Consider the following 144,179-nt stretch of genomic DNA (forward strand, 5'->3'; position numbering starts at 1 on the left):
GTTAGTCATTACTGCATGGGTAGCTTTACTTCTGCAGCCCTAACAGCTAAGGGGAAAATGGAGAGGGGAGCACACAGCTGGGCAGTGGTCCAGGAACACATCAGATACATGGGCTTTCCAGAATTTGAGACTGGATGGTACTCCCAAGTTTCTTGATCATAATCTATCCCAGAAACACACTGGATGTAGACAAAACACCACTCTACAGTTACAGCTTAGTACTTAATGTACAATTTACTGCATCTAAGCTGAATGGTGGTAAGTGGAGAATTTTCTACTCATCCTCATTATATGGTCTGCTAGGAACCTGGATGATATTAGATAATCCTTTCTGTTTTGATTATCTTCTGAAGCAAAATCTACTTTCTTCAGGAAAAAAACCTTCCCTCCATCTGAACTGCAGTGACCCTAACTTGAGGTCTACCTGCAGCATCAAAGTTCTTTGTGTTGCATTAGGAGCTACGTTTAAGCATATCTTGAAATCTCAAAGACCTCAGTCTTCACTTGCAGTTTCTGAGGTGGTGGTGGTGAAAATACTACAAACTACCTACAGAGAACATCCAAACTTGAGACTGGACTGGAAGATTCACAGTGTCTTAAGGGGAAGAAAGTGTTATTCTTAAGTTTGATAGAAAGGACAGTAAACTGATTTTCATATTAAAATGTTCCTTATATTAATATATACTTTAAAATATGTTTCTATGAAAGAAGAAAAACTTACTGCCTGGTGTTTTAGGCAGTTTGTTTTGTGATTCTTTTGTACAAAGGTAAGCTAGGTAGCTTATATAGTAGCAAGTAATTCAGTCACAAATCAATTTATTGAGTTTCAGAAAAAATACTGAGTGGTAATAATAGTTCCCTACATGGTATCAGACCTTATTAACTCCAATCCTTTCCTAGCTAGAATGCTAGTTTACTTAAATAAAACAGAAAATAAAAAGCAAAGCAAAACTTCAGTGGAGTTTTGCAGTACTCACCAAAGTTTTTCAAATAGTCCTTGCTTCTTGATTTCAGTTTGTGCCTTTTCCTTGTCTGCTGGTAGACCCACAGAGGGACCATCTGCTTCTGCAGAAGCATTATTAATGCCAGTGCTAGAGGGGAAGTGTTGTGTAATAATAGATGCCTTTCTATCAGATATACCAGCAATTTGGATGGCAAAAAAGCTTGGGATACCTCCAGGAACTTGGGTACCTCTTTGATAGACAGCATTGATCAGCTGTAAGGATTGATCAATTATGAGTGTAAGGAAGCCTGGCCTTGCAGAAGGCATGGCACTGAGATCCACTTCTCAAACTCTTATTAAAACAATCATATTCCTCTTGCAGTGGAGCTCTACCACAGAGCTGTATGCTCCGGGTATACTACACAATAGGTAAGACATGGGCAAGCTGCCCATGTGCTCCAAAAAGCTGTTTTCAAAAAGCCTTAGGACTCATCCATACATATGAGGAGGAACAGCCCTCTGTCCAGGGGCTCTTGTAGTATCACCTTGTGCATTCTGCCTGTTTGCACAGAATCAGATTTTTTTTTGCTTTTTGTCATATATTCAATATTCTTGCTAGGGAAATGTAACATTTATGTGAAGTTCTCTTGAACCATTCTGTAAATATTTCAGTTTTTCCCATATGTCATTTAAAAGGAAGAAAATACCAGATTGATTCCATGTGTCCTCAGCCAACAAATGGTAAACAAAACAATATCCTGGTTATACAACTGGCTCTGTAACAGTTCCTATGAAGTGTCTGATGAAAGACGTAAGCACGTAAGCAAAATAACCTTTGCAAAGTGACAATTCATGTTGCTTAACTTTTAACCTATGCTGTTTTTACATACTTCATGTTGTCAGAGAAACTGGTTGCTTGAACTAAAAATATCTCTGTGGAATTCTGACCTGACAAAAACACTCTAGGAATTTGTTGCTGTGTCCACTGAAGCTAAAAGCAGAGGGCTCCAGGATACCAGCTCACCAGTCACCACAAGAAGCCTGATCTTGCAGATCTCATCACTGGGTCTGGGTTTACATGCTCATGTTAAGTATGCACAGAAAGCTTTCTTGGATACTAGCTGCCTTACAGCAGCAACCTGTAGTTACAGTTAGTCTTTTTTCCACTTTTAATGACTTCTGCCTTTTGATTAGAATTTCCTGAATATGTGAAGGCTTTAGGTTGGGATTTTTTTCACCGTTTTTCTTTTAAGGTGGAAAAAAAATCCATCAGAAATGAGAGTTGTATCCAAATGAGGAAAAAGGATCATAAATCTTCACTGACAAAAATGTTAAAATACTCTAGAAGCAGGGCAAAAAAATTAAACTATTTAAGAAGGCACTAGGTCTAATAAAAATAATTTTGAATGCTATTTTCTTAACAGTTTTGTTCCTTATGTTGCAGCCTGTCCCTACTCACTGCTACACAACAGAGGAGATAATAAAATTGCAAAAGGAAAAGGAGAACAAAGATGATAAAAGGTACAAAAATGCTCTTATGTGACGGACAAGTCATTGGAGCAGGAATCTTAATTTTAGAAAAGATTGTTTTCTCAGGTGACCAGAGCATTTTGGTAAAATGATAAGCAGCAATTGTGCTGAATAGGGAATGATTTTTCACCATCTCTAATAAACACATTAATCTTTGGAGAGCTGTATCTTCACTCACACAAGTGCAAGGGCTGGAACTCCTTGCATGATTTTTATGGATGTTAAAGTTTCTCATTCTTCAAAAGCAAGTTGAAACTTAGGAAATAAATTCTCTCTCAGGATATCCCCAAGACTATGAATCAGAGTTCCAGGAACTTATTATTATATTCTTGCCATGCTTTTATAGCTTTTTCCTAGGTATGTATCCCTAATAGCTGTCATCAACAGGATGTTCACCCAGTTGAACTTTTGCTGATCCAACAAAGTAGTTCCATGAGTCCAGTGTGTATCTATGACAAAAAACCTAACTAGCTTTAAATTCTTCAAGTCTCACCATAGTTCTGAGGTGTAGGTGCTGCAACAGTTTGTAATTATTTAACAGAAACACATCATCTAACAGGATTATCTTGATGCTTTTTAATTCAGCTGAAAACAAGGGACTCTGGCTCAAGTTCATCCTTGAACTCCCGTCTTGAAAATTTTCCCCACTGACCATGGCTGGTAAGCAGGAATTCCCTTCAGGACCTGACATAGTTATTTTCACAGTTTGTGTCCAGGGCAAGGTTTTCTTTATCCCCACAGTAAGTCAACAGATTAATTTCCATTTTGATTGAGCTCTTAGAAATGTGCTCAGGCATTGTTTTAATGGTTTGCATGAGTACAGCTCCTTAGTTCTTTCACAAGCATTTTCTTACAAAATCTTAACATCCATCTTGACATTCCCTCATTCCTCTCTGATCAGCTTACATTTTTCAAAGAATTTAGGTTTTCCAGATATTTCCTTTGCACATACAGCCAATTTACCAACTTCACTAAATACTTAAGGTGCATATTCAAAAACCTGGTTTTTTTCTCAGGTGAATGAAGATAAAATTTCTATGGAGTACAACTTTGCCAAATGTCACCATAAATCATAATTATAATTTATTTTAACAATTTCCAGTGTCACCTGTATACATTTAGTTCTCCTCTTTTTTGTACATATTCCTACAGGCCTCTATTTCTTACTGTGTTGTAGTCAATTTCTACACCTTGCAACTTACTGCTCTATTTTCTTTTTTTTAATGTCCCATAAATAGTAGTTTACCACCAAACAAATTATTTTCATCTCTAATATCTAAATTCTCTCCAGTATCTTGTCTGTGAAAGAATTTCTTCATAAAATTCCTTTCTATGTTAACAAGTTGAAGAAAACAACTCTATACACCAGTCTGTCTCTGAATCATTACTTTCTCCTTTAGAGTTAAAAGTTCTTCAAGGCAAAACTGACTCTAGTACATTACCTGTTTTTTTGTTTTGGCTTTCTTTTTCTTCCCAGTGGACCTTGTCCCAGTGAAATTCTAACACACTCAGTGCTCCTCAGCACCCCCCTGGTCTGCAGAGCATTGTTCCAGTCTCCTTGTCTTTCTTTTTTTTTCACTGCAAGTCTTTATTCTGCCTGGTATTTTTAGTCCTAAACACAGCTTAGTAAGTAATTTCAGGTTTTCTAACAGAACTGTATTTTACATTCTCTTTAAAAAAAAGATTAATTTTTAATGGTATGTTATAATTGAAACTTCTTAGCTTTTCCCCTTAATTTCATTTGCTTTCTAAATTTGCTTCTAGACAAACAACACAACTTGTCTCTGTCATTCCCTGCAAATATGGAGACCAGTGATCTTTTACAAAATGTTTCACACATCTTTTCTTAAACCATTTCTCCCTCCCACCTGCCATTTTGCTCCTTACTGCAGCAGGTGAATTCTCCCATTTGTCTAGAAGAAAACTTGTGAGGGATTTTATCCAGGAACCCAAAGTCCCTGTTGCTGTATTGAGCAGGTGCTTCTGGGCCCAGGTTATCACTTTCTCATCCAGTTTGCTTTAATCTGGTCATACTGAGGGTCAGCATGTGATCCAGGAAGCAAATACAAGACCCTACAACTACAGGCAGCACACATTTCCATGCAGCTGGCAAGCCTGGGTCGGTGTGGATATTGGATATGACTTCCAAATGCCATAAATCTAGACTATGAACAGTTTGTTAACTCGTTAACAGACAAATGAATATAACTGTATTTATAACAATAAAGCTAATTTTGCTTTTCAAAGTGCTGGTAATTATTCTACCAAAACCAGAAATGTGCAGCAAATGGTCAGCCGTCACTTCCCTGGAGTTTCAGTGTTCTTTTAAAGCCCAGAAAGTAGTGCTAAAGGGCAGTTTTCACCTTACATTTGTTGCATACTCCTGGATCATCTCAGGTGGAAACCAGTAACTGTTGGTGGATGTTCTTTAAGTTTTGAATCTGAGAAAGTCAAGTACGAAGAGCCTACTACTGCTTGCCTTTCTTGGAATCTGACAGGCCAACTTCAGTTTCACTTCTTTGCTTAAGCTTAGCTATTTGCTGAATATTAAAAATAAGTGTTCTCTAGAGTTTTCTGCTAAATGTTTGTAGTTAAAGGTTAATATGAAGCCTTCTTTTTAAGCTTCTTGGAAAGGGCCCACAAAATGAACAGGGATTTGTGAGGAATAATTATAACAATCATTACTTTTGAGTAAATATGAAGGATTAGATATTGTAAATTAGCCTTGACAACTGTATCCTTGAAAGAGAGAACTATGTAAGGCCTTGAAAAGAGCAAAAGCAGACTTGCAGAATAAATTAAATGCAATTAACTGGTGAGAATCTGTTTATTACAGTTCGCTGTCTGGCTTATTTTAAAAAAGCATTTTTAAGGTAAAAAAGAAGCACTTTGGTAAATACAATCTCAGCCTAATAACTGATGTTACTTAGCCAAGAATTGAAGTTTTATATTTCAGGTTGTTGAAAATCTGCTCTAATATACTTCTTAAATGCTAGAATAGGCAAGCTTCTCCTGCCATCAAAGAAAACACACCCTAAACCCCAAACCAGGGAGAACTGACTCCACAAGATGACTTGTAGGATCAGTGAAAAATCCTTTTACATTTTAAATACTAAAATAAAATCTATCCAGAATAACCCAATCCTGGCCACATTACTTCAGAGCCTTGATATTCAAATCTTTCTTTTTCCAGGGAATGGATGAAGTTCTTATTTCTCAAAGAATTTTGAAAACCTTGATGTTGTCAGCAGTTCCCTTTTGTTCTTCTATAGTTTTATTTTGTTGAAAAACAAACAAACATCTGCTTAGTCTTTCAGTGTACCAGAACAAGCTAGGGGTCTGTCTGTAGTGACAGAGGGTGATGGCATTGCCAACACTGCTGTCTCCAGCAGAGCAGGATGGGGTAAAGCAGTTTGTTGTGTCTGCCCAGCAGATGTAAAGTCTGTGAAGGAAATTGCACAGTTTCTAAGATAATGAAGTACAATTAGTGCCAGATGTGAATGTGGCAACTTTACAGTAAATAAACACAATTCTGAACAATGAAGCTATAAACTGAAGAAACTTTACCTGAAGGAGAGAATGCAAATGGAAGCAGAAGTTTGACTTAAGTTGGTTTGCTGTGCAAGTCACTTCCTGTGTCATAGATATGCTATGCTGTGGCATCCTCATGAAATATTGTAAGAATTAGATTTTTAGAAGTTACTCCTTATTAAAAGCATTTTAAGATAAGTGACTAAAAATCACCAGCAGTAAAGCTGAGGATAAAGTAAGCTGATAACAAAAAAATGCATCTTAGGAAAATTGATTTCCTCTGAATAGGCTGTACGGAGATTTGCTGTGTGAATGCACCTTGGTTTTTTCTTCTAGAAAATGTGGACTGACATGAAATAATACTGTGCAGAGACTCTTAAAGAAATTCAAGCTGACCCTGGGCTTTTGCCAAGCACTCTGAGAAAGGTCAACATACTGAAGTTGAGCTGCAGCATTTCACCTACTCGAGAGGTCAAGGGAAGTGTTGCATAAACTGACAAAGCATCCGAGCAAAGATTCTGAGAGCTGTTTTTGGATTTCGATTTCTAGATGCTGACTCACCCTCCAAATACCAGTATTTTCTTAACAGCGTAGTTGCAGGGGATCTCAGTGAAGATTTGTAAACATGGCTCATCTGAACAGATGTATTTCAGTATTTCATGTGCCCTCACTTTTTCAGTGTGCCCAATGTGCCTGCGCAGGGCTCATGCAAATGGACACACAAGGCAGCAGCAACTTCTCAAAACAACTAAAAGCGGGCATCTCTTTCTGAGCAGGCTTCTTTCATACTTGCACTTAGAATCCCCTCTATGGATACGAGCTTCCAGAAGTTGTTTCATTTTGCCCATTGAACTGATACACCCACAAGCAGCCGTGTCTTGTTAGCAGAGCCTTGAGTTTCGTAAGGCTGTGTAACTACAGAGCTGCTGAAAGCACTCCAGTGGTTTGAAAGCTTGCGGCTTACACTGTAACTGAAGGTGTTATTCGTGTGAAGTTGGCTTTAAATTCTTCTCGCTGTCAATAAACTACATTTTAGCATTCCTCTCTTTTCAATTTCTTACTCTTAAATACTTACTGATGTTAAGGTGGGATCTTATTACATTTCCTGCCCTGTTCCTTTTCTTTACAGCCAATATACGAAGCTTTGAGTGGTGTTTATAGGATTTTAGTGTTCCAGTCACTCAATGATTTAGTTCAGTCATCATCCAAATATAGAGCATTTAATCAGACGTAGCACTTTTTGGCCGCTTGGCGATGGGAACCCCTCGTTGTCCAGAACCCGAGTATTTATAACGAGGTAAGCTTGCTGTCATCAGAGCCCTTCTATTTGCAGTGCTTAGCACGCTACGTGACACGGCGCAGCTGCAAATGCCACGGCGGTGCTGCACGGACGCCGTTCCCGGCTCCGCGGGCACCGCTCCTCCCCCGCCGCCGTCCCCGCCCCGGCGGCCCCTGAGGCGGGCCCGTCGCGGCCTCGCCGCCATCAGCGGGCGCCGGCAGCGGAAGCGGCCCCGCCTCCGGCCCGGCCGGCGCGGCAGCGGCCGCCATGGGGGGGGTGCGGGCGGCCGGGCGGCGGCTGCTGCGGCGGCTGCGGGGCGCCGAGGGGCTGCGGGAGACCTGCCGGCAGTACCCGCTCTCCTGCTGCCTCCTCCTGGGGCTGGGCGCCGCCACCGTCCTCCTGAACCGGTAACCGGGCGGGTGGGGAGCCGGGCGCGGGCGGCGCTGCGCCTTCTCACCAGCGGCTTTTCCTTCCTGTGTGTCTGTAAGGTATCTTCATGTTCTGATGGTCTTCTGGTCCTTCGTGGCTGGGGTCGTCACCTTCTACTGTTCCTTGGGACCGGACTCCCTCCTGCCTAATTTTCTGTTCACAATAAAATATAAACCCAAGGTAAATATGCCTGTAAAGAGTCTTGTGCTTTTTAAAAATACGATGAGAATCTATATGGAGTAGCAATTATTGTCTAAGCCTAGCTGCTTTCAGAAATATTGTGCATCAGTACAGCTCACACAGTCCTGCTGACAGGTGTTTTGTGGCAAGCAGATGATGGTTAAGACTTTGAATTCTTTGCGTATTTCTGCGTAGTCCCGTCAAATCCATGTACGGCTGCAAGGCCGGTTGTTGGGCTGTCCAAGGATGTTATTTCCTCCTTCTCTCATTGCACATTTTGAGCATTTCAGTAGCAGGCAGTGGAGAAACTATGTTGTTGTTTGCTCCTTTAAGGGGGCTTTTTCTTTTCTAAAGATGCCCTCCTTTTCATAGGCCAGTGGTGAGTCTTTGCTCACTGTAATCAAAATTCTCTAAGCAGTACTGCACTGCAAAAAGAAAAATATTCCCAAAGCAAATTGCTCTTTTCTAACTTAATTCAATGTAGAATTTCATAGGACTAAAAGGGTATAGTTGCAATAGTTCAAGGCTATGAGTAAGGCAGAGAAACCATCTGGTCTGTTACTAGACTGAATAATGTACAGGGAGGTGAGTGGAGATGTGAAAGGATATCTGTGTTCCCACTTTGTTTCAGTGAAAGCCATTTTTCTTTTAAGATTCTGTTGTTTTTCATGCTATGCTTTGTTATCTTGTTTTCCTGCTGGAAGAATAAGTTTGTCTTTATTCAGTTCTCTGTAATAGTATGCTCTGAAAGGAAATTTACAAATGTTTGGCTATGTTACTAGAGTCATCATTTTGGAGAATGTAAGCTTGTCCAAATCTCTTAGCAGTTGGAATTGCCGGAGCTGTTTCCCCATGGTCACAGTTGTGCTGTGTGTGGCAAGGTCAAATGCAAGAGGCACAGGTAAATTACATGTGTGGCACTCCTAAGCTTGGCGCTGCTGCCCTTTGACACATCACAGTAGGAACCTGTCAGTTGCACATTGTTACATAAACTTCTCCATGCTCTCCTACAGACCTACTTTGCTTCTGGAAAACTATCAGCCATGGCTGGATCTGAAAGTGCCTTCCAAGGTTGATGCATCACTTTCAGAGGTAATTGGTGCATTGTTTCTTCAGTACATTAAAATTCTGTGGGTTTTTATTATGTGTCTTTGAAACCTTTTGCTTCTGGTTCACTAGATGGTTCAGATGTACCTTGCAGGTGTTTTAACTTGTTCAAATACAAGTCAAGTCAAAGGAGTGTTTGCTGGGAGCAGGGAGCCAAGATGGCCTGCTTTTAAACATGGACTGCTTGTGTAGCAGTGCACCTAAAACACAGAAAAAATGTCTGTAAATTGGGAAGAATAATGGAAAGATCAGTTAAAATTGAGCATGTCTGTGTTGTAGAAATGAAGGATTTCAGCCTGCTTAGTTTCTTGGAGTTGAGGGTAAAAGATGATTTGATCCAATTACAAAAGTTCTGTAATGAAGATGAGAATTTGATGGTAGGGACTCTACAAGAAAGATGGAAAAAATTACAAGAGCATAGGGGAATGGATTCAAACTGACAGAGTAGGTTTAGATTAGATATTAGATATTAGATATTAGATTAGATATTAAGAAGAAATTCTTTACTGTGAGCATGGTGAGGTGCTGGAACAGGTTTCCTAGAGAACTTTTGGTTGCCCTGTCCCTGGAAGTGTTTGAGGCCAGGTGGGATGGAGCAACCTGGCCAAGTGGAAGGTGTCCCTGCCCGTGGCAGGGTCTGGGAACTGGAGGATCTTTCAGGTCCCTTACAACCCAAACCATTCCATGAATCTATTTAAAGTCATAAGATAAAGCTGTAACAAAACCTTTCTTTAAAATAAAATTGCCGAATTTACTCAAAGAAGAACAGCATATGTATTTTTTGTAGCAAGACTGTAAATCAGAAATTTTATTTCGTTCTAATCTCTTTAAAAAGAGAGCTGTTTGAAGAACAGTTTTTTGTTGTGCTTGGTTTTTTATTTCCTTGATTAGTAATTGATGCAATGTATTGGGAGCTAAACAGATAAGCTTTGTGTTTTTTGAAGCTAGGAAGGTACACAAGCACATATGTAGATTAATATCCTTTTATTTAGAATTCCAACTTTGGAGTTCTGTGGGAGGAGGGTGAACAACTGGCATGGCAGAAGTGAGTCCGTTTTTGTGTGTCAGTTTTTGCAGTTAGCAGCATGGTGTGTGAAGTCAGAGCCATGTGTGTCTGTGGTATAAGCTGACCCTTCTGTTCAGCTCTGAGAGACATTGTCCCAAGCATGGCCCACTGAAGGAGTGGGAGGAGAATGAAAACCTTGAGGAAGGCATGGACAGTTGAAATATGTTTTTTTAAAAAGAACAGGTAACAACTTGTTGACTTCCACTAGTTGAATGAAGTGACTTCTTCTGTGATTTCAGAAATAAACATTTATTCTTTTACAGCTACTTAATTTATTTTTAAAATAAGTTTAACTGTATTAAGATGGCAATATCGCTGAATAGAATTTCAATAGACTCTTGCTTTAATAATAGAATGTAAAATAAATGCTTCCATGCATTTAATATTTTTAGGATTTGTGGTACCAAATGGCTGGGGCAGTCTAATGAAGGATGTTGTAGATGCTGAAGAACTGGAAATTTTCTTGTTTGGCTTAAATGGGAATTTGATGCTGAGAAGGTTCTTTGTAGTATCTCTTTGCAAGTGATATGAGTAGATACCATAGTTACCTTCTTGGCATTTTCCATGTGATTGCTGTAGTTCTGCTTTTACCAAAATAGTGACCTTTTCTTTGCGGTTACTTTTCACTTCAGTGGCATGTCCCAGGCCCTGCTTTATTTAGCACTGCAGGTGTGGGTCATGTGTATCCATGGCCATGCTTCTCATTCCTTTACCTCCTTTGTGTGCTTACCCGGAGGGAAGAGCCAGGCCTGGGTTCTGGACCATTCCAGGGCATTGAGCCATGGTCACCCTCCTCAGTTAGCCCAAACAAGTAGTGTGAGTCACCTTTTTCACCTGTGTTGGACAGATACTGTTTGGGGTGAGAAATCTCATTGCATGGTTCCTCACTGCCGCTCTTCTCTACTGGTTAAAAGGGTGGCAAGGGGCTCTGGCCACACCATATTCCTCTTCACCACCTGCTCTGAGGATGCAGCATGTAATGCTGGCCTGGAATTGGATAGCCTGCTTCAGGTTGGAAGGAGAGACTGCTCTTATTTTCTTTTATGGGTTAGTCATACATTAGAGAGAAGCCGATACAGTGTGAATTGAATTAAGGTTAATTAGATTCTAAAGGAGTGCAGAGTGCAGTCTGTTTCTAAAAAGCAGTTTCTTCAAATACTTGGAATAATTTAGGAATTTCTTTATTATGTTTTAATTTTTCTAGTTATTTTTTTGCAGCTTGAAGAATTTTGGCAATATCCTCATTTCCAAATGTTTCTAATTTGAGCCAGGTGCAGAGCCTTCAAGCTTGTGTTTTTCAAGTGCTTTCAGAATAATTTAATACACACTCAAATCAGAAGAAATCCAAGTTTTCCTCACAAGTATGGATTTTTCTGTGTTGGATTGTGATGATAGTTTGTCTCACTTTGCAAATTCTTAATCGTTTGCAGCCTTGTTTTAGTCTATTCAGCTGCTGTGCGTGGTTTACAAGAATAACAGAACCTGTGCCTGAACATTCCTCCCTCCACATTTATGTTTGTTTTTACAGTTGAATGCTAAACTGTCTCAACCATGCATCCATCAGTATTTTATAATTTGGGCTGTATCTTGCACAAAAATAATGCAGTCACCTAATTTTAATTTTCTTTCCAGTTTCTAATCCATTTTGCATTATGCTTGTTTCTTCAATGTTTTCTTTCTTTTTGAATTAGGACATGATATCAGTTGGTTAGTTTTACATTGTGTATAATCCAGGTGCTACAGATTGTAGAGAAAAAGATTAATTTATTACCAGAACAACAGGATTCAATTCTCTTTTATACAATCTCATTTTTGCTATGTGAGAGACGGTTGCAAGTCAAATCTGTGGAAAGCTGCTCAGCTACTCTTTATCAGCATGGTGAAAAAAAGTCTCACTGGATCAAGATGCTGCTGTCTTTTGATCTCATTTAATTCTTCTCAGGTTTTTGACTCCATTATGGGACTGAGTTTTTTTATTTTTTTTGTTTTTGTTTTCTAAAGGCAAGAAATAGACAAATGCCTGACAAGAAATCAGTTGTTGCTTGAATGTGCTCTTTGCAAGTCCTGAACTCTTGCACTAGCACAATGGACTGTATGCTTTCTTATTGGAGTGGCTTGTTCTACTCCCAGAAAGTGGCCTCAGCTGTCAGGTTGTGCTGTCTTTTAAGGCTTTAGAACTGTTATTGTGGTTTATGTATCAAATCCTTGCTCCTTTCTGGTGTGATCGGGCCTGGTAGTTCTGACCTGCCACTGATTCAGCATCATTCATCTGCACAGTTCCTCCTCCTGACAATTGGGGTCAGTTGTGTGGCAGTCCCCAAAAAGCTTGTCTCAGCAGCAAAGACTGACTAGCTTGCAATGTTGCAGTGCATGCTAGAAAATAATTTCTCTTTTTTTTTTTTTTTAATTCAGCTGCTCCTTATATTGCTACCTGCTGTATTTGGTTTTACACTTGTAATCTTTTTCCAATTCAAAGCTGCCCACACATAGTAGAACCAGTCATTTTGCAAAATGCTTGAAAAATAGGTAGGCTTTAAATGGAATGACTCATCATTTGTATTTAAAACTGGAGGATAATACTTTACAGACAAGGAAATGGCTTCTCATTAGCTGTCATTTTTTGAGGTGTCCCATCTACTTCATTGGTGTGTGTGCAATGTGAGCAATTGAGCCTGAATAATATTTTTGTTGTTGATAGAATGGAAGTGGGTGCACATGTCCTGCTTCCCCAGTGCTTCATGAAAGTGCAGTGGATGATGTGGCCAATTTTTCTGTCAAGCACAATTGCACTTATACAGTCTGGAATGCTGATAGGGTTGAAGGAAAACCGGTATGGACTACATGCCTTGAAAAAGTTAGTGGCAGTAATAATGGCTTATTACTTCTTCAGCACTTCCATTTTTGCTGTAGGGATGATTTCACACAGTAGCTCTGCTTTAACTTCTGTTCAACACCTTGGTGGAATGGAGCATCATACTTAACTGCCTCTGCCATGTGTTTAATTAATTTGCAAGTAGGGCCTGCTTTCTGTGCCCACACGTTTTATTAGGGCCATATAGGTAACCTGAGTCCTAGTAGAATGTGTCTTGCCTTCTGATACCATATCAGCAATAAGTGGACTCCAGTGAAAAGTGCATTTTGAGTTAGCTGTCTGTCTGTGTGCGTGCTGTCTCTGTGTCTTTGTCTGGTGGGATTGTCTGCAGTGTTCTGTGGAAGCAGTACCATAAAGCTTGCACTTACAGTGTGGCTGTGGAAGAGAAACACTGGTAAGTCTGTAAAATGGTTCAGCTGGGGCTCACTTACTACAACATGGGATGAATCTGAAGGAGACTTTGTCTTCCACTTTTGAGTGGGAAGGATCATCAGGTTTTGCACCTTTTTTTACTTTCCTTGCTTATTTAGTAACCATGGGAAGATGAATCTCAGAACTGTGTTTTTCTCAGACAGCAATAAGGATCAGATCTCTCTCTGTTGGAAACAATTCTTCAAGTGCCTTCAGAGGCCTCTATAGGACTATAGAGAAAGGGAGGGCCAATAAGTTATGTCAGCATCAAATGAACTCAATTTGTAGTGGCACATTCATGGAAAACTTGATAGGCTCTCAGTTCAAAAATAGTAGTCATAAATGAAGAAAGCTGTTTCAAGAGGAGTTCATTGTATACCTTTGAATGTACTGTTCTGTGCTTGAAGGCTCTGCAAGTGCACTTTCCACTCCAAACAGAAGTTGCTCTGCTGCTGTTGCTTCTGATGGGGAAGCACAGAGGAAAAGTGGAGGAAGAAGGAAAAGGGCTCCTTTAATAGACAGATTTTTTTCGCAAGCTTTCTGTAAGGCATTTCTTTTGAAGAGTGCACTTTGAGCCTTGAAAGAGGTTTATTTTGTTAGAAACTCCGCATGAGGAAAAATAGTGTCACCATACCTGTGAGACAGAGATTTCTGTGGAGCAAATTGTGGCTCATGTAGTGGCAGTGCTATGGAAGGCATCAGGGAAATTGGTTTAAGTAGTTTAATATACTGCTTTTATGGCTAATGGCCTGTGATTGCTGACTGGAGCTGTATGAGGTCTCCTTTCTATTGTCTGAAGATTGACTTCCATAGAAGGTTCCCTGGGATTTCTTAATTTCTTCTAGACTGGGAATTGAAGCATCTGTTGTCATTTCCCTTACCCTTCCACCTGCTTTTAAATGGAAATACAAGATGGGGGATGGGGATTCGCACGACAACATGATAAAACATTTAGTTTACCCATCCATCGTTAACACATGATGGTATTACAGTTTTGAGATCTGTTACTGCTGTAGCACATAAGGGTAGGAGAAAAGACACTGATGACTTTGTGTGGTCCATAACACAGACATCTAATGTTATCCCAAGCTGCAAGACGTCTCTTCAGAGAGAGGGGAAGAAAATCACTGAAATGGAACAGCTGGAAAAGAGAAAGTATCTTATCCAATCTGAGTAGGTGGTATTCTTACTAGTGAAGACAGAAAAAGAGTGTTCTTGAGCTGCTCAGGTCTGAAGAGTTGAGAAGAATTAAAAAGGCCATGTGTGTTTTTTATTGAGTATGCTTTTATAATCATGAGAGGAGCAGAGGTATGTAGTACCCTAAAGATAGTATAAATTTAGTAAGTCTTGAATTCTTGCAGTGTGAATGAGTGCAGCAGCACATCTTGTAAGAAGAGTAGCACTTATTCTCATGAATGACACTTGTATATCAGCTGGTACATTCAGCTTTCCTTTCAAACAGACTTCACATTTTTCTTTGTACACAGTGGCTTTGAAAAACCTTTCCTTCAGCAGAACATGGCTGAGGAGCCTCACATAGCAACATGTATTCTCTCTTACTCCCCTCATCAGCATTGGTGTTGTTGGGGATGAACTGATCTCTAAAACCCTGATTCAAATTGAGGGATAAGTTGCAGTGGGAGAAGGTAGTGTAGGTGATATCTTGGGGCTATACTGAAGGAAGAGGAATCTTAAGAATACTGCATCCTTCTGTCTCTTTCCTTGTTATAGATGGCTTTCATAGGAATTGCTATTTATGACTATTCTTTTGCTTTCTTTGAGAGTGGTGAGCATGCAGGAATGACCCGTCTTGAAGGTGGAGGTTGGGTGAGAAAGGATGGAGGTGTGTGTAAGGGTAGTATGTAAACTGTGCCTGTGGGACACTCCATGCTGTGCCAGAAAAGAACAGGGACTGATCTGAAAATTTAGGGATGGGCTGTTTAAGGTAAGATTACAGTTTTTGTAGCATTTGCCTGATAGTGGCCATGACACTGTGCTTCATGTTACTGATAGTACTTATGGCAGATGTTTCGTGTTGATAGCTGATGAAAGCATCACTTTGATGTTAGTTGCCCAAAGTACTGATCACAATGCTAAATGGTTGATCTAGCAACAGGATCACAACTTACACATTTTTATGTTTTACCATGTATAAATTATGTCCTATGAGTTTTGGAAGGTGTTTGTGATGTTAACTCTTCTAACAAAGATTTGTAGTAAACTGTTTATTTTGTAACATGGTTGTCTTTGTTCTGCACAGGTGCTTGAGTTGGTGCTGGAAAACTTTATTTATCCATGGTACAGGTATGAGCTTTACCTAAAAGTTACTATTTTTAATATCATAAATATTTATCAACCTGTTTGAGAAGTTGATACCTGAAAATATACATTTCTCTTTCCTTAGTGAAAGATAAAGGATCCTTTTGAGTGCTAGGAATCATTGTTTTATTGTCTCCTAGCTGAGTAGAATAGATCTTTTGATAGTTTAGTTATAATAGAGGTGGTTCTGAAATTCGGATTTCATCCTAAAACCACTTTTAGATTGTCTATTTTTTTATGTTCATTTTGAGATAACTCTTACTTGGAACTAAATACAGATTGATGGAAATCTGTGTGGAAATTCAACCTGTCACTACCTTTGAAGTTTACTTCCAGATTAGAAGCATACTGATCTATCACATTGCTAAAAAGGAAAAGCAACCAAAAAACAAACTTTGCAGGGTTTTAAAGAAAAGATATTTAAACTACCTATGCCAACTTCTTGGACATCATCTCATAAATTTCCAACTTTTAAGACTGTTGGTGACTATGTTGTGCTGAATACACTAGTTCTGTGTAAATAACTATAAAATAGTGAATAAAAAAAAGGACTGTGGCTGATTATTTTTTCTGTGTTGTTTTTTTTTCTTTCGGGTTTTCTTCCTTGTACTTTATATATATATTATAGTGCTTTGCAATGCTTTGTAAGAAGATATTAAAATATTATAACTGATAATGCTGACATTAATGTGTTAAAACAACATCTTGCCTTAATTCTGAATTTGACTTTTTCATTGAATGGAAAGTTCAATTTGTCCTAAAAAAAGTATGCTTCCTTTTATTTTTACTCTGTGTCGTTTGGATTTTTTTCTGTCTCTGGGACCCAAAATTTACTGTTCAGACTTCTTTGCCTCTTGGGTTTTGATTATGGCCAATACCTGCCCATGTCACCTCTGACTTGGTGTGTTGAATATGCTGAAGTGTAAAACTTCACTGCTGATGCAAACAGCAGAGGGAGCTTTAGCACCATGTCTTGTGAATGCAAATTGGAAACCTCGAGGTTTTAAATTTTCAAATACAGAAAACTAGAGCATGTTCTATTGGGTTGTTGTTAAAGTAACAAATGTAAAGCAACCATCTCCTGTATTTCATGACTGGAAAACAGTTTTTTCTTGGCTGGTGGAAAGTGTCTTTAATGTCTTTGTTATGGAGTGACAAGAAAACTTGGCTTCCACCAATTACTTACCTCTCTGACACCCAAGGCAGTGGAAGTCTGGAATACATCATCTGGTGGGGATAATAATTCACTATATCTGTAATGTACAGTTAGAAATGCAGTGTAAAGTACACCTTGTCTGAAGCCAACCAGCCTACATTGTGCTCCATCTTGCCCTCTGCTGAGCAGTGTAGGTGTTCCTGCCCTGTCTTAAATTCTGCATGGCTGTACCTCTGGATTTTGAGCTAGTTCCATAAATTCACACTGTGCTGATGAAATCTAACAGCCTGAAGGTTGTTAAATTTCAGGTTCACGTGAACCTGAAATACCAGGACTTAGTGATCTACAGTGAGTGCTGTGATGTCCAAGCAATTCTACAGGAAGCATCTTGGTCCTGCAAGGCTTACTGGTTTCAGTTTAACAGTAGTAATGTCAGATGTGACCCTGTTTAATCTGGACATTCAGGTGTTTCCAGCAGGGTTTGTGCAGGGAGACCTGAACTGTGTCTGTGTGCCATAGTTTGAGAGCTGGCTTGTAGAGCATGTCAGCTCTGATTTTTCCTACTCTAGTTGTGCCTGCACTGTTGGCAGAGCTCACATCACTTGAGAAATAGAATTCATGCATCCAGGGCATGTTTGTTTTCTGAGCAAATAAACCTAACTCAGGTTAATTCTTCCCAGAGCCTTTGCTCCACGCTCTCCTTATTTAGCAGCGTGGCTGGGTGAGCACTAGCAGGCAATTCATGCTTGACAGATAGGCTGCTAAAACACTTGGCTGTGTTCCTTTGCATAGAAAAGTTTGGGCATAATTCCTTGGGATAGCTGCTCTGCCTTTCATGTGAATGGATTTTGCATAGAAGCTACCTTTTTCTTTAATTTTTATTTATTTATTTTTTCAACGACCTTGGTTTTTGCTTTATGTGCTGTGCCAACTGATGCTGTCTTGGACATTAGTGTTACCAGGATGTATCTCAGTCAGAAGCCTGGGAAGTGTTATGTTTCCAGGGTGGGTTGCAAGATAAAATAATGGATTTTTTTGCTTAGGAATAAAAGTGCTGTAAGCGTATAAAAACTGGTTTATCTTTGTTTCATTAATAAATGGTGTAAGAATTTCTAATTTTTTATTAACAGGTTAAAATTTAAGCGGGTCCTAAATTTGGACCACTTTAGGGGAATGAGGGTTAGTGCTTAAAATCCATTGAATTCTACTGTAATAGGTCATTATACCTATGTGCATTTTTGTTTTTTATTTTTCAAAGTATTTATACTGGTTATATTAAGATTTTTTTTCAACTGTATGAGAAGAATCAAACATAGCTGTAAGTAATGCCAAGTTTGCAGAGCTACAAAACACGGGTCTAAGTCTATTGCTTATGCTGTACAGCAAGACTATATAATATCTTACTTATACTGACCTTATTTTAAATAGAGTTTAAAGTTTGAATGGGTCACTCTTGCTTACTAAATATTTTTGGTCATTGATGGTACTGCAACTCCAGTTCTCTCAGATTAGGACAGAATTCAGGAATTACCACATTTTTGTGATACATTACTATGAAAACATTTCTCTTTGATGGTGACTAAACACAGTGTTTTCACATGTGGAGCTGCTTCTATTTTAAATGAAAGTTCTTTTTAAATGCAAGTAATGCAAGAAAAATTTAGAATTTTTGTTGAGTTACAAACCATAGCTGTACATTTTTATTAGCTTGTGACTTATTTTCTACATCTTTTTGAAAGGAGTTAGCCAAGTTTTTTAAGAATAATTGACACACAGAGGAAAAATATCACTTTGTTATTTGTATATGATTTTCATTTATCAGTGGATCCCATAAGGCTTTGCATGCAATAGCAGTTGGGTGTATCTCTCTTGAGACATTAGACTCTGTAACTGTTTACAATTAATATTTCTAAAGTTCTGGGAAAACACAGCCAGCTTTTAAAATGTTTCCAAGAGGGTTATTTGGACTTTCCCCTGAGTCACTGGAGATTTGACATTTTACAGGTTCATGATGTTTTTTTTGCCAGTCTTCAGTCTGCTGGTGATTAAAACAATGTCTTTGCAAATCTGTTGTGAGAATATGTGGCATGAAGTTGTGTCCAAGCTGAGCTAGCCAAGATTCTGGTTATCTAACTGTCAATAAAATAACAACTTCTTGGTCCAAATTACTTCATGTATCTTCCTGTCTGTCAAATGCTAGTAATACCATAATACAGTCGGTTTGCCAACCCCTTGGCAATGCTAATCCCTTTGACAGTGTGGGTATTTTCTAACCATATTGCATATCAAATATCAGCTGCTGATCTTAAACCAAACTTTCTCCTACAGTGTTCTTATCTGCATGTGATTAGCAGTTGCAGGATAATTGGGTTTCTTGTGCCAGGCTGCTTTCTTTGAGGTGTTTTCTCATGCAATTAGTTACATACTTTGACTCTCAGGTCACTGGTATCTCTAGTATATTTACCTGGTTGCTCATCATCAACATGCCTTTGAATGTTCTGTAACCCAGGCTAAAAGTGCTTTAAAAGTTGGATACTGAATAATATAAAATGTTCTATGCATAATTTTAAAAGTTATTTTTAAATGTCCTGTTCTTGCTTGTAGTGTTCTTTTATAACACAAGTAATATTTCTACTTACTACACTAATTTATCACCAGAAGTGTGATGGTTCTTGCATATGATCATTAGTTAAAACTGGATGCAACTTCCTTTGTTTTGTCATTATTCAGCTGTTATAGTTCAGTTTTACCAATATATTAGTCATGCTCTGAAGTTCATATTAATAACAGATACGTTTTTGGTTTTCCCTTGCATTTTGTGGAATGCTGGCATCGTGATCTTTTTCCACTCAGTTTAGATGCAGTTTCTTCATCTAAGACTTAGCGTATTTCCTGTTTTCATTCAATTTTCAAAAAAAGTCATGGATTTAGGTATTTTTCTTCCTGAATCACATTTGATTATTTTTACCGTGAGTTTTGACTGAACATATTTTATTGCAGTGGATGGAAACTGGCAAGCCAGATTAAAAGTTTGGATGATATTTTGACAGCGATTTGGAAATCTATTTAAATTCTTCTTTGCTTCCAAGCAGAAGCCACTTTAAATAATTTCAATTTCCTTTATACCATTGAGTTTGGATATGTTTCTCTGTGTAGAAACTAGGTTAGATTTTACTCAGTCAAAATTGTGCAGATACTATATGGTAGCAGGAATTGGTATATCATTGCAATTTCCTGATGTTTTTCTTAAGCTGTTGTGTGCACAGACATTGTGGGAATGCTGTGTATTTTCCTCAGACAGAAGACTGCTGACTCTCTGGTAGCTTTCATTTCAGTTCATTCCAGCTGAAGTATCACTGTTGAATGTTCTTGTTATTATGCTTTTAATAGTGCCAAAGGTATTGTGGTTGGATTAATAGAAATTTATTTTATTCTGTTTTCTCATATGCCATGCTTTGAAACACTGCAGAAACATTACTGATGATGAGTCCTCAGTGGATGAACTGAGAGGGACACTGAGGTTTTTTGCATCTGTCTTAGTTCGAAGAATTCACAAGGTAAGGTGACTTAAATGTATTAGTCTTGGTTTTCCATCAGAATTAATTGATATCCCTCTCTTGTGAGTTCTTTATTTTTTTTAATTGTGATTCCAATGTCAGCCCTATGTTGTAGGTTGTTTCTAACCATCCAGGTTACTTCTTTGTGGTCTCTGCCTCATCTTTCTGGAACTTATCCCCTTCCTAGTTGTAAACCATCTCTGAAGATTCATCATTTGAAGTGTTCAGCATTGTGTTGAATGTGAGCAACCTGTTCCAGTGAAAGATGTCCCTGCCATGGCAGGGGATTGGAATAAGTGATCTGTGAAGGTCCCTTGTGACTCAAACCTTTCCCCAGTTTTTGCAAATGGATATATTTATTACACCAGTGCAAGGCATTATTAAAAGCTTGTGATCTTTTAGCTGTCTTTTGGTGACTTAATCCAAGTGGAAACCATTTTGAGAATTACTGAAAAAAACCTACTGGGAAATGGTGAGCTGTGTTATAGCTTCTGCTTGCTTGTCTTCTTAAAATGCAAACAAGGCCCTTACATTGTCTATAAAGAAGACTGTCATTAGGTGACCAGGTTACTGTAAGAATTAAAACAGATGTGGTTCTTACATTAATGCAGTTCTTCAGGAGCATTTTGAGTGCTAAAGATTACAAGTTTTTATTTGATGTGTTTTATCTATTAGCATATACTTTTTTTTCTGTGTGCTCTCTTTTTAACAGCACAGCTATTTCCTGGTAAAGTGCTCCAAGCCTGTTTCACAGGAATTGCTTCTAACTATTTGGCTGTTCTAAGCAGAAAGGGTTGCTAACTCAATTTCCTAAGAATTTCCTAACTAAGAATTAGTCAGTGCTGGCCTCTCTGTTGGAGCCACGACCATAAATATGTGTCTTTTTCCCCCTCCTTACTAACAGCATTTTTTTCTGAGCTACAAGTTGTGCATGTACCCTGTCATGACTTATTAACAGTGTGATTCTCCCCTTCTTACATATCAAATCCAGAGAGTTTCTTGTTTACTCTAAGTCAGGCATGTTACTTTTTAAAATGGACATGGGAGAAGATTAGGAAATGTCTGTGTAGCACAGATATTGTATGGAGGTGTGAAAGTGGAGTAAAGCTTCGAAGTGAAAATCTAGACCAAGGTCTTAAAATTTAATTTGGAGTTGTAATACTTGCTGGTGTTAGTTGCATTGTGCATGGATCCATTGTTGACTCAGAAAGTGACCATGTCTCCTGTATTGATCATGCAATGAGCCATTGATTGGGATATCTCAAGTGAGTTACAGCACCTTGAAGCAGAGTGCTAATTTACCATCTCTGCCTTTGACAGTGAGCATTTAAATGTGGTGTCTTCAGTTCTCTGGGTAGGCAGTGTGTGCAACAAACAATCAAGCCAGTATTAAGCACTGTCAGGGGACCTACAAAATAGAGTTAATCACAGAAATGCATATGTTGAGGAGAAATTAGTCATCATCAGTTGAAAAATAAAATAGTTGTATATCTTGCCAAACAGCTGTACTCTGTTTTGGATTTATTATTAAATGCTTGAAAGCAGTAGTTCTAACTAATAGAGATAAAATGTTTAAATTAAGGAAGAATTGTGTGAGAAAACACAGGCTTTTTTTCAGTTTTTACATTATATCTTTATATTTTTTTTGCCAAAGAATATTCTACTTTTGAATTGAGACTTAAAATTACAAATTGCTTTGATGGAAGGAATGCTTTTATTTTCTCTTTAAAGCTGCCTAGGTCAAAGCATGGTTGTTGAATTAAATTAGAAGCACTTCAGGCCAGTCAACTCTAATATGCTGAAATACTTCAAATCTGGATTTTCTTGCTGTGGCCATTGCTGGATTGGTTATGGATTTTGAAGGGAAAAGGAAGTGTTATACCACACCTTTGTATGGTATAGTATAGATAACCCTGCATCTGATGGAAGTTTTTGACAGAAGTTCTCAGTGTCTGCTGCAGAGTTGATAACAATTTCCTTGACTGTGCTCTTTGAGTTACCTCTGCAGGAAGAAACACTGCCCTATCCTTATATACCATAGGAAACTCTTAATTTCTAGAAATTACTGTTGGAATGTGAGGCACAAAAGACAGGATTTTCCATTGATAAGCAGAAGCTTGTCCTTTTGTGCTTGTAAACAGGAGCTGACCTTACTTTTAGGCAGCTCCAGTCAATTGTACTGGCTTGTCGGGGCTGGCCAGGTCAGGGCATAGCTGTGCACCTCAAATATTATAGGAGAGTGTGCAGGAATATGCAATATTCTCCTTGTACAATTGAATAAAAAACACCAGTTTTTCTCTTGGCTCTGGTGGCCTTTGCAATTGCATTGTCTCTTGTCTGGCAAGATGCTGTATCAAGGAGGGATTCCTCCATTAGGAAAGAAACTTGGTTAGAATTGTTATATTTTGAGCACTTAGAGGTGCATGTTTTTGCATCTCTAAGGTGTCTCTTGTTTAAAATAAAGAATCTGTGAAGTGTAAATCACCTTCTAGATGAGTTTCTGTGAAAACTTGCAGGTGATAAAGAGTTCCTTGAAACTGTACAGGCTGGAGACTGACTGGGTTCAGGGAGAAGCTGTGCTTGCTGCAAAGGACCTGGGCCCATAGTAGGCTGTGAGCTGAATATGAGCCATCAGTGGCAGCTTAAAACGCCAACAGCATCTTGGCCTGTAGTGACAGGAGCAGATAAAATCAAGGAAGTGATTATCTGCCTTCACTGGATGCTCTTTGGATGGCGTGTAGGATACTAATCCAGTTTTGGACACTTTACAAGAAAGTGGAGCAGGTTCAACGAGAGGGCCACCCAGATGACTGGGGCTGGAGGAGGTGACTGTGTTCAACTCAGGAGGTTTTCAGCACCAGCTTGGATACAGCCATGAGCACCATGATCAGAGCCTGTTTGGAGCAGGGCTAAGGCAGCCCAAAGTCATTTGTGCCTGGATTGTTCTCCTTCCATTTTTGTAGCCACCAAAGAAAATAGAAATACAGGACCCTAATACAATCCTTTATTAAATCATACATGTTTGTTGTTTGGCTTATGATCACATGGTTTTGGTTTTGGCACTAATGGTCTTTTGACTGTGTAACTCAAATTCTCTTTTGGTTCTGCCATCACATGAGGGGTGACATTTTTTCCACCTGTACGTAGGAAGGTTTCTCTTTGGTTTTAGTCCTTGTGGACACAACTGTAGAGTGTTAAGGCATGCAAGTGTTAGAAGCAGAGCATAGTTAACTTGATTCCTGTTGTTGGTGGTCAAATTGTCCCATGGAGTTGGGTTTCATCTACTGTGACTCAAAAGTCACACTGCCTTGTTTTATTTATTGCAATGAAAAATTCATAATGGGAATGAGTTGGCAATAAATGTGTTAACTGTGTTGTTTATGGCATTTAGTTCTGCGTGTTTTTATATACCTTGGACACTGTCAGCTCACCTAGAGAATTTTTTATTATTTCTTAATGGTTTATTTTATGGTTCAAACCACAGCATATAAGCAAATTACTGTTTGATGGTTGTCTGTAATACATTTTTGGGGGGGGGGAGGGGATAGAACAGTTTTGGTTTGATTTTGAAATTATTCTTTAGGTGGACATTCCAACGGTTGTAACGAAGAAGATGCTCAAGGCAGCAATGAAACACATTGAAGTAATAGCCAAGGCCAGGCAAAAAGGTAATGTCAAGACTTAATATGTTGCCAGTTTCAAAGGCCAGGTATGAATATTCTTTTATGCATGTTTGAGATTATATTACTTTGTCTGTTTATCCTTATGGCCTCTTTTTTTAAAAATGAGGTCCTTTTGCATTTTTCTTCTGGTGGGTGCGAAGGCAAATAGGGAAAAAATACATAATTGTATTCTCTGTTTTGATTTTTATTGCCTCTATAAAAGTACAAAATTTCTCTCTCTGTACAGGGGTGAACAGGAATATGGGTTTTGTCTATTTAGAGCAATCAAGATCATTTAGGAATGCTTCTTGAAGTTTTTCCTTTATGTTCCAGATGAGCAGTTGTAGATGAAGGGATTTGTACATCTGTGCACTGTACCTCATAGCTCTTATAGATAGAATGATTTGAAATCTGCATTAGTGAAGTTGTAATATGTTGAAAAGCCATGGAGAGACTTTGAGCAAAAAGTCTCATAAAAGCATATTTGTTATCCAAGATAAGAGTATCTTCACAAGCCTAATGTAAAAATTGTATTTAAACTGCACATAGAAGAAATAGTTGGAAGCACTTGCTGTTGCTATTATTTTTCCACTGGCTTTGTTCCACAGTGCTGTATCTACTAAATGTGGTTTCATTCAGTTTTTAAGTGTTGATGTTTACTTTAACTGGAGTCATGAACTTTTCTTCTTTCCCTCCAAATGTCTGCTTGATATCCATAAATACATGTCATTGGTCCTGTGAGTAGTGTTAATGATTAAGATGAGTAATGAGACATAGTTTAATCATGTTGGATGTCTTTCATGGCACAACAGCAATTTCAAGATAGATAATCTTGAAGTGCTGTTTATGCCAAATTTCATGTTTCCTTTGATTTCTACCAAGGAGTTGGAAACACTTTCTTTAGCAGTAAAGAACTGTATTTTATATGTACAACATTGTAAATATAGCCATTTTTTCTCAGTATTTAAAAAAAAAAAAAAAAGACTTGTTTCCTAAGGGTAGATATGTGAAGCAGCAACTGAAAATTACTTTTAGTAGCACTTTCTAGTAAACATTGCTAAAGCAGCCATCACAGTACGTGGTTCAGAGGCAGCTTTCAGACCCTGCTTTGCTAGTTGAGCCTAGCCTTTTCTCCTTATTTTCTAAATCCTTTTCAAGTGGATTGCTTTTAGGAGGTATTTCCTTTTCTCCTGCTCTTGCTACCCTTACCTCTCTTAATAATTCCTATTTTCACAGACACCTCCACAATTCATTGCCTGCCCTCGCTAGAGGCTGCATTCCTTCTCTCTGCTTTTAGTGACACCAGCTAGGCAGATTTACCAGGTCATGTATATTCCTGCATCCCCTCTGTCAGCTGATATCACTCTTGGGTTTTGGCTGTGAAAGCCAAGCCAGCAGGCTTCTCTCATATGCTGGGAATAAGCTTTAACTTTTAGCTGAGGAATATATTACATACCTCACTATGTCTGGTGGTGGTGTTGGCATGAGGCTGTGCCACATTGCTAGTTCAGCTAGGTGTGATTTATAGCAGCTCAGTTCTTGCCTTTGAAGTGATCTGAAGAAATGTAACATTGTTGCTTCTAATTAATATCTATAGTTTTTAATCTGATAAAGATGTATTCTTTCAATTCCACCATAATTTAGGAGGCAGTACTCTAGCATATCCTCCTGAAGGTTTTGGCTTGTTTCACCCTGTGTTTAAAATGTATGCTCCTTCACATTTGTTTTTAAATGTTCTAAGGAGGAAACAGATACTACAGGATTGAGTAAAAGTTTACGTTGATTTCAAATTGTCTTAGGCCAAAAAAATGGAGATCATGAAGAAGGTCAGGAAAAAGGCAATTAGAGGCAGACTTTGCACAATGCCTTTTTTTTGAGAATCCAGATGCTGAGTTTTTATATTTAGTTTATATGTGTATATAAACTGAATGTATAAATAAAAGTTTATATTATTTTATATATATTTATATATAATGATAAATGAGAAAGCATTCTGGATACTATGGAAATTGCAATTGTTTGGTGAAGGAATTCTTATTTCAGTGTGAGGTTTTATTTTTACATAGCATGGCTTCAAAGTCTAAGCCAAGGTTCTTTCATAAAATTTCAACATTTTATCCATTTGGCAGTTGTGTGTGTACTACAAATACTAACTTTTTAGCTCAAACAACCAATTATCTTTTGTTTACCAGTAAGAAAAAGCTGAAGCAACTCTGTGATGCTGTTTTTTCTTTCAGTAAAAAGTGCGGAATTTTTGCAGCAAGCTGCTTTAGAAGAATATGGACCAGAACTGCATGTTGCTTTGAGAAGCCGAAGAGATGAACTTCACTACTTGAGAAAACTTACTGAACTTCTTTTTCCTTATATTTTGCCCCCAAAGTCAACAGAGTGCAGGTATATAAATGACTTAGAATTGTGTTTAAAGTGTTTCCATATTATGTAGTACAATCATTTTGGAAAATGAAAGAATGAACTTCACAGTCATCTTCCTTCTTACCCCTTTTTTATGATTTTTTTTTGGATTTGTCTTAAAATAGCTTGCTTATGGTATTATGAAATCCTAAAATATTTCCCAGTAGTTTTTGACAGAATTGGAAACTTCACTTAGAAATTTAGGTAATCTAATATTGCTTTGGATTTTTATTTTCTTTCTTCTATTTTCTTTTCAGATCCCTGGCCCTTCTGATTAGAGAGATTCTCCCTGGTTCAGTTTTCCTTCCCTCACTGGATTTCTTAGCTGACCCTGTAAGACTTTGGAGCACAAGAATAATCTTAATTTATTCAAAATTACTGTTTATCTGCTAAGTATGTTGTGGTAAAGCAAATTATGTGCAATGACTTACTTGCTGTGCATTTTGACTAGATAAAAGAAAAAGAAATATTGTGGCCAATTTTTTTGTTTGTTCATATGAATTAACTCACTGAACTGACTGAAATAACAGTATTGGTGTGGTCTCTTAAGAATGCATTTTTCAGTAAAGGATTACAGCTGCTGTCAAATGGGAGGATGCTGTGCTAAATGTAAACATCTACAAGTTGCTATTGCTACATTTAAAAAGGGCTTGATTACTTGGACTTTAGCTCTGTGGATCTTTATAGCAGTCTTAGTAACCAGCATTTTTTGCAACTGTATTGAAATCAATTTTTTTCCCTCAATTCTGCAAATCAGAGGGCATTTATTTATGAAGCTGCAACACTGCCATCCTTGTATTGATATATACATGTATTTTAATAGGCAGAATGACAGTGCTTATGCAGGCATCACCTGGCTGCAAACAGAAAGTACTGTAGGGTGGAAGTATTTCTAGTTTGTTAGATCTGCACTTTGAGTAAAAACACTTTGGAGGCCTTTCTTCCACTGGGTAAAGAATATTTCTGTGCAGGTCTTTTCAGAAATTCTCTGACTTGTAAAAACTTGAGACCATTGAAGGTCAGTTCTCAAACGTGTATTGCCAGGCTTTGCTTTTTTAAAAGTATTAATATACTCACATTTAAACTTGGGTAAAACATAGCATTGAAATTATTTTAATCTATTTTGTTGAGTTTCTTTAACCATATTCTTATTTATTGTGCTGTGTTTCTTGCAGGATACTGTCAACCATTTACTGCTGATCTTCATTGATGATAGTCCAGTGAGTACTGACAAAGTTAAAACAGTGGCATTTTGATCACCCATGAAAGAAGCTTTCTTACCCAGTTGTCATTTTTTTCTGCAGCCTGAGATAGCAACTGAGCCTACTTCCTCATTGGTTCCATTCCTTCAGAAATTTGCCGAGCCAAGAAATAAAAAACCATCTGTAAGCAAAGGCAGCATTTATTTCCTTTCCTGTTTTGAACAAGTGTTTTACTTTACCTGCTGATTTTGTTCTACAGCTCTTTGTGTTATTTATGTGCTGACTGCAAGTTTGAAAGTTGGCTGACTGCATTTTTAACCTACTCAGGTACTGAAACTGGAGCTAAAGGAGATCAGAGATCAGCAGGACCTTTTATTTCGGTTTATGAACTTCCTGAAACAGGAAGGGGCTGTCCATGTGCTGCAGTTCTGCCTGGCTGTGGGTAAGATTACAGTGTGCTGATGTTACTTGATGATATGGAAATCATTCAATCATTCTAATGGAACACTGCAATTTGAATCTGGGTAATTTAGGGAGAAAAAATCATTCATATGCCAGGAACAACCTCATGAATTTATCCTTTCTGTGATAAGGAATAATTTCTTCTAATTGCAATATATTTTAATAATAACTTTATGAACAGATCTGAATTATAGTTAATAAGAAGGCAACTGCCTTATTACCTCAGATTTTGAGATGTCTTATGTTTCTTTTAATTTTGAAGTTTTGCAAATTACTTACCTACTGGAAAATTAGTTGATGTTATAGGGTGCTTCAGGATGTTATTTGTTTGCCAAGTTGATCAAGAAATGGTTTTTCTTTCCTTTATTCCTCAGAGGAATTCAATGACCGAATTTTGAGACCAGAACTATCAGATACTGAAAAGATGTCTCTTCATGACGAAGTACAGAAAATTTATAAAACCTACTGTTTGGATGAAAGCATCGACAAGATCAGATTTGACCCTTTCATTGTGGAAGAGATTCAAAGAAGTAAGTTGGAATTCGAAAGGAATAATGTACATTGAAATTTAAACAACATGCTGTAATAAAGTGAAAAGAAATTTTGCTGAATATCATCAAACTTTTTTTGCCAGTTTTAAAAATTATTGCTATGCTATATTGTGCTTAATCCTTGTTTTGTCAATTTATTTATATTTTTATTTATAAAACTTGGAGTAGCTTGCAAAATAACCACAAACTCTGACCAGGAGAAAACATAAACTTTATATGCCTTATGTATATCTCTCTCTATTCATACTTATATTTTTTTTTGATAGTTGCTGAAGGTCCATATAAGGATGTTGTGAAACTTCAGACTATGCGGTGTCTGTTTGAAGCTTATGAGCATGTCCTGTCTCTGCTCGAGAATGTTTTTACTCCCATGTTCTGTCACAGTGATGAGGTAAACATGAGAGATTGGAAGAGTAATCTTAAAAGTGAAGATTGTAGTTTTTTAGGATACGCTATTTACAGCAGTCACGTGTATATGGAACTGAAAAATATGGCTTCATTTTCCCCTTCAGTTTACATTCTAGAGCTGGACCATTCTCAGTAGGAAAATAAAATTCATTCTAGTCCAACCCATAATCACAGAATAAAAGGAAATCTTCATGTTTTTGATGTAACATTTTGTGTCTATCACAGCTATTCCAAAATCCTCTCCACCCTGTCTTTATGATTGCAAATTTGGTGCAAAAATAATCTGCCTGACACATGTAGAACACAATCTCTTTATTTACTTTTAAGAATATAGCGAGATTTAAAGATACAAAAGGTGTATTTAGGTTTTTTCAGCATTATGCATTCCTGCAGCTAAAAGTCTGGTGTTTGTTTTCAAGAAGATCACTCAATGCTATTTACAAGGTATTTAAGATTGTTGTCAGATTGGGTTCTAAATGCCACCTTAAGAATTCCCTGCACTGTGTTGACTTTATCTGCCTAAGGCCTTCCAGTAGGACACACTTCAATCATAGGGGTGAGTCTGAATTCATGTTCCTTTCAGAAGTTTGTGTGTAAGTCAGGTGGTGTGTTAAGCTTCTTGCATTTATTTGAGGCAGAATATATTCATTTGTCCAGGGTACTTGCCTTACTTGGCATTAATAAAAAGAACATTTCTCAAAAATGGTTTTGATGGTCATCTCTCACATCATAGATGTAATGCTTCAAAGACTTGATTTTTTAACAAGGAGGAGACATGGATTTTGGTGCTTAATTTAATTTTTATTTCTGCTTTGTGGTTTTAATCTCATGATTATGTTAGGTTAAGTAAGTAGTCGTAGTCTCATGTATTGATTATTGTATGGTCTGTCCTTTTCCAGATTAAAATTCTAATTGCTAGATTATGGTCAGTTTGGATTTTCCTTCAGTTCTCATTTCCTGAATTTTGCAATATTGTTGCACAGTAGCCTTTACCTCAATTAATCCAGTGTTTCCTTTGGTACCTTATCTGTCTGCTACAGTACTTCAGACACCTTTTGAGAGGAGCAGAGTCCCCAACCCGCAATTCAAAGTTTAACAGGTAGGTATGGTAGAAATTTTAAGCGGTTTTCTTTGATTTTTAGTTTAAAACATCGAAATATTAAACTGTAAGAATTTTGTTATTGCCTGATATTAATTTGACTAAATTTTTAGCTCTACTTTTTTGTTTTTAAATGTACAAATTACGTACTAAAGATGCAAGCATATTATACAAGACATCTCTTCTCTTGAAGTATTTTACATTCAGGAATTTAGAATGTGATTTAGACCTCAACATTTGAGAAGAGGGAAGGGGAAAAAAAAAAGCAGCGAGAATGAGATTATGTGAAAATCAAGTGGTAATTTAATTGGCTGTGTGTATATAGTAGCATTTTAGTGGTGCCAAGATGTATCTTCTTCACATGTTATAGAGATAGGTACAGTGTACCCATGCCAAACCAGCCTGGTTATTTGATGGGAATCTCCTCTTACTGTGACAAGGAGGGTTTGCCACTTCTAGATTGAATGTGTTTTCTGTTCCCCCACTCCATGACAGAAATGCAACATCAGAAGCCTTGTTTCTGGGCTTGGGCCTCCTTACTTAAGGTCCAGACCCCCTTCAGGCTCCTTACAGCCTGTGGAGGAGAAGAGCCTCTCCTGTGGTGGGGATGGGTGATCTTCCACTGTACCTTGGGCTAGGTTGATAAACCTTGAGGTCTCAGAATTTCTTGTGTTTCACTTTACCTTGGATGGCTCTGGCAGTCGTGGACTAGCCTGACTGAATTTCTCTTACAGCCTGGCCAAAGGAAGGGAAAACATCAGTGAGACAATCTTTAATTTGGATAGGCTTTCTTTCTTGATATGAAGTAAGATCCATGGTACTCTGGAAAATGCCAATTCTTGTCCTCTTCTAGGGGAGTAACACTCATTCACTTAACATTTTCTGCTTTCATTAGAGTTACACCTGACAGTAAACTCCTGTTTCACAGCCCACTGTGAGATTTGTATTATTGGCACATACCTTTCTTCCTTGCTTCTGTTCTTCAAAAATGGGATGATTGTTGTCTTTATTATGTCTCCATGGGTGACATCTTTTATGTAGTCTTTATAGTTTTTGTAGGTCCAGGACTGGAGCTTGGTGTAGTGCTGTCTCATAGTGGTGCTGGCAAACTTCTGTGTCTTAACAAAGAGGCATGGGATGAAGGCAGCTCGCCCAAACTGCATCCTTCCCTGCACAGTACTCCTTGTAGGGTGACCTTAAAGACACTTCGGCTTCCGTTGAGGATGGCTCTGGCGTTTCACCTAGACCTTTAAATCTGCCTTCTGCTTTCTTCCCCCAAATTATTCATGTCAGAGATTAGAACTATTCTGTCATACTTTTCTTAAATCTAGTTAAAATATGAAAACATGTAGGTAACCTCTGGTGCTTGGCTTTTAAAAACAGAAAGGGGGAAGTTACAGGCCATTGCTGCCTGGAGTTTTTGAAATGCATCTCTGGCTACAAAATAAACAAGTTTTGGCAGCTGTTGCAGCATATTCTCAAACAGCATCCATAGCTTTACTGAAAATGTATCTGGTTTACATTTTAGAACCATTTGAATGCTCTCAGTTTATATGCTGATTTACAGTACAAGATACTGTGTGTTCCAGAAGTGGTGCCTCGGTGATTATTTCCATGAAACTATCTTGCAAGTGGTTTGCCTTTGGACTTTCCCTCTGCAGAATTGTGTACAGTCACTTCCCAGAGGGTGGGGAAAAATCAAGGTTTCTCACAGAATTTTTCCAGATGTTATTCCATTTATTTTGTCCTGCCTTATCTTTCTTATTCTATCATTAGTTCCACTTGAAAGTAATTACATGCAAAGAGATGTGTTTTGTTTCCCATATTTTTGATGTGCTTTGCTATGGGTACTGTGTGTGTATTGCTTAGATACTGCTGGTTAAAAAACCAGATCAAGTAAGTATGAAACCCCAGTGGAATGTGCATGAGGGTAGTGTGTTGAAACATTTCCCTTATTGCAAGACAAGAAAATTAGAGTTTCTAGAAAATATAGGTGGAAAAGTAGGAAGAAGTGACATCTGTGTAATTTTTGGTTTGAATCACTTCTTTGAACTGTACAGAACAATCATAGCTTTTTGCAGACAGGACAAATAATGTGCTATGAAAACTGCCAAGGCAATAGGTGGGCAGTGCCAAGGGTTTCTGGAGTGTAAAGAAGTCACATTGAGGTTGTTCTGACAACTTGATAACTAACTGTGGTTGTCATGAGTTTTAACTATGTAACTGATGTTTTTTACCTAATATTTTATATGTGTGGCCTGTGATAACTGATGTTTCAAGTTCTAGTTCTGCCAACTTAATTTGGGTAGCATGGAAGAGACAAGAAGAATTCCCTCTCCTTCTCTCACATTTATGTATTTATAACACGTTACTACATTACTTAAATGTAGTCTGCGTTGAAAGGCTTACAAAGAAAGAGGAGCTGTTATGTAGTGTGAATTCACAGATTTCTGGATTTGTGCATATCTGTCTTGATTTTCTACATACAAAAACCACTAATAGAAATAGACACACCCTGGTCTCTCATATTAAATAGCAGTGAAATTAAATAATTTTTTAAAGGACCATGCATAAAAGATACTAACAATTTCAGGGAGTGGTTAGGAGAAAAACCCATGGAATTAAGTCTGTGAAAAGTTCTATGCAATGTAATAGTCGTCATCATTTCTAATCTGCTAGGTTATATTTCCAGTTTCACAGTTTACACAGCCAAAGGTAGTATGTCTTCCAGTCAGATCCTTCTGTAAAACAAAATCTAAAATTTTAATGTTTTTATCTCATGCTAGTTTGTCCACAATTCACTAGCTCCAATAAATTAAAATCCTGTGTGTGATGACAGTGTTTATAGTTAATTCATTTAAACATCTTGATTGGTTTGATGTCTGAGGCATTGATTCTATGTACCAGGTTATGCAGAATGTCAAAAATGCCTGACAGCTCTTAAAACCTGTGAACTACAAATATTAAAAATTTTAACTTTTAATAGTGGCTCTTACTATACCTAATACATATATTATACTGTATTATGTATTTATATACTGTACTAATACAGAGAGGAAGAGAGCATATGTTATTACACAAGGTGTACACAGCCTTTTCATTGTATTGGCCAAATTACTTGATTCCTACATGACTTCTGAATATAGGTAGGAGGAAAAGTTAGCTGGCTATTTGGCACTACAGCTAACTCTAAGAATGAAAGTTGTTCTCCATTAATTTGTGGTTGCTTGTGCTGAATCTCCTGAAAGTTTCAATATCTGATGGTTCAAATCCAAAGGCCAGGCTTGTGATGATGAGATGAGATGACACTGTTCACATTTCACTTCCTTGGGATTCTAGGTCAGGAACTCCTAATTGTACTACCTCTTTTCTTAACCTGTGGTGATGGTCAAAGCCTTTTCAATTTTATTGGGATAGGTCAGTCAGATTTGGTTTGGTTTGGGTTCTTTTGTTGTTTTGGTTTTGTTTTATTTTGATTTCCTGCTGGGCTCTGAGGTAATTTATTTGCCTGTTGTTGCAGAAGTAGCCTGAGTTTGGATGACTTACGGTAAGTCTATCTAACACTCAATAAATGTTTTGTGTTAGCTATGCTGCATCTCTCATGACTTCATCATACAACCTTTGTAACAGTAATTAACTGTTCATTTTATTTGTAAAAGACGTGAATGTCTTCTCTGGTCTGAGGTGCAGTGCTCCTCACAAAAAGCTTTACTCCCCATGTCCTTTTCACAAGTGTTTAGAAATTGCTTAATCGCTAATTTCACATGTTTGCATTACATTAATATTGTTTGTTGTACATTAACACTTCGCTTTTAACAGTCTGTTGCCATTTGTTTTGAAATATATTTCCAGAGCTTGAAACATTTTTTTTTGGTGACTGGTAGCTGCTCCAAAATTTCCTTTACTCCATGTCATATTGTTATCCACTTAGGTGCTTGTTTTATCTTGCAAGCTGTGTGATCTGGAGTGATCATTGTCTAATATCACTTGCAAATACAACCAGTTTATTATTTTTAAGCACTCAAACCCAACAGTGGTGACTGTTACAGGTTTGATGACAGCATATGCTAGTTTTTATAATTTGCCATAGGTAGTATATGACCACTCATTAATGCCTTAGTAGCTGTCCAGTGGTTTGTTTTCTCATTATTCATGCCTCTTTAAATACATGGTATCCAAACTCAGAAAACAATCTTTTCCTTAGAATTTAACAGAGGGATAAGTATGACATAGTTTGCTCATGTTAGTCTTGAGGAGAAATTTTTCAATTTTTCAAGCTGAGAATCAAGGTAATTAGATGGTTTTATGTTTTATGTGCCAGTTCAGCATGTTGAGCTATAACTTGCTTGATTGTTGAGCAATAAGGATTTATTGAGTTATAAATGCAGCTCATTGATTTTCAAATGCAGCATTTCTCCTGACTCTGTGTAGGGAGTTTAGTCAGCCAAAGGAAATTGTAATATGACTTCACATGCATGTTGATATCTGCCTGGTCTGATATATACAACTGGTCTGGTCCTTCTTGACCCAGAGAGGCTCACAGCGTCATTCTTCAGCTGCACAGCCCTGGCTCATCACCTGCCAGGGTCTCTTCAGTGCACTGAATGAGGCAGGCATCCTGTGGGAAAATGATTTTGCAGCCATCCAGGATTGAAGAATGTCACAGTGCACAGTGGACTTCTTCAGTCTGCAATTCCCTGTTACAGAGTAAATGATAATTGTCATTTTTTAAATGTTAGGTATGTGTTACTTTTGGAATGTCTGAAAAAAATGAGTGTTCCAAGCTCTTGCTGTCACATCATTCTTCAGGAATGTTGGAGCCTGTAGACTCTGCACAGAGGGCCCTCCTGAGAAATCAACTATAGAGTGATGGTCTAATAATGCTATAATATGGATTAGCACTAGAGGGAGTGAATTATTTTTCCATCAAGTTTTGGATGTATATACATTTGTTGACAGGTCTTAAAAAAAGTCTTGTCTCTGTTCTAAACTGGCTACCTCCTGTCATCTTTGGTCCTTCTTGTCTTGAACCTGCCCCTATCCTAGTCCCATCTTTCCTTCTACCTAGTCTCAAGGTATTTTTCTATTTCTGCTTGGCCAGTGAATCTGTTAGATTTTCATCATGATACCTTTTGTATATATTTTTTTATAGTTCCATTTCTTTGGAGTGTCAAGTCATCCTGTTGTCAGTCCATCCATCTTTGGTAACATCCACACATTTCCATGGTCATCTAATGTGATTTGTGATCAATGATTTTTGCCAAACCAGTCCTGTGTTCTGTCCATATATAATGGAGAGTGTCTGTGTACCCTCTCATTCACTGGTGTTTGTTCTGGATTTGTCACTTCCTGTGAAGAGATTCCCATCCTAGTTTGTTACTTGATACTTGTCCAGTTCAGTGATTGCTTTTTATTTACATGGTGTAGTCTGTGGGCTCTGTGTTGGGGCTGGAAGGGTTGGTTCCTGGCTGCCAGGTTGAGTTCTGGCTGCATACAGCTCACAGGGGAATGCTGCTTTCACCTGCAGCATGCTCAGTGTGGGGAAGAACTGATTTGAGACTGGAGTTCTCCTGTCAAATCACTGACCTTGTGCAATCGATGTTTTTTGCTCAAACTCTTGAGAACTGCACTAGTTTTCAGAGGAATTATGAAAATTCCCTTCAAGGTTAAGCCAAAGGTCTGAAATACCAGCCTTCCAGAAAAGCTAGTTTTGTCTGATGGAGGTTTGTGTTTTCTAGCCCAGTGTTGAAGCACTTGAACAAGATTCAGGCAGGGTCCCTTATGTGAAACAGCTCGGTTCAGCACAGTAACATGTAATAGGAGTTGTTCAAGAATGGAGTAAGATTTTTCAAATATGGATTTAGATTGCAAGCAGCCAAGCAACCTTGTCATTGCATAGACAAGATAATTAAGATAGATGGTGCCAGTATGCTTTGGAGCTGATGATTAGATGAGATAGAAAAAGCAAAAAAATTGGGAAAACAGTGGGTTATTTATGCATTTTCAGTCATGTACACAGTCTGTGTAAGATTGTAAACAGGAAGGTAGTTAGGAACATGCATGTGCATGCTTGGAGTCAGCAGCTGGTGTTGTCTGCATGGTTTTATGAATGATGAATATGCTTTACCTGCTGATAGCTGCGGTTCTCTTTGTAATCCCTTCCAGAAGTCCACAGTTTCTTGTTTTAAAGGAAAAAGAAACAGGATTGTTTGTCCTCCAAAGTACTAGTTGTGCATCTAATAGCAATCTATAAATTTGTTTTGAATGTTTGATTCTGAAGTTCCTATATTGATTTTTAACTTGTCTCTCATCTGTATGTATTGAATCACCACAAGGAAGCTCAGGCTGATTCTATATTCAACAGAAACATTTTTCTTTCCAAAATTGCTAGCGTTTCTATGCAAGAAGTAATCTTCAGTGTCAGGACTTGTGTAAGGGCATAAGAATGATAATAAAATCTGTCAGTGAGGAGTGTGCTCGCTGCCCAAGTATTTGTATATTTTTTAGTCCCATACCTGGTTTGTTGGCTTTTGGACGCTTTGTCATAAGTGGCGAGATTTTAAAAACTCTTCATCTTTCAGTCAGACTGGCTCTTCAAGGCAGGATTCCTCAGTTGCATCTGTTTTCTCTCATGCTTAGTCTTGCTCCTTGCATGTTCCTTTTATCTGTCTCTACTGCTTAAAAACTGAGGTCTATCTTGAATGATATGTGCTTGTAAAATTCCATTTAAAAAAATGCATCTACACTCGGTAGAAAGATAAATATTTAAATACAAGTACAAGGAAAAGGACAAAGTTAATGACCTACTTGATGTGCATGCCTGTAGCAATACCCCAGTTTCTGCTGTCAAAACAAAGTTGCTTTACCTAGCTAATTGTTTATTCTGTGTCATCAATTACTAGGATACTCTTAAAAGAGTTTACTCACGGTTAAGCGTATGGGAATCCTCTGTCTCTTAAAAAGTGTAATCAAGAAAATCTGCTGGTTGATCAGAGAACAGATATACCATAAATGAATTTAAAAGAAGTGGAACTGTAAATATATTTGATACCTGTTTATAGAGTTGTTTCTCTTATCTGCAAATGGTGTGCAATGGCCTAATGAGCAGCTGTAATAATATACCTTGTGTTGTGAACTGTGGCTTCTGTAATCCTAGGACCACACAAAAGAGAGGAGAATCATTTGGAATCAGCAAAATAGGGAACAAAATAAAAGGTGTATTCAAGAGTTCTGCAATGGAAGGAGCTATGTTGCCTAACTATAACTTAAATGAAGGAGAAGATGATTTTGTGAGTAGAGTCAATAAATTTTACTTGAAGTCTTTGCTGGCCTTTGGTTTTTTTTTTCCTTCCTTTGCTCATTTGAAAATGTTGAATTTCTGCTTTCTTCACTACACAGTTTTCATGTCCTGGTTTCTGATGAGGTTGCCTTATCTTCCCTGTATTCATTCACAAGCCAAGGTCACATGCCCAGTTTCTGTGCTTCTGAGCTTATTGTTTTTGTAATACCAAAAGAGAAATACCAAAAGTAGCAGTGTCAGATATTTTTGTGAGCGATGACTTTTTCTCCAGTTCTGGGTAGCAAGGCATGCACAAGACTGTGTGCATGGCTCTTTGTCTGCAGCATGCCACAAGACCTTAAAACCATAAATAACATGGTGTAGAAATCACTGTCATGTTGGTCTGTGATGCAGCATTCTCTCTATAGATCAGGAGCCAGTAGTCCTTTCTCCTTTGTCTCGGATATCTCCCTGAGTTAATGTTTTTCTTCCATGCTAAACAGTCATGAATAGAGCCAATGGTAGAATTTACTGCACGGGATATTGTTACCTGAACCACAGTTGGAGGACAAATGGAAAATTTGAAAAAGGGAAGAGGAGGGAGTTGGTTTGAAGCAGAGGTAGACTGGTACCAATTAAAATAAACTGGAGATCTCTGTTTGAATCCTTACAGATTGAAGAAGGTGTTATGGTGATGGAAGATGATTCTCCTGAGGAGGCTGTTACTACCCCAAATACACCCCGCAACCTCGCTGCTTGGAAAATCAGCATACCATACGTTGATTTTTTTGATGATCCCTCCTTGGAAAGAAAAGACAGAAAGGAGAGAATTCCTGTATTCTGCATTGATGTAGAGAGAAATGACAGAAGGGCAGGTATGCAATGCTGCAGATCAATAAAGTGTCATTTGAAAGTGAACTCAGAATATTCTAGTGTGCTGTGTTCTGTTGACTCTTGCAAGTGTGTTTTTTATATGTTCTTCTGATTTCAAAATAATGGCTTGAAAGTTCTCAGGAAATGAGTTTGGGAGATAAATGATTGCATTTAGCATTTGCAAATTGAGAACTGACTCCTCAGCATGAATCAGTTCTATTTAGACTTCACGCCAAAGTTTGAAATGTTCTCTTTCCAAAAATACTTATCTTAAAATTCATATTAATAAACACTTGTCATATTTTTTTCACCCATTCTGAACTTTGGAATAATGAACAACAAATAATTTTTTATATAACCTTAAAGTTAGTTCTTAGGAAATGAAAATTGTGCTTATTAGGAACCATTGTGGCGTGCAATTAGTTTACCAGTATCTGGATAGCAATGCATCCATATGGAGAGGGTGGAAACAGCATCATCCTAAGGCTACTGGGATTTATCTTAGTGAGACTAATACTTCCACAATAAGTAGAAAGTATTTAAGAGGCATTTAGTGGTATCTTTAGTGGTAGAATTAAGAATCATCAGCATTCAAGTTGGTGATGCAGAGGACTGTATTCAGCAAGTACTATTTCTCTAAATCATTTGGTTCTACATTGGAAAATAGATCTGATGTAGTCAGCATCATTAATGTTGAAGTTATGCAGGACTTCATTGTTTAGATTGTAGTGATCCCATAAATGATAATTTCCTTGCAAGTACCATATCTGTCTACCAGTTATGCATTTTACTGTAACATTAAAAGTACCTTGAGGTTTATGTTACTACAACAGAGGGCTAATGTCATTGAGGTTTTTCTTATGATAATCAGCATATGTTTGCTGTTCCTAATTTGTCTCCCAGGTGCCATAAAACCTGGTTTATTTTTAACTTTTTTTTTTTTTTTTACCAGTTGGACATGAACCTGAACACTGGTCTGTCTACAGAAGGTATCTTGAATTCTACGTGCTTGAATCAAAACTTACAGAATTTCATGGTACGTTCTCTGTCATTTGGAAAGTCATTTTCTCCCTGCTGTGATTATCATTCATTACTTATATTAAATTTAAAATAATAAAATCAGTTTTTACTGCACTACAAGAATAATTTAAACTCCTTGCTGTGTTTACTAGGTACATTTCCTGATGCTCAGCTTCCCTCAAAGAGAATCATTGGCCCCAAGAACTATGAGTTCTTAAAATCCAAGAGAGAGGAGTTTCAGGAATATCTGCAGGTATCAAACAAATATTTGGAGCAAAGAATATTCTAAAACTAATGGTATAAAACTAATAAAAGAATATATGGGGGAGGGTTCGTTTCTCTCCAAGTAACTTTATAGTTACAGAAAGGATTCAAGTGAGCAATGTTAAAGTTTCACATGACTGAAAGTAGAAATCTCTCGCAAATGACAATATCTGTGACAGTATAATACTCTTTGAATATCTTTTTGCTATTCAGAAATGGGTTTTTAAGGTTAGTTTTAAAGTACTTATACCTTCTTTGTTCCTTTTGTTTCAAAGAAACTTCTGCAACATCCAGAACTAAGTAACAGCCAGCTTTTAGCTGACTTCCTATCCCCTAATGGAGGAGAGACTCAGTTTCTTGATAAAATGTTGCCTGATGTGAATCTTGGTATGTAATATGCTATTTGTTTATGCTGACAAATAGGAATGCTGTGGATGCTGTGATTGAATTCTGTGATTGACTGTAGTAATGAATAACTCTTGTGGATGTATGAAATAAGAACTCTACTCCTTCACAGCCCCTAAAATTATAGCTCAGCAAGGAAGATAGGCTGATAATTTCTTCCTTGAAGAAAAAAAAATTTTTTGAAGTTATGGCAAAAATTGCATAAGTGGCTTTTGAATTTTTGTGTCAGCAAGCAAGATAAGGTTTCTCTTAATAAATTGCATAGTTCAAGAAAATTTACAGTGTTGTCACAGCTCAAATCTGCATGTGTCTGTCATTGTTTGCAGATGAGATGGCATGAACACTTACAAAACTACCTTTGGATTTTAATTGTTCAAACTCCTCTTATTTTTTTATCCTTAAAACTCCAATATTTGATATTTCTGGTATTAGCTGGTGTTAAGATATTTTCTAACATGAGCTAGTTAATAGAATCTCCGTGTGTGATACAGGCAGGTCAAGTGGAAATTGAGAAGTTCTAATGCCTATTGACAGTAGTTCATAATAAATCACAAAGGTTGACTGTAGTGTGACTTGGCTGCAGTGTAGCTGTCTCAGAATAGTGGGCCTGAGCTGGTCAGGTCAACCTCATGGCCATTCTGTCTCCATGACTTGTGCCACTTGTGGCTGTGGTCCCAGAGAGCCGTGTCTGAGCTGCACTGCTGCATTTCTGCAGCTCCTGGTCACGGTGTGCTCCTGCTGGGGCAGCCCTTCTCTTGGTCTGCTTCATGAGTTGTGGAGTGAGATTGCTGTTCTCAGCCTTCAGTCAAAAGGTTTGGGTTTTGTTTCAGGTCTCCCTTCTAGATCCAACTGTGCACCCTTAAAAAGCTTATAATTATGGTGTTACTGTAATGCATTTCCTGTCTGAGACCATGCTTCACTTCCATAAAGAACATTATAACAAGTCTTGGCATTTTGGTAGGGCTTTTTGTGAGGATGAGAGTTTTTATTGTTATCATTTGATCATTGTATATACTTTTCAGTGTAAATTCCAAATTTAATGACATGTAGATAAGAAAAATACTGCTGTAACTGTAGTGCTTAAAATAAATCTAGTCCTAGACACTTTCATTTTTCAGCATTCAAAGTTCCTGTGCCATGTCCTGATAGCCTTATCAGGACCTAAGAGCTGATCTTTCAGGCCATGGCTGTAACCTGTCCAGTTTAGAAAATTCTACTCACCAGAGTTTTTGAGGCTGGTTCACCACAGAATCTCTCCATATTTGCTGATTTTTCTACAGGAAGAGGAGAATCTGAGTTATCTTGATTTCTCTGTGATAAGTGTTTATGATTCTAGGAGTAACTTAAATACAAGGAATTTTGCTTGTACTGGTGTTGAAGCAATACTATTGTTACAGTGTTAGAGCTATTTATGATTAAACTCTGGAAGAGGTGGAGGTGCAGTACTTTATTGTGGGGTTTTTAAAAAGTATTCAGATTAATAATCTGTATATTTCTAAGTATATTTTCTTGAAGAGTAATAATCACTAGGTTACAAGCTGGTTATGTGCAAGACTGTTTTCATAGGGTTTTGTGCCAAATCAAAAAAAGCACGTTTTAAAATTATTGTATTTTTAAATGACTGATAGAGAATGAATACATAACATCTAGCAGAGCAAAACGTCTTTCAAATCAGACAGTGATAACAGAAAATATTGTTTCTTTCTTTCTTTCTAATTGTAGGTAAAATCATAAAATCTGTTCCAGGAAAGCTGATGAAAGAGGTGAGTGAGTCTTTCAGGTTGCCAATATCTTAACTTCATTAGCTAATTTTATGAGATTACTGAATTACAGGCTAATCAAAACTTTGTTTAAAAATTCTTGGGTTTTTGTTATTTTTGTTTTCACTTTCCTATAATTATGCATGTGACAAGTCACTCATATCTTTTTTTCAGAAAGGTCAGCATTTGGAGCCTTTCATTATGAATTTTATCAACTCCTGTGAATCTCCCAAGCCTAAACCAAGCAGGCCTGAACTCACCATTCTGAGTCCCACTTCTGAAAATAACAAGAAGGTACAGTAAGTCATGTTCCTTTCCCATTTTACAGAAGTGGGGAAAACTGACCATACATTTTCTCTCATACTAGGGAGCTGTCTTAGAGCTCATTAACTAAAATTATTTCAGATGAAGCCAAACTGGAGAATGCTGTCTAGGAATGCAGACACTGAGGGTGTTCAGTCCATCCAAAGGCCAGACCAAAAGGAGACTCAGCAGTGACACACTTTCCTACTCCCCAGATATGTGTGGCATAGACTTGAGCTGTCCAGTTCTGCACTTTCACTTCTGTTGTGAGATGTGACATCTTTGTGCAGATGTGTAGCCTACCAGTTCCTGAGGGAAGCCTACAAGACAGAGGGAGTGAGACTTTCAGAGCATTTAGGACAAGGGGAAATGGAATTGAGAGTAGGTTTAGATTAGATAGTAGGAAAAAATGTGAAAAATATGTAACTGTGAGGGTGGTGAGGTGCTGGAGCAGATTGCTCATAGAGGTTGTGGATTCCTCATTCCTGGAAGTATTTAGTGCCAGACTGGATGGAACTCTGGGCAGCCTGGTCTAGTGGAAGGTGTCCCTGCCCATGGCAGAGGGTTGGGACTAGGTGATCTCTGAGGTCCTTTCCAAGGCAGTCCATTCTGTGATTCTGTGCAGTAACTGCTGTGCAGCAGCAAGGCACCTCACTCCTGGTGAAGGAGGCGAATGCCAAATGTCTGTTCCAGGACAGTGGGAGCTCCTGCATGGAGTTTGTGTGGGGATGTGGCAGGCAGCCAGAGAGATGAAAGGTTAGCGCTTCCCGAGGTGCCCATTTGGGAGAAGAGCATGTTATCTCAGAGCAAGAGAGTTTCTCAGGTTTTTGGTAAATGGTGGTTGATTTTCAGCTTATGCTTGTATTGCCACAGTGCTCTCATGTGTCTTTTCTGACATGGGTCTGTTTATTTCAGTTTCAGCACGTTGGACTGTGCTGGGGTTACAATGCACCTTCCCCAGTGCTGCCATGAGTGGGTACCTGCAGGCTCTCTCTGCTTCAGCAGGCTGAATAGGAAATGCCTGAAGGTCTGTCTAGGCAGGCCCAGTCAGAAATGTGCCTAATGCTCTGACAGATCTTCTGCATGCTCCTTCCTTTTGAGTGTTCCTGGGGTGTGTGTATGTTTGTGTAGTCTAAATATTGGTGGAAAGATTTCTATTTAAAAATGTACAATGAAAGAGGGTAATCAACCCCAATATAACCAGGAGCAATTGGATTTCATCCTGTATCAGATCCACTAGAAATAAGACTTACCAACTTGCCTAGTTAAAAAAAAAAAAAGGAACAAAAAACTCTGCTTCCCCCTCCTAGGGGCACTAGCAGGATTTCTGGTCATGTTTTGGTTCTGAAGGTCTGTAAGCAGCCTGATCATCTTCTGAGCATACTTTTGTCAGACTTGCTATAATAGGTCAGGACTTCTCAGCTGATGCAGACTTTGCAAAGATGCCAATAAAGGCGTTGTTCTGCTGGCTTGTGATGGCGTGCCAACAGCAATAAAAGCTGGTTTTGGAACACCAGCAGTATAATAAATGTTTTTGAGTAGCTACTTGAAGGAAGACGTGGACACTTTGACTGATATGATTCAGAGACTACATAAAATCTTTCTTCTTATTCTTTTGGTATCTGCTGTACTTTTTAAATGAGCAGGAAGAACAGAAGAGAGGTTTATGCCTCTGGCTGTAGATATTGTTCATAGTCATGGTATTGTTTTTGTACAGTTCACACCTGTGCTGGAATGTATGGGCGTATGTTTGCATATGCACTCACCATTAAGTAACTTTTTCTGTGAGGCACTTTCTATGAGCATTCATGCTTCCTTTGCTTGCTTTTCCCAGTAAGGCATGGTAGCCTATTGTACAAGGGATTACTTTGGTCTTTTGTTTTTCACTGACTTCAAGAGCTCAACTACCATTATTAATCAATACAAATTCATGGAATTTGCTCATTGTAAACCTTTTAAGAATATTTCATGGTTATAATCATAATTACTGTTTAATCTTAAAGATACAAATAACGACAGCATTGAGGTTTGTGGTGTCAGTTTCAAATATTAACATGCACAGCAACATGTAAAGCAAAATCCTGTGCTTATCTGAGCTGTGAGTATAATCTCAACTTCTGTGCTAGATAATCTGTTGCGTGTTTTTCACTTGAATTTCTTCTCTGCCAAGATACTGGAAAGTGTAAAACATGGAAGTAGAGGTCTAATGCCTCTTGGTATTATGGCTGCTGCAGTGCACTATAGATTGCATTCTGAAATGCTTTCAGAGTGTGCCTCTGCTCAAGGAACCATTGCTGTTTAAGGTGCAGTACAGATCATCCATGTATGGAGGTACAGTCAGCATTCAGAAGATGCTGCTTCTGGTTTGGGGTGAAAGAGGAAATAGCACTTGAAATCAAGAAGCTTTGCCCTAAGCTGGCCTTCATGTTTGATTTTTTAATAGGTTACCTACCAGATTGCTGTGAATGATTTAGTTTGGCCTCCAGACACTGAACCTGTGTCTGCATTGCTCAATGGGCTGCTTTGAGTTGGCTCAGTATGTATCACCTTTGTCAGGTCGTGAGGTGTGTCTAAAAAATAAAGGAGGCTCTTGTTAAGTTACAATACTACAGCTAAGGTTTTTCTGCTGTTCTGGTGTCAGTATTATGGAGGATGTAGACTTCAGTTTATATGGAGTTTTTTAAGCAACCTACCAGGGATCCTTCCATAAAGTAGGTGTGAATAATTATGTGTTATGCTTAGGTTTGTTACATTCCTGGATACCAGTCATCCACCAGTGCATGAGCCATATTTGCCCTTCTGTGTAATTTATGTAAGAAGTTGGTGTTGTTTAGTTTGACTGAACCTTGTGAAGGTAATACCAGCAGCTCAGCATTTAACTAAAGAGAGGGCCTGAAGGAGTACAGGTCAAAAACCTGACTCTTCCCAGATGTCCTGATGTAATTTTTCCTAAGAGTGCAAAGCATTCTGTTTAGAGACTTGTGTGATGTTGTGATTTGCACATTTTTGGCTTTGTTTATTTTGGGGAGAATTGCAGTACAGAAAGTGAACCATATATAAACAAATTACTTCCTGTTCCTTGGAACTAATGCTATTTTGGGAGTGGTAAAAAAAACCTGTCTGAGTGGCAATCACCTCAGCTTAGGCAATTCTGTGATTATGTAGCATTTGCTTCTAGTTCCAGGATTTTTTTTAGAACCCTGGCATAAACTTTTGAACTTTCTTTTCATAATACAGAGTACCTTGTGTAAATCCTATTTTATATCTAGATTAACTATTTTGGGGGTAAGTTAATTTAAAATAAACTGCTGGTAGGGATTGCTAGATATTAAACATGGAAAGCATTAGGATTTAGATCCTGATTTTTCCTTTCCTTCTCTTAAGATTCCCAGACTTGGGGGCAGGGAAGGCAAGGATTGCTGCCTAGGTGATTTGGGACCCCTTTTGCTGTGCAGGGAAGAGCCTCTTGGAGTTTTGCAAGAATTACAGTATATTTTCAGAAAGAACCAAAGGCAAGGAAATAAAGGGATCAGGGAGGAAGGTGATAACATAGGAGAATAGAAGGCTAAAAGAATATAATTGAGAAATTAGATAAATGGAAAGAAACCTAAATGTTAGTTCGTGAAGATTTTACTATAAATAATTAAACTGGCAGGGCAAAAAGGTATTTCTCTGTGTAAAAATTTGTATATTTGGTCTAGAAACCATTGTATTTATTTCAAGTGGAAGCCAACAGGAACTTTTAGGAGTACTTTGTTGTTGTAGGCTTCCCTTGTGATTTAAGGCAGACAAACTCTGTATTGTCTTAGCCCCTCATTTTCAGAGCAGGGTGCATCAAGGAAATCAGAGCCTATGACAAAAATCTAGATGCATACAATCATACAATTGTTTAGGTTGGAAGAAGGTAGTGGGAGCAGAAAAGCTCATGAATTCATGTCCCTGTGCTGATTTGTTGTGAACCCAGGTATTTTGGTTGTTGTATATCTTGGCAGCATGTGATGTGCTCTTTATTGGAAAGCGAAGCATTTTAAAAAACAAAACCAGAAACAATGAAACAAATCAACACCCCTGATCAGTTCTTTGAAAGCTCTGGAAAGAAGCTGCTCTATAAAAATAAACCAGTCCAAAGAACTGTGGCTATCCTTTTGCCTTTGGATGCAGTTTCAGTCTTATGTTTCTGTTTTTAGCTTTTTAATGATCTGTTCAAGAACAATGCAAACCGGTCTGAGAATACAGAAAGGCGACAAAATCAGAACTACTTCCTGGAAATGATGACTGTAGAAGGAGTCTATGACTACTTAATGTATGTTGGTAAGAAGTGATTTCTCTTAATTATTCATATCCTTCATGACAAATACAAAGTTCACAGTCTCTGGTAAGAAATGAAATCCTATTGTAGCAGTCATATATAACTCAACACTTTCAAGCTAATATACAACTTAGTGACATGGTCATTCCTTAGAAGACTTTATTAGAAGACTTAATTTATTTACTGTGGTGCTAAAATGTCATTTATCATTCATCATTGCTTAGTTGCTTTGTTATGTCTCCATCTTTCTGCATCTCAGGAGTATGAGTTTATGAGAGTAGGTCTCATCCCTTTTCTCAGGCCTACCTAGGCTGCTGGTAGACTCTGGGAATTGGAATTGTTAAATTAATAGAAATAGCTAAAGGAAGTATTTGATAAGCACTGTGGAGAATGCTGATATTTTCAGTGCTGCACTAACAAAACTGAATTTTTTTTTCATGCTTGCAGTGTTTTTTTCCTTTTCTTTTGAATAAATGATTCTTTTAGCATGTATAGCAGGAGACCCTCATGTGTTACTACTCATAGATGTTGCTGTGACTTTGCAGGTAGGGTAGTTTTCCGCATTCCTGACTGGCTGCATCATCTCTTGATGGGAGGAAGAATTCTCTTCAAAAACACGTTGGAACTCTACACAGACTATTACTTGCATAACAAGTTAGAACAGCTATTTGAGGAGCACCGGTTGGTTTCTCTGATAACACTACTCAGAGGTCAGTAATAGTTACATCTTTGATGGCAAAATATTGCTTTAGTCTGGTGTTTGAAATCCCTTCAGTGAAGTTTCCAAATCCTAAACTTTGCAATGCTGACTAACACCGGTGGAGTATTGAAAATCAAGTGGGGCTGGACTAACTTCAGAGCTTGTTGTGGAAAGATGTTGAGCCACCTATGTTGTCAGTGATGGTTACAGAAAGTATTATGAATAGTAATTTGCTTGGGTGTGCAAAGAACAAGAAAAACAGAATAAAGTAGTTTAGTGCATCAATGCAAATGTTTCATGAAGTTGTCAAGTTATTTCACTTGTGTACTAAATCAGTCTTTTATTGTTAATTTTTTGGTTCCCTTTGTTGTGGTCAGCTCTTGAGAGGGCTTGAGTGTTCGTGACCTTCAAATAAGGGAAGAGGAGATTGACTAAAAAAAATTTTAAATTGCCTCACAACTGTAGAGTATTACGTGACTGCATTCTAATCCAAACAATGCATCTGGCCAAAACTCTGGATTCAGGACAGCTCTGTCCTTACCAAACCAAAAATGAAGCTTGTGAAAGGCAAAAAAGGAGTGCAGTAAGACTTCCAAAGCCTAAAACCAAAACTGAGCACCTGTTACTTCATGTTAATAGCAATACTTGCTTCCTAATTCATAGCTAAATTTGAAGTTTTTGACAGTTCCAGGCAGTGTTTTAGCACAAGCTGTAAATACTGCTTATAGTTTTGAAAGCATAGGGGAAATTGTGATTAAGGAGATCATAACTAACCTAAAATGGAATTGATCCAAACTTTAAAGAGAATTCCTTAAACTTTGAAAAGAATGGAAACAAACTGTGAAAAGGTGATTGTCCTTCAGATGGGATTGTCCTTCAGATGATGTCCTTCATTCTGGGTTTGATCGGGCTAATGTAAGCAAAAAGTATGATCTGACAAGACTAGAATTCCCTTCTAATCAACACAATACAGAGAAGTTCAGTTTTGAAGCCACAATCCAGAACACATTTCTGTGTCAGTGATGTGTAGCTGCCTCAAGATACATTTTTTTTTCCATGTGTCTTCTCTGCAGATGCTGTGTTCTGTGAGAACACTGAGCCTCGCTCTCTCCAGGACAAACAGAAACGAGCAAAGCAGACTTTTGAAGAGATGATGAAATACATTCCAGGTTCTGTATTCCATGACTGCCTGTATGAGTGTGGTTAATTGTTCAAGCAGATATTTAACCCAAATCCAGTCATATACTGTCTTTCCAAATCAAATAATACTTGGGCTGCTGAGATTTAAGTTTACTGGAATACCAGGTGTAAAAACCCAGCAGTTGAGTTTTGTCATTTAACTATTGCTGACTAAGGCTGTAGCATAGTGATTATTAAATAAAGACATGCTGATGGAAATCAAGAGCTTTACATATGTACTTAGTACTGTAATTTTTCATCTTTAGAATGTTCCTATGGTTTGTATTTTATACAGATGAAAACTGTGTTAAAAAAAGGGCACATCATTAAGCTGGAAGGTACAGCTTGCACTGTATAAACTAGGAAAGAGGGGCCCATTTAATTGAAAGTAATGTTTAAAAATCCACTTGTGGTTTGTTAAACAGTGCATTAGAACAAAACAATATTACAAATACTACAGAAAGTGTAGTAATTATTTAGGTGTGGAGCCCTGAAGGAAAGGGAGGAGAAAAGTATGAACCCAGAAGTGTGGGGTTTTTTTCCATTTACCATTTGAGACAGAAAAGAAATTGAGCTCTAATTTAAACAGTTTTTTTTCTTATTAATTAATCAAGTTCTATAACTGCATCATAAAACTGCTTTGCAGTACTTCCTCATGATTTGTATATTTGTTTTTGGAATTTGGTCTAGATTTAATAGGCAAGTGCATTGGGGAAGAGGCTAAATATGAAGGCATCAGGCTTCTGTTTGATGGACTGCAGCAACCAGTGCTCAACAAACAGGTAACTCATAACGTGTGACAAACTTGCCTTCTGGCACAGGATTTTCTAAAGTGAATGTTTGATACAGCAGAGGAGTGGGCTCTTACTCAGAACCAAGAATAAAAAGCAGTAGTTTTGCCCTGGAGTGTCCTTAATTTTCTGTATTTTCTTTTAGTTAACCTATGTTCTGCTGGACATTGGGATTCAAGAGCTCTTTCCAGAGCTGTGTAAGGTATGTGCTAACTCCATTCAAGAACTGCAGAATTCTTCAAGCTGCTACTGAGTCTGATCACTGGTGCATTTTTGCAGTTGTTATTACTAATATTAATTCTTAATTTTGGGGGAAATTATGTGTTTTCCAGTGTGTTGAAATAATTGAAATCCAGATTACTTACATTTTGGCTAATTAGCTCTTTCTAAATCACCTCGAGCCCAAATTGTTCAGCATGCAGCAAGTCTGAGTTGCCTTTCAGGAGAGTTGGACAGATCAACAAGCAGTTGGGATCTCTGTGCCTTTCTCTTTGATTGATTTGTCTCCACTCTATTTTATGCATTTTTCAATTTAGGAAGGGAATTCTGCATGCAAAGTTCATGTCAAGCTGCAGCATTTTTCTCAAGAATATCTGGCAGGAGGATTTCTTACCTCTAATTTGGTCACTGCAATGTTAACTTCAGCTATCCAGATAAAGGAGAAAGAATTTGCACAAGAGAAATGGCTGTATAAATGCATATCATTAGGTTTGGGATCTGTCTGGTATTTGTTCTTGTGTGTATCAAACCTTGACAGATTTTTACATAGCAATTTTAGAGTTTGGTCTTCATGGCAAGCAGGAAGTACCTGCTAGTTAGCTAGTAAAAAACAAAACCCCAAACAAATTTTAAAAGCTCCCTCACTAACAATAAATGTTCGTTGCATGAACCCTGTGCCTGACAACTGCAGAGTGCCAGCAGTGATTTGTTTTGCATGACAAACAGAAACAAATACAAGGTCTTGGAACAAGCCAGGACACTTGCATTGTTTTCAGTGAAATGAGGCTGGCTCAGCAAGTCTGACCTACTTTGTGTCAGCTCTGTAGCTGCCCTCCTCCAGCCAGTGCTCAGACAGCTGACCAAGGGAACAAGGAAGTAGCCTGGGAACTTGAGTGCAGGAAAAGGACCTGACTTAGCCCTGCTATTTTACTCAGCTGAACTGGTTTTGTATCTCAGCAGCTAATTATATATATTTATTGGAACACTGGTCTTTCTTCAGTTGGTTGTGGAAAAAATGAGTGGCATTTAAATAGTCTTTAAAGCACCAGTCAGGCCCAGAGGGTGGTGATCAACGGAATGAAGTCTGGTTGGAGGCAGGCCAGTAACATGGAGATATCCAAGGGGTCAGTTATGGCTCCAGTCCTGTTAAACAGCTTCATTAATGATCTGGATGATGGGACAGAGCAAAGCCTGATGATGACACAGAACTGGGAGGAGTGGCTGGTGCACCAGGGGGCCGTGCTACCTTCCAAAGGGACCTAAACAGGCTGGAGAAATCGACTGGCAGGAGCCTCATGAACTTCAAGAAAGGGAAGTGCAGAGTCCTGTTCTGGGCAAGAACAGCCCCAGGTGCTGGGATGGGGCCAGCCAGCTGGAAAGACACAAAGTGGAACAAAGGGCTGGTGGTGTCCTGGGCTGCAGTAGGAGCAGTGTTGCCAGCAGGTCAGGGGAGGTGATGGTGCTCCTCTGCTCAGCAGTGGTGAGGCCACACCTGGAGTTCTGGGCTTCCCAGTACAAGATAGACATGGACATACTGGAATGAATCTGGTGGAGAGCCATGAGGATGATGAAGGAACTAGAGCATATTTCCTGTGAGAAGAGGCTAGAGAGCAGGGACTGTTCAGCCTAGAGAAGAGAAAGCTCAGAGGGTCTTACTGGTGTCTATAAATACTGAAGGGATGGTACAAAGACAGAACCAGTGGTGGCCACCAACAGGACCAGTGGCACCAGGCGCAAACTGAAACACCAGAGGTTCCCTCTGAACATCAAGAAACACTTCTTCACTGTGAGGGTGACCAAGCACTCTCACAGGTTGCCCAGGGATGCTGTGGGATAGTCATCCTTGGAGATACTTAAAAACTGGCTTGACATGGTCCTGAGCATCTCTAGGAGGCCCTGCTTGAGGTCTAGACCAGGTGACCTCCAGAGGCACCTTCGAACACCAGCCATGCTGTGGTTTCATAGATGTGTTGGATATTTAATGGGGAAAAAATACCTTTTTCTTCAAAAACAAACCAAGAGAAAAATTATTCAAGGTAAATCAAGATCATGTTTTCTGCTTCTTTGTATCCTTTTTTCCTGCTTAACCATGACACTGCCCAGCTGCTCTGCAGTGTTCCATAACCACCTGCTGAGGAGGGACCTCTAGTGCCACCTTTGCTCCTGGTGAAATGGCAGGGGTTGTTGAGGGATGGGCTCCCCGTCCCCTGTGACTGAAGCTGATGGGGACATAGCAAGGGAATCTCTGGCCCTGATTTCAGTAGGGGAAAGGAAGAAAAATACTTCAGCTGGGAACTGGAGCTATTTACTGAGAGCAATACAGAACATCTGCATCTGTGATGTTTGGCAGTGGGACCTGGTTGTCAGTGTATCAGGACTGAGAGGGGAAATGCAAGGTGGAGAGGGTGGAGGGATGGCGGTGGTTTTCATCCAGAGCCCTAAAAACATTTCCCCAAAATCACTGCAAACACTTGTCACTGTGAAGCCACTTGGAAAGAGAATTGTTTCTTCCTAACAACTGCAGGGGGGAAGTTTAAAAGTAATGACTGGTTCTCAGCTACCCATGCATGTATGTATCGGGGGGAATCAATCCAATGCCTATTCTCTCTTTTCAGCATTGACTGGTCCTTTTTGAGATGCTTCACACTAAAATGTTTTTGTAGTTACACTGAAGAATGGAAAAATGTTTCTGACCAGTCAGCTTGTAAAGGGGAAACTGAGCATCCAGGAGTTTTGTTTTGAGCACCGCTCCTTTGGCAGGGAAAACAGTGATGGGAGGAATAGGAAGATTTTCCTTAGTGGGGATGTCAGTCTGCTTCCACTCTTGAGATTGGTATCTTGAAGGCGTTTCCTGCCGCACGTACCCGTGCGGATGTTCCTGCATCGCTCGGTGTGTGCTGTGCCTGATGGCAGCACCTGTAAGTCAGCCAGCCCCAGGAGCTGAAACACTGCTGAGATAGTGTACAGCCAGTCCCTTGGGGGTCTGTCAGACAGGATACAAGGAAAAGGGACAGCTGAAAGGGAAAAAGCATTCTGGGCAGAGTAAGGAAAGAAATCCAATTGAAAAAATATCTCTCCAGTACAATTTCCAGAGCAGAAAATCGCTGTGTTAAGAAAACTGTATTTAGCAGTTAGTAATGGGAGAAGTGGGAACTGCTAGAGAAAGAAGAAAACATTTATTTTAAGAAATCATATTAAAAACTCAGTAGCCTTCCATTCTCTTAACTCTGGTTTCAGGTGGATGTTTTCAGATACCATTAATCGTTGCTGCTCAGTTCAGTCATTTCTATGTAAATACACATTTTCAAACTTAATAAGTAAATTTCCCCCCTTTCCTGTTTAGCAGGGTCCAAAGGAAGCAAGCTCTGTGTCAAGCTGGATGTGAGTGGACACCCAGTAGGATCTGCTGTGCACTGTTGTAATGGACATGTGACATTTTAACATTGCCTTGTATATTTTGTTGTAAATAACATAAAATTTAAGTTCAAAAAATACCTTTGTGCAATAAAGATATTAAAATTTAATACCAATTGCAAGTAAATAAAATATTTGTACTTTTAATTTAAAATTTGTTTTAGCTATTACTAGTAAAAGTCTAATTAATTTCACCAAAATCTGTCAGTGAATGAAATTACGGGATGACATCAAAAGAGACAGCTGGGCAATCAGCCAACTTATGCTTTGCTGAAAGAGCAATTACTAGATGTCTTCCTGAAAGTATATGTAGAAAAATTGGTTGGAAGAAGTTGTAGAATGCTCCCATTAAGTTATTTTAAAGTGTCTTATCAAATCCTTTTTTTTTTTTTCAAACAAAGGTATATGATTGAATATGTTAGATATAATCAACTAATCTCAGAACTGTCTTTAGCCTTCATCTTTCTGTGAGCATGGAAAATCACATTTGTAACTGAGTCTTTTCAACACCTGACCTTCAAATCTAAAGCCCTCTTAAAATAATAACGGATGTGAAAAGAAATTTTTTTGCAGTTTCTTGTCTGGCTTTGTGGGTTTTTTCTGACATCCTCTTTACGGGCTTAGAAAAGAGGATGTGAGTCTGTTCACAGCATTTTATAAAAGTTCATTCATACAAAAATGTGTGGAAGATTTTTCTCTGTAAGTCTTAATTTGTTGGCCCAGCCTTTATAAAAGACATTTTAAAAAGGACTTTTATGTTTGGCTTTATAACAAGTTTTACTCGCAGAACAATACAGAGATGCTTTAATTGGCATTCCTTAATTTTTCTTTTCAAACACATATTTTCTCCTTTTCTACAAACTCACCAATTTAATGCAGCATTGGTGTTCTTTGTCAGTATAACTCATCTGTACTACTGTTGCAGACCTTTTCCTTCTGTTTGTCAAAGGAAGGTGAGAGTGTTATTTTTCTCCTTTCTGGCTGTGCCAGAGCAGTTGTTGCCACTCTCAAAATCAGTGTGCAGGTACAGCTCTGTCTGTCAGTGCCCTCTCTGTTACTAATTTGATGTTGATGAGGGAAGGCCATTCTGTGAATTAACAACCTAGGGAGTCAAAGTGACAATCATCAATGCCAGGGCACAACTGGCAGTGTGACAAGGTCAGTTGTCATTTGTCTCCCTGTTGTACACCCCTTAGACACCTAATACAGCTCTGGGGACCAGAGCCTTTCAGGCACAGCCCTTGAATGGATGTGGAAGTGAATGGGGTCTTTAAATACCAGCATCCTGAATGTTTATCTTAATGCACCTTCTTGAAATCTACAGCTGCAATGGATGGAAGAGGCAAGTAGCTTCAGTGTTGAAAAAAAGCCTGTTGAGCTTTTCAGGAAAACATAGCAGGTTTATTCAAAACAATCCGTTTAAAACAGCATTAAACAACCCAAACATGTTGATGTCAAAATGCCCAGTAATCTTAGAAAAATAATGATATTTTCACCCTTGTTTATAAGCAATCATTTCTTGATAAAGCATCAGCAATGTACATTTAGCATTTAATATGATTTCATACTTACTAGCCTGTCTCTTACAACTATTTTTTTAAACACAGCCTTCCCATAGAAGAGATATAATCACAGTTATCATAAAGTCAGGTTATGCTGTAAAAAGCCCCATTACCTGACTATTTCCTAAGGATGCCAAAAGTGCTGCAGGAGTCAATGCCTGTATCTGACATTTTCTTGGAATGTTGCTAATACAGAGTAACAGGCAGCAGTCCTGTGGTTTGTTCTTTGGAAGAGGTTTAAAAGTGAGCATATTATATGAAGTACAGTCACAGATTGTGTTCTCACTCTCGATACAGTCCCCAAACAGGTCATACTTAAGAGTGAAGAATACTCAATTTGTTAAAATTGGTCAAAATCAAGTCAAGCTTTCATTACATCCTTTATTAATGGAAAATAAAAGTGGGATAATTCTTTTTCAGTAGTAAAAGAAAAACTTGTTAAAACTGCATATTAAATAGACTTCATGATTTTAATGGCACCAAGTTTAATCCAGCTCTTTCAGGTATTCATGTAGGTATGATAAATATGACTGGAAGCAAAATAGAGATATTAGATTGAATACCTTAACCCTGAGTGGAGACCAAAGAAAGGAATATATATCTATAAAAAATCCATTTCTATAATCTTGTTTATGTCTGGGTTCAGGTTCTTAACTCACTGTCTAAAGCAGCTAAAAGAATTTGACAATTTATAATACACCATTTCAGTTTGTCACTGTTTTATGATTGAGCAGTAAGTATTCACTGGAACTTTGCTTTTGAGACCTCAGTTTCAGGTACCTGCTGATTCTGACCAAGCGAAGTTGTGGATTGTGCCCCCTTACCCTGCACACAGTGCTCCAGTGGCGCCACCAGGTTAAAGACAAGGCAGGGGGCTGCCCAGTGCTGACATGCAGCAACCTCACTGCTCATTCATTGTAAGGTGTAACAGAAGAGAACAGGTCTCTTACAGCTTCCTCAGCATCATCTCTCCTCCTGTATTCCTCCAAACAAAAACTCAAGTGTGCAAGAATGTTACAGTCAACAGTACAGAGATCAGGGTCAGACTAGCTTCAATAAGACTTCCAGAAGAAAATTTTATTCGACCTTCAACTGCTGGGTAAACTCTCTTCATTCTCTGGAGGTAGCGCGAAACAACCTCAACGTCAGGTTCACCTAAAGAAACAAACAAAAAACTGTTCTCTGCATCTGCCAAGCTCTTAACCAAAATGTAAGAACTTGCCTACATTCCAGTTTTAGCTCAAGAATCAAATTGTTTTCTATGCTTTGCCATTTTGAATCAGCACACATCACCTGTGGTGGTTTGTAGCCAGAATTTGTGGTAGCAGCTTGTATTTTACAAACAAACAAACACACAAATTATTTTTGTTTTGTTTGGCTTGTTTTGTTTTGAATTTGTTACAATGGTATTTTCCAGTTCAGGTAGATTGAGATAGTCTCCCACCTGTTTGGGGTATAGGGCTGTAGACCTGGCAAAGCTATTGGTTATACTTCTTCAAATTTACTTTTTTTAGGAGAAGTTTTTAGTCTTGGCACTGCTTGTGTGCACACAAGCACAAAGTATTACATGGGTTTTTACAGTGCGAGACCCTTTCAGTCACTGATGCCAACCATGCAATGAGCCCCTTCTGATCCAAGCTCTTAACCTTCCAACTTAAGAATAATTACAGTTTTACCCTTCTGTTGTAGTGAAAGACTTTACCAGAACCTTACAGGTTGTTGCCTTTCATTATTCCTAATGATCTTAGTCTCATGAGTAGGGCTGATGTTTTAAATCAAATTTTGTTGAACTCAATTTAAAACACCAATTGTACCTATGAGAATCAACTTTAAACACCTGTAGAAAAAAAAAAAATTAGCCTGTGACAAAGATCCAGAAGGAAAATTTTTGAGGTAAAAGCATGCTTTCACCATGCTCAAGCAGAATATAAAAAATATAAGTTCTGCAAAAATGTAGATGGGCTCCTATGAGACATTTTTTTAAAAATACAGCACTACACCTCTTTTGTGTTTTCAGAAATAATGGATTTTAATCTCAATTTTTTTCAAGTTTCCCTTCATCTTAAAGGATGGACGATACCAATTTTACAAACAGAGACATTCTAACACTTTGCATGCAGCTTGAGAGGACCTTAAGCTGGTGTTATAAAACACCTCTGTTCCACCTCTGTGGTGTGGTGTCTGTGGCACCCTGCCTTCTGCTGCCTGCAGAGCTCCCAGGGCTCCCTGGTTTTGGCTGGGCCAAAATTCCCTTCGAGCAGGTTGGCATCTTTCCCCCCACCCTATGTTGTTCACCTGAGCTGCATGTTGTTTATCAGTGTAGGTGATGATTCTGTCTTTCTAAATAATTCTATACAGTGGAAATTTAAGGTCTGTAGAAAATAGCATCTTTCAGTAATGAGTACAAGTGCAAGGCAGTGTAAGATGTACTCTACTTGTTCCTTGCTGCTTTTCTGGTTTACCACAACCTCAGGACTGCTTTCTGAGCACTGCTGAATTGATAATGTTTCTCTTTGAAACTTTTGTGGTTTTAACCAAAAAAGAATAGAGTTGCTGCCTGCAACCAAATCTAGCAAGCCAGAGCTGTCAGGGTAGAAGCAAGTTTAATCATGGAGTATAGGCAAAAAGTCTGAGGTTTATACTGTAGAAAGATCTTTTCATTTTTGTGAGTTGTTTGCCTGCTACCCTGTTAGAGCCCATACTTACCTGGACTGTATCCCCCTTACCTTTACTGTATCCCAGATTTTTGTCTTTCAGCATGCTGTAGCCATCTCCTCCAAATAACATATAGGATGGCAGAGTCACGTTGTATATTTCATCCATCTGGAGCGGGACATAGGCTGGGACTCGGCACGCTGTGCAAAGCACTTCCAAGCTAACAACTCTGCTTCCTGGGGCTCTGGAGAGATCATAGACCACGTGGATGCCTACAAAAATACACATTGGAATGCCACTTAGTGCAGGGCATGTTGAACACACAGGGCCAGAAGCAGCATTCTCCCTCATCTTCAGCTGGATCTTTGCATTACTTTCTGTGACCGAGAGTTGTATTGTTCTGAATTGCACCACTTAATGCCCTGTGTCCTTTGCACACTTACTCAACTTCTATGCAAGAACATTCCAGAGAAATAAGAATTGCTGGAGCACTGTCCCACCTCATTTACTTATCTGATGTCTGTTCTCATCTCTACTCCACAAAAGGAAATTACTGGTCATGGGATTGGAGTACTGCAAGATAAAAATACCTTCCCTTATTTCTGTAGTCACATGCTTTCTCGTTTCCCTGGCCTGTTGGCTGAAATTACTTTTTTCAAGGCCAGCCAGCCTAACTTGGTAGCTATTCTGGATAATAGGCAGTGTCCTGAAAAAGGAAAGCTAGACCAGGGCTGTACACGAGGCAGTGTCTCCTCACTGCAGGAGAGGCAACATTTCTCACTGTGAGCCTGCCTTGATCAGGGCCAGGGGAGAGCCAGGCCCCCAGAACAGCCCTGCCAAGAACCTGCAGATGAGGAAGCCACTAAAGGTCCTTCAAAGCACTGAGGCTCTTCCAATCCCAGCACTCTTCCTGCTCTGCATCTTCCTCCTGAACCCTTTCCAGAGCTACTGGTTTTCTTCTTTTTCTGTGGAGAGGCAGCAAGCAGAGCTTGTTCCTGTTTCACCTTAGAGGTACCTAAGAACTGGTGAAAGTGTGAGACACTGTGTCTGTGGCGTGTGAGGGATCACATTGTCAGGGTGTATGGGATGAGAGGCTTGGAGGGAGGGAACCAATGCATCAACCCCTGCCCTAAAGTTCAGCTCTTCTGCTAACTAAACAATAAAATCTGCACTAAATCACAGAGAGACCAGGAATAAACATGACTGTAGGCTAATACACATCTGGATAAACATATAGATAGCTGCAATTGAAGATTTGAGTAGCTTTTTTATATTAACTGTTCATCCATAAAATGTTTAGAAATTCACTGGAGCAATTCCATAGCCCAGTTGGACAAACTCTAAAACTGTCATCAGTCATTAGAAAATTGCACAAAGTGATTTTGATAAACTGAAATTCAGCACAGCTATCCAGTTTGGCATTTCAGGTAGGCTGCCAGTTAGGAACTAAAAACTGGAGTTGTAGCTATTTCTGTGCTACAGCTACACTAAATTCTATTTTCCCCTGGTTAATTGCAGTGTTAAACTGATGCCATTATGGGTTTGGAAGCTCAGGAGCACTGTCTCTGCTGAAGGGAGCAGCGATGGGCTGTGTGCTGCAGTGGCTCAATTAAACACACATGGGATAAAGAGTGGCTGCTGGCTGGCATGTGGGAGGCACAGGGTGAGGATGTATGGCCAGCTTGACATTCCATTCTTATAAAAAGTCTTCCAGATGTAAAAAGGCCAACAGGAGGGATGGCTGTTTTGGAAAACTGAGAAGAGGAAAGAAGAAAATATACCTCCAACCTGCAGCAGCTCTCCACTTCCTTTTCCATATCTCCTCACACTGTGCTCAAAAGCTTCTTTCACTGTGGAGCCTTTTAATGTCACCATATCAAAACGACCTCCAAATGGCAGAACAGACAGCAAATCTTCCACAGTAATGCTACCTGGGGGAAAGACACTTTGTTCACTTCTTTCTTTGGTTTTTTTTTTTTTTTGTTATTGTTGGGGTGTGTGTGTGTTTCTTTTTCCTGTTTACAGAATTATTTTAGGATTGTTTTTGACAAGGAACATGGCAAATACAGTTTAAGAAAATGAGGGCTTGTAGGAGTGAGACTCACATATTTTTTGCAGGATCCCAAAGAACCTGTATCTTTTATTGTCCAGCAAGTATCAAGACCAATAAATCAGAGTTTGGTGTAACTGCATGTATTGCTATTAAACAGAGCTACTAAAATACATGACAAAGCACCAATCTAGGATGAAATACAGCTATTTATACTACATCAGGCACTTTTTCCAGTTAAGATTTATTCACATAGTCCTACAGAAAGATTTAGCTGAACTGAGAAAGCTGTTTATTTTCACATTTTGTTTATGTGGTATCAGGAAAATAAAAACTAAACCTTAGCATTCAGAACCCCCAGAATTTACTTACTCTACAGCAGACTACAGAAGGCTCACAGCGACCATACCAGATGACCCTGTACAGCAGGAGACCTTCCTTTGTTCCAAGGCAGCAAGGAGAGAGGGAAATTGTAAAAAGCATTGTGCACAAACAATGCTAGAGACTTCTGTCAATGTCAGCCTGAGTGCAGTTGTGCTCAAATGATGGACAACCATTTGAGAAATCACACCTAACACTGTGCAAAGCCCATCAGAACAAGCCCATACCTATTACTGTGTTCAGGCTGACATAACTTGATTCCTTCCTCCTCTGATGAAGTTGCCATTCAGCTGGTAATTTAACCTACCGTTAGTGCTCTGCTCATCAATGGGTGACCGAATCCCACCTCCGTTCAGGATGCACATTGAAACGTGGTTCCAGGTCTTCTGATCCGGACGCCTGACATTCTCATAAAGCTACCAAAGGAAAATGTTTAAACAGATTTTATCTTCACTTACTATAGCCTCTGGAAATTTACACCAAGTACAATCTGAGATTGAAAAAAACAAAGGTTTTGACTTTTTTCTCATTATCTTCAGCCCTGTTGTAAAATACTTAGTTGCTAAAAAACCCAAGTAACTATTTTGCTTTTTAAAATTCTTAACATGAAAAATATTTGCCCTTTACTGTAATGAACTCTCAGGCTCTGCCCTAGTCTGTGTGTCTATGGCATGGTCAAGGCAGGCCAGATGAACAAAGGAAAAGTAATTTTTTTATTTTATTGACTGTGATAAAGACAAATGATTCAAGCATATTTGGGGAACTGAGAAGTGAAGAGGACCTTAAATACTGTTGTTCATTAAAATCTCTTAGGGAAAGCATTAATTAATCATTTTGCCAGAAATTAAATTTTTTCAGCTCCTCTGTGGTTGGTTTTTAGTATTTGGAATGGTCTTGGGTAACTAGAAAGGTGTAGTAGAACAGTGGAAGAACAGGAATACTAGATTAGAAAGTCTACTCTGCACAGCAATGGGTCCCCAGCAGCTCAGTGGCGAGGCCCTGACAAAACGCAAGGACGGGATAATATTTGCATGTGGCATCCTTAATAGTAAAGAAAATGAAGGCAGATATTTGCCCAGTTGCATCAGGATGATAAGTCTCCACTGTTAATCCTCAGAAATAACTGAGTAGAATGGGGAAAGGCTGAAATGACCTAGGATAACAGGATGGACTGCTTTCCATACAGGAGTGACTATGGCCATAACTCTTTGGTTTTACAGAGAGAAGTACAGGAAGCACATGACAGAAGCCTATGAAATGAAGAAGGGCATGTGGAGGCTGGGTAGGAATTTGTGTCTTTTCTCATTTCAAGAATGATAAAAAATCTAAAAGATTCAGAGAGGGGTGACGAGGATGGCCAAAGACACGCAAAACTTCTGAATGTAGAATGATGATGCAGATGATGTAGACTTGGATTATCTGACCAGGTAGAGATCATGGAAGGAAGTATTCAAGAAGGCTATAAAATCTTCTTGACTGGTGTGATGGTGGATAGGAAGCTAGTTCCAGAGCAAGGACCTCTTGACCCCCAGCAGTTATGCAGGCAGTGGGCAGCAGCAAGCTAGGCACTGACAAGAGCAAGGTCTCTGCAGGATGTGCAGGTCCATAGTGGAACACCCTGCCACCAGCTGCTGGGAAGGCTGGAGGCAGGCAAAGACCAGTGGAGCCACTTTGCGGGAGCTAATCCCCACTGTCTCCCTCCCCTTTTCCCTCCCTCTCTCCCTGTTGCTGTTTCTTGCTCTCCTCACACGTTCCAGTTGAGCCAGGAAATGTCAAGAGACCTCTTCTGCCTTGGGAATGCCTGAGCTGCAAGCTGGTGGGGGACACAGGCAGATCTGAGCACAGCAGCTCCACAGGCTTGTCCAGGAGTATGCTCATCCCCTATCATCCTCACTCTGTCATTTTTGGAGACAAAACTTAGGGATGAATGGTCCTGTCATGTGTTCCAGGTGGGTCACTTCTCTGCTGCACCCCTTGTGAAGTGTTTGTGACCTCTGACTTGCAGCTGTGTAAATGCTTTGTGCCTCCAGCTTAGTCATCAAAGTCATGCCCTGAGGCCAGAGTCATGCTTAGGTTTGTAACTCTTAATCAAAGGATTGCAACTTCCCAGCCCTGAGCTGAGGCAGCTTAAAAGAGGAGCTCACACAGTGCTGTTACCAATTTCACAGTCTTTTCACCTCTGGGTCCCTTTAAAGTCCTTTGTAAAATGCCATCAAGGCCTGTCAACCTTTCTATTCTGAGATTTTGGGTTACTGGTTGAGATGCATCACTGAACTAAATGGATCTCTGTTTTGACCCAGCACAAACCTTCAATCTTCTGCAATTCTCAATCTCTCCATTTCTCAGGACAGCTCTAAATATTAAAGCTTATGGAACAGGCAGATCTATTTTTTTCCTTTATACCTCTGACCACATGTCAGCAGACAGGAAAGCAAGTACAGAACTGGCAAGGCAACATGAAGAGAAATCTATCTATCTGCTGATGACTGCAGGTGATTGTCTAGGGACATTGATTGAACTAAAATAGAATTTGATCTCCTAAGAAAAAATGTATTGCAAGAAAATCTACAAACTTCTGAAAGATTGCAGGGTTACTTTCTTTAAGTTTGAAAAGTGCCAAAGCATTTGTTCACATTTTTGCAAATAAAGATATTTAAAAATCTAGCAGAATTAAAAAAGCAAGATGCTCCAATTCTAGAACTGTATGCAGAATTCCCAAATGTTAGTCTGATTTGAAAACCAGCTCTTGAACCAGAGAATTATTTTGAGGACTATAATAAGAGCAATACCATGGACTAGATAAATAGTTTTGGGAACATATACCTAAGTCATGATTATTAACTGTCCCTTAACTTTCCCTTTATGGGAAAGTTAATTTTCTGGAAACAGTTACATTAGTGAATGTTTTTCCCTGAAACACTTAAATGAAATGATGTTGCTGCAGGGCAGTAAAACAGTCAAACTCAGGAAGTTTAAAAACTGGAAGTGACCTCTTGTAAAAAGACTTTTCTGGAGTTATGTGACTGTTAAAGCCCAGCAGAGCCTGTCAGAACACAGCAGGGGCTGGTGGCTCCTTCTGGGCTGGGGTGTTCTGTGCCCAGCTGGGTTCATGGCCTGTCCCACCCCCTCCTTGCTTCAGCTGGCACCTTTGGGGCTCTTCAGGGGGACAATTCTTGTCAGCAGCTTGACAGAAGATTACCCAGATTTGTTTTCTGTGCCAGTGCCATGAAGTGACAGCAAAGCCCAGTGAGTAATGAGAGGACAGAGGGTGAGTGCTGTGAGCAGGGGCCAGCAGCAGGAGAGGGGCAGGGGAGCTGAGCTCTCCTCCTTGCTGGGCCCTTAGATCAGACTGCCACGTCCCTTGAAAGTGCATCCCTCAAAGGCATCTGTGAAAAAGCTGTTCTCTCTGTGAGGCTGTGCACAAAGAATAAACTGCTGCTGACTCTCTGCAGCAGCATTCCTTCCAGCCTCGCTTCTGCCAGGTCTTTCTAGGGACACGCTGGATATTGCACTGTAGGAAAGCAGGCACAGAGCCCATGTGCTGATAGTTTGGATCTGGATAGCTCTGGAGTAACCCTTAGATGTAATTGCCACCAGTAGTGGTGAAAACATCTTACCACAGCATCACAAAGCAAATTGCCCATGTTACATTCTTGGAAACGGCACGCTTGGCTTGTACCATTCAGGTAAACACTAGTTTTTCCAATCTCTTCAGAATAATTCCCCAGGTTTTCTCTCCATTTTTCCACTTCTTCCTTAATGTGCTCATCTGTAAAGTAATATAAAAGTGTAAAATATGCATCATACATATCCCATATTAATGACACTTCAGTGAATACAAACTTAGGAAAAGAAAAGGTTCAAGATTCTAAAAGGTTGCACTTTCCCTAAAAACTTCTCAAGCAACATGGCAACTACATTCACTTCAAAAAAAGCCTGTAAGGGGAGAAGGCAGGACAGGACAATCAAGGGAATAATCCAGTCCTGTGCCACAGCAAGGTTACCTCCTCTGTACTTTTTCCCAGTCCTGTTCTAACCTCTGACTGATGGGGTTTCTAGTACCTATCTTGACAGGTGAGAGAATTTTAAAAATACAAGTGAGATTGGTCTTTGATGCAAATTTTTTTTTGCTGTTTGTAATTTCCTCCCTTTAATGTTGTACTAAAAGGAAAAATGGCTCAAATATCAATATCAGGGAATAAACATTTTGAAGAAATTAATTCTTTATGCACATCTGTCTCTTAGGTGAAAATTTAATTCTTTCAGAAAGAAACCAAAGATACTTATATATGCAGACAGATGTTACAACTATTTTATATCAGCTACTAGTTTTTAATCCATTTGCTCACACCTGTCAGCAAGAACAACATCTATGAAATTTTACCATCAGTGTATCTGAATTTTAAGTTTTACTGACTTCAGGGGGAGAATGTACAGTTTCATTACATCATCTCACTACATTATTAGGTAGTGAGAAAAATACAGTCAATATCTATGAACAAATAATTTTTAAACTATTTGTTTTACAAATACTCAGGTAGAACCCAGAAAGTCTGATAAAAGCTCAGAACTTCATAAAAAAACACAGGAGAAGAAACAGATTAGAAAACCAGCCCTGGGTAATTGCAGAGCTGACAAAAAAAAAACACTTAACAGAGCTCAGATGGAGTTACAAACAAAAAGCGACAGAGAGATTCTCCTCATCCCACTTCTTTAAATGTTTCAGAGTTAAAACTGCATACAAGAACTCATGGGTTTGTATGCAGTTTTGTATTGTATTTGCACTTTGGCAGAGCACTTGGCAGGATAGTTCAAGTTTTTCCTGGAACATTTCCACTTTCCATATTGCTCTAAACTCTGCTCTGAAGAACCCAGCCTGTGGCAAAACTGTAAATTAGTCCTCATAATCTTTTAAATCACAATTACAGGACTAGCTAAAACAGGTCCTACAAAGTGGTAGGGTATTGTATCACTTGAACTCTTACAAAAGGACTTTCAGGGATTTTAAATAGATAAAAACACACTCTGAATGCATGCATATTCAACTGTTACACAGGCTGAACCCTTCACAGAAGAGAATGGGCAAGCTCAGAAAGAAAGCTGAATTCTTATTCAGACATTGTATTTAACATGACAAGACTCGAATTGTAGTGGAGTGCTGTAGGCAAACTCAAATGCCTAGTCCACATACCTTCAGGAAAGCTGCTGTCCAGCAGAATGGGGTTTCCAACTGCTTCAACTACATTTCCTTTCTTGTCAAATGTAACATTCAAGTAACCAAGATATTTTCCATAAGCATAAGCTTGTACAACTGGCACCTTCCTCCCATCATCTGAGTCAACCATGAATGGATAGGGGCCAGCTGGCAGTTCAGTGGAGGGTGGGGTGCCTGCACAGAACAAGCATGAAAAGCGGCTCTTCAGCTCATGTGACCTTCAAGGAGTTACTACAGTGACATTTCAAATGTTTCTCAGCCTTAACAAACCCAGCCAGGATAGAAACAGCCATGGCTGTCAAGCAGACATTTGATCGTTCAGTTATCTCATAAGAGACAGTGTTGCTTTCAGGACATGTACTCAAATAACTACCACAGTGTTTTTTGAAGTTATGACTGCACACTCCGCCATGACATCACATCACAACAGCAACAAAGCAACTTTTCATTCCAATTATTGCAATCTGAACCCCTCAGTAATGCAAACATACCAGCCACTGGACAAAAAGTTTACTATTGAGCCTTCACATCACATTATTCTGCATCAGGCAGAAAGTAAGAATCAGAGTAAATCATACATCAGACTTCTTGGTCTGAAAAAGTCTAATGCATTTTACTGCTAATAAGCAGACAAAATACCTATAAACAGTTCTGTGAATTTGTACATAGAGCCAGCTGAGTTTTTTTCACTATACCAAACAGCCTCCAAAATTTCAGACAGCCTGTAAACCCTCTGCAAAATCAACCTTCATTAGCATTAAAGTTGTGTGGTCATGGATTCAAAATTCCTATCAACCTGCAAATTCTGAAAGATGACTAGGGATAGGACTTGGAAACAGATTAAGGGAAGGCACTGGCAGAGAAAAAGAGAGAGCTCAATTTGCCACAGGGGCACAGAAGCCACACAGGGCAGAAAGTGGCAAAGAAAACCGGAACTGCACAGCACAGCTCTTGCCTCAAGGGTACCAGGCTTCTCCGTGTCTCCTTGACATTATCTGAGTATTGACAACATTATCTGAGTAGTATCTCTCCCTGCTGTTATTCCTGTCATTATTTCTGCCCCACTGTCAGACCAAGGCTGGGTAGCTCCAAGAGCCATCACGTGCTGTGTGACAGAGCTCCCTCAGAGCCTGCTGCTGACTCTTGTCCCAAAGGTGGTGGCATTTCCCACCCGTGTGTTGGTGAGCTCAGGGCTGCTGGCAAGGCAGGGGCAGGGGGAGCAGGTGCAGAGGAGGTGGATCCAGAGGAATGCAGCCTCTTCACTTCCACTGCTCACAGAACAACTTGTTTCCTTCCATTTACCTTTGTTTACTTAATATCAAATCCTAGGATAAGCAGCATGATAAATATTCCTGCTAGAACTCCAGTACAATTCATATTCCTCTCTAATCCCTCCTATTTCTCCAGGGAGGGGAGCTGCAACAAACTGAACCAAACTTACCACAGAACTAGATTTTCTACTTTCAGCCAGGCCAACGGAGTTGGTTCCTTGGAGTGCCACTGAACTATTTGTTTATTTAGGGAAAAAATTAAGAAATCCTGTAACTAATGAGGACTCTCCAGGATTTATGCACACAAAAGTGGCTTTGGGGTTTTCTGAACTGAAAAAGGAATAAGTTTTGATTTCTTGTCCTTCTTTAGTCCTCAAATGAACACAGCATTAGAAAGATATTCTTTCTAGGCATTATTATAGTTTATATCAGCTGTGTGTAGTTAACGGCTTGTCCAGAGTCTTACTCATTTCTTGTTTTCTAACAAAATACTTTCTGATTCTGATGCTTCTTTTCAGGATTAATTAGCACTATGACATCTTTCCTTTGTAAGATAGATATGTTCCTTCTGAAATGCAAAGACTATTCAGTGCATCTTACCCCAGCAGCACTAGAATTCATGCTCAGTCAAGGCATGAGACGCTGCTTCATTACAAATGCACAAATTCATACTGGGTGACTGAAGAACATGTAACACTTATCTATTTCTAACCCTGTTTTAGCCAACACACTACATTTTCATAACATCTGTTCTGATGAAAACCAGAAATTCAACTGCTCTAACCCAAAACTACCACTGTTGGTTGAATCAGTTCTACAAACCAAACGCCTGAACAAGTCAGGACAATATTTGCCTTATAACTTGTGGATAAACTGGAGATTGGCAAATATCTTAGAGACAGGTTGGACTAGTCCAAGATGAAACCCTTACATTAAGATTTCTCTGTGGAAATGCCTCCATGGGCAGTATGTCTCTAAACTTCCATGACAGAACAGGATGAACAGCTCATACATCCCCACTTAGACTGAGCTGGAACATTCACCCAGATTCTGCTGACACTTATTGATTACACCTCTTGATTTAAATGAGAGCTTATAAGCTTAATATAAGCAGCTTGAGACATGCAGAAAGATGTTTCGAATCAGATGTTTTACTCTGCAGTGCAATCACCTCCACAGATGTGGCTGTTTCTCTGGGAATGCTGACTGGTGGCTTTGACTCAGCAGGGCATGGTTCACAAATGCACTCAGGATGCTCCTGAACGGGTGAGCATGTGTTTCACAGCACTTGGGATAAAAATTATATGCTCAGACCACATTCTGTCAAAAATCATGTTTAGACTAAATAGATACTTTTGGTGTATCTCCCCCAGACATTATTTTTCTCACCTTGCCAGTATTAATAAAAGTACTAAGAGAGTTTTGTTTCATCAAAAGAGTTGAGCCCTTGGAAAAGGGACCAGAACTCATTCCTAGCTGAGATTTTTAACCTGAAGGCCGCAGAGTCTCCTGCAGTGTGCTCTCTCTGGCACTGTGAATCTTGGACAGCCACAAAGGGGGAGGGCTGGAACAGCTTGACATAATCCAGTCTGATCAGAGCAGGCTACTCCCTGGGATGACTAGAAGTGTGCTCGCAAACTCCTGCAGATCTAGACAAGATATGAGCTCAGATATCTCAGCTCCTGCAGCGCTTCACATCATGGTTCCAAATTGTGACATGTGGCACCTCTTTGGATCACACCCACAAAGGTATTTTGACTACTGTGGCTACCACGATGAGGCACAAAATCTCTACAGGCATTGGCCAACACAGCACACTCTACAGACATTTTGCACAACACAGTGCAAAAGAATATGGATTCTACTGTGTAAATCCACAAGGAATGCACACTCTGGATACGGAATCCATCCTTGTTTTTCCCATCTCAAAAATAATTCAGTAAAATTGCATGCTGCATCCCAAGACAAGACCAAGATCTCTGTGGCTTGGGCAGGTCAGTGTTGGAAGGCCCTGCTACAGGCAGCTGTGGAACTTGAAGGTGGTCAGGAGGAGATGGAGCCAGCAAATATCAAAATATAATTTCTATCTTGGGGAGTCCCTGAGCTGCAGACTGGTGGGAAACATGGGCAGATCTGAGTGAAGTGTCTCCACAGGCTCATCCAGTACCCTCAACCATCCCCCTTGGTCACTCTTAGACACATGGTATTGGGATGTTCCATTCTGCTTTTTGTTCCACTTTGGCTACTTCTCTGCTGCACCGCCATGCAAAGTGTTTGTGAGCTCTGACTTGTAGGTAGGTGTGTAAATGCTTTGTGCCTCCAGATTAGTCATCAAAGTTATTCCCTGAGGCCAAATTCAAGAGATGTTCTGATCTGCTCAGTGTGCAACTGTGGCATGCAGTTGTTTCTTTTTAACAAGTGAGATAACAAAAGGTGAGAGTGCAGATAAGAAAAAAAGGGCATGAGAAAGAGAGGAGATGAATAGGGAGAGGAGAGGATGATAGTGCAAACCTTTTAAGTGGTCAGGTTCCTAGGGTAGCGTACATAATGTTATCCCTGTGACTAGGGCACATAGGAAACTTTTCTAAAAATTACAGAAAATTCCCATTATAGTCTCAACCAGTTATTAAAGCTTCTGTTAAATTTAAAGGATTTTAAAACTTCAATCAAACAGAACAACAAAACAGCCTCTCTTTGACTTGTGTCCTTACACTCTGGGGAAGGTAACAGCATTGGGGAAGTTGCTGATGGTAGATGTTGCCTAAAGTAGCACTACTGCAGGAGAAAATAGATTAGCAATGTTTATCTCTAGAATGACATCTGCCTTTAGAGAAAAGAAGAATAAAGAAGAATAAAAGAGGTATTGAAAAAAACAGATGAAACTTGGGGAAGGTATTTTAATGTCAGACCAAATGAAGACCTATGAATATAGAATCAGATTATAGAGAAAATCAACACCATAGCAGTTTTGAAGTCTTCTATGATTGATTTTTCTGACTAAGTCACATGCATGTTTAAAAGTAGACAACCAATTTATTCCTTTATAGATGTGAGCTTAAATTATGGTATGTTTAGCAGTAATTTACAGGTATTACTACCTTTGTTCCTCTTCCCCACTTTGCATAGGTCACCTTGACCATCCACAGCATTATGGAAGCTCTCAGTGAGTTGTGGTACTTGGTGTGCACAGGCTGTTTTGAACTGGTTTCTTCCATGGAAGTTATGGACATGTACCAGCTATGAACCTGGCTGAGTGCAGCCAGCAGTAAACTACATTAGTGAAAGTTCTCCAAGTTTAAAAAAAGTTTCAGCTCAGCTTCAGAAGCAACATTTTAGTAAGAAGTAAAATACCTGTATAGAGAAATGTGTTTGTATGTCCTCCAATCACAACATCCACTCCTTTTACTTTTTGAGCAATATTTTTGTCCACAGTAAAACCAGAATGTCCTAGTGCAATTATTTTGTTCACTCCCATAGCAGTGAGTTTATTCACTTGCAGTTGCAATGCTTCAATTTCATCTTCAAAGGTTACATCATCCCCTTAAAAAAAGAAAATAAATGGAAAGAATTTACTTACAAAGTACCTTAATTGCTACTTTGAAATAAAGTAGTTGACATCAGATATTAGTTTGTATAATTAAAAGAATTTTGAATGGCAGTGTCATTCAAATATCCTTAGCTGGTTCAAGCTCTTGATCTGACCCAATGTTTTTCAGCCTCTCAGGAGCACCTGTGTGCTTAGACTAATACAACATTTCTGCAACAAGCTGTATGTACTTGCCTAGATTAAAAAAAGTTATAACTCTGTAAAAAAATTCAGTGGCATCAATGGTAGGATCAAAAATTGAATGACTTTTATTATTTATACTAGGGAAAGGAAACTGAAATGTTTGCATATAAACACTTGTATTCTATCACAAAGTTTTTATTCTTCCCCAACGGTATTTCTTGGAGATCATCTATCTTTTCCCAAATTAAATCTCCCTTTTTACTGCATGCTCATCTTGTTCTTTCCTTTATCCCCCCTCCTCAAGGCTTTAAAAAGCAGCTTCTTCAAAGTCCTCCATTAAGCTCTGAATTGCCTTTTGATACAAATACTCTCACCTAATGTGAACCAGACTCAGTAATACCAGTACAGCACAGCACACGTCTGAGCTACCATCCTGAAACAACAGCATAAGGAACGGAAAGTCTGAAAAGGGGAGACCTTTTCCGGACAAGGATGTTGGGAAACCAACAGTCCTTCTGCAAGTTTTCTGTGCCTGTTGAAATTACTCTAATGCGACAAGCAGTTACATGAACACTAGAATGACAGGCGTTTTTATCCTGGGCACAGTGGTTTGGGTTGCACAAAAGGACTTCCTATGTAAGAGGATAATTTCCCTGACAAAGCTTTAAGAGTAAAGCTTAAGGACAGGTTCAACTTCGACTTTCTGGTGAAGACAACCAAGTGGCTTTTCTACCAATTCCTCTTCTACCTAATTCCTCTCCTTCCTGCAGAATTTTTTGATCAAATAATTTTGAAAAATGCCTTTAAAGTAGGAAGATTTACATTATTTCATAACAAAGGGAGGAGGGAAACAAATCCACAATCCACTGCAAAATGTTTCAGGAAATGAGGAGGAAGCTGCTACAATGGAAGAGATAAAAGAGGCTTACATAAGTTGGTTCAGCACCACACCCATTCAATAGTTCTGTTAGTGCCCGAGGGAATCTTTGTACTGCACATTGCAGAGTGAATTGTGCAGTGCATCCCCACATTTTCTTCCTGTGGACCTCTTCTCAGAATCAAAGAGTCAGAAGTTAATTGAGGTTGGAAGAGACCTCCAGGAGCCATGTAGTCCAAAACCCATCAAAGCAGGAACTGAAAGCCAAATGAGGATGCTCAGGGTCTAGTCTGAGCTGGCTGAAATTCCAGTCTCTCTAAGCAACATGTTTAATGGCTTAACCATGCTTACCATGACAAATTTTTTCCTTAAGTCCCACCATAATTCCCTCTGTTACTGCTTGAGCCCATTGTTTCTTGTCCTTTCTCTTCCCTTCTGGGAAATCTCTGTCCCTGTCTTCTCTAAAAAATCCCCTTACACCAGTGGAAGACTGTGTTTGGTTCCCTCTTAGCCTTCTTCTCCAGGCTGAAGGAAGCCACTGGCCCCTCTTTGCACATCCTTGCATCGACAGCAGCTGGGCCTGATGCAGAGCAGCTGGCAGAAAGGGAAGTGCAAGAACTGATCCCTGAGCTCAGGCTCCTCACGTACTCCTCCCTCCACCATGGACCAGCTGCACCCCACTGGTGTGGGGACCAGTTCTGCAAAGAGACCTGAGCTCTTCAAACAGAGAGCAGGAACAGGCCACTGACAAGCTGTGCCAGCATGCAGGTGCCTGTGGGCTAACTTGTGCCATGGCCAGTAGCCAGGTGGTCCCTGACAAAAAACTGTCCCCAACAGCACCGGCTCTGTTATGCCTCTACGCCATTGCAGCCTACAAATGAGTCTTCTGCATTGAAGACATGCTATTATTAGTCTTCAACCCACAGAATCATAGAATTCTTTAGGCTGGAAAATGCCTCTAAGATCATAGAGTCCAACCATTAATCCAGCACTGCCAATTCCACCACTAAACTGTGTTCCTGAGTGCCACATCCACACCTCCAGGGATGGTGACTCCAGCACTTCCCTGGGTAGTCTGTTCCAGTGTTTGAAAACCCTTTCCAAGAAGAATTTTTTCCAAAAATCCAACGTAAATCTCCCCTGGAAAAGCTTTGAGGGCATTTCCTCTGTCACTTGTTACTTAGGAGAAGGACACTGTTCCCCACCTTGCTACACCCTTCTTTCAGGCAGTTGTAGAGGAAAGGTATCAAAACAAACTGACCCAGTCGCATCATGAGGGGAAGAACAAGGCCCATCCCATGCAGGTAAGCCCATCCCTCTCCCAGGACTGTCCTGTCAGGACAGACAGACACCAGAGCTTGGGTGGGGCATCCCACTGCCAACGCACCCACCCACTGATGTCCTTGTTGTCTGCCTTGCCCTCAGAAAGGGAATTCTGCCTGGGGCTGCAGGGGCTTCTTTCACCCCTTCTCCATGGCCTAGCCATGGCACTGCACACAGCTCTGCATCCTGGTCACCGGAGTAGTTGAGATGAAATGGGCCAGCAGGTTTGAAAGTTTTACAGTGGGGGACTGTAAGAGCAATTACACAATGTTCAATTCTCCAAGAAACCAGGCAAAAAGCAGCATACTGCTTAGCACTCATCTGGGCATTTTTCAAAACAATCAGAATCAAAATTACTAACTTATTGCTCATGTCAATATTCCACTTCTCTTTCAAAGTTTTAAGCTGATTTGGCATCCTCTTTTTAGGTGAGGTAGAGTTTCAGAAAAAACAGCTAAACTGTTACAACTGAACAAGGGAGAAGAACCGTCTGCCTGTTAAAAATATTATGCATGACAGTCAAAATAAAGTGGAATAAATGCAATTTAAAATTCCATTTTTGAAAACTCTTCCAAGTTGATAGTTTAAGTAAATATTTTGCTGCCTGTAAGGTTACTACAGAGTAAGTAGGTTTGCATTTACACCTTATACAAAAATACAGTGGACCAAACAACATTACAGAACTAAAGCAAGTAGGCTGGAACCATCAAATACTAGAAAGTAAATACACAGGTAACTGTGTCTGTGTGCCAAGTTATGAGCTACTCTTTCAGGACATGGAAAAACCTGCTGGGCACTCAGCTGAGATAGCTGTACATGGCAAAACAGAGAACTCCAGAAAAACTGCCAGGTGGCTATAATCTATAAATGTGTTTCCAATCCCTATGGTTTCCAAACAGTGGCATTAACAGTACCTTCAGCAGAGATTAGTTGGTCCCTTCCAGTGCAAACACTGAGATTTAAGGACTTTATATTCTGTTCAAGTATTTTGATAACCTTTTTTTAAGCAGACTAAGTTATAATTTCATAGCTGGGTGGAAGTTATGGAGATTTAACAATAGAAGAAATCACACTCACAAAATACTTCCACAGAAGGCAGTAATGTAGGAATTCATGTTTCAGCATTCTCAAGCTTCCTGTTTGCCTTGAGAATGCCCTAAGAGTGTAGAGTATGCCAAAGCACACAGAGGCAGAGAAAACGGAATCATCTGGAAGAAATGTGTAGAGATAAGCAAGGTGCTGAATTTAAAATTAGCAAGGTCCCTTATCAGTTGAATATAAGGAATTAGATTGATAATTATTTAGCCTGATGTCTGCCACGATTTCACCAGTCTAAAGGATTGCTAGGTCACGGGCAAGATATAGTCACTGGAGTGTATTAATGTGTCCTGAGTTCACATTTTCAAAGCTTCTAAATATTCCTCCACACACCAAAAAGGCAAAGAAGAAAACTAGAAAAACTCTGATCACTATAAATGTTGCTGTTAAATTTTCCTCTGCCTTCCTCTGCTCAGTTACACTGTGGGATATACTTCCTTAAGGATGCTTCAGCTCCTTCAATGGAGCTAACAGGATTTCCCTTTTACCACTGCTTTTTCATCTAGCTGTGGTCTCTTACAGTATCTCAGCATACTGAGGCATTGGTTATGATGTCTGAATGTTATTGGAATTATATTCAAATCCTTCATAGAATAATTCCAGCACTATCTGGATTTTCACCTAGTGTATTTATTTGCAAGATGGTTACTTTGATGATCTCACTGCCCTGACACGGGTGTTTGGAAGAAAAGCAGCAGCAGATTTTATTACTCCCTAACAGAAGACAATATTGGCTGTCATTATTCAAACCTAGCATGACATCTGATGATATCCACCCTCATGCCCTCAGGCACAGGTGAAATTCTATTGCCTTCACAAAAAACAGATTCATTTTCTTTTTTTGTGGGGAGACAAAAAGACAGGAACCCAAAACCACATCATTAAAAAAATAGAAGTGAGATCAATAAGTCTGTTCAGACCTCAGATGTCCATTTCTTGACAGGTTAAACATACAGCATTGGAATTAAAAACCACAGAAGGAAGAGTTTTATATTCTAATACTTCCTCAAAGTATTAGAATATATTAGAATATAATATTCCTTTTTTCCAGGAAAACAATGCACTATTTCTGTATTACTAAGCAATAGAAAGAGAAATAATAACATGAAATAATAGTATGAAGTCCCTTTTCAATGCGAAAGTGCTTCAAAGCAGTGCTAAGAGTATCCCTAACTGCAAAACCCAGGCAAGAAACTCTGGTTTTTGTTACATGTAGGCTGAACTCTGAGCGGGCAGTGACTCATATCTCCAACAGCTGATTTAAATGTGTTTCTAATTCCAGTAGACCATTTTATTTTAGCAAAAAAACCAAACCCAAACAAAACCCTCATCAAACCAAACCCCCTAAAAAGCTGGAAAAAATAGTCAGAAATTGAGAAGTCTTCTTCCTCATGAATGAAGCAATTGTGGTAAAAGCTGGATGGGTGTTTCTTCTGTAGTCAAATTTCTGCAAATATTTTGAGAGGCTAAAAACATCTTGGGCAACTTTTGCTTCATAAACAAGTAGGAACCTCTTGGTTTTGGGCATGGAGGCATCCAAGGACAAAATTTCAACACACAGAGAAATGTCACACTTCATGCTAGAGACAAGCTGTATTCATGCCTTTAACTTTCATTTAAATGGATTAATAACGGTAAAATATCATGGAATATAACTTTAAAAACCCAAGCAAGAATAAGAATCCCAACAACCCCTGAGCTCTCCTGCAATCTCAGTGACTTTCTGATATTCACAGATACAGTCCAGGTCTGTATAAAAGAGGGTTTTAATGTTAGCAAGACTTTTTATGGTTAAAAATCAGGCAAAGCTGAGTAATACAAGTAAATTCTGATAAAACAACAGGCTTCCTACTTTTCTGCTGCAAACATTCATCTTTGGATTTAAAAAAGTAGGCAAAGAGCAAAATAGTAACAAAGGACAAAAACTTACATACTAAAGAAAACATACCTGGCTGGGAAAGAAAAGAAGTTTCCTTTGTAGTGTAGCCAACAATTCCAACTGACTCTGAGTCAAAATGAACTATTTTAAAAGGATGAACATATTTCATCATTTCGTTTGCTAATGGAGTTTTCCCTTTAATATTAGCACTCAGGACTGTAAAATTTGCATTTTTAAGAAGAGGATCCAGTAATCCACTCACACCTTCATCAAACTCATGGTTACCCAAAGCCTGCAAAAAGCAAGAAGAAAATATGACACCCTACCTCAAATATTTGGTGTAAATTGTCTCATAATTATTTACATGGTATGTTTGAGAAAATAAAGTCTATGTTCTATGAAAGAAAATCCTAACTTTTCTAAACCAACACATTCCTGTTTCACAGAAGTGGTTGGGTTGTTTTTCTTTTTAGATGTAGGTTTTTGTTTTTCAGACTCTCTTACATGGATTCAGATGTGAAATACAGATGATGTGATACAGATACATGATACAGATTTCAAAATCCAAAACCTATCTGTTTGTGACAGTGTATCAGATCAAAACCCATTCATTTTACATCCTGTAGCTCTAAAAATGAGGATTAACAATAACCACAAAGGAAAACATATATTTTGTGTATGGAAAATACATTGTTTAAATACTGAAGAAAACAAATATTGTCATTGATATATAGCATGTTCTTTAAATAAAAATTGCATTTTAAGAGCTTTTTGCTTGGACTACAATTTTTAAAACATACTTACGTCGCACTTAGTAAAGGTTCTTTTGTGCTTTACCATGCAACAAGAAAATATCATTTCCTATCCTCCATCAATATCATTACTTGCCTATGGAAGATGTAATGTTTATCAGTCAGAGAGAGTCCCCAGAGCCAACTCACAGTGGATGTGTGTACACACACGTGAGTGTGCACTTAACACGTGAAATGTTGAGACTGCCACACAAAACGAGCAGTCCTGTTTATTTATTAGCAAGGCAATACCACCCAGATGAGACTGTTTGTTTTGGAAAGGGACTTACCTCGAGGAAAATTTCCCCTACCTACCCCTTTTTCATACTCAGCCTAATTTGCCACATGCTCATGCCTGCAAGTTTAGTGATAAGCCAGCAAAACCTCCATAGATGGCATTTTGCAGAAGCACAATACATGCCAGGACTTTGTAGCATGTTTAGGTGTTAGGCAAGGAAAATATGTAGCCACAGAAACACTACAATTGTATAACCTGGTAAATAATAAATCTATATGAGGTTTCAGGTTGCAGCTGGACGAAAGCACATAAGAGGTACCAAAGCCAATGGGCCAACTCTTCCAGGCAAAAGTGTTCTAAAATTTCATTCTGAAATTAAATGGGTAAAGCTGCATTCATCATCTCAGGTGGCTTATGTACCATTCTGTTCTACTTAAACAGCCCACACACCCAGCTGTGCTTGCCCCAGTTTTTATTCTGGAATTGGCTGTATGAACCCTGATCATGTTCCAAACCAAGGAGCACCTTAAACCACCACAGGTCTGGGAGCTCAATATTTCAGTCAATTGGTTGGCAGTGTTTTTCTCTTGGGCAAATAAAGATTCCCGGCTCCTTTTATCCTCACAGGCAGTTAGTCAACGGCTCGGTGGAAATTTCAGGATATCAGCAGTAACTTGCATTGGAAATCAGCTGTTCCTGCTGACACTGGTGAGAACACTGCTCACACCCCTGGGAAGGAGCCAAATTGTTTGTGTGCTGCTGCAGCACTTTTCCAAAAGAACCAAGAACTATCTTTAAAAATATCCTCGCTTGGGAAAACACAGTGCACTCCAACTATGTTCCATTTCTAACTGTATTCTAATTGCAATCTAATTTGCCATAAAAAAATACTAATAGAGAGAGAAAAAAACCCATTAATCTTGATGTTGTCTGGATGTTCTGAAAAGCTATCTATGGACTGGTAGAGTCTATTGGAATGGTAAAAAGCTCTTTCCTTTTGGCTAGTGCACATGCCCTTTGTTTCTCATAAATATGCAATTAAACCCCAACAAAAAAAAAAAGGTTGCAAATGAATTAAGAAATTGAATGGGCTATAACTGCCACCAGCTTGTTGGAGGAAAAAATCCCAGAATTCTAACCCAACCAACCAGTTAGGAAAGATTGTTTCTCTTGGCTTTGTTGTCTTGCATTTGGATTATTTCACATCCATTAGGACACTAGCTTTAATCAAAACTTTTCCTGTGGTGCAGGTGGTTACTAAGTTGTTGATGAGAAATCACTGATGGCTAAAATATGGTTTTACTTTTGATGCTACTCCTTCTCTGAGGAGGAAGATGTGGACCATTTTGGATTGCTATATTCTAACTAACTGCCCTTACACTCAGAGCTCCTGGGACTCTGCACCTGTGCAATATCCCTTAACCAAATCTGAATCTTTTGGCCAGCATAAGCGCAAGTCACAAGGGGGAATAAACAGAAATATTCAGGCACACAACATGTGATTATATAATCCTGTTTTTCACAAGCAGCAAGTCTAAAAATATTTCAAAAATCAGGATACAAATTAACAGAAGGATGAAACTTAAAAGTAAAGCTAGTAGACTTGTATCACCTTTCCAATTACTGCCTTTGAGGAATTTATATTGGATCTTAATTACACCAGAAAAAAAAAGCTGGTTTTATGAAATTTTTTGGGAGGAAATTAAACAGGAGAAAACAGTTTGGAGGTGATAACAGGTATAAATAAGAAAAAGAAACTCAAAAAAGGAAATTTCTCCTATTTGTGGAGAAAACCTCTAATGCTTCCAGGCTGTCCTAAATCCTCCTATGGCTCCTGCCCGCATCCTGTAACAACTTTAATGACTCATGCTCCCTCCTTCACCCTGTTTGTAATCCTAGTCCTGTAACCCACTTCTAAACTTTCAGTAATCCCCACCCCTACTGTCAGGGATGTGGTTTCCCAAATTCTGTTTGAAGAAGAAGCACTATCTCACCCTTCTCAGTGCGGCTCTTGCCCTGCTCCCTGTGCCCCCACCCAGCCACCATCCCCACTGCACGGACCCCACGGTCCACAGAGAGAAGAATAGAAACAGATGCTGCAGCACTGCCCGACACTGGGCATCTATTCCTCAGGGTCTTTGGCAGCAGAGAAGGACTGAAAAGCTACACAACGTTTAGCACCTATCCTGTCACCTTCTATTTAAATTGTAATAGAATACTGGTCCTCCACAGAGGACAAGTGGTTGGCTACTTCGCCTAAGGCATTCACATCTGGATATCTGGTATGGGGTGGGTTTATTTTTTAAAGCTTATTCTGATGAAAAAACTCATGGTATCTCCAAATCCAGATTGTTCCTACATAACTTTTTTAAAACTGAACAGTACTTCAACACTGCCTGAAAAAATTTCTTCTTGTGATAAAATCAGGAACTGTACAGGCTCACAGGCTGCCCATGAACCAGTTATACCAGCAAGCACAAGACTGAAAAATGACAGACAGCAGAAAGCTTTATGAAGAAAGTAGGAAAAAACACCTCAAGCTATTTCTTGCACTGCAGAATCCCAAGATGCTCTCCAGCTCTCAGTGAGGATAAGTCCTGAATGTACACACTCTCCATCACCATTGGGAGGAAAGATCCTGTTAATGTTTCACAATTAAAAAACCGTTCACTAGGGCACGTGAACAGGGAGCAGTATCACTCACAGACCTGTCTGTCTGGTGCTTAGCCTAAGAAAGTGCACTGGGGCATGACTTTCCCTTCCACAGCTGTCCTGAGGCAGAGGGAATACACAGGTGAAGCCATTTTCACCTGCAAATGAAAGCACCGTCCTTTCCAGACAAAGCAAAAAAGATGAAGACAGAGAATGTGATATGCCCAGAAGATTTTCCCCTCAAGCTGACAGATGGGATAAAATAAAGTTCCAGTCACTCTCACAACAGCAGTCATGCTCAAACATGACTTTAATCTCTCTCCTTTCCGGGATTGTACACAAGCAAAATAAGCCACTGCCCTGCGACAAAAGACTTAAGGACATGGAGTGACATCCCCCAACCTCAGCCACGAATTCTGCCTTCTTCTCAGCACTTGCATGACCAAAAGAGGCAGAGTAAAGGTGCGTGGTTAGCACAGCCTCAGAGACCTTCCTCACTAAGGCACTGTTGTGATCCCTGGGCTGTTTGTACACAGCCCCTTATATACCCCTTATATACCACAGCTCTGAGGGCACTGGACACAAGCAGGGCGGGATTGATGAAAATTAAAAACCTCCACCCTTTGAAATAGCACTGCCAACCTATGCCACCCGTGCCCTCCCGCAGGATCGAAGCAGGACAGGCTCGAGCCTCAGGTAGAGTTAACTCCCTTGTCTCAGACCAGACTTTGCCTGGCTTTTGCTGGGGTCATTCCATGGCTTGCCAACCCCTCTCCAACAGAGCCTGTCCAGCCCCTTGCCCGCATCTGCCAAGGAGAGTTCCATTGCATCACTCTGGGTAGCCTTGCCACCATCTCCCGGTTCCTGGCTGCCCGCGGGGCTGCCAGCTCTCGACTTAATTCGGCCGGGAGCCCATTACCCATTACCAGATCACTTCCCTTCTCCTCGCCTGCCTCCTACCTGCCTTTGGCCACGATTTTAGCATTACCTACAGCCTTTTCTGATTCAACTTTGCGCACTAGAGGAGGCGGCAATGCGAAAAACCGGCATCGGGCGAGGAAAGGCAGGAATAGACCCAGCAGCCAAGGGGAGAGAAGGAGGGGAAGACCCCACCGCGCCTCTCGCCGTCCCCCGGCCCGCTTTACCATGGCATCGTAGCGCAGGAGGTTCATGAAGTGGACCGCCTCCCGACCCTTGAAGCGGGAGAACCACACGGTGCCCTGGTACTGGTCCCCGGCGTCCAGCAGCAGCACGTTGCGGTGCGCGGCCCGCTCCGCCGCCACCCGCGCCGCTCTCCGCGCCACGCCGCCGAAGCATCCCGGCGCTCCGGCCGCGCAGCGCCGCGGGCCCTCGCCCTGCGCCTCCACCCGCCCGTGCACGTCGTTGGTGTGCAGCAGGGTCAGCCGCAGCTCCGCCGCCGCCGTGCACAGGCACAGGCACAGCCAGAGACACAGCCCCGCCATCCCGCGGGGGCTCCGCCGCTCCGCGCTCGGGCTGGCCGCGCCGGGAGCGGGGCTGGGCAGCGGCGCGGCTTTGGGGCGGGGAGCGGGCGAGCGTGCCGAGACACCGCGCAGGCTGCGCGCCGCCCCGGGCAGCTCCGGCGTGACCGCCCCGCCGCCAGGCACGGGCTGCCCGCCCGCCGCAGGTGCGCCGCGCCCGCGGGGCGTGAGCGGGGAGCGCTCGGCGCGGCCGCCCGGGCTGCCCGCTGTGCCCCTCGCTGCTGTCCCGCTGTCCGCGCTGCCGCTGTGCCCCTCCTGCTCTCCCGCTGTCCGCCCGTCCTCTCCGAGCTCCGGGCAGTGTCCTGCGCCCGTCCCAGTCCCCGCTGTCCCACCGGTGTCCTTGACCCGAAGGTAGCTGCTGTCGGGTTGGAGAAGGGCTTTCAGCCGGCTGCTGGAGGTCAAACGGAATGAAAATCCACCCAGCAGGGAAAGGACAAACTCCAGTGCTCGCAGGAAGCCTTGGTGAATGTTTAGTAAGCTGAAAGGAGTTTCCAACCCTTCACATGGAAATGTTTGCCTCTCTCCTCCTCTTTCTCCAAAGATGCTTAAAATAAAGACTGCTATTTCAGCCATAAAAAGAGTTACACTACTTTAAGAGTTGATTTAATTATAGCTCTAGTGGTTTTAGTGTAGACTCATGAATTGCTTTCAAGATTTTCCTTCCGTGGCTAAATGGAAAGCTCTTAGTTGTGGTTTGGCAAATACACGGTGAGGGGAAAATCTGCCAATGCCTTAAATAAACAGCTTGTTAGGGGTACAGCATGGGGTGACCATCTCTTGGGAAAATCAGACTGACTGGGGATTCCACCTGCTTCTTTGAGTCATGCACTCACAGTGACAGTCCACATCTTCTTCCACTATTAAACAACAAAATTATCTGGAGAAAGAAATTTTTCAAGGTCGAAGCGCTGCCACCTCTGTACACTTCCTTGGAACTTCTAGACAATCATACATTGTAAGTGGTGACTGACAGGTCACTTTTTCCCTTAAAAACACGAGCTCCCCCACTGTGCAGAGAAGTGGTGGTTTCTTACAGCACTACAGAAGTTGAACGAGCTGCTGTCTCCTTTCTGCTGGATGATGTCATGCCCCAGTTTCCTGAGTACCCGAAGTCCACAGAATGGAATCTGGACTCATTTGGTTTGTTTGTTTCCTCAGATGGCTGGAAAGTGAATGAATCTGAGTTTTCTTCCATGATGGCTATGCTCTGCTGTCCCTGTGTTCCCAGACGAGACTTGAATTAAAACAGCTGTGTCGTATCTTGTTATTGCCCTGGTGACTGCACTGTGCACTGCCCACCTCACCACAGGGTAATTCTTAATGGCATGAGTTGCATGCTAGCAAAATCTGGAGCTGTGCTTCCTGCCCCCCTTTTCACATCCTCTTTGGCTATGCTTTCTTCCTCAGCTGGCCCCTGCTGGCAGCCTGGCCGGGATTCAGTTCAAAGCCAGGACACATTCAGGTGTCCACAAGGAGGTGACGACATGTGCTCTAGTTCGCTTAAACTTTCACTGTGGCAAGAGGAAATCTGGTTGGGACAGTCATGGGCAGTCAGAGAGGGATCTGGTCACACTAAAGTAGACACACCAGCTGGGTGGGATTCATCACTCAAACAAAGGTGCTGGTTTTGCTTGGTGCTCTCCAGGTTTCCCTCAGTAAGGAGGATCTTGTGCCCTACCTACCAGCCTCATATGGCAGAGGCCTGGGTGTCTGGCTGGCTGTTTTTGGACAAGCGAGTGTCTCACGCCATGGCAGGCATGGATTGCTCTTTGGGGTGCACTCCCTAGACTAGGTCTCTGCGGACCTGGTGAGTTTGGATGGCTCACAATATGTTGAAAGTAAACACTGACCGTGAGTTTAGTCACATCCACTTCATCCTCATCCAGTGGCCCAGCTCTAATCTGCTCGACAAATGGCAACACCATCATTACTAAGTGTCTCAAATCTGCTAGGAAGTCAGCTGTGTGAGAAACAAAGATAACTCTGGCCAGTCACTCTGTTTCTGGATGTTTGTGTGCACCAACGCCATTTATCTCGTTGGCATCTGTCTGGCCTTGTTTCCTCTTCTCATCAATCCCCATTCACAGCCACACCATTTCTAAACAGATGCTGGTTCTGCCCACCACAGCTGTGTGCAAACAGAGAGACAGCAAAACTCCAAAGGAAGCAAAGAGGACTTGTATACACTATATTGTCTTTGGCCTGTACAGCACAGCCCTACCTCAAATTCCACAGAGCTCTCCATGCCTGGAACGCTCGTGCTTTAGTCTGGTTGGGCAGAGTGAAGCAGAAACAGCCTGGGCTGTCCTGAATTGACCCTGCACCTCATGGAACAGGGTGGACAGTGAAGCACTCATGGGGGGTCACCCTGCCACTTGTGTCTGCTGGCCTTGGCTGTTCATGATGACTCTCTTAGGAAGCTGCTCCTTCTGCTGCTGTGAAGGTCCCATCTCAGGTGACATCCATTTACAATGTGATTGATGCATAAATAGGCATCCTTTTGCTGTCGGAAGGGCTCTTTGATGCCATTTTTATGCTGGAAAATAGCTTCTTGGATTTAATTCAGGCAATAAGAGGAAAATGTGTGGGACTAGCTTATTGCTAAAATGGTCTACTCCAGAATCATGCAGGGATGCCCCAAACAAGGGTATCTGAGCCAAGGGATGTGCTAGTAAAACAAGATGTCTCTGGATACCTAATCCATCTGCTCCTATCACTGCCTCTTCAGCCTATCATCGATGCTTTAAGGAAAAGAGTATCATCACGAAAATATACAGAAATAAACCTGACACTGCTGAAATTGAAGTGAGAGAAGACAAGAGAGCATCAGAGAGGGTCTGTCTAGAAAGTCTATGAGAAAGAGAGAGAACTAAAGGGAGAGAGGAAAGGGCTTAATGTGTAATGCAGTTGACTCCCTTCCTTCCTTCCTTCCTTCCTCCCTTCCTTCCCTTCTGCTCCTCAGAAAGAAGTGATTAAGACTTGTTCCAGAATGTCAGTGGCATGTCCCAGGACGGTGGAGATCTGTTGTTGTTCTCTTATTGTATTTCATATTTCTGGAGTCCCATCTTAAAGTCCATACCTTCTTGCTGGTCCTATTATGCAGCTCCTTTCTGCAGCACAGTTCCTCATGGCTTCCATAGGGGCTCCTCCTGGGCTCTCGACCCAACCCCCTTTTATCCCAGAGCCCTTCATGAGCTACAGCTGCTACCCAACCAAGGATCCCACAGCTGTAGCTCATCCAGAGCAACAGGACCCACCTATCTAATACATAGGACTCTCACTACATATATATATATTCACAAGGACTCCTTTATAACAATACATATATTCAGGCCCCTACATTTCCCCCCTTTTCTTTTAACAATTTCTCAATTACACAGTTACAATATCCATATCTGTCCCAGCTCTCAGGCTGCCACAGCTCTCGGCTGTCCGGGGGATTCCATACCTAATACATATATTCAGGCCCCTACATTTCCCCCCTTTTCTTTTAACAATTTCTCCATTACACAGTTACAATATCCATATCTGTCCCAGCTCTCCGGCTGCCACAGCTCTCGGCTGTCCGGGGGATTCCATACCTTCTCCTTGGCTGCATGTTCTTTATCACGTCGCGGTCACCAATTGTTGTTGTTATCTTATTGTATTTCATATTTCTGGAGTCCCATCTTAAAGTCCATACCTTCTTGCTGGTCCTATTATGCAGCTCCTTTCTGCAGCACAGTTCCTCATTGCTTCCATAGGGGCTCCTCCTGGGCTCTCGACCCAACCCCCTTTTATCCCAGAGCCCTTCATGAGCTACAGCTGCTACCCAACCAAGGATCCCACAGCTGTAGCTCATCCAGAGCAACAGGACCCACCTATCTAATACATAGGACTCTCACTACATATATATATATTCACAAGGACTCCTTTATAACAATACATATATTCAGGCCCCTACAGAGATCAGTCTTCATGTTCAGAACAGGCATATATCTCATAAATGCTCTTGTGAAGTTCCTTTAACCACCTCCAAGCCTCTCACAGAGGACTAGTTCTGACATGGGCAAGTGTTGCAAACCTTGGTTGGTGACCTCCATGGCCCGCCAGCAGTATCTTGAGAGACCATGGGTATTACCTCTCCTTTGCTGTTTCCCTCTATGGAGTAGGTTGCTCTGTATTGTCCTTCTAGGTAACTCAACAAACTCTTGGTCTTACTCTGGATGCCAGCATGGAACAAAGGCTAATTTATATGTTTTGACTTTGGGGTTCAAATGTTGCTAAGAAGAAATTTCTAGAATGTCCACAAAGGGTTTCTGAGTAAAAACCTTGTTTAGTCACTGTATTCCTTCCTGACATCTCTGTTGCAATTCCTAGCAGCTCACATTAGATATTACAAAATACTTGGTTTCCAAATGTTCTGGAATGGGCCAAGACAGGGCCACTCAGCTGTACTGGATGAGGAACTCAGAGCAGTGAGGCCAGAAGAGTCCTCTCTTCAGGGACTGGCTCTGAGACAAGCAAGAGCTGTCACAGAGCCTGTCAGCCAGTTGGGTAAATGTCCCACATATGTGGAATTTCTCATGCTTTACTGCAAAGATTCCAGGGTGGTGTGGCTCATCTACTAAACTGCAAGGAATGGTGATTCACAGCATTTCTTTCCTTGGAGGTATTACAGGAATAACCAGACTTCAGCCTTCAGCCTTCACATAGGCTACCCTTCTAGCTGTGTGACAGAGGGAGTCTGAACTGAGCAATGAACTGTCTCAGCAACTTCAGAAGGCTATCAGGGACATAAAAAATGTCCTTGGCTTCTCATACAGCTCATCACCTCCAAGAATGGCTTCATTTTGCCCTGGTTTACATAATCTCTGAGAGATGCTGTCACTGCTTTTCCAGAGCTGAACAAGAGCATGCTCTCCTTGGGCACACTCTCACGCCTCTGGTAATGGGCTTGTAGGCATGTCTAAAAAACAAAACAATCCTCCACACTGTTCTTTCCCTCAGTAAATCCTTTGGACATCATTCTCATTTCCATTCCTGGTGAAGTGGGGACCCTCACCTACTGTCTCTCCCTTCTGTGTCTTAGAAGTATGAATTTTCATTGCAATGTTTAGTCCAAACAGACTCAGTCCGTTTTAATGCAGCTGTATTTTTTACTTTTCTCTATATGACAGAATGGGGCATGTTAGAAGGAACCACAGTGATTCATTTGGTCCAACTTCCCTCCTCAAGCACAGGATTGCATCCAGATGGTTCTCAAATACCAGTCAGAGGGATTCTACAGCCATTCTGGGCAATCTGTTCCAGTGCTCAGTCACCTGCATGGTAAAGAAATTCTTTATCATATTCATGTGAAAGTTTCTGTGCATCAGTTTCTGCTGATAGCACTAATTGCTGTTAGCATTGTGGCATTAACTGATGTAATATCTACTGCTTTATGTCCAGTATAGTGATTTTAATTTAGTAAAATGAGAAGACACTTTGCTTTCCTTGAGGATAATTCACTGCTCTGTGCATATGACTGGGGAGATAGGGAAAGGAGAGCATCTGTCACACCTAGTTTTTTGGGGTGGTTCTATAATGAAATTTCTAAGGCAGTTTAGCTAGTCAGAAATGTGCAAAAAAACCTCCAGAAAAATGCCCCTTCCTTTCCACACTAGAGTAGATCTGAGTGGGAAGGTACCAGTGACTCATAGCATCCCTTCCAGCTGCTATGGGACAGTCACTACTTCTTCCCTGAGAATGGAACAGCAACCATGTGTGGTTGGTTGAACCCTGTGCTGCTACTGAAAGCAGATTTAACTTCCTCAGCCTCTGTTTCCATTCCTATGGCACCTGCATGTAATGGTTCACTGTAGAAATTTCAACAGTACTCTTTAGATCTCCTGGATGCAGTGCAAGATTCAGCTATGGATCTGACCTATGCTGCTTCACTTCTACCTGACTGAAATCATTATGATACTGGTTTATGAGTATTTATTACCTGTTCTATGGAAATGCTTAGTTTCAAACCCAAGAGGTGTCTCAGATGTTAGGTGTTACACAGACAGCACATAAAAAAGAGACCCTAGCCCAGAGTTTACAGTCCAGATTAAGAGTACATGGAACAGGCTGCTAAACAAAGAACTGTCTAGGGAAAAGTATCAAGTAGAAAAAAAAAAAGGGTCTGGAAAAGATAATGTAGGAATCTAAAATAAAACAAGTTTTGAGATCAAAGTTGGATTTTACTTACACCTTTTTTGTTTGGTCAGAAAATAAAGTTTGGAAATCAAATTCACCAGATAGCTGTGTCTCTTCTTGACTGACTGGGTGTTGTTGTGTATTTTGCACTTGCTATTAATAAAACACATTGGTTTTCACAAACAATGTGAAATAGCACAGTAATTTTTAAGCCATGAAGCAAAATACCTAGTTCTTAAATAAATTTTCTCTGAGAAAGCACCTAGCAAGTAGACATAGAGAGATAAGTGCCCTGCCTGTCACAGACACTGCTTTGGAATAAAATCCCTACTGACTGGACCAAGTCTAGATGACTAAAACTAGGTCAGATGAATCCCATGTTGGCCACACAGTATTAATTTCACTTCACTCTGTGTGTGTTATGATCAGGTTTTAATGAGAAGATCATAAAACATGCTTTTCAATTGCACCTCTGATTCATGTGCAAGATGGACTATGGAATCCCTCACTGCTGTACCGATCTAGAAATTAAATGTTATTTAATTTCTAGAATTGCTTCTCTGGGGTAATGCAGTGACACCATCATGACAATTTTATAAATCAGGAATTTATGGTGCACAGAAATTAAGATTAGAATTGTCACTTTCCCCAGCTTCAGTCTCCTGATACCTGTCTTTCCAGAGTACTCAGGTGGGTGTAGTCCTTGTCTCAAGCATGACACTGTTGCAGTTGTAGCCTTTGGTAGTGCTACACACTGCACATCACAGATCTTCAAGCCAAGCACCCTATGATATGATCACCACGTAGAAAACAAAAGTGAGCTGAAAAAAGCAGAAGAAAACAAAAACAACTAGCAAATCTTCACTAACTGAATTCCCAGATATCACAAAGCTAGGAAGGTGCTAAGGCACTGAAGTAAAATTCAGGGTTTGTCCAGTGACTCTTACCATATCGTTGTCCTTCTCTATAAACTTCTCTCCACATGTCTTATGTCCTTTGTATTTCTGCAACAAAAGAGGTATAAAGGGAGGGAAGTCACCCTCCTTCACCGTACAAATCTGATCACCCCCAAAACAAGCTTTCTCCATAGAAAAAATGAAACAGAATTCCAGTGGAAAAAGACCCAGGTGGCCATGTGCTTCAAGAACCCATCACAATGCTTTTTCACAGAGGATTGGATAAAATCCTCTGACTGTCTCGTTGCCTGACTTTTTCAGATTTGACTCTGCAAACTTAAGAAGGTTATAAAAAATAATTTTGTCTGCAATGTCCTAGTTTTTTTAAAAAATAAAATGAGAACAAAAAATCATAAGTTCTATCACGTGGCAGCATTCTACTATCTCCATGATACCACAGTTGGTTTGAGACCTCTAAATCCTGGGGACTTTTTTCAAAAGGAGAGACAGCAACAATATGTTCTCATCCTTGATAGGACAATATTATATTATGACAGACATGGGGTTTCACAGAGACTCGCAGGAAGCAGAATAATTCCACATATGCATCCCAAGGCCTCTGCAGAGAGATGGGCTTTACTGGTTAACAGAATATCCTTTCTGCTTGTTCCTTCTCTCTTTGATCCCACCTGTCTCATCTCTTCCAGTATGCTTGTCTATTTCCTGTCTCTGGCTCCACATACTCATCCCTTCTCTTTGCCTGTACTTCCTCTCATTTCATTCTCTGCTCAGTCAGTTCCATGAGTTCATTTCTTTCCAATGTCCTGCCCTATCACCAGGCTACCAGTCAACCCATTATTTCTTTGGCTGACCCTCCACTCCTACCCATGTGTCTGGCCTGGATCTTCCTGGCTCCCACTTCCAATTCCAGTCCCAGATTCTTCCTCCTACTTTTCATCCCCAACACATTTATCATATACAGTCAATAATTTAAGAGCATCTAAGTATCACTCAAAAGTCAAAAACTGAAAGGTGTAATCAGTTGTCGGAGAGATTTATTTGCAACAGACACCTACTATTTTATCTTTTATCAGTAGGCAAGTGGTTCTCAGCCTTCATGCTCATGCACAGCTCATCCAGGGTGATGCTGCACTCTGCTGGAAGCGTCCAGTTCTGCTACTTGCATTTTTTAGTCTGCTCTCCCCTATTTTCCTGCAGTCAGTTTGCACTTTTCAATACATTTCTACTTTGCAGCATCCATTTTCATGAAAGCTGACTGACAGCCCTCTTTCTGAATTGACTTCCATTATTCTCAAATTCGAAGTCATAAGAAAATCAGAGGAAGATAAAAAGACATCTGACCATCCAGGTGTTTCCTTTGTGTTTGCCAGTCCCCAATTCTGCAAGTGCCATCTCCTGTGAGAATTCTCCATAGTCCAAGCCCCCTTGACCAAACATCCCAACTATGATAGGCTCCAGGCATCTTTCTGCAGTTCCTCTTCTTTAGAAGGACCGCTAAGGAAAGGTCTGCATGAAATTTGCAAACAATCAAGGACTCAACTGGTCTAATTAAAACAGAATGTACCAAGAATGTATAGGAAAACCAGAGTGGACTGAAAGGACTTGTCTGAGTGAGCAACTAACTCAGTTTACTCAGTAAATGTCAGGCTACGGAGGTACATCTTGGATTCATTACAAAGGAAGCAATATCTTACTTGTCCTCCACTCCTATCCTCGGGCAGCTGTCAGCAAGACAATCTCTTCCTTCCTCTCCTTTCTGATCCTCTTGACTGCAGCGTCTCAGAGACACAGCCTCCAGTGTCCGGCACTGCTTGCCCCTACTGCTCCCACAAACACCGTTCCTTTATAGCCTGTGACCACTTTTGATGTTCTAGTTGTGACAGATTTCATTACCTTATAACAAGCGCTGGTCACAGTTGTATTTCAACAATGAAATGTCTGCACCATCTGGGATAAGAGTCTCTCTTCTCTCTACAGTGGTTAACACCTTCTAACATGACCCTCATCCCTGCCCCCTCCAGCTAACTCTGGAGTTATATTTCCCAATTTCCTTTCTCAGAACTTGGCATTTCAAAAGCCTCTTTGATCTTGCCATCACCTCAGCATGCCTGAAGGGTAAAGATGTATAGACCATAGTTTACATGTCAGTCTCCCCTCATTCAAGGTGTTGGACTGGCTAGGTCGATTTGTCCATAAAGCAACAAGACTGGTATTTTCATATCATTTTATTATTGATACTTCTCCATAACACTGATGAATTATTGACAAATTAAAGTCCATCCATCCCAGTGACTAGGGAATTCACTGCCTTTTGTCCATAGAATTCTGTTTCTGGACTGCTTTTAATTTTGCCTTTCTCATATCTATTGGGTTTAAATCACAATTGCCCTGAATTGTCAGCAAATCAAAAGAAGATTTCAGATCAGAGGAATGACAAGTAAAATGAAAAGTACAACACTGCACTTCTGACTCCTTATTTATGGCAGAGACAGGTATGCAGGATCTGAAAGGCCTCACCTATAAAGAGTAAGTCCAGTCAAACTTTGGAGAATAAATTTAAACCATGTGTTCACATAGGAATGGTGTCATACTACTTAACTGATAATACCCTGATCACTTAAGAGTACAAATGCAGTAATTTTGCTTCTCCAGTGCTATGCAAAAACAAAAGGCAGTATTTTATTCTAAAGAAACTCAGGACAATTTCAAACTATATCGTTTTCACTGAAGGACAACCTGAAAAACCTGTAACACTTTTTCCCTGCTCCAGCTCAGGTACTTTTCTTCTGACACTGTTCATAACATAAGCACTTCACCAAGGGCCCTGAACACAGGAAGGACCCAGTAGGCATCTTCTTTTATCATATTATTTTGCATACTCATAAGCCAGCTACTGTTTCTGAGCTACTCCCATACAGCTTAGTTTCTCTTAGAAAACTACAAGTATTTTCCCTTGTAAAATTTTTGGGTAAAAAAATTCACCCAAAATTTTTTTACCACTCATTTCACATTTTGAAAACAGATTATATTTTGTGGATGCTACTGCCATAGCTAAACAGTAACAGCAGGTATTGCACACTGCTACATCTAGACAGTGGAGACATTGAGATTTCAGAAGAGAACTGGGATCTCATGGTATTTGGGATGCTGAGTAGCGTTGGTGATATTGTAATGATGATTATTATGATGATTATTATCTCACTGGACAATGTTTACATTTGGAAAAAAATGTCAAGCTTAAAGGGTTAGTTCCGATTAATCTGAATGGAAAAGTGTTTTGAAGAAATGCTAAGAGCATAACCCATTTCACCTTTTAAATGGAAACTTTTTTTTTAATTTAGAAGGGCACATAATTTTGAATTTTAGCTAATTTATTATTAAGTTGGTGGAAAAGTGTTAAGGCCAAAATAAAACTACTTTTCCATTTTTTAGCAGATCTATTTTATTTTCTATTCAGATTATTTGTTCATGAAAATATCTGAAGTGGTGCCCTTTGGCTAGTTTTAGAACAAGACTCAGTTTTCTGCTACAAATCTTTCCTGCAGAGCTATAATGCCACTTGCCTGGGGTGTGTATATGCAAGTTATCCACCAAGCTCACAGATCACAGCAGGCCTGTGGGTGACAGCAACAGAATCCCAGAATCAATTACATTGGAAAAGATCTTTGAGATCGTCAAGTCCAACCCATGACTGAACACCACCTTGTCAACTACACTGTGGCACTAAGCAGCACATCTGGTCTCTCCTTTACTACCTCCAGGGATTGTGACTCCACCACCTCACCGGGCATCCCATACCAATGCCTAATCACCTTTTCTGTGGAGAATTCCTCCTAATGTCCAACATAAACCTCCCCTGGTGCAGTTTTAGGCTATGTCCTCTTGTCCTGCAGCTGGCTGCCTGGGAGAAGAGGCTGACCCCCATCTGGCTATACCCTTCTTTTAGGGAGCTGTAGAGAGAGTGATAAGGTCACTTCTGGGCTTCCTCTTCTCCTGGTTAAACATCCCCAGCTTCCTCAGCCACTCCTCATAAGACTTGGGCTCCCCAACCTTCCCCAACCCCACATGGGAAAATGCAAGAAAATACAAAATTAATGTGGAGGGGTATTTAGGCATGAAGGCTGGGTCTGGACTCAGATGGGCTGGGATCAAGCTCTGTGAGGCGCCAAGGACGGCATGGCCCCGAGGCTCGGCACGGCACCTCAGCGCCTTCAAGAGGGCAGTGGGGGTGGCAGTGGTAATGTGCGGGAAAGGTCATAGCATGAAAAATGAAAATCCTGCTCTAAAACCAGCCAAAAGGCACCGCTTTCGATATTTTCACGAATCTGAATATAACATTAAAGGGCCCCACTGAAAAGTGGAAAGGATGTTTCATTTCGACCTTAACACTCTTCTACCAAATCAGCGCAAATTAGCTAAAATTCCAAGCGATTTTCCAGGCCTTTTCTAAGGCGGCTCCGAGCGCCCCAGGACACCCCGGGCACCCGCGGCCCTGCGCTCCCGCGGCACACGCTGTGGAGGCGCGGCGGTGCCGGGGATCGGGCCCTTCCTGCGCCGCCCTGCGCACCCATCGCCCTGGGACTGCTGGCAGCGGCGGGGAGACCTTTCGGCTGGAAAAGGCCGTGGCTCTGCCGGCTCCCAGCTGCAGGGCCCGGTCTGCGCCCCGCTGCCTCCTTCGCGCAGCCTGGGGTGATAGCGGCGGAGGCTGGAGCCTTGGGACCGGCTCAGCCCGTCGGGAGCGATTGCGTGAAGGTCTACAAGACGGCATGTGGCTAACTGGGGGCCGCGGGCAGCTGAGGGGACACTGCAGGAGGTTTCCCCTTCCTCATCGCTAGCGGAGAATTGCAGCGCCCTCCGTGAGGGGCCGGTGTCTTCAGGAGGGGTCGGGCAGAGCCCCTGGCCCGCCTCGGGTCCCGCACGGCCCGAGCAGGGCGCCTGCCTCCTCCCGCTCGCTGCAGAGCATCTCCGCCGAGGTGTACAAACCCTCAGGGACAAGGGCTTGGGCAGTCCTTCCTCAGACCGAGCGGCAGGAACGTCCTTTGCCGGCGAGGGAGAGCCCTCAGGGGCCCGGAGGCGCTGCCGGCAGCGGGCCCGCTCCCCGGGCCGGCCGGGCTGCTGGGCTCCACACGGGAGCTCTCCCAGACGGATGTGCTGAGGACATGCCTCATACCCCACCCAGGGCAGTGTCTGGATAATCCCAGTCTGAGTCTCGGCTGGCTGCAATTCCATGTGGAAAAGGGACGCTACAGTCATAGTATCCAAGTGTTGGCTATTTCAGAATATTTATGGTTCTATGGTATATGTAAAACTCGAGTAAAATCTGTCACAGAAAAACTTTCTGCTGGTGTCTTTCATTCGAAGCTGTTATCTCCTCCTGCTTTGCTCATCAGAGGCAAAATCTAAAAGTGACATTTGGTTTAGATCTTAACAATAACAATAAAATAAAGTAACAATCAGAGAGCAGAGCTTGTGTGGGTCTCTGCCAACAGCATACAAGAGACCTGGGGTGAGATGGCTGCACAAATGCCTTTGTGCATCAGCAGCAGTGATGGAGACGTGGGGAAATGCACACAGCTCCCTGTTCCTCAGCCACATTCCTTGATGCCACCCATCCTCCTTTGCTTGTCTAAGGAGATGGGTTTTGATCTGAAACTTGTGGGTGTCTGCATTTGTAACTTACTAAACAATGTGCAGTTCTTATATTTTGCCTTTTTAAAGGGTCTTTGAGTGGTCAGTATTAGTATTAATTGCAGTTAACCTTAAGGTTCTGTTCATGAGTATCGTAAGGGCTTGGATATTTCAAACTTCTATTTGTATTTTTTTTTTGGTGTAAAATAGGGAAAGTGTGTGTTTGAGACCAGTTTGAGGGGATTTTGTTTCATCAAAGGAGTTAGCTCCAGTCCTGCTACTCTAGTGGAAGGGAGAGACATTACCAGGTACTGGGCACAGTCATCTTCACAAAAAACTCCATGTCTGTGACTCTTCTCCAGCTTCTAAATCAGTTTGGAGAGGGCAGTTGATATCAGAGGTGATAAAATTTAAAATTTTAAGCAGCCTGAAGGTGCTGCTGACACACAGGTAAAGTAACAGATGAGAGAGGAAAAAAAAATATTTCCTGTTTTCTCATAGCTCTTTTGTGATTGTCTAAGGATATGAGGCAGAGTTTGCAGAGAGAGGTAACATGTTTTATTAGATTATAGACCTTATAGAGCTAGAAAAATACATACATACTAGCTCTTGGGCTCTTACATGCATATAAGCACTTAAGAGAGTTTACCTGTTTCCCCAGTTACATATTTTTTTATATTCAGCTGAATATTTGAATTTTCAGGTGTCTGAATTTGTCAGAGCCTTTCAAGACCTTTCTCAAAGTTTGTTACACAAATTTTGTAGTTTATGTCTTAAATTTCTTTCAGTTTATTTATTTTACAACTTGATGTATGCATATGCAGTGCCCAGATTGCATTCCTAATACTAATACAAATGATGGAAATGGAAAGAGAAATATGCAAAAAGTTCTTTCCAAGAAAAAAAAGTTGGTTATTATAGTAGTTAAGCATACAGAAGACTGTAAATGCAGGAAGTGAGAATATCTTGTATTGCATACACAATTTAGGATGTGTCACTTTCCAGTCAACTCTTACTTCCCAGTAATAGCTGCTATCCATCAGAGGGCACTCCTGATCCTACAAAGAAATAATGTGGTTTGCTAGAACAATAGTGAACAGCCAGACTTTCCTAATCTGGAAACATGCTTTACATGATTTATATCCCATTGGCATCTGGATTATGAGTCAACAGATGATAAAGTCAGATATTTATGACACCTCCATTTACCACCCTTTACAGCACAGCGCTAAATATCGTATAACTGATGCACTTGATTTAAAAGTCACTTGCAGAATAGTAGTTCTAGTGATTTCTTCACAATTTAATATGGTGCTTAGCTCAGGCTGTGAGGGAAGTTTGCTAAAAGCAATGATTAACAATAGGGCCTGTGTTTCTTTAGCAATGTCCTTAGTGTCCATGTAAGAGTGTTAGTCTGGGTCAAGATGCTGAGCCTGCTGTAGTGGGGTCTGTTCTTACTGACATTCACCTGGGAGCAGCTTGTCTGGTCGTGTGTGAGAGGAGTCAGACAGGTTAGCTCTGTGATTACCTGAAAAGTTTGGTAAGCTTTAATGTTTCCTTTATTATGATCTTATACCCCTGTGAATTTTGCCTTATATGTCCTTTTGTATGTGTCCTTTTTTTTTTTTCCTGTGAGAAACATTCCTAAAGTATGCCTTTCTTTTTTTTTTTTTTCTTTTTTTTCTTTTTTTTTTTTTTTAATGCACTTCTATCCTCTCTTTGAAGGGGAACACTTGTCCTTGCAAAGCAAAAACTTGAAAACTGTTTCTGTTTCTTGAAAACAATTTCAGGAGTTTAGAACAAAATGTTCACAAAACTAACAGATCAACTACCAGAACTTTTCTTTTTCCCTTTCCCTTGAGAAGGGGTTACCCAATGATACCTCTAATCCTAAAACAGGCATAAAAGGGGAGGAGGAACCTGTCAAACCTTGGGTTTTACCTCCAGCCTCAGTCTCCCAGGGCATTAGAAGGTTTATTCCTTGAGAATATGCAGCTTCATGCAATTGGTTATACATGGTCTCCTTTGTACTCATGTTCAGAGTACATAGAGGGATCTGACAGAGCAGGAATTGCTCACATGGCTGATCCACTGGTTTCAGTGCTGTAATTGCTCCATGAAGCTGTGATGGCACAAATTGAGCTGACATCTGGCTTGACTCAAAATCCTAAATCCCATCCCATCAGTGTGTCTCCAGGAGAGTTCTGGAGGGAATTTGCTGGCCTTTGCCACTGCTGTTCAGTGTCAGTTGATGGCTGGAGAGCAAGTGTATGTAGGCATCTTCAGAGGTGGTATTCAAGTTTCCTGGTGTGCAAAAAGGAAAGATGTCTCCTTATATTTTCCTAATAGGCTCATTATTTCTCTAGAACTAATTTGCATCCTAAGGCATTGAGAAAATAACATGACAAAGGTCTGATTACTTATTACTGTGTCTCATATAGATGACAGAAATACGCAATATGAGATTAGAGTTTGCTTTTTGTGACTAAAACTATCTTGTTTCCTGTATGTAACTTGCTGTTGAGTTTTGGGCTTTTAGGAAGTGTTGCTGTTGAGTCAGCTCTGTTTCTGTTTATGGTGTAGATTCAGAAATACTTTTAACTGAGCAAATTCATCCAGAGCTTTTTTTGTGGCATATTAAAATGTCTTTACTGATAGCAAAGAATATGAAAACAAAGTGTGGGTTGGAAGTATATGCCAAAAGTATATCTGGTCAAATACTTCCAAGCTGGGAACAAGAAACATTTTTAATGGCCTGGCACACTCACAGGGATCTGCCTGAGGAGTGTGTGTGTGCATACACTGAGCTCCCAAAGATTGACTGGAAGCATGTAGGAATGGGTAGCCCCTGGGCTGGGTGGGATTTGGCCTGGGTCAGGCATGCGTGATAGCTGAGGTGAGGAGAGCCAAGCAATTGTCACCTGCTGGTGGGATACTTGGACTCTCTGCTTCAGGCCATGGTCAGATAACCTAAATCCCACCTCATCCCCTCTTCCTAGCCTGTGGGGAGAGCCAGGCAGCTTTGATGGCTTCTGGAAAGCAGCCCAGAGAGCATAAACAAGGCACAGAGCAGGGAGATACCTAAAGGAAAGTGGAATTAGCTTTGCTCTGTAGGAAACATGGACACAATGTCCTGACATGCTGAAAAATGAGATTTGGGTGGAATCACAGCTATTAGAATGTAGCTCTTCTGTTCAGTAGTTGTTTCTCCCACCTTAAGGAGGGAAACACGCAGCTGAACTGCTGAAGAAGAGGCCAAAGTCAGTTGCACTGCTCATGAGAGGGGTAGTATCCACCATAATCCATGCAATCAGGGGCCAAGGACTGATGTAGACTTCATGTTCTTGTGATTAGAAAAACAGAGACCTCCTATTTTGACATAAGTTCTAACCTTCCCTTAGAAGGACAGTACAACAGATTTTCTGTGGTTCAGACTAGCAAATTGCTACCTATTTGTTTTTTAATTTTTTCCTCCATGGGAAATTATGACAGAGAACTCTTGTAATTACTTGGCTAGAAAATTACTTTAAACTGTCTGTTGTTACTGTCTATTTTGAAAGTATTTCTCTTATCAGTGTCTCTTTTCCCCCATATTTATCTCACACTTTCACAAGATTTATTAAATGCTTTTCTGCTGGAAAGAGTTGTGTAGGGGATTTCTGCTCCTCTTAAATCAAGGGCAGCAGTCATAAGACTTAGGCTGCATCTGATCATAGAACTGTTTTTTATTTTTCCTTGAAATGACCCATTCATGGAGAAAAATGACCCAGGAATAAATACATTTTTTGAAATTCAGAGGTAAAGTCCACTGGAAATGACCTCTGAGGGATTTAGGTGCTATGGGCAATCCGGAGCTGCTTGAAGGCAAGCTATGGAGATGATGAAGCTAAACCCTTCTTCATAGCTTCAAGTGGCCAAAAAGGGGTCACTACATCAAATTGTGTGTTAGAATGGAGGTTAGGAATAATGTTTTTGCTTTGGATGATTGGAGCAGGGCACCCAGAGAAGAGGCAGAATATCTATCCCTAAAGGTTTTGAGTACTTGACTAAGGAAAACCATGGGTGGCTTGGTCTGGTGCTGGTGATAGTCCTGCAGACAGGCAGCTAAACTAGATAACTTCCAGAAGACCCCTCCAACATCAGCATTTTGGTGATTGTGTGAACAATGTAAATTTTTTTCCAAAACATTACACAATCAATTAGGTTGGAAAAAACTTCTGATTAGGTTGGAAAAGACCTCTGAGATCAGTGAGTCCAATACTTGGCCAAACACCCCCATGTCAATTAGACCATGGAACTAAGTGTCATGTCCAGTCTTTTCTTAGAAACTTCCAGGGCTGGGGACTCCACCACCTCCCTGGGCAGCCTGTTGCAATGCTTGACAATCCTTTCTGTGAGGATATTCCTCATAATGTCTATCCAGTCCAACCTTTTTCCCCAAGATTGACTTAAAAAACCCCATATTTGCAAGTTACAACATATTGCAACTCTGAAGAGGTGATTTTTTAATAAAATTGATACCCAGAAGTGTTCACAGAAAACTTACAACCCTTCTCAGTGTTTTAAACAATGCCAATGTAGCTGTAGGCTTTGATTAAAATTATCTTCATTTTGAAAAATCATAAAAAATGAAGTTCTGCCACTTAATTCACACCAAATAAAGAACTTTTCTTTTCTTTTCTTTCATAGCACTGAATAAGCACTGCAGTTGATTAGGTTTCTCCCTATCCAGTATGTATGAATAGCTGCTGCACATGCATGTGTGTGCATATATAAGATATCTCTAGAAAGGATAAATGCAAACATTTTTTCACTCAGCAGACTGCTAGCTCTCAGTTGTCACCTCATAACTATAAATAATAGCTTTGGAGTTAGGTATACTTCAGACAGAGGCACAGAAAGAGCAAGCAAATAGAGTTATTTTTTTTCTCTGTCATTGGCACACCATTGTTCCGCTGTGGTCAGTGGTAGGATGTACAAACAGTATTTCAGATTCCATAGGAACCTGTTTCCTATTTATACTAGGCTAGCATCATGTGTTACTCGACCGACCGGAGGGATGGGAATGATAACCAGCAGCTTTCTTGGGCAAGAAGGAAGAGGTGCTCTTCCCTAGTTAATAAAGAGGCAGAAACTTGAAACAAAATTGGACTAAGATATATGCTTTTGGAACTTGAATTTGCCTACTTCAGCTAAGTTTTGTCATAGCAGAAGTGCAAAGAGGAATGTGGGAACGCTTTCACCAGGTTGTCTTCATCTGGAAAAACAAAGCAAGAAAGTAATCAAATGTTAACCAGAAATTGAACATTAGCCACTTCTGTGAGTCTTTAAACGTTAACATCTATGGAAGGAGTACTATACTGTTGTGGCTTTTCCTCAGTGCATTTGCAGGAAATGCCAAACTGTAATGCTCTCCAGTTAAAGACACGAGTCCTCTGACAGAAGGAAAACACACCTGCAAATAATAGATTTTCTTGCTAAATTTTATTGAAGTTATCTTTGTTTGTTTGTTTGTTTGTTTGTTTAAGTTAGCTTTTTGCTATAATTGTTTCTGTGGCATCACTAGAGAAAAGCAATGGAATGCTTGCACACAGCAGTACTCTGGCAGTGTCCTGATACTCAAATGCACCCCAGTTTGCTCCTGTTGCATTAAGGGTGTTTTAAAATGGGCCATCATTTACAGAATCCATCTAAAGTAGTTCTCAACTGGCCCTGCAGTGCATCTTTATTACCGTTTCCTCTGCCGCATATTTGTCCTTGGAGAGTTACAAAATGCAAAGACCAAGTGATTGTTCAGGTTCACTAAAATTCACAGGAAGGATTTCCATTGATAATTTTAAATTCTGAAGTAACTTCATGGAAAAAATATTTAATATCATTAGTAGCCTGACCATAGAATTCCCTGTGCCACTTTATGGTATATTTTCATTCAGTTTTCAAGAAGGGCAAGTCATACTTGAGTTTGACATAACTTACCTAAAATTTTTGGAGACTTTTTTCATAATGTTAACCTGCCATCTGATATTCAGAGAGTAATTGTTGTGGATTTCTAAATTTGTATCATGGCAGGGTAATGCTTTGCAGTTTGCCTATATGAAGTTGGATTGCCAAAGTGACTATTCTGTTGTTGCAGTGATGTCCAGTCAGCTCTGTGGTTTATAAGTGGACTTATCTGGGACTAATCAGGCACAGAAGGTCATAAGGAAATACAGATCCATTGGCCGCATTAAAATTAAGAGCACCATGTGCTCTTTCAAAATAAATTACTCAAAGTCAGTTTCCAGTTAAAATTCAATTTTATCTTTAAATACATTATTGTGGAAATCTTCTTACATCAGTATTGGAAAGACTAAATGACCTGCTCAAAAGTTGTCTTTCTGCTTATTTTATGCTTTCACTGTTATCATGAAGAGAATTCTTTGGACACATTGCAGTAGAAATTACTGGTGTTTTATAAATGTATCTGTACTTTCCTATTTATTTTGGTACCAAAGGGCCAATGGTAGTTATGAACAGTAATGCAAGTTCTTAACGCTTAAGTCTGGTCCTGTGTGTATAATAAATGAGATCTACTCTGAAGAATTTGGAAAGCCAGGAGGTTGCAGGGTTAGCCTGCTATGGAATACCAGGGGACTGAGGCCCTGATCCCCAGTCCATTCTTATTTGTAAAAGCACTTCAGCACATATGTATCTCTAGGCATGTGTTTAAGACCCATTGACATCAATGAGACTTTAGCTGATGCTTAACCTCTGAGCATATGCTTAAGTTTCCTGCTGAATAAGGAGGGCCTTGAGCATGTGCTTAAAAATACCCTGCTGAATTGCTGATCTCTCTCAGGCCTCTAGCCTGCCCCAAATACAAACCTTTACTTGCTCCACTAGGTCACTTGTTTTGGCTTGGACTTCAGATTTTTTCCTTTTTAGCATTTCCTTTTCACTCAGCTGGCCAGATCTATTTTCTACAACCCCCATTATCACACACACATGGTGTTCATTATCACTCCACATTGCTCCACATTACGAAGTTGAGTACCCAGTTGGTTAATTTAATGCTTTCAGTGAAAGTGCTATCTATTTATAGTTTTCTGCAAATTGAAAATCATGTATGGAAAAAGCTGTTGTCAGTTAAACAAACATGTTGTTTATATTCAGGTGCTGCTGGGATACGAACCTTTCACTATAATCTTTTCACGCTCTCACTGTGCAACATTATTACTGCACTAGGTGGGATATTTAAAAGGTTCCAAAAATCCATTGTAACTCTCTCAGGCTTTTGAATAAATTGTAATTACTCTTGGCCACAGTATTTAGTGCAGAAGATTTTCTTACCAAAAATACTGTTTTGTTATTGTGGATTTTTTATGGCGTTACTTCATTTCCACTGGAAACTTTCAATTTCCCAGAGCAAATACCTCCAAAAGTTTTTTTTCATACTAAATCATGTTTTTCATACTAAATCACTGTAACTTTAAAGGAAAAAGTTCAAATAAAGATTCCTTTTTTCACTTCCCATGTGAAATAAAATGTGACACACTCCTTTTACTTGTAGTTAACAATGCAAAATTTACCTGGTGTCTTTTACTACTACCAAGAGAAGCTTGTGAAAGAATAAGCTAAATATGGGCTGACTATTTTGAATTTTTATGCAGTAGTTATGTTGGAGGACCAACTGTGCTGATCCAAGCCATGGATATGAAACCCCACAAAATTAATGGGTCTCAACGTAAGTGTTTCTTAGGTCTAGTAAAGGCTCTGAATGTGCCTGCAACTCATGGTTTTCTGTTAGAACATAGAAAAATCCTAGCACACTCCTTGGTGCATGTGAGAAGATAAAACATATCCCAATTCTAACAGTTGTCTTTGGAAATGAAAATGATTATTTATTTAACTGATGTCCACTTTCAGATGTTTGCTATTGGACATTCATGACTACAACAGTTTCTGCTGCACATGCTGTTTGAATACATTTCTTGGACGAATCCAGAAAACCACCCATCAACGAATTGAAACTCGAGCTCCTACTCCACTTGTCAAGAGATTCTGGATCCTCACATTACATCAAAAAATAACAAACTGCTAAGACCATTTTATGCTTTGTTGGCTTCAAATAAACCAGAACTACCCTGAAAAAGGTTTCTTCCAACTTTCATTTGCATCTGAATTTGTCTTTTTTTTTTTTTTTTTTTTTTTTTTCACTGAGCAGCATGGTTCAGGCAAAAGGGGACATTTGTATCTTGCTTCCCACACAGGTCCACACCATTGCTTTGCAAGGTGTTGTCCCTGGCTGATGGAGTCCAAAGCCTCCATGCAGTGAGGGAATTTGCAGTATCACTGCAGGCACACAGGTCCCATGCAAGTGCCAGGAAATGTCATGATCAGAGTGGGTATCTTCCAAGGCAGATGGAATACAACACGTATTTTATAAGATTTGAGGACAGAATGAATTCTTAATTCAATGAAAAATTCCTTCTGCTGCCTTTTTTTCTTCCCCCCGCCTTTTATTTTTTTCTTTTTTTCTGACTCAGCATATTGTTTGCAGCTGGTCCAGAGTGGGAATGCCTGTGTCGAAGAGTTATATGACTTTTTGGAAAAACTAACTAGTATGGAACTAATTGCAGCCCACCCAAACCTAGCAGGAGGCCGGGTTTTCCTTTCAATTAAAAGCATTCTGCTAGAAGGCAACACACAAGCACTGATGTGTGTGTTCTGATGAACGCTTAATAAGAGCTTTCATGGGCTTTGAAAAAAAAGAAAAAGAAGTCTTCAGGAATGAAGGCAAATAGGCCACAGAATTTAAAGAAAAATATTAGCTAGGGGGTCCAATACCAAACCAAACTAGAAATATCTTTCTTGAAAAGAATTTCTCATCTACTAAATAGAACTGAAAGAAAAATTAAAAAGGCCATTATTAATTGGACTGTTCTCATTTATTAGAACTTCTATAGCAAGCTGGCACTGCTGATCTTCTCAATCCCTCTTGTTAGCTAAATTTCTGGTTCCTCCATCTATCTTGTTATTTGGAGTCAGGTAAAATACCCTGACTCCATTCTGATTGTAAGGCAGATGGAGTTGGGAGAGCAATTATTTCTTAAAACACAGGGAGCTGTGATTTAGGACAGGAATTTTACTGAGGAAAGATCAGAAACAGCTTGGCTCAGTTAGCAATTTTGTTTGTGCTCTTACTACTCAAATTACTGACAAAACCAACTCATCCCCACAAGGCTAAAGGATTTGGATTAAATATGGTGGAGGGGAACTCTTCAAAGCATGCTGACTTGTCTTCCAGATGGCAAAAATGAGGTTTGAAGCTGTCTGCTGTACAAAAGAAATTGTGAGCAGGGAAGACAGAATGAAGCAGAATGAAGCTGTGGAACAGCAGGGGGAGTTGATCTGATCTCTAGTAAAAGACAGGCTAGAAATGGTGATGACTTAATGATTTACTCTCATCAAGTGGGATATGGATCTTCCACAAAGGCTGGTAGACAGGGAGAGGTAAGCAAGGCTGAGGGAGTCTGTGTGGAGCTGGCTTCTGATGGGAAAGGGCCTGAGGAATGCCCATGGTGCTGTGAGGCACTGGTGAGGAAGAGCATGAGGTGCATGTGAAATGTGCTGGGCAGACTGAAAACTGAGTCATGAGAAGCCCCCCTGTCAGTGGGCTACAGGAATCTGCATACAGGGAAAGGACAGCTGGAGCCTGGTGGGTCAGAAGGGAGGGCCACAGCACTATTGCTGCTCTGGCACAGCCAGGGACAGGGGGAACCAAGAGATCTACTGGAATTTTTATGATCCCACTGAAAGCTGGGCTACTCTGCCATCATACACAGCCATTCTCACCCTCCTATGTTGCTCATTATTTGGGGTATTTAATGGAGCATCTTTCCTCCTCCTCTTTTAGAAATGTAATCAGAATTTAAAAAATAATTTTTCATGGGTTTTTTTTAAGTGAAAGGGCCCCGCTATCTGCCTAGAACCTCTGTCTGTCTTTGAAGAATAGTGTTTGAATAAGGATTATTTTCCATCCAGTAATAATGGAGAAAGATGTAATCTTAGTATTGTGGTACAAGTTGCAAAAATAATTTCTGCTTGCTTGGTAACTTCATCCTTTGAAGTATCCAGATTCTCTCAGGGGTGTATGTGACCTCACCTTCTAGTTACCAAACTTTTCCAAATGTCGGATTACACTCAACACCAGATTAGGAATGTGCTTGACATTTCTTTATAGGGTGCAGGAAAATATCTGGGTGGAGATGAAAGCAGATACAAGTGTAACTGGGATACTGGAATAAATTATACATTGCTACTATTACACTTCTCTTCCTGTGTTTCAACCTACCTTTGTGCTGGATCTTTGGCTAACATTCAGTTGTCTGCATACTTGCTGAGGATTCGTAAGAAGTTTGTTCATTATAAATCTGAATCACCTGAGAAAAGGGACTGCAACACTTTGCTCTTTAGCATTCATATTCAGGAAAGCTGACAGCCTATTTTTACACCCTTGACTATTTACGTATGCATCTTAAATTATAGGTGGTGTTGCTGGTGCCGTACAGCTGCCAGTTTGATGACTGTGGACTACTGGAAATGCCAGCAGAGTGTTTGAATCTGCTGCTATTTGTATCCAAAATTTATGTGTGGAAAACTGTAAAGCAACGCCTGAAAGTGCTTCAAAGAAATTTTGTTTTAAAATCATAATTACGGTGAATATTTGTCAGAAGAGTGAATGACTGATCATGTACCTCACCAAGACCTGTCTTCTGTCCTTTACCTTTTTAAAATCTTGGGACAAAACTTCACCATTTGGAATAGAAAAGAAACAGGGGTTTGCTGGAAGCTATGCAGGGCTACTCTGTAGGAGTGCTGAGCTCTGTTTATGACATGAATAATAGAGGCATCATCAAGATAATAATCTCCAGGCATTCAATATTTCTTATTCATTCTTATTCAATAGCATTCCTATGGTGCATTCAGTATTCAGTTGGCATGGCTTATGTTAATACATTGTTGCTTTTCTTAGGCAGCATGGGTCTTAATATTTATCATAAACTCGTTCATAAACTTGGTTAAGTGAGTTCAATTCAATGAGCTGAAAAATAAACCAAGTGTGTCTGTTGAATGATATTTCCTGGTTTGTTTACTTTTCTTAGTAAGTTTTGTACCTATTTACTGATTGCTCTTTTTTCCTGAACACTCTCCCTTTTCCAGCTGGGGGTGCAGCTAAAGGGACCTTTTAATCTCTTGCATCTTGACCTCTTCCTTATTTGAGCCTTAGTTCTGGTACTTGCTTACAGAAATGGCCACTGACTGTACCTTTTCACCAAGTGATGCTCTGCTTTTCTCTCTTAGCCAGTTCTTTCTCTCTGGCCATTGTCTGGTTACTTTAAGCAAACTGTCTCTTGTGTCTCTCATTCTGGTTTTCACAGAGAGCAATGCATGTGCTCTCTCTGCCATTTTCAAGTTTTTTTCCCCTTATGACCTAGTAGGATTGTCTGATTTTCAACAGATAATGTGGTTTTACCTTTTCATGGTATCTAATTCAGATTCAATGTTCTTGTGTGAATGAGTTTGTAGCTGCTCATTCACTCTACTCCCTCCACAGTTCTTGAATAGCTGGGTTCCTCTGCCAAGCCTCAAGTCTCTCCTGCCAACAACACTTCAGCCCAGTGGTCTGCTTTGGCTTCATACTGCTTAGTATCTCCTAAGGAAGAAACCATGACCTATGGACCTTTTTGACAGTGTAAACATAACTTTGCTTCCTTCCAAACCATTAGATTTGACATCAGGATGAGTTTCTTCGTGGAAAGTGCTGTCACACCCAATGCATCGGCTGCCCAGGGAAGTGGTGGAGAAACAGCCCTCACCTGGAAGCGCTTCACCATCCCTGGAAGTGCTCAAGAACGTGGCATTTAGTGCTGTGGTTTAGTTGACAAGGGGGTGTTCAGCCAAAGGTTGGACTTGATGATCTTGGAGGTCTAATGATTCTGTGGTTCTGTTGTTACAGCCCCCAGCAGTTATCCACAGCCCTTCTTATCCTGCAGCTGGCTAGTGGGAATGTAAGGGTGAGTGAGGTGGGTTCAGCGCTGAGGCTATGCTGCCTGTGCCATACTGGGCTCTGGCCTTGTCCTGTCACATCATCTGCTGTGGCTCACCCAGGGACTCCCAGTATGGTAGCTTATAGGACAGAAGCAAGTGATAGGATCTGCAGCTGAATAATACTGGAGTTTGCAGACCATAGTGTTAAGGGCTGAGCAGTACTTGAGATTTGTGTTTACTCTTCTAATAATTTTGAAACCTGCATGTGTCTAGATTACCCTGTACTATGCTTTATCTCCTGAGGCTTTAGATAGAATCTTTATTTCTGAACTGAGGGTTTGAACTAGGTGTCCCCAAGTGTTTCTTGGCAAGCAAAAGCAATTAATAAAATGCTTTTGGCCACAAAGGGGTTTTTTTTGCCTTGCTCTTAGAGTAAGCACAGCACAGTGGTTGTGTGTGTGCCTCTGAGATTGAATTGGCTGTGGTCTCACCCTGAGTGATCAGTGTCCCTGGTCAGTCCTGCCCATGCAATGCAGACTGAAGCACTTGCGCAGGACAGCACTGGGTGGGGCACTCTGCAGCCAGCTTATCCTGAGGAAAGTGGGAGGCTCAAGGGCTTGTTCTGTGGGCCCTGAACCTGCACATAACCTGCACAGTGGAAGTTGAACCCTATCCCTGGCAGAAACCTGAGAGTGACTGTGAGCCTGTTGTAGCTGTTGATCTCTGTCTGTCAGGGATTATGTTTTTGTTTTCACAAGTGGGCAATATGCCCTATGAAATAAACAGGGCCAGGAGACTTCTTCTCCTTTTTAATGCCTTTATTAAAAGTGATCAGCTCAGGATTGGGCAGCTCAGAAGGGCTGCAGTGCCCGTTTTGTCTCCCAGGGTGACTCAGAGCAGGAGGATACGCACAGCTCTGTCCACTAGGAGCAGAGCTGCAGGAGCCAGTCCTCGTGGGAGCCTCTAGGGCATGGTGATCCCCATCAGATCTTCTTGCTTTTGGTGCCTGTCTTAGCAGGCCCTCATCTCCGGGGACTACTCCCTGGTCAGGGCGAGAGGCTCCGAAGGTGTTTCGCATCTCTGCAGGCTCAGCACTCGGCTCCTCACGTCCAGACATCACTCCAGTCTCTCAACTCTTATTTGGCTTGTTGTTTTTGGGGTTTTCTCCATGGGTTTGGAGTCAGGGGTCCCGCAAAGAATGCTGGTCTTGGAGTCACTTTGCATAACCCCTCCCCTCTAGGTCTCTTCTCCTCGCTGTTTGGGAAGGTCCCCACCCTTCACTGTCTCAGAGAAGGGCCATTACCTTGCCCTAGCCAGGGCTTTTACTAATACAAAAACAACCATTAACGACAACAACCCGCAATTACCATAACACAGGCAGCAGCCCAGCAGTAGTGGTAACTTTTTTTCTCACAGAAAAAATCAACTGAATTTTTGTTCATAACAGTCCCCCCTCTTTTTCTTTGATTGAGCTTAAATTTTAAGCTCGCATCAACTTACAATTTTTTTGTTTTGAATCTACTCTAAAGCTCTTGTGCACTTTGGTAATCATGGTTACTTAACCTTGTTACTTTTCTTGGTTTCTTCAGGTTGGTCTGCGTGGCCAGTACTATTTTACTAAAACAGACAAATAAGCATAGTAAAAAGAGCAATCCTCCAAGTACACACACAGCGAGAAAAACTACCTTTTCCCATACATCCTTTTTGAAAATCTTCAGGTTCTCCCACCCACTGGCATCAAGTGTAGGCGTTTGATCTTCATTATTTACACATGCTAATCTTTTTATTTCGTTTGAAATGTTCCTAATAATTGAATTCTTTATTTTTAATACTGCCTGGAGCCGGATTACTTTGTTTAACATAGATATTGGGATCCGAACTTGGCTTTTACAATTTTGGATTTTCTCCATTTCTATTTCACTTTCCCGGTTCTGTTTACTTTCTCCCAAATCATTATATATAGGAACTCCCAAACTTGATCCAGTTTCTTTGGGTAATAAGAAAATTGGTTTTATCACTCTAGCAATGCAGCTGCTAGACGAGATCAAACCTAGGGGTTTAGAGCTCCCCTTAAATGTGTTCCAAAAGGGGTTTATCTCTTTTCCAGTACACTCATATAAATACTTGTAACAAACAATCTTTCTTACCATTTTCACCATTTCTTTGCTTTTTACTAGATCTGCTGAACTTGTTTCAGCAGCATCACATTCAAAGCACAACCAGGCTTCCCCTATAGGGCACTCTCCTAGGAGTGGCTGCCTAAAAGTGGCAGTATTGTATGCTATCCAATACACTCTCTTATTTTTCTGATAAAAGACCAATTGGAAGAGGTTAACACAATCAGGGTTAGAACTGATGTGGACTCTTGACAAGCAGCTCACTTCCTCCTCATAGAGGGGTTGGTAGCATTCACTGCACGGCTCAGCTGGGCTCCCCCGAGCACCACCAGCAATCAGAGCCATCAGTACTACCCTTCCCAAGAGTCCGGTATGGGTCCTCTTGCACAGCCTGCCCACCCGGCCTTGCCTCTTGGGGAATTTTACTGAGGAGAAGCTTCCAAGCTCTTTAGAGTCCCTTCTACCCGCTTCTCTGGTTAAACCTCTCTTGGTCTGTTGCCTACTGGGTCCTCAACTAAATGCCCCAACTCTTTCTTGAATCCTCTCACCTCAGAAGCAGTTAGGGGAGCATTCACAAAGCCAATACCTCCCGCTAGTCCTCACATAGGAACCTCTCTGAGGGGGAAGAGTTTCTCTGCCTTGGAGGTTTTGGATCTGGTGCTACAGTATGGCCCATCTTCAGATGCCAAACTACTTTGAGTGATATCTGGGTTACCCTGAACTTTCTGCCCATCAGCAGGTGTATTTGCTGATAGCTGTTTATCGGGCGAGGAGGCATTTGTGCCCCAACTAGGAGAAGGTAAATGAACAGCAATAGGAGGGGGAGAAGAGCCTGAGCGGATATTAAGCGGAACTGGAGAAGGGGTGGAGAATGCAGCAGGTGGAGTAGGCACTTGTGGTGATGCAGAAGGAACTGGAGGAGATACTGGGTTTATCATAGTGGAAGCTGAAGAGGTAGAAGGATGAGTTTGACCAGGTGGTAATGAGATGGCAGCCGGGGGAGGAACCGGACCTGCCATTTGAGGCGCTTGAAGAAGAGGATTATAAGGTGGAGGGGCAGAAGGAGGCAAATAATCCAGGGGATCCCATCTTTTACTAGTTCTATCATCCCCTCCTTCATTCCCCTCTTTCTTCCTCTGTACCTTACAAATTCGCACCCCTTCATCCTCAACAGCACTCTTTACCCAGCAAGCCACATACAATAATTGCTCAGGATCAGTATCTCTTCGAGCTGTCAGATAATTATTTAATAGTTGGCACATCCACTTATCCTTTGTCCCACACCAAGGCCATCCTCCTTGCAACTCTAATTCTGGCCACACTTCCATACAATAATGGATCATTTTCACTTTATCTAATCCCTCCGTGGCCTCTATAGAATCCCATTTTACTAACAGTTCTCCTAAGGGACTATTGGGATGTATATACCTCAGTTTCTTGCCGGTCTTTTTACTATTACAACCTCCCATTTTTCAGGTCTCAATAAAAAAGGCCCCAAAGGTGCCTCTACTGACCGGAAATTTCAAAAAAAACGTGTTTGAGGAGCTTCAGCCTCCTCCACTGAACTTCAAATTTCTGCCTGATGCTCAGGACTTTATACTGAAACAACTGCCCGATCTCTTGATTGCCCAACTTTCCCAACGTCAGGTCTTACATCTATTGGGACTTGAACACACGAAGCCTTGGCCTAAGAATCCAGATCGTGCCTGACTCCCTCAGTCAGGAAAAACAACTGCCTGATTTTTAGTTTGCCTAACCCACCAATTTTTAGGCTTCACCATATCAGGACTTAAAAGCAAACCACAGCCTCCTTCACTGGGGTTTGTGCCTGACTCCTTTGTCAGGACTTACTTTGCCTGCAGGGCTTGTGAGCTACCCGAATCCTTCTCGAGACTGACAAATCTTACTCGAATCCTTCTCAAGACTTACAAATCTGCCTGACTTCCCTCTGTCAGGACTTACTTTGGGTGCGTGCCACTCATACAAATATTCCCTCCGCACGCCCGGCTGGGGGGGGCCCTTTATTCCCCCTTGGGAGACGTCCGGAAACGGGGTACTAAGGGGTCCACTCTCAGGTCGAGGGTCGGGCTACCGGCCTCGTCTCACTCACACACACATGCGCACGTCTCCCACTCCCGCCACCGGATTTCTCACCAGTCCAGTGCTCCGGTGCTCCTCTGCGTCGCTGCTCCTGAGCCGATCCTTCTGGTCCTGGTAGCCAGCTGTCCTGAAGGTCCAAGATGGCCAGTCTTGAGTCCTCTTGTGGCGTGGCTATCCCGGACGATGTCCCAGCTGAAATAAACAGGGCCAGGAGACTTCTTCTCCTTTTTAATGCTTTTATTAAAAGTGATCAGCTCAGGATTGGGCAGCTCAGGATTGGGCAGCTCAGCAGGGCTGCAGTGCCCGTCCTGTCTCCCAGGGTGACTCAGAGCAGGAGGATATGCACAGCTCTGTCCACTAGGAGCAGAGCTGCAGGAGCCAGTCCTCGTGGGAGCCTCTAGGGCATGGTGATCCCCATCAGATCTTCTTGCTTTTGGTGCCTGTCTTAGCAGGCCCTCATCTCCGGGGACTACTCCCTGGTCAGGGCGAGAGGCTCCGAAGGTGTTTCGCATCTCTGCAGGCTCAGCACTCGGCTCCTCACGTCCAGACATCACTCCAGTCTCTCAACTCTTATTTGGCTTGTTGTTTTTGGGGTTTTCTCCATGGGTTTGGAGTCGGGGGTCCCGCAAAGAATGCTGGTCTTGGAGTCACTTTGCATAACCCCTCCCCTCTAGGTCTCTTCTCCTCGTTGTTTGGGAAGGTCCCCACCCTTCACTGTCTCAGAGAAGGGCCATTACCTTGCCCTAGCCAGGGCTTTTACTAATACAAAAACAACCATTAACGACAACAACCCGCAATTACCATAACACAGGCAGCAGCCCAGCAGTAGTGGTAACTTTTTTTCTCACAGAAAAAATCAACTGAATTTTTGTTCATAACACCCTACTAAACTATAGTTAATTTCTAAGGCTCTATGACGTTTTCTTGGAAGGCAAAGAGGCCACTTTTTTTCTCGTGCAAGTATTTAAGAATGATTGCTGACTTGTGACTACTTTTCAAACCTGAGGGAATATGTCAGAGAGCACCAATATCTGCCAATTAGTTAGTGTTGATTTAAAAAAATTTGAGATAAAGGACACTTGTGATATTTTAATTGCACTTCCTGAAAAACAGACCAGACTGTAACTCAGACTGAGGCATTTCTCATACACAGCCCTGTCACTCTGATCAGTTTTGTAAGAATTCTTGATAAATTATGCTTCTTCAAAACAGAGAAATAAGGAACAAGGATAACAGTGAGAAGGAATGGGAATCTTTTTGGGTTTCACAGGCTGAGGTCTGGTATTTGAAAAGATCAGGAAGAGAAGACTGTGAGTGAATTGAAAGGAGCACCAAAACTATTTGTGGCAGCAGTGGAGGGAGGGGCACCAGGATGGATGTACTTAGCTTTTGGGAAATATTGGAGCTATTCATGTTAGGCCAGTGAGGAGAGTTCTGTTGTCTATCTACATCTTTAGTAGCTGCTCTTGGCTAACTGTGGAGAGAGCCAAGAGGAATTAGCATCTCTAGGCTAAAATTAGCTTTACTGGACTCTGCTTTAGGAAATGGCTGAGCTCATCTACTCCACCACTTACTCCAAGGCAATTATCTACATTTATTGCAGGCCCTGATGAAAGTTGTTCATAAAATCTAATGGAGTTTTGTTTATAGATTGGGACTGTTGAATTTCCACTGCACAACCTCACTAGTCTTGCTAGAGAAAGAAATCTCTAATGTCAGCCTAAACCTCTTTTACTGTAAGTTCAGAGCATTTTTGACCAATTCAAAATCAGACATGTTCACACTAACCGGTTAATCTCCTTCATGTTGCACTACTCTATCTTTAGAATATTATCACAATTTTGTAAATCAGTCTGGGTTTTTTTCCTAGACTTAAATATTCTGAGTTCCTTCAGCAATTCCTAATTTTCCTTGTATTTCTAGACTTCTTCTTCAGACTCCCCACAAGAGGCTGGCATCTTTTGTGATGTGCCACCATCTGACAATGAGACATTGGAAGAATTGGAAGAATTACTGCTTTTTGACAATGCCCTGAACTGGACTCTTTTTCTAACCTGTTAATATGGCATTTCTTGATAGCTGTTTTCCTAAATTCCATTCTAAATTTCATTGTCTGTTTTGCTCTTTGCCACTTTGTCTTCTAAAAATCCACAGTCACAAACCCACTTCCGTTTTCCACCCCATCCCTCCCTACTACTTAGAGTGGAGTCCAGGCAAGTACTGTCCTTTTTGCTCCAGGACAGATACATTTCAAGAAATTGCTGGGAGGGAGTCAGCTCATGTATCCTACACATCTAGATATCAGATTTCTGGACCAGATGTCCAGGCTGTTTCTTCAGGCAGTAGATAGGACCACTCCCAAGATGGTTTGACTCCATTTAGAATATCTGACTAGGATTAATAGCTTATGTCAAATTTTATCTCTGTTCACTGACTATAAAAGTGTTTGAATATTTGGCCAACTTGAACAGGCCTTGTAATATATTTTTTTTTTCAGCTAAAGTTTGAGAAATTCAAAACACCAAATTATACACTTGAGGTAATTTTTGTTGCAACTGCCACAAGCCTTGCCGTGTGAATTTCCCAATGTGATATTATGCTGTGTTCTAATCCAAGACAGTCCCAATAGTCTTCTAGCTCTTTTAATATTGTCTAAAGACCTTAAAGCAGCAAGTCTCTCTCTGTCTGGACTTCAAAGAAAGTGTATGCATGATTAGTATGTCAGATTTTTCCTTTCCACTGAAAAAACTGTAACCTTCTCTAAATATGCCAGTTCTATAGATCATCCACTGCTAATGAAATATTGCAATAAGACCTTGGGCTCAATTATCTTTTCCCCTTATTTGCTTCATGGAAAAGAGATGGTTCCTTGCTCACCATTGTCCTTTAGCCTCTATAACTGTAGTGCTAATTTACCTTTAATTATTTTAAGCCCCTCCTGTGGCTGCCCTCATTTAACCATTCGCTGAGAACTTCAAGTGTCCAGCAGTTCTGGTTTAAAACGCTGCTCATTATGTTAGCAAGTCAGTGTGCAAATATATTGTTCTTAGTTAATAGGAAGCTTAGGTTCTGAGGAAAGATAGTGGAATGGTGGGTCACCAAGGAAAAACCTGCAGAAGAGGTCAGAACACAAGCCTAAATCCATTTGACTTTGAAAGTATAAACAGAAATTTGAAAAACAAAACTGAAAACCAAGTTTCTATCCAAAATTTTGCAGTTCTGGCAAAACTCTTCACTAAACTAAAGTAAAATACTAGGTTTTAAATGCTAGTTAGTCATCTCACATGAAAATAAAAATCAGGTTTATTTTAGCAAGACAGGTTTTCTTGTGGTTAGTTTCCAGTCTGTTTCACAGTGTGCTGATGCTATCAGAACTTGACAGTGGAGTACAGAAGTTCTTGAAAGGGTATGTGGAATATAAAAAAAGAGAGTAAAAGCTTGTCACTGGAACTTTTGTACTGCAGGGTAGTTTGAAGGAGAGTTTTTCTTTATTCTAAAATTAGTTTGAGTCTCAGAGATCTTATAAGAACATATCTGCATGCCTGACAGTGATCTGTGTGATTTCCATCCTGCTCCAGTGTGAAATGTTGTGTTCTAAGCAGGCAATGAAATTATCTAATGCTCTAACTTTTTCCGTTGGCCTTAGGAAAATGTAAAACCTGGTTGTGATTGTACTTCATTAAATAAAATAGCTGTTAAACAGTGTTTCAGAGAATCACAGAATGGCTTGGACTGGAAGAGACTATAGTTTCAATGAATTTCAGTTCATATCCACTTACTAGAGAACTGGCCCCACTGAATGCATCCCATCAGATTTAAACAGCTTAACAGTTTTAACATTCTGCATTGATTTTGGAATTTCAGATGGTTGTTCGAACACCAGGTTTGCAAGCAAGATATGAGATTACATTGGCCCCTCCTTGTGGAGAACCAAAGCTGAGCTTGCAGTTTCAGCCTGTGTCACATCTAGCTTTCTGGAACTTTTTCTGTTGCACCAAAATCTAGTCTCAACTAGTTTTTGAGTCCTGCTCAAGACTCCTGATGGATTAATGGCTGCTTTCTTTTCATGGCAGAGGAATTTGTTGTATCCTCTTTCTTTTGTACCAATGGTGGTCCTGGGAATCTAGACCTTCTGTGTGCTTGAAAAATTGCTGGATAAATGCTGACAGTAATTAATTAGACTGCCAAAATGAGGTGTCTGTATGTTACTGATGGCAGTTGTGCAAGCAATGGAGTTGCTTAACAAATGAGCTCATAAGAACCTGAATACAGGTATACAAATAACTGCTTCAGAAAGTATTGTAAAAGTTCATACATTGATTTACTTGCTTTAGGTGTTAATATTTCTTCTTTATAATCTTAGGATATCAGATTCATCTGAAGTGTCATTGTAGATCTGGGAAAGAATTCTTTCTGTAGGATATCTCCTACAAAACTTGGTCCTTAATTTTGTGAAATAGGAGTTTAAGTATTTAGATACTTATAAATACATGTTTCTGTAAGTCTATTCTCTAATCAGAAGCTAGAAAAAATTGAGCATTTTTGTGACTTGAGAAAGATTGAGCTCACGAAGAACAAGATTTTATTTATAAATAGGACGCAGAATAAAGCTCATTATGGTAGTTTACTGTAAGACCATGAAGACCAGACCCTCAGGAAATCTGAATCCTCAGTAAATTACCATGGCTTTACTGAATTCAGAGAAGCTGCATCCATTTATACCAGTTGAGGATGACAAATTTTCAAGGCCTGGAAGTGGGTGGAGGCATGAAATTACTTCAGTATTATTACTTCAGCAAGGCCTTCTACACATGTTCCTACCATGGGACCACCACGGAGCATTTGTCTGAGGAGCAGTTTTGTCACATCAAACTAAATGAGTTTCTGTTGCGGCTCTCAGCACTCAGTCCCATCCAGGCCCCTCACATGGCTGCTCCAGCACACAAGAATGCATTCAGGAAGGAGCTGTGATCAAAGCTCTGCTGAAGCTGGGAGCCTGGACAGAGGACCAGAGCAGTTCCACAGAGCAGCACACCCGGGGTGTGTGCTCATGTGGGAAGGAGGAGGTGAACTGGCTGCAGCTGGTGGGCGTGGAGTTCAGTTCTGCTCCAAGTTACATGTCTTCACTTATGTTTCCTTCAATGTGAAATTATGTTTATATGTATTTAATTCACTTTAACGATTTGCTCTAATTTGTCTGTCTTTATTCAACTTCATAGAAAAAGTCCAAACTGTATCAAAGAAAAGCCAAGTCAACTGAACGAATTTGCCTGATGTAGGTTTTTTCAAGAGTCAGTGATTCACAGTAGCTGTAGTCTTACTTGGTTATGCAGATTTTGCTGAGGGTAGGGCTACATCTGGGGTAGTTTCCTGCTTGCAAGTTGCAGCAGATGACTTAGAGCTCCTCTCTCCCCAGAAATGGACCTTCTGAACATGAACTGACAATTGAGCAGCCAGTTTCATGAGCCAAAAATGCTGTCAGAGTGGTATCTTTCACACTTCCTGTCTGCATGTGCAACCACATAGGGCTGTCTGTGGGACTGAGACCCTCTGGGGGCTGATCCAACTCACTGTGGTAGCAGAAAACAAGCCCTGCAAAGAAGTGGGTGATTTTCTGCTGTGCAGTGAGTTAGACTGCTACAGCAAGGGTACCATGAGCATCACAGTTAGCACAACAGAAGGGATGGTTTGGTGTGGCTGGGAGTAAGAGTGGGAGCAGGAGTGAGATACCCTCCCTAACTCCTTTTGGGAGTGTGCTCAGTTGGCCTTGCTGATCATGGAGCTGTGAATTAGTTGCCCGTGGAGTTTTCAGGGAGAGGAGGAGAGTGCCTGATTTATTTGAGTGCCTAAAAGGTAAGAGAGTTCTCCAAAGAAGGCAGAATGGATCACTTTTGGTTTACGTGGAGTTTAGAGGCTGAAGTTTCATCTTTGGCAGGATTTGAGCAAGCCAGATCCCACCCTGGAAGATCTGCTTATAAAACAAACAAACAAAAGAGTTGTTCTGTGCTTTTCACTGGAACGCCACTAACTGTGTTAATGACAATGGGGACCACCAATAGTGTGAACTCCCTGTTCTAATGCAATACTTCCAGGCTTCTTTATAAGAGGCATCAAAGGCGAAAAAATTCTGCATTAGCTCTATGGGAGCTGTGTGCATACATCAGAGGGCAAATTTGGCCCCCAGCATTCTCCCTGCAGTGAATTTGAGTCTCTGATAGCATCAGTGCAAGAAGAATAGAGCAGTAGCTTAGGAGGCATGTGGCATTTCCTGGCTGGGTGCAATGGATTCCCCAGCTGAAACCAATAAAAATCAGTTCAGGAAGAATTTTTCAGAAAATCGGTGGTGAAAATGACAGTCTTGAAATGCTCACACAATTCTTGCAGCTGTGGAGTCCTTAAAGTCAATGAGTTCCAGGAAAAATGACAATAGTTCTGGAAACTTTCCCATGACTGCCTCTGGGCAGGCATTCAGAATAGCTCGTTTACTTCAACGATGCTAATTCATTAATCATTAGAATACTTTTGTTCAGTTCCCTTTGAAGTTGGCCACAACTTTTCTTTTCTCCTAAGATGAAATGTGGTCAATTATATCCATACATGGATATAACACGGGGCAGGTTCTTCTCTTTGACAAATTATTTACTTGCTTTGTCAACCCAGACTTCTTGCTCTCTGATGTTTCTCAATTGTATATACTAACCAGAAAATGTTGCATGTGGTCCAGTTTTGCTGTGTTAGATCGGCTTTTATTTCAGCTCAGGCCTTTATGTCCTCAGTCACTGTGGTAAACTTTGTTGTGACTGGTCCTTAATTTTCTTATTGGAGGACACATCATTTTTTGTGCTCACAGCCAAATGTGGCACTACCCTTTCAAAGGCACAACCAGTCCAGCAGTACCCCTGCTCCAGGGGCTGACAGGCTTTGACAGCCTCCCTTGCCTCTCCTTCCATTCCTTCCTGCCTCTCCTTCCATTTGGAGCTGGTGGGTGATCAAACTTCAAGCCAGAGGGTGTCACAACTCTCCTCTGAGAAGACTTACCCGGCCCTGATTTTCTAGCAGCTTGGGCCCTCCAGCACTGCAGCTGGACTAGAAAGGTCTCATTCTATCTCTCCCAGTCCTCCTCAGAGTATCTGGCCTCTCCAACAGGCTTTATCCTCTCCTGTGGGTGAGGCTTCATGAGGCAGCTGATTCAGCCCACGAATTTGCTGCTGGTGAAAGGGCCAGGCCTGTTCCTGGACACACACTCCATTTGTCTCCCTTCTGTCATCCCTGGGATGTGTCTGATCCATTAGCTCACTAAAGTGGTGAAAAGTATTCACTTTTTCTTGATTTGTTTTGTTTTGTTGGGTTAGATTTCTGCCAGTTTAGTGAGCTAAATTCACTTTCCAAGGGGTCAAATTAATGCAAGAGCTGGTGAAAGGGAAGGGTAGGTCTCCATAGCTGGCAGCAACAGAGTGAGCAAATCCAGTGTTGGTTAAATTGAACTCTTTTGGAAAACTATGGCAGCCTCCACTGCCTTTTGCATATTCCTTCAAGCACTTGCTGGATTGAGTGTCTCAGGAGAGATTACCATGTTGCCTGGTTTGTGGATCTGAAGAAAGTTCAGGTGTTAGGTAGGTGTTGAGCTGGTCAGGTAGTTCATCCTGTGGTGTTTCCCAGTAGTTGCCAGAAATTAATTTTGAAGGGCTTCAGGGGAGATGTAATTTGGGGACATCAAGAAGAAGAACATCCTGCAGTTTCAGAGATTAGTCCTAGATTTTCTTGTGTGTCCCATTTCTTTGTGGGTACTTCTTCCTTCTGTTTAGCCAAGAAAGTTGTGGTGATGAGGATGACTGTTATAGTAGGATATAATAGTGGTGCTCATAGGCTCTATTTGGACTTGCAGTTTTGGCACGTAGCTCTGAAAATGATATACAAGAGAGGCTCAACAAATTCTGAAGTAGGCAAGAGACCTCTCCAATACCTCTTCTGAGACATGACAGAGCAGGAGAACTTCTGTAACAAACACTATAATGTTAGAGACCTTGGCTACTCAATGTTTTGGGGACAGCAGGATTGACACTAAAAAATAGCTGTGTCCTGCAAGGAAATCTGCTGCTGGCTGGAATCCTAAGCCCTGAAGGTGTTTACATCTTATTTTGAAGTTGTTCTGGGTTTCTGCATCTCAACTAGTTGCTCAAAATCAAGACAAGTAGAGAACTAAGGATACACAAATCTTTCCCTATTTTAGTTGTTCATCCTACAAGATCTGTGTTTCTAAACTGCAGAAACATGATGTTATGGATGAACCACTCAGTGGATAAAGAATTGGCTAGCTGGTCATGCTCAAAGAGTGGGACATCTCTCAAGCACTGGTGTTGGGATGGAGGCTGTTTAACATCTTTGTCAGTGACAGGGACAGTGGTACTGAGCGCACCCTCAGCAGGTTTGCTGATGACACCAAGCTGCAAGGAGCAGTCAGCACACTGGAGGGAAGGGATGTTATCCAGAGGGACCTGGACAGGCTTGAGAGGTGGGTCTGAGTGAACATCATGACGTTCAACAGAGCCAAGTGCAAGGTCCTGGCCCCGGGTCAGGGCAATCCCAAGCACAAACACAGACTGGGTGGAGAATGGATTGACAGCAGCCCTGAGGAGAAGGCTTTGGGGGTGATAGATTATCTTAGTGATAAGATGCTCAACATGATCCACAATGTGCCCTCACAGCCCAGCCAGCCAGCCATGTCCTGGGCTGAGTCAAAGGGAGTGTGACCAGCAGATTGAGGGAGGTGATTCTGCCCCTCTGCTCTGCTCTTGTGAGACCCCACCCAGAGGGCTGCATCCATCTCTGGGACCCCAGCATCAGAAGGATGTGGACCTGCTGGAGCAAGTCCAGGGGAGGACCACAAAGATGATCAGAGGGCTCGAGCATCTCTCCTGTGAAAAACAGGCTGAGAGAATTGAGGTTGTTGAGCATGGAGAAGAGAAGCTCAGGGGAGACCTTCTAGCACCTTCCAGTACATAAAAGGACTGATGAGAAAGCTGGAGAGGGACTTTCTACAAGGGCTTGTAGTGACACAGGACTTTAAGCTGAAAGAGGGTAGGTTTAGATTAGATATTCTTTAACTATGAGAGCGGTGAGGCACTGGAACAGATTGCACAGAGAAGCTGTGGATGCCCCATCCCTGACAGTGTGCAAGGCCAGGTTGGATGAGGATTTCAGCAAACTGTCTAGAGGAAGGTGTTCCTGCACAAAGCAGGGACTAGATGAATTTTTATCATCCCTTCTTACCCAAATTATTCTATGATCCTATGATTTGATCATCATCTTCAGGGACAGTATTGCCATCAGTTTCTGTGTGACTCATTCTGGAGGAGAAAAAGACAAATTCACCAACACTGTTATATATTGGAGCTATTTGTGTTCCTGGTGGCCATGTTCAGCTATTTCTGGGTGAATTTGTGCTGTAGGAAGTTTCTCTATGTCTCTTCTTGAGTGGAAGGGCTGAGAGTCTGGGCAGACCTACAGGTGACTGAATCCATGCCAGAAATGGGACACTTTCCTGGGGAGGAAACACAGAGGTCTGAAATCCCCATTGTTGATACGAACAAATGAAACAAACAAAGAAAGTGACAGATCCTAGTTTCAGTAATCTCCCCCAGAAAATTTCAGACAAATTAATTGATGTTAAATGATTTTGCTGAGAGGTGGAAATGCTGAACCGTAGTATCCTAAAATTACACCTTCAGGATGAAATAGTTAATTTGGATTTTTTTGTGATGTGTTGAGGCCAAATAATTTTTGCAGGACATTAACATACACAGGAATTAACTATACAAAAAGAGAAGTACAGTAAGTTCTTAGATCTATTTTCTCTCTTGATTTTACTTTGCCAATTAAATTGAGCTCCTGGCTTGAATCTGTGGAATATTTGACATTTCTTATATACTTTCATCAGGTACACTTCTCTGTTTGCATTCTTTTCATTGCATGGGAGGAAGTGAGATTAATTCCCATTATAAACTGAGGTGAATTGATTATACATTAAGTGGACTTGCATTCCTTTGTCTCTCTGGTGTCCTAGACAGTTCTTTTCCAGCACATGGAACATTTTTTTGCTTCTCTTTTTTCCTTAGTGTCTTAGTACAGCAAGAACTGCTGAATAAACTGAATTGGTGACTTTTTTCTTCCGGACATACGATTATTAAGTACCAGAATACAGAGGTCTCTCAGAATTACATACATACAAAAATAATTGTGGTAAATATTTTCCCCTCCTTCATATAGTACAGACACCTAACACCATCTCATTTGTCCCAGTGTTAAATGACCTCTGTCAAAATATTGCCTAAATGCAGTGTGGGCAAATGTAGATTTGCTGAATATCTGTCATGTTTTTGGTATGGCACATCAGATAGGTTAAGCTTGTCTTGAAGGGAGAAGTAACCCTTTGGACATTTTGGCATGAAAAGTGACTAACACATTTGCTGGAGGGTAGAGAGGAAGAAGTAAGCAAGAAGTACCACTTGGAGAGTGAAAGAGAAAACAAATCTCCCATTTATCTAATTTGGTGTTGAGGGATATTTTGGCCTCTCAGGAGCCATATTCATGCACCTGATGCAATCAGCCACTCCTATCAATGACTTCGAGCCTGAGAGTTACACCCATCTACATTAGGGAATGGAAATATTCCTCAAAGAATACTTAACTCTTTGGGACTTTGACCTTTAAGCTACTCTATTTTATAATTTGTTGTCTGACCAATCCCATTACTGTGATATAATTCCAACTGCTGCAAAATTTGGCTTACAGTGTACTGAACCATGCAGGCAAAGCAGAGCTAACTTTGTGAATCCAATTATTCAAGGGAGCAACTATTGTAGTTACAAACTAGAGCTGATTTTGCTCTAAATCTTAATTCTGACCCTTCTCTGTTATTGTTTTTACTAGACTAACTGATAAGATAACACAGACAAGATTTCAGGCATACAAGCCCTCTTTCAGATATGAAGCAGAAGCAGCAAATGTCAAGGGTGTAATTCATTGCATGTGTCCGTGCCCCATTCCATGAACACTCGTTCTTCATGCCAGTCTCTGTCTGCTGACTCCTGTGTTGTGCTGACAGAACCATTTGCAGCAGCTCCTACTGAATTTGATCAGAAAACTGATGCAGGTGAGGAATGGCTGTGTTTTCCTTCTTACTTCTCATCCAGGTGAGCTTTTTGGTGCATTGCTGCCTCAGTGCTTGTGCTTGCACAGGAGAGAAAAGAGCTGAGAGTAAAACAAAACAGGGTGACAGCAACCCAAGGGCAGGGTCTGGGGGTACCATCTCCAGCCCCACCTGTGTTCAACACAAGGCTAGGATTTAGCAGTGTGATGTAGTAGTTGCACCTAGGAGGACTGATCTCAGCTTAAATTGCAAAGAAACATATCCTTTGAAATTATTATTTATCTCACCTTTCTTTTCAGCTCAAGTTAGTTGTCCTGGTAATTTCAGGTTTCTGTTATGACCCATCCCATGTTTTCCTGCTCTCTGTTCCTTGCCTGTCTAGTCTGTCATGCAAGTTTTTATGTGATATTGCCATACTGAAAACTAGGAAATGTAGATATCTCACCATTCTTTCCTTTCTCTTGCTCTTAAATGTTTCTTGTTTCTTTTGCATATTATCCTCTTTTCCACTTGCACCTCATTTCCATTCCCTTCACAAGTTTCTCCTTGAGTTATTCTGCAGATTTGTTTTGTGATATCTGCCTGTGTCTCTCATTGATTCCAGGAGGATCTGAGGTTATTCTGAAAATGCCGTGACATGGTACTTGCAAATGCTCTTGTGAACTGAAGGTAAGAAAAACATACTGGAATTTATTTAGTGTCCAGCTCATCCTAAATGGTCCAGCAGGGAACAGTGGTCACTCTCTCCCCTTTGACGTCTTGTCACAAACGCCATTGCATTGTCATGCTGTTGCATAAAGGATGAGAGCTGTGCTGCAATGGATTTTATCTGTTTGCAGTATTTCTCTGTTTAATTGTGTCCTTACTTCTGAAACTAGGAACAGTACATTCCTGGGAATTATGTTTCTGAGAAACAACGGCAGCACAAAATGGCATGCTGCACTGCTGGGAGTGACCCTTTGAAATAAAATGAATGTTCTCTGACATTCTTTCTCTCTTCATTGTAGCATAACTGGCATCAATACAAAGGTTTACATCTGTATTAAAGATGTTGGTGATTGCTGAATGCATGATACATGAATGGCCATTATCATCTGCAGAGAATTAGTGTACTATGCATATAATCAATCAGATTTTGTTCATGTCAGGAGCTGGCCAGTTCATTACAGCCCGTATCATATTAACCCTTGCAGTGGAGTGATAAAAGGCAGAAATATTCTGGAACAGGTCAAGTGGTCATCCAATCCACCTACTTTTTTATGTGGCAGCCCCATAGGAAAGCAGATTTATTGGACACTAACCCAGACAGCCTGAAGAATTCTATTTAGTCACTCATGTCTAGTCTTGAATCTATTTCTCACTCATTCAAGAGAGGAGTTTATTTCCCACTTAAAACTATCCTAATATTCAAATTCTAGGCATTCTGGTGCTGTATCTGGTCAGGGAAGCAACTTTCCTCATCTGACATGCTGCCATCTGCCTCTTGCATGATGGGGTAGTGCTAAAGACACTCAGCTGAGAAGTAGGAGGTGGAGAGCAGGAGGTAGAAGGGAGCCTGATTAGTTCTCTACTCTGCTTGGGCCATGACAGAATTGGGATTTCAGGTCATGCTCCCAGGGCTCTTTTGTTTTATCCAGTGACAAATCATTGAAAGAAAATAAAAACAAAATTGAGAGCATGGCCTGGAAGGCCAGCTTCCTAATGTGCACACACTCCAGCAATCAGCAAAGTAAATAATACTTTGCCAGTAAAATAATACAGGAAATTATGCATTTTCTGGAAAACTTTAACAGCACTGATAAAGCTACTTCAGCTGCAAGATATTTAGATTGAGAAATTTTATCAGTTACAAAGGATAATCTATCTGGCATCATGATCTGTGAAAGGCCTTGATTCCTGGGCTTGTTGATCTACTAATGCTTCACAGCAACAGTGCTGGCTTGACTGGCCACATCCAGCATGGGAGGAGACACGGCTTCAGGAACAGCTGGAGAAAGATTATGTGATCTGTAAATCTGTCATTTTGCCATGACCTTTTCAAGGAATATGAAAAAGCAAAGAACCTCATGTTTCAACCAGAGTTAGTTTAGCATGATTGTGGCTTTTGCTGCTCAACTCATTGCTAATTTCCATGATAAGTCTCAGGCTCTACAGGATACTGAACATGCACTGGGAAAAGTCCAATGCACGTCTGAGAAGCCCAGAGATGTCCTCAAATATGCGCCCCCACCTCTTGAGTTGACTGTGCTGAGAGCTGAATCCCTATAAACAGCGGAGGAACCTCTTAAAATAGCCTTAATTTTTACAGCAAGACGATGACATCTTTGAAACTGTAGTCAGGCTTTGAAGCTGACAGTAGCAAAGCTGAAGCTTCTGGAACTGCAGTCCCAGACCAGCACAGATGCCTGCTCTTCACCCTGCCTTTGGTTTATAATTGTTGGTATAATTTTTGAGTTATTAGAATTTCAAGAATAAGAAATTCTTCTAATCTAAACAAGTAAAATAGCACTATAAATAACATTTAATCTTCATTGTGACTAAATTAAGTGAAGCAAGACATTATTAAACACATTTCAATTCATTGCCATAGCTTCTCTTAAATTTTATGTGAAGCAGGAAGCTGCAGTTGAAAGCAGGGAAAGACAAAAGTTTCTGACTGAGCCAAGGATGTGGCACAGCTGGGAAAAAAGTAAATATAAATCTCAAGTGGAATACTGCTAGCAGAAGCATTAAACAAAAGAGGAATTTTTTTGTGTGGTGCCAATATGACCTTAGCTGAATTCTCATACAATTTTATCTTCTTGTGTTTAAAAACACAAAAAATATTCAAATTGAAACAGGTGCGGTGAAGGGTGGAGGAGGCAGCCTGCTTCAGGAAGGCAGAAAAAAAATAATTTTTTATTTAACCTGATTGATGAAGATTGATAAGGGATGTAAATAGTTCATAGATGTATTTTGTGTGTTAGGGCAATAAGAATAAACAAAAAAGTTGGGATCTACTCAGTCTTACCTAACTCTGGAAGAAAGGCACAGGGTTGCAAAATGATATGGATACATTCAGACTGAAAGGTAGGAGGGCATCTGTAACCACTAGATTGTGGTTATTTTGTCGTTTTCCTTTTAAGACAAATGTTCAGTCCTAACCAAGTCTTCACCAATTGGGAGGGGCCAAGAAGAAGGAAACAGAGGAATTAAACCAGGAAGAGGACTGATGAAAGATGAAATGACATGGCATAAAGGTTGGAAAAGAGATTGCTAAGGGATGGGGTGGGGGAGTGCCCCAGGGAAATTGTGGGAGCTTCCTGGTGTGCCAGGTTCTACTCAAAAAGGGGAGTGAAAGAGGGGATGCACATCACCCCGAATTTGCTGTGAGCCTTGCTGTCATTTATCCTCCTCCTGCAGACCTGGGGTGCCCTCTTTGCCAGGGCCAGGAGGTGACAGTGGAGGAGACTTGATGAAGTTGCCTTGCAGTGGGGCTCTCAAAGGAAAATAATGTTACATTGAAGTTGGGACTTCTCTGCGCGGGAAAGAACTGTATGTTTTACTTCCATGTACAGGAAGGTGAAGCCAATCCATAGGAAGAGTCCATATGGTTTTCTACTCTTACAGTCTTAGAAAAATCCCTCAAAACCTAACTCTTCCCATGGTCAACAGTGTAACTGATGTTTACAAATTTGTTTTTTCCCAGAAGAAACTGATTAATTACTCATGTAGCTCATTAGAAACCTGCTAATCACTTTGCATTTACAGCTTTGGGAAACATAAATCAGTTTTTTGGCTGTTTTGTCTTTTTTCTTTTCTCGAAAAGTATGGTAAAAGGCTTCAGGTTTCATATCAAGCTCTGATCACAGTAAAGAAAGCTGGACAGAGCCAGTTGTAATGACAACTGCCTGTGTGATATTGACATACAGCAGAGTTTTGTTGTGAGGCTCTTTTAACCTAGAAGTGAAAAAATGCTTCTTGGATTAATATCTTTATATGTCAGTATTTCATTCACTGCATGAAAATGGGTGAGAGCCTGGACAATGTTATGTGCTGGAAACTGTCTTGTGAAGACATCTTTCAAGCGCTTAGCATGGTTAGATTTCCAATGTCTCTAAGAATTAGATAAGAATGGAGAGAAAACTCATTACATTTCAGCTAGAGTTAAGTGCAAATTACTGGAGCTATTTTGATACAAGTGGCAAAGAAATTTCCACTTGTCTGGAGGAAACCTCATAAGAGTTCATACCAGACTCAAATTAGAAGCATAATTCCATCAATGCTGCTCACAAATTCTTTTAAATTACCCTTTTATCTTTCCTTCCCAGCTCTGCAGCTAGTTCTAGTCCCCATGAATTTGTTGGAAGAATGGATAACACTAGAGCATGTAAGCATCAGCTGACATGTCCTAAGAATCTCTTTAGTTTCCTTGCCAAAATTATTCCTTTTGGTATGAAATAGGTTCTTGCTGTGATATCACAAGATGCGTATATGACACATAACATATGCAATCATTGCTGTTATTGGATGACCTTCTGGAATCAGTCTGAGATACCAGAGAGGGGTTAATCCCTATATTATTATATACCTAGACATTATGTATATATATATGTCTAGGTATATAATATATACATGAATTCATTTTTCAAACCCTAACAGTTAAACAACCTTAGAAAGGTTGTTTAACAAGGTTGTATCCTTGGGAGAATATAGATTCACATATAATAACCCTAAGTAGAAGTAATAATTTCTATTGGATGTTTTTATGTTAAGCAAAGCAAAAAAAGATCCCCTCAAAACTCTCCAAATCACTGTTTAAACACTTGTATTTGAATTGCCCTGTGATAAAATCTTATCAATGCTATGAAAATAAAATAATGCCCAAAATCTATAATGATATCCACTGGAAGAGCAAGTTTCATGGAACCATCTTGAGTCTGCAACATCTAATGGGTTTTTATTTTACATTAGCCTGAAGAGCAATAATCTGAACCTATCAGAGGTCATATTAATTATGGAATGGTGCTTCTTCTGTGTCTGAATTTTAATGTTTTCCCTTCCCTGTTTTATGCATTATCTCTTTCAACACTGCTCTTTTTACAGTAGAACCATTGAACACATGTTGAGGCATATTATTTCTCTGTTTACATAAATATATATATATTAATCTGAATATAAATTTAAAAAATCCAAAAACCAAATAGTTTTAAGATGCTTCAAAGGTCTTCTTCCCAAACAAGAATGACCAAGCATTACACATAAAAGAATTAGAGACCTAGAAGTATCTTGCTATCTAACAGACTTATTGACATTGGTTAATTTTACATTCTTTGCCTGCCATCATTAAAAAGACAGTCCCACATTTGGCTGGCATTTTTCTCACCTGAATTTAGGTGTTCAACCTGATAACTCAACTAGGAATTTTGTCTAGACTGTCTCTACACTGATACAGGTGACTTTAATCAACTGGTCGCAGGTGGGATGTCCCACCCTCAGAAGCATTTCCCTTCCTCTCTTAAATACATCTAGAATTTAGGATGATTAAGGATGATTAAGTCCTTTGAATAAGGACAACCTTTGAATGATCACCTTGGGATAGCGTGTAATGAACGTACACTGATTAGATAAATGTGGTTGTGACTCCAAAACATTGAAACCTTTTACTGTGATGCATTTAGTGTTAATTATGGCTAGGCCTATTTTAAGTAATCAGCTCTACTAATGATACTCTCTGCAACTAGTATTTTACTAAGTGGTACTACAGACTCCATAATTTGATCATGAGAAGATGGTGGTTTTTTGTCTAGCTCAACAGTTCGTGTGATAGCAAGAAAAAGTATTTTCTAACTTGTATTAGTTATGCTATCTCTTGGACAGCATATACTAGAGATAAGCAAGAAATGGGCAGTTCGTGCAGATTAAAAACATGTGATTTGAAACAAACATGCATTTAAGAAAATGAAACATTTGGAACTTGTTAGCTTTGTGAGCCCTTCTTGCAAATAGATGTAATTCTAATGGTCTTAAGGATCTATGCAAGGAAGAGAAGGACTTTATCTTCCTTGACCTCTGAAGCAGAGTGATTGGCAAGTATTGGGACTTAATTCGTTGGAAAACAAGTGATCTCATGGTTTAAGTGGCTTTGTCAGTGAGTGCAGTAAGAATTATGAGGATGCAAATCACAGGGAATGAAAGAAATTTGGTTCCACATCGTTTTATTGTCATGAATGTTTTCAGTAATGCGTTTACTCTAGTATTCTCTATGCTGATGTACAGAAACATCTGTTAGTCAGAGAAGTCCAAGTTTTAATAATTGTCTTGTCAAGGCACAAAAAGATCAAGTAGCTTGCTCAAGGTCACACAGAGAGTGAGATTCAGTTTGTGTTTGCAGAGAAGTATTGCTGGAACCCAGCCTTTTATTTAGCTGGTGGAGCTCATATTCTCCTTAATATTTAGAACTTGTTCCATATAGCACATGATTAAAGCCCTTGCGGCTACAGCTTCAAAACCTACTGTTATTTGAGTTGGAACCTAAAGCACTTCCATTCAGAGAGCAAATTAAAGGTATTAGATAGAAATGTAAACAAACCATGATTTTGTAATATGTACCTCTAATCATTTGAAAAAGCTAAGCTTGCAGAGGATAGTACAGCTGCTAGCAGTATAATAAGTAATGTGCAGTATTTTAATCCTGCTGTTTAGAAAGATTTTTGACATTACTTCTAGACAATTGGGAACAGAAAAAGATCTATTCTTGTATTACGTGTTTTTTAATTTACACACCAAACTGGTAGGTTTTAAAACATGTTATAGTTCTAATCTCCTTAAAATTTGTTATTTATTTAAAGAAGAATCTTCACTTTGAGAGGTTTTTTTTTTTAAAATTTAAAATATCTCTAAAAGGAATGTTTTGGAAAAAAACCTCTTTTTAAAGATGGAATTTATTACTATTGGAATAACAATTAATTTTAATAAAAATTTAGGTGCGTGAGGCTGCAGAATGTAAAATTTGTTTTGCTCCTAGTTGAGGAGCTGCATGAGTTTGCAGGCTGCTGCCACATGCTGCTTGTTTCAATTGTGGCACTTACTACCTGCACTTGATGGCCCTTTGGTAGCCATTTGGGCTCTTTGCAGTGGAAGCTGCCATGTATATTTGAACCCTTCTTCATATTATCCATAACTGTAGACCCACCCAAATTTACAGTATAAACCAGCCTAAGTTAGCTTTTAAATTTCTTCAGTGATTCCCAGATCTCCTCAGGTTGCATTTTCAAATATATTTTACAGACTTGCCCAAGAGGCCTTTTTGTGCTTTCATGTTTGTACTACTTCCAGTGTTTAACAACTCAGCTCCCAGCTTTCCTGTCAGGTCTGTCTAGGGTAATTTTTATTTAGAAAACCTTGAGTTTGTTGCCAGTGCAGTAATCTTTAGGCCATGATAGAAGGAAGATTCCCTTTGAATTATGTTAAACTGTTTTTCACTATTCTTGTTTCCTTGTTTTTAATGCCCATAATTTAATTTCCTTAATTAAAAACTAGAATGCTATGAATATATAATCTCAGGTTCTCAAATATTACAATGAGAGAATTGGAAAAAGAGCAGGTATTTTTAGTACATTTAGTACATAGTAGATATTTTTAGTGCATTAATATTACAAATGTGGAACAGCCCTGGTACCTTGCTTAAGTTTTGTGCACCATTTCAGGTCCTGTTCCCTTTATTTTTTCAGACAGATGGATCTGAAAAAATAAGGTACAGTGAAATTGCCAATTAAAAAAATCTATTTCAGTCATAAAGCTTATCCTGAATAAATAGCTTACTTTTCTCAGAGTCATAAAATGAAATACAATATTTCATACTTTTTTTAATTTTAAGGGTAATGTTGACAGCTGTTCACAATATTCTCCAAAACATTCAGTTCCATCAAATCTCAGGCTGTGGTGTGGTATTTGGCACAAGCACCAAACAGTCTGGCAAAACCAAACCTGACAGTCCTTGAGCATTCATTTCTGCTCTTGTGTCTGATCACCCAGTCTTCTGACGTGTCTCTGTGTATATAAGCTGCAGAGATGCTTGTGTAAATGTGACTGGTATTGGAAAATATGTCTTTAAAATAAATGTTGCCTGCCTCACTGTATCCATTCCAACACTTAGATGGTGAAAAAATTGATGTAAAAGGACTTGGAACATTGGTAAGAGTCTTTTCCATTGGAAAGGAAGGTGAAGTATGGTATTAAGCAACTGCTGGGGAAAATGGCTTAAGTGGTGAGACATAGAGTGACTCTTGTCCAGAACTGTCCTGAGGTACTCAGCTGGCCAAAAATAAAATTTGCTCTGCTTTTGAGAAAAAATATCACTGCCAGTCTCAGGCATTTGAAAATCACAAACCAGGCCGCAAAAATCACAAGATTAAGAAGAAAATAAGAACTTTTAGAGACAGTATTTGAAGATATTTGTACCCTGTTTTTTCAGTATTTCCCATACATTACAACATGTTTTCCAAGTAATCTTTCACACCTTTGAGGGTTAACAGATACTCTCAAAAATTGAGATTTTCACGAGGTAACATGACTTGAAGAGCTTGGGTTTTGTGAAAACAATTGGCTATCAGAAACTTGGATAATACATTCAAAAGAGTTGGCAATAAAGAGTAAAAGAATGGGGAAAAGAAGTACAAAGGCTTCAGAAAGCTTAAACTGCCTCTCTGAGTGAGTTGACAGCGCTGTTACTGAAATTAAAGTGAGGCTGGCCAGATGAGAAGAGACTGTAAAGATTTTATCGATTAACCTTGTGCAGGGAACACACATCTCATTTTTCCTGGTAAAACAGAACAGGCTCCGAAGAGCAAAATGTGGTGATTTAGGAAACAGCTCAAAGGAGAAGCAATGACAGGATTTATGGCATTCCTAAAAACACAGAAAATAACTAAAATGTGGGAATGCTGTCTCTGTCACTTATACAATCCTTGCATTTTGATAGTCTTATGTAAAGATCTTAAAGGGCAGAAGCACAAAAGCCCTCAAGATACGTTGTTTTTTGTTTCCAGAATTATCAAACTCAGCTATAATTTTTTTCAGACAGCTGGGAAGAACAATGAAGAGCTGTATAAGAACAGAATTATCTATTTTGATGACAATTACTACCCTGAAGTTCAGAAAATTTGGAGACGTATTGGAACTAAGCAAAACCATCTTAGGAAAAGTAATAAGGTCCTTCATTTCATAATCATCTCCACTAAGATGAATATTATTATATAAGAACAAAAGATCCTAGAGAAACATTGCCAGTGCTTGACAGTTCAGGCATTGTGATTTTTCAGAGAGAAGCAGCAGAAGGATTAAACATCCAGGCTGCAGCAATTAGACCAACATCTAACTTTACAGCAAATTCACCTAGATTTTTAGACACGAGGCCTGATGTACACTGGAATTCCAGAAAGGGAAGCAGAGAGAAAGAAGTGAAATATGAAGTCCGGATGCTCTATTATGTCCAAAGAGCAAAAAGGACGCCCAGGGGAGGAAGTATAAAGCTGCCTTTTTCTGAGTTGCAGTATTCCTGCATCCAGACCCTTCAGGAACTTCCAGCAAACTTAAGGCTGTTTGGGGTTATGTATTATCTGGCAATGGACTCAAGGGTCCAATAAAGCAGCTGGGGATCAGCTTAGAGAAATACCATCTCCTGTGGAGGCAGCAAGAAGAAGGGGAAATTCTGAACCTCATTTTCTAGCAGGCATAAGAACATCTCTACAGCTGTATGAATCCCTTGCAGACTGGATATGTCAGGCTTAAAAGCAAAATCTTTGGGCTGTGGAGCCACACCATCAAAATAATCAACAAGCTTTACAAACTCCATGTTTTACATAGAGTTTATACCTACCATTGTGCTATAATGGTAGGTTTAATAGCCAGATGTCGAAGATGGGTATTATGGATACCAGGAAGGGAAATAAATGGGATGGGATAAAGATATTAAAAAGAAAAGGCTGTATGCTGGGTAAAATGTGTGAGGAAATACTGATAGAAGGAGGGGTAAGGAAGCAGAGGGATATACAGACTGCTCGAGTCAACTCCATCTATTTCAGACTTGCCTTGTTCCTTGTCTTCTAATTCTGAAAAGTAAAAGAGCAAAAATTAGCAAAGAAAGGTAAAACATACTGCAGTTTTCTGAACTGTTTCTCTTTCCTTTTTATTCTTTTAATAGGAAGCAAAAGTTGTCTGGGGAACCTTCTGGGAAGGCAATTCTTTGTCTACTTCTACCGTTAAAAACAGCCTTGAAGCCACACAGCTTTTCTGCCCAAATGAATTTGAGTTCAGGGACAACTAGTTTAAATTATTTGCTGATGCTAACCAAGTATTAGTATCAACCTGTTTTCACCAGTCAGAATGACTTTATACCCAGAAAAAATTTAATTATAGCTGCATTCTTTATTGCACTGTGCTAGATACATTTGTATTGCTGTATCAGGAATCCAAATTTGGAACAAAAGACCTGCCTTTTCTTTGGGGGAGCCTGCTTTTTTCTTTCTTTAGTGCCTTTGCTTACAGAAGTAGTCCATACCTACACATTAAAAAACCACAGCCCTTCTGTCTTTTATGTGAAACAACAGTGGTGGTATTTTTCTTCTTTGCACTACTTTATTTTTCAGGATTATTAAGGTGAATATATAGATTTTTTTGTACAAGATTTTGTGGCTCAATTACAAAGCATGAATACTGAGAATTTAATGAGTGACATTTATATTTTAAGGTTATGGTGAAAGAAATTTTGGACATTATTCACATAGAAAGAACTTTAAGAACTGAATGTCACAGAACATCTACAGGATTAATTGTCAATTAACCTTTCTGATCATGGCATCCTAAAACTCAGATGCCAGCAAGGGGAGAAACACATGAAATGAAGTCAGCAGGTTGTGGGCAAAAACTTCTAGACCTCCTCAGCCGTGCTGTGATTACTTACAGTGGTATGAACACCAAATTAGCTATGCACTAAGCTCAAAACACAGCCAACCAGCCATAGGGACTTTAGGGCTGAATAGATTCTGCTTTGTTCAAATACAGCTAATACAAGCAACACATCTGCTGATGGTTAAAGAGACCTCAGTGTGGCTGGGAGACAATGTATTGTAAATTGTATAAGCAAATTATTGTTGGCTCTGTCTGTTACTATGACAGTAATAGTGTGTAAAATATGGAGCTACAGCCAAGGTCAGAATGGACAGTATCTCAGTGAGTAAGATACTAAGGTATGGCTTTCTGTTATTCTGGCCAAACATAAATTTATGCTTTCTATGTTTTTTAATGTGGCACAGCTTGGGTCTCTGAAGACAGAACAGAAAACCATGCTGGCCTTAACTCTCAGTTGATTTATTTAAAGATAATAATAGATATAAGTAACCCTGTATAGATAGCTATTTCATATGGAATATTTACCCCTGTTCTCTACAGCCTTGTCATAACAGTGCAAAATCTACATAAGCATTCTGCTTATGTGAATTTAACAGATGACATAACTTATTGGTGCTAAGATTTGCTTGTATCTGAGCTGTCAGAAATATGAGATCATCCTTCTTTCTTGCTTAGGCTGACCTTTTCCTCTAGAAAATACTTTAACCATAATTTCCATTACAGTCCTGCTTTAGGCATTATGTACATGAACACAAAGGACAGAATACTTTAAAGAAACAACACTTTCATCCTCCTCTCCAAACTTGAAAAGAGTACCTGTCCTGATATTCCACATCAAATGGAAAAAATAAATAAAGAAGAGAAAACAAGGTAAGCCATTCACAGTTGTGAACTGTGTAATAAATGAATAACTGTCTTAGCACCTCAGCTGAGAATCTTCAAGCATACTTGTCCTAACTTGCTTCATATATCATTCACCTTTTCTTGCAAGACATACTCAGTTACTTATCATTTTACTCCCACAGTCTACCAATCATTTTAGTTTATTTTCAGCCGTTATATGTTTAGTTTCACATCCAGGGGTAGCAGAGTAGAAGGGTTGAAAGCTCAAGCAACTCGATGGCAAATTGCTGAATCTTGTATTTGAATTCATGAATTAGGATTTTAAACAGTCCAGAGTTAACCTGTTCCAAGGCTAACTGGAATAACTAAGCTAGTCCCAGAAAACTGCAGACTTTGGAGTATGATGGTGGGAAACACTATCTGGTTCCTGCAGGTAACAATTAATAACAATTCATTTTGAAGGTAAGAGTAGCATAGTGACTTTGTGGAGACTTTGTGCACTTTTGGTTTAATAGAGCATATTTTTAGAAATGCAGCAGTGCCAACTGCAATTGTTCTCTACCTGAATTCTTGAATTAGTCATATTTTCTGATACCAGATTCCAGAGGATGAGAAGTGTTGGAATGCTGGAAAGCTGACTGGCCCAACAAAATGTGATGTTACTGCTTTCTTTATTGCATGGGTGTGGTTGAGCTCTTTCCTCACATCATTGTCTGGCTTGCTGACTTTTCTCAATCTGGAGTTCTGCTTAGTAATGGTCCTTCCAGTGGTCTTGCTCTCTTGTGCATCTCTGTGAAGTGTTTCAGTCACTGGATGTCTGAGCTGCCAGGCTCAAATCTCTGAATGGAGGGCTAGTAACCCTACACAATTCCTTGGTATATGTTGTCCTCCATTCTCTTTTTTAGCCTCTGAGCTCCTTCTTGGGTAGAGTCAGCCTGCTCCATTCCTAATTAAATTCTGAAGGCCTGCCCAAGTCTAGCCTTGCCTCTCGTATATTAGATTGCTTGTCCAAACTCTGTCTTCCTTAATGATCTCAAAGGGAGCTTCAGATTCCTTTTTTTTCTAATTTGGAGGTTCTAATTTCTTCTTTTCTCATTTGTGACTTCAAGCTTGTGTGGAAATTTGCCATGATCCTTTTGTCATTTGTTCACTTTTACCCTTTACTTATTACTTTGTACTGCCTTCCTCTGCTTGCTCTTTCTCTTTTGTCCCTTGCCCCCAATACTTCTATTGATCTCATCCTGTAGATGAACACCTGCTTTTCTGGCATGCCAAGGTCAGATGTTGCAAAAGACTTTTGTTTCCTTCCTATTCCTTTGATTTAGTCCCTCTGGGCTAAGGTTGTGATAAGCAGGCAATGCTGCAGAAAACACCTTTGCATACAACTGCAATATATTTAAAAGCAGTTCATAAGACAGCACATCAGCAGAGTACATACAGTTGCAATGGTCAAAATTAGCAACCTCGCTGCCTTTCTTATCAGGGTACACCACCTCCATCCTCAGATTTGGTGGTGCTCCTCTAATGGACACCTCCAGTGCAAACTAGTGTGGTCAGGACAAATATCCCAGGACAAATAACTCTGATAAAGAGTAGGAAACCAAGGTCAATTCTTCTCTCAGAAGAACTCTGAAGAAGAAGGATATTGACCAAATTAACATTGTAAGAGGCAATTTCCAATCTTCCTTTTGTGGCTGGGCTGCTCTGTAGAAATAAATGTGAATTTCATATAACTTGATAGGTGTCTTTGGGTCCAAGTAAGTGAGTGCTACTTGGGGGAGACCAGAACTGAGCACTAATCAAGTTTTTCAAAGCTCTACACTATTTTACCTGAAATTAAAATCCCAAATGTCTAGGCTACTTCTCTGCAGCATTTTCTGTTGGTTTTCCAGTATGGTCCTCATTCTCAATCCAGTCTTCTTGCCTGATAGCCCTGTGCAGAATGTAGAGAGCACCAGTGGCTGTTCAATGCTGAGGAATTGACACCAATGGCCGTGCGCTACATAAGATTGTCATCATTTATCTAAGTGCCTTTGTGGGCGAAGGCGTGTGTGTCTTATTAAAATAATTAGAAAAGACTTGGAGAGGGAGGCAATCCATATGCAGTCCTCAGAAGTTTGCTCCTAACAGTGCTCCCAGCTTCTCTCCTGGAGTGGATGATGCCCTTCTCTTCACCTTTGTAGCTCTGCCCGCTCTGAAGCTTCTGCTCTTTGCTTTTATTTCACTCAAATGTTCTCAGTGGCCAGCTGGTTCTCCCATCCCAGCCACTGAATCACAAGGCAGACTAGGGCTGAGTGACATACTGGGTAGTATTTCAAAAGGTAGTAAACAAAGGCTTATTTATTCAAAGGAAATGAAATAGATAATAGTGAACAAATTAATTGATTTTAGCTTAAGAAAATAAGTCTAGTGAGATTTATTTGAAGTGTAGATCTTTTTATTGTATGTGTTTATTTTTTAAAAAAGTGCATGGATTCCAAAGTTCCAGATATTTTTTTAGAATAAGTTCATGAAGTTGTCAGATGCGACTTTGAAGCTTTTCCCAACCTTTTGAAAGTAATAAAACTGGGTGGGTTCAGTGCCTCAGATGGAATCTCCTAGACGTAAAATCCATCTACTAAGGTGTTTCATATTTTCTAAAAGCCAAAATCGTGCAAACTGCAGCCCGAACTACGAGGTGCTTGTTAAGCGTAGGCAGAAAACAGTGTCAAATGTTCTTTAGGCTGCCTTTCATAATCACTTGTTGGCTCCACTCCTGCAGGACCTCCTAGAAGGAGGTCTTGGCCATGTTCTAAAATAATACATTTATCCATAAGCAGCAAAGGCTACAGCTGCAGCCTGGTGTTTGTGTGAGATTTAAACACCAATGGAAAGGTCTTTTAACTTCTCTGAATTCCTCATTAAAATGCTGGTGTGATTTTCTGCAGCCACCTCAGCTAAGAGTAGCAGTCCAACAAAGAAGCACTGGAAGAGATTGGCATTGTACAATTCCCTTTGAAATGTGGCAAACCGAGGAATAAATTTGGATCCCCCATCAAGAAAAACTGGAGCAGGAAAAGTATTTTCACCACTAGCTGCTGTGGGGAGGGCTTCTGTGGAGACAGCTCTCCAGCAAGGAGCTGGTGGTGAGAAGTTCAACAAAAGACTGTGGTCTCAAAATGCTGCATGTCTTTGTGGGTGCTGTTGTCTTCTTAAAAAAAAAAAAAAAAAACAAACAACAAAATGACTTTCTTAAGTGCAGTATTTTCCCTAGCTGGGCTTTCCCCTTTTTAACACATGAGCTAATCTGCCTTTGCCATCTGTTCAGATCTCTGGGAGCTGCAGAGAAAGCAGGATAGGAGCTGTATATCTACATGTATGATTATGAACAGGTTTATTTGCCCAAAGAATAATGAAAACCAATAACCTGAAACTGAAGCCAGACAAAATCATATTGGAAATAAGACACAAGTTTTAACAGGGAAAAGACTAACCTTTGGAAAATACCACTGTGGGGAATGTTGGTGTCTCCATCTCTGGATATCTGCAAATCAAACCAGAGCCCTGGTGCCTGATGGGTGTGCTGCAGGAGTCAGCCAAGCTCAACCTGCTGAGCCCAGCACAGGAGTAACTGGGTGGGAGTTAAAGACCTGTAAAGTCAGGCCATGGGATCCAGGTCTAGCACATTATCCTCACTTTTTGGGCATAAGAAGCTTTTAAATAAGAAAATAAGAACATTGAGATACAACCCAGCTTGAGATTCACAGGCTTGACTTTTACATGTGCTTGATTTTATTAGATGTGTAATGGCATAGTTTTGAGGTGTAATAGTTTTATTTCGGTTCTTCTGATGTGTATGAGCTTCTGAAAGCAGTTTCCCAAGGCTAGCATGCACCTGATTTGTAGACATTTCCTGGGGCAAATGTAGTCAATTTTGTCATATTTTTATCACCTCTTCTAGACTGGTACAGATTTCCTACCTGATCCTTGTGAAGTGATAGTACATATACTATATGAAGAAGGCCCGAGTCTGTTCTTGGATGCACAATGTAGGACTGTGTGACACACTCAGGTGAACTGAAAGGGGTGGGACCATCTTCTCAGTATTAGGATGAAATTTTCAGTCAATGACAGTTAATATTTCTTTCTCACACATGACCAGAAATATCTTACCTTTGGAAAATACCATCTGTTTTCAAAAGCTAAAAAAAAAAATAAAAATCAGAGTTTGACATTCTTACAATGATTATCCTGACATGAGTCCATGGTGGCACTGGATGGGCCAAATTTAGATGCAGTGGGAGTGACAGGTGTAAAAATTCCTGTTACCAGAGAAAATACTTAATGAGAGAAGAAAAAGAAAGTTGAAAACAAATAGAATTAGAAATATTTTTTCCTTAACAACCCTTGAAGAGAAACATGTGTTTATATCCCTGTCTTGGAGGTGAAGTTTAAAAGTGTGCTGGATTTTATTTTGTTTAGAGTATTTGTGATTCTGTTGTTGTGAAAATCTGCATTACATATTTTGTCACATTTCAAAATCCATCAAACTTTCTAGATGTTGTACAAATCTGCTTGGCTATACAAAGCTTTTTTAACAGGATTAAATAATTTGACCTTCTCTTGGCTTTGGAAAGCCATAAGATTTACGTGCTTAATAGAGATCTTAGAGTAAAAATGATCATTTTGTTATAGAATTAGGGGAAGAAATCAAATTGTGGCTAAGATTAATGTTCATGTTGACAGGTAGACATTGGGCCTGACAAACTTTGTACTGCTTGTGAAATGGTGGTTTGGGTTGATTTTTTGTTCGCTTATTTTTGTTTGTTTGTTTTTCTTTTTTTGGAGGAGAGAGTTAAAATGCATCAGTGCTTATGAAATGAAATAAAGCATCACATATGGCAAATTACCACTGTGGAGTAAATAAGGAAAGGGGAAGACATCTACAAGACTTCACCCAGAATTTTATTGGCCTTTATATATCTCTGTCCCAGAAGAAGTTGACTCTGGCTGGGAACTGTACTGGGACACATGTGTGGAGGGGTAACCACTGGCGTGAGCCCAGAATATGCACAGTCAAAATACAAGGAGAATCCAATGTGTAACTGAGGACATTACCCAAAGAGACTTTGGAAAAGAAAGGTCATCAAACTGAAAGGCGCTGTAGTAAGAGTTTAAGAGCAGGTGTAGAGCAGAAGGAGTGTAACGGCAACTGAATATCTGCTCACATAATTATATTCCTCCTTCCCATTCAGATTCAGTAGCGCAAAGCATTCACCATATCCTGGCCTTAAATACTATGGAGAGCTCTGTGCTTTGCTAAGCATTTGTGACAGGATGTCTTAGAGGCTGAGCACATTTCAGTGGGGGATGAAGAGGTCCCTGTATACATTGGCCATGTATCAGCTGAAGTTTGTAAAACACTTTGGAATCCATTGGGCCATAAGTCCATGTAATGCAAGGCCATTATCATGTTTGCTATGAAAGCTGGATTTGTTGCCAAAAATGACAAAGTCTCCTTTAAACTTTGAAAGACCATAGCTAGACTCTCCATTAAAGTAGGGCAAGAACAAAGTAAAATCGGACAAACCAGTAATTTTTGTGTTGCCTTGGAATTGCCTCTTCTCCCTGCAGGCAGTGTTGATCCTATTCCTTTTCACCTTCTTCCTCTGGGTTCTCCAAAATCCGTGGCTATAATCATGGGGTGGACTTGGCAGCGGTGCGTAGGACCTGGAATGTGTTTTTCCAGCAGCCGTGTCTGGCTTTGTGGCTGAGTTCTTTGGCTGACGCCGCGGCTGGCTCTGCTGGCAGACACATCTTCTTTGGGGGCTGTTTTGGGTTCACAGGCCTGTCAGCTTACTTTCTGTTCTGCCCTGGATGCTTTTTTCCCTTGAGTCACACTTCCTTTATTTTTCCTTTTGTTTTTTCTTTTTGGAGGTCTATGTTTACAAACTTTCTATTATGAAAACACCTGCTACAGCAAAACTCTTTCCATATTTCAGTGCTCTTGTAACTGTTTCCCTGGGAACCAAGTGTAAATGTGCACATTTGCTCAGAAAAGTAGCTGCTGCTGTACACATGGTCATTTCCAAAGAAAGCTGCTCAGCTTGGGACCTTCAGAAATTTCTGTGACTGGTAATGTGAATCTCAATTTCCATGACAAATAGTGCCCTATTGTGCCCTTTGCTGAAATAAGACCTGGATCTGCAAAGATATTTAGGTGACTAACCATTATGTAGGTGCTTCATTTCCACTGACCCCTATTAAATGCACTAACTGCTTTTAAGGATGTGGGCATTAAACCTTGCAGAGAGCTGGAGCCAGCAGGTCATGGCTGTGGTGCCAGCTTGGCAGGATGGATTCTCTTTCTCAGTTGTGGATTTCCACCCGTTTGCTCCTTTATTTACTAATTGCTCTGCCAAAGTTTTTGGTAGAATTCCATGAGTAGTTTCACCAGGAGATGAGATAATAACCTGAAAGCCCCTCATTGGATCCTGATGAGACTTCTCCACTTTTGTTTTTAGCTTTTTCTGGTATTTTGAAATACATTTTCCATGGTCAATTTTCGTTTTCTCTGTCACATCTTTCTTCCTCCTTTTCCTCTCACTTTTTCTGCTTTTAGCTTCTAGATTAATTCCTTCTGGGATGGCCTGGAAAGTAAGAAAAAAACAACTTAAAAATAAGAGCACTGTGAATTACACAAAATACTTCAATTTGAAAAAGCAGTCTCTGCTTTTTAGAGATGATTTGAATGTATAATGTTGGTAGCTGTAATCTTAATAAGCATACTGAAGCAACAATTCTCCACCTATGTTCAAATTGTTTTTTGGAAAATGGGTTTTCCTTTCTGTATTAGATACTCTTACAAGCATTTTGCATTTTGGTGTCTGTCCCCCACAGGTGAAGCTGTGAGTGTGTACTCTAGGCTGTACCAGCATGACAGCAAAGCTCCTTTGACTTGTTCCCTCCTTTGGCTGTAGACCCTGGTTCCCAGCTGTAGAGGCACTTGTTTACTACTGGAATTAAATTTTCTCAAATGAGACAGCTCTTGGTTTAATCTCTTTTCCTGCATTGTTGAGTAGTGGATTGATGTCAGATTAAGCTCTTTTTTGACCCAGAGATGGGGCAACTGAAAGGCATTTAAAAAACTTTTATTCTATTTTCAGTCTCGTGAAGGGTGAGACAATACAGATGTTATAATTCATGCTATTACAATCAGAGGCATGGAAGCATGGAAGTCAATCTCCCAAAGGGCTTCTGTAAGACCTTTGATCTCTCCTCTCTTTGGGAAGACCTTTTAGCCCCTTCCAGTACCTAAAGGGGGCTTACAAGAGAGCTGGGGAGGGACTTTTTACAAGGGCCTGTGGTAATAGCACAAGGGGCAGAATTGAACGAGGGTCAATTTAGACTAGATGTAAGGAAGATATTTTTGACAGTGAGACTAGTGATGCACTGGAAGAAATTGCCCAGAGTACTGGTACGTGCCCTAACCCTGAAAATTTTCAAGGCCGGGCAGAATGGGGCTCTGAGCAGCCTGGTTCTAGTAAAAGATGTCCCAGTTTATTGCAGGGGAGTTTGGAGCTCGATGACCTTCAAATGTCCCTTCCAACCCAACTGTTTCTGCCAACACTTTCTGTTTCTTGTGACCTTTATTTGGCTGAGCTTAAGTTGAATTATTTTCAAAGCAGATTTTTTTTGAGGTGAATTTTCCCAGGAGTTCACCTAGAGTACATTTTTATCTTTTGCACCTTCTAATCCATCTTTAAAACACAGAAGCAGGACTAAGAGGGAATTAGTAAATAACGATATGGCTTTCTTTGTGTAAGAGGAGTGGGAATATCAAGTTCCTCTTTTGCAAATAAATGGGAATTACAGCCTTTTGACAAGGAACAAACTTTCCTTCTTACAACAGCCTGGCTGAGTAGCAAAGGAGAAGTACAAGAGAGCATTTCTGAAGCTGCAGAGGAAAAGAAGACTCCCTGAATTCTGGATTACAAGTGCAGAGGATGCTGGTTTTCTGTTAATGGTTCCAACTTTGTGTCCTAAACAATTGTGTAGGAACAATTTTGTTTGTTGGTTTGTTTTAAATGTGCATTGTTATTGGTTTTATTATTTTGAAAAATATCTGACAGAAAGTACCTCCGGGAAGTGTTCATGAGTATAGTTTGCATAAGGGTGTTATTTTGTTTGCTCTAACATTTTAGAAAAATAGGGTTAATTGAGGTAAATGGCTCTTTCAATTCATTGAGTGACCACTTGTGTTTTGCATTTTGATTTATAAGTACCACAAAGGAAGATATTATCAAACAATAATAGCTGTCAAGCTCTCTTGCCAACAAGCCCCAAATAGATATTTAAATTTTTTTCAGTGATTTGTCCAGTTCACTCTCTAAGTTACAAGGAAAAATGAGACTCCTGCTGCTTTTCTTCAGATACTTATCTGTAATTAACAAAGCTCATTGTTAAGAATTTCCCCTAATATATTTATTTTCTGTATTTTTAGTTACACCTTCTTGCTGTAGCCTAGCTAATTATTCCCTTGCTTGCTGTTTACACTCTTCAGATACTTGAAGTGTTTAACATATGGCTTTTGGACATTGTGCAGACAATCAAACATCATTCCTTTAATGTCTTCATAAATCAAACCCCCTAGCTGTTCGATTATTTTTATGTTGGTTTTTTTTTTCACATGCCCATATTTCCACTGCCTTTTACTGGTATTAAAGTATCCAGAATTGTGCAGTGATTCCTGCATATAATCCCCCAGAGGGAGGCTGAATCATTCACCATTCACTGGTGCAGTATCTGTGACCACGTACACAGCCAGCTGTGAACTTCAATTTGGGTTGCTCTTTGACATCTGATAATTTGGTGCTTTGTAGCATGTCTTTAATTTTGGTTAAATGAGAGCAACATTTTGGCCAGTTTGAAAGGAATTATGAAATAAATAAATTAACAAATTAATAATTTTATGGTATTTAGAAATTTTAGAAGAGATTCTGTAAACTAATGGTCACAGATTTGCATAATAAACAACTGCAAATAAGGACTAAATGTGACACTGCAATGTCAGAGGAGATCTAAATGGAACAAATGTTTTGACATGGCACACAGGAAAGACATGTGGTATTCACATACACTGAAGGATAATTGGTAGCATTAATGAATCAGGAAAATAAGTCTGGAAGGATCTAAGACATCACCTGTCCATTATCTTGTCTAGAGGCAGGACGCAGTATTGCTCTGTTGCTCCTGAGGAGTTTATCGTTCCTATTATTATGCACATCCACTAAAGAGGCTGTAATTCCCACAGGAAATCTATTCCAGTATTGACAAGGTAATCCCACTAGAAGGCTTTTTCTATTTCCCAACCTGCATAATCCTGATGTTTGATTAAAAGTTGCCTTTTTTCCCTTTGGAATGACAGAGTTGATGAAATATGGGGCTGGGACCTGGGTCCACCTGTTCCTTTCAACAAAAAAAAAAAAAGGAAAGAAATGAAAGAAATATCATTACTGTGTGGCCTATCATTATTAATCTACTTCTCTAGTCATAAAATATTTGAGGAGCCATAACCAGTGCTCTTGAGAATGACTGTCTGGGAGGGAGATGCTGACAAGGAGAAGTGTTATTAATTCAGCAAGAAAGGCTTTACTCATGCCAGAGACCCAGCTGCAGATAAAGCTGATTGCAGTAGTGCTGTGCTGATTTGTTGCATCCAAAGTTCTGTGATTTATGTAGACCGAGTTTGTTTGAAAAATATAAAACTGTGACATAATTTTTGTGCCAGTTCCTTACATGTGTACCCCAAGTTTCCTCTGAACTAACTAAACTTCACTTGCAAAATACTATAAATTAAAAACAGTTCTAACAGATAAAAATAGCAGTGCAAGATGCAAAGCCTGCAGAACTACCCTGGAAGTACTGTAAGAATCTCTTTCTATTTAAGTTATATTTAGAATACTAAATTATTTGGGAGGGATGGGGGTTAAGTACATTGCAAGTGATTCGTAGCTTTATTGATAATTCAATTCCACATTCTAGCTAGTGTCAGGAAATGCAGGGAGACATCATGGAGAAAATGGTACCTAAGTCTAGAAAGCATTTAGTGGTCTGGGAAATGGGCCAAATTAGATATTCAAAGAACAAAATATAGCATAACTTTTGAAAGTCTCAGAAATATTCCAGTTTTCATGTAATTATTACCATTTACAGGAAATGTAGTACAGACATACACATGGGTCATTCTTATCCAAAACCAGAGCCATTTGATGAATAAATAAACACACTTTTAAAGTAGGTGCTCAATGTCTCAGTTTTGAGGTGTGGTTATTATAGAAATCAGATGTTCAGATAACCACATGCCATACTCTGTTGCCCTTTGCTGCTCACAAATGAACTAGTATTAATATCCTCTCTGTGGATGAGCCTGGAAACTTTTTTCCAGATTTTGTTCCCAGAAAACATAGAAAATGCTTCATGCTTCAGAGAAGGGTGCAATAGGTAAGAGTAATTCTTTGGAATTTGCCCCTTCGAGTAGGAATAAGGTCATCAAATATGTCAAGAGTGTGAGCCAACATCCTCTCTGATGTTCCTTTTAAAAATAATAACAAAGGAAATACAATAAAATGGCTCCATTGCACAGCTCCATAACTGAAAATCACAATACACTACCACATTTACTTGTAGGGCTTGGTTTACACTCCCTCACCATAAGCACTCAGCTGAAATGCTCAAATAATGAGAAAAGTTCTTCAGGAAGTTATCTACAGTCAGTGGACAGTGATGGGCACCAGTAGAAGGCAATAGGTCTTCAAGTCTAAACTGTAGTGTTGGTAGACAAAACTTCTGCTTCCTTCCCCAAATCAAACCTGAATAGATATTTAAATTGAAAAAAGTAATTCAATTTACCAAGTAAACTAAAATGCACACCTTAGCAATCTACTTTAATCATGCAGACTGAAACTTCCCCACAGCCCTTTCCCAGTCAGCCTCACTGTGGGATACTTTGGAGAAAGGGACACTGATGTACAACAGATATAAAAAGCAGCAAAATTAGACTTTGGGGGAAAAGTGAGGAAAAAAAACTTCAGAATCAAGATTTTCTTACTCAAAGTGTCCTGTATTTAATACGATCTTTTCTTATTTACAATTGGGATCTAGTCCTGTTACATGGAATTCCAGATTTTTAAGGATGACATTTAGAACTGTATAGAAAACTGTTTTATACTACTCAAATTGTTTGAAACCCACAACTGAGGATGTATGTTTCTCTATATTGTAGATTTTATATGTACTTATAAAGTATATCATGATATATTATATGTTTCATACAGATTTCTGGGATTTTAAGCCCATGCCACCATTGAATTCTCCTATCTTGAGTATAACTAAGAGTTAAAGCCTGGAAACCTTCAATTAGGAACTTTTTCGAGGATAAAGATATCTACCAGTATAATGCTCTACAGTGTCTCAATTTTAGTGAATTTTTCTGTTCTAAAAGTGATATTTCTCTCTTGCAACTGACCCTATCTAAATGTGAAAAGTGAACACCTAACCTCGTCAGCTTCATCTCCATTTATATTCAATGAAAGAAATGGCATTCCCAGGGAGTAAATGCATCTGTGCCTGTCTTTTCCTAAAATAGAACAACAGAGTGGTGCAGGCTGGAAGCAAACTCTAGAGTTCATCTAATCCAGTTCTTGGCTCAAAACCAGGCCAGTTGCTCAGGGCTTTTCCAGCCTGGTTTTTGAAAATCTTCTGGGAAACCAGTGTTTGATCAGCCTGTGGTAAAAAGTTTTCTCCTTTTATGTGATCAGAATTTCTGATTCAACTGAGCTCCAAGTGGCTTCTCTTACTTCTTATTTTGTACCTGTGCACCTCTGAGGTGAGGCTCCCTCTGTCTTTCTTATTCCCTTTGCTGAGCTAGTTACAGGCAAAAGGAAGGTCCACCCAAGCCTCTGTTCTGAAAACTGAACAAACCCAGTTCAGGCAGCCTCTTCTTGTGCATCCTGGGCATTGGTATCCCACTCATCCTTCTGGGCATCACTGCTCACTGCAGCATGTCCATGTCTCTGTGGCACTGAGCAGCCTAAAACTAGGTGTCCTACTCCAGGTGCAGTCTCAGAAGGGCAAATAGAGGCAAATATTTTTACTTGCAGACACTGTTAATTCTTGCCAACAGAGTCCAGTTGGCCTTCTTTCCTGTAAAGGCCTTCTTCTTTAGACTGCCAATCTGCACTCAGCATATTGTCCATCAGGGTGCCCCAGTCCTTCTCTGCCAAGATTTCCACATGCTTGAGGCCCACCCCTTATTGCTGCTTGGAGCCTTTCTCTCACAGGTACAGGACTTTGCCTTAGTCCTTGTAAGGTTCCTATCAGCACAATTCCTTCAGCTTGTCCAGGTCCCTGTGAACTGCAGCCCCTGTATATTGTCTGGTATTACCTG

The 144,179-nt window shown here is 40.2% G+C and overlaps 2 protein-coding genes across 10 annotated transcripts; one reads left to right on the forward strand and one right to left on the reverse strand.

Moving 5' to 3' along the window:
• Positions 1-7,538: 7,538 nt before the first annotated feature.
• SNX14 (sorting nexin 14) lies at positions 7,539-53,254 on the forward strand. 9 transcript variants are annotated; one of them, XM_059468046.1, is made up of 29 exons: positions 7,539-7,690; positions 7,772-7,892; positions 8,720-8,793; positions 8,906-8,984; positions 15,609-15,652; positions 20,293-20,380; positions 23,964-24,048; positions 26,280-26,436; positions 26,712-26,787; positions 27,630-27,674; positions 27,759-27,839; positions 27,984-28,098; positions 28,493-28,648; positions 28,936-29,060; positions 30,118-30,176; positions 33,697-33,723; positions 37,333-37,465; positions 38,129-38,330; positions 39,281-39,364; positions 39,501-39,601; positions 39,888-39,999; positions 41,740-41,780; positions 41,952-42,071; positions 46,268-46,391; positions 46,935-47,099; positions 48,163-48,258; positions 48,959-49,050; positions 49,205-49,261; positions 52,625-53,254. In XM_059468046.1, the coding sequence occupies exons 1-29, from the start codon at positions 7,551-7,553 to the stop codon at positions 52,661-52,663; spliced, it is 2,838 nt and encodes a 945-aa protein (XP_059324029.1). In that variant the 5' UTR covers positions 7,539-7,550; the 3' UTR covers positions 52,664-53,254. The 9 variants fall into 9 exon arrangements, with proteins under 9 accessions (XP_059324029.1, XP_059324025.1, XP_059324026.1 ...); XM_059468042.1 differs by having other exon boundaries at positions 7,540-7,690; positions 8,717-8,793; positions 52,622-53,254; XM_059468043.1 differs by having other exon boundaries at positions 7,540-7,690; positions 8,717-8,793.
• An 817-nt stretch (positions 53,255-54,071) lies between these two features.
• On the reverse strand, positions 54,072-79,877 carry NT5E (5'-nucleotidase ecto). The gene is made up of 9 exons (XM_059469423.1): positions 79,560-79,877; positions 74,803-75,025; positions 69,178-69,366; positions 64,532-64,729; positions 62,958-63,109; positions 59,644-59,756; positions 58,691-58,836; positions 56,981-57,181; positions 54,072-55,409 (listed from the first exon to the last, which is right to left on the reverse strand). Exons 1-9 carry the CDS (start codon positions 79,875-79,877, stop codon positions 55,252-55,254), a joined length of 1,698 nt encoding a protein of 565 aa, XP_059325406.1. The 3' UTR covers positions 54,072-55,251.
• Positions 79,878-144,179: the final 64,302 nt, after the last annotated feature.

The sequence above is a fragment of the Ammospiza nelsoni genome, chromosome 3, assembly GCF_027579445.1.
Source record: "Ammospiza nelsoni isolate bAmmNel1 chromosome 3, bAmmNel1.pri, whole genome shotgun sequence".
Classification (NCBI taxonomy): Eukaryota; Metazoa; Chordata; class Aves; order Passeriformes; family Passerellidae; genus Ammospiza; species Ammospiza nelsoni.

What these genes read in the sequence shown, in the direction of transcription:
- SNX14 (XM_059468042.1), top strand. Translation starts at nt 7,551, where the DNA reads ATGGGGGGGGTGCGGGCGGCCGGGCGGCGGCTGCTGCGGCGGCTGCGG. An exon ending in CTGAGTTTGGATGACTTACG is followed by an intron (nt 33,724 to 37,332) that starts GTAAGTCTATCT and finishes CTGTAATCCTAG; the next exon opens with GACCACACAAAAGAGAGGAG. An exon ending in ATGAAGGAGAAGATGATTTT is followed by an intron (nt 37,466 to 38,128) that starts GTGAGTAGAGTC and finishes GAATCCTTACAG; the next exon opens with ATTGAAGAAGGTGTTATGGT.
- NT5E (XM_059469423.1), bottom strand. Translation starts at nt 79,877, where the DNA reads ATGGCGGGGCTGTGTCTCTGGCTGTGCCTGTGCCTGTGCACGGCGGCG. An exon ending in AAACACATTTCTCTATACAG is followed by an intron (nt 64,730 to 69,177) that starts GTATTTTACTTC and finishes TGTTCTGTGCAG; the next exon opens with GCACCCCACCCTCCACTGAA. An exon ending in GGACAGCAGCTTTCCTGAAG is followed by an intron (nt 63,110 to 64,531) that starts GTATGTGGACTA and finishes ATTACTTTACAG; the next exon opens with ATGAGCACATTAAGGAAGAA.